The sequence below is a fragment of the Bufo gargarizans genome, chromosome 6, assembly GCF_014858855.1.
Source record: "Bufo gargarizans isolate SCDJY-AF-19 chromosome 6, ASM1485885v1, whole genome shotgun sequence".
Taxonomy (NCBI): Eukaryota; Metazoa; Chordata; class Amphibia; order Anura; family Bufonidae; genus Bufo; species Bufo gargarizans.
The window spans coordinates 103347778-103491956 of record NC_058085.1 but is presented as its reverse complement, the minus strand read 5'-3'; the positions used below and the strand labels follow the sequence as shown (position 1 = coordinate 103491956).

At 44.7% G+C, this 144179-nt stretch overlaps 2 protein-coding genes across 3 annotated transcripts; both read right to left on the bottom strand.

Moving 5' to 3' along the window:
• Nucleotides 1–53219: 53219 nt before the first annotated feature.
• LOC122941193 (membrane primary amine oxidase-like) lies at nucleotides 53220–68746 on the bottom strand. 2 transcript variants are annotated; one of them, XM_044298249.1, is made up of 4 exons: nucleotides 67870–68746; nucleotides 63776–64061; nucleotides 63177–63306; nucleotides 53220–54089 (listed from the first exon to the last, which is right to left on the bottom strand). In XM_044298249.1, exons 1-4 carry the CDS (start codon nucleotides 68648–68650, stop codon nucleotides 53802–53804), a joined length of 1485 nt encoding a protein of 494 aa, XP_044154184.1. In that variant the 5' UTR covers nucleotides 68651–68746; the 3' UTR covers nucleotides 53220–53801. The 2 variants fall into 2 exon arrangements, with proteins under 2 accessions (XP_044154184.1, XP_044154183.1); XM_044298248.1 differs by having other exon boundaries at nucleotides 67069–68744.
• A 16627-nt stretch (nucleotides 68747–85373) lies between these two features.
• Nucleotides 85374–128669, bottom strand: TMEM106A (transmembrane protein 106A). The gene is made up of 8 exons (XM_044298204.1): nucleotides 128597–128669; nucleotides 94117–94345; nucleotides 93907–93970; nucleotides 92839–92998; nucleotides 89851–89991; nucleotides 88778–88821; nucleotides 87922–87975; nucleotides 85374–86472 (listed from the first exon to the last, which is right to left on the bottom strand). Exons 2-8 carry the CDS (start codon nucleotides 94319–94321, stop codon nucleotides 86373–86375), a joined length of 768 nt encoding a protein of 255 aa, XP_044154139.1. The 5' UTR covers nucleotides 94322–94345; nucleotides 128597–128669; the 3' UTR covers nucleotides 85374–86372.
• Nucleotides 128670–144179: the final 15510 nt, after the last annotated feature.

The following is a 144179-nucleotide window of genomic DNA, read 5'->3' as shown; positions in this document are numbered from 1 at the left end:
ATCGCAGAGTCTAAACTGTTCAGTGTGCCACTCGCCTATCTAAGGAGAAGGCAGAGGCACTGAAAAACCTCTTCTGCCTTCTCCTCAGCATCCCCTGCTGTTTCTGACAGCCGGGGACCGTCCTGCTACAGTGCAGGAGCAGGAGCTGAAATCCTGCATTTGTGTGGCCCTCCGGGCAGAAAAACAGCTTGTTGCCCAGCAGGACGGGGCCGCAAATCCTGGATCTGGGGGCCACATGCGGCCCGCAGGTTGTGCACCCCTGATGTAGAGAAAGTTAATACAAGGCACTTACTAATGTATAGTGATTGTCCATATTGCTTCCTTTCCTGGCTGGATTCATTTATCCATCACATTAAATACTGCTCGTATCCATGGTTACGACCACTACGCAATAGTGCTTGCATACTGTAGGAAAAAGCTTTGGCTTGTCTGGGGGCCGGGACCATGGAAGCACGCATAGGATAGTGCTTTTTCCTATAATGTGCAAGAACGACCAGCACTTGTGGATTGCTAGGTGGTCGTAACCATGAAAATCAGGAGTGCATAATGTAATGGAAAAATTTGCATAATAACAATAGGTGGCAATATGCATAATAACAATACATTAGTAAGTGTCCTGTATTAACTTCCTTTACATAATAAATGCTATTTGCTGAAGTGAGACAACTCCTGTAAACTGACTCCCTGATCATCTAGTTTAGGCTACTTTCATATCTGCATTTTTGGTGGATCCGGCAGGGATCAGCAAAAACGCTTTCATTATGAAAATACAAACGGCTGCATCCCTTCTGAATGTATCCAGTTGTATTATCTCTAAAATAAAAAAATAAAAAAAACGGATCTGGCACCATTAACTTACATTGTGTTTCATGTCGGATCCATCTTGATCAGTATCCCATGATGCACACAAAAACACTGCTTACAGTGCACTGGCATGGGAACGTAATGAAATGGAACGTAATGCATTCTGGTGTGCTCCATTTCATTCATTTAAGTTTTGTCCCCATTGACAATGAATGGGGACAAAACTGAAGCGGTTTCCTCCGGCTTTGAGATCCTATGACAGATCTCAATATCAGATAGAAAATCGCAGATATGAAAGTAGCCTTATAGCCTGGTATGTAGCGAGTGGATTGTTAATATGAACAATTATCAATCACATTCTGGACGATCAAAAATGTAAGTGTTTGGCCAGCTTTAGAGCATATATGGCTCCCTAACTGGCATTGTGTTTTAATGTCTCCTTCCTCCACCCCTGTGATAAAAAAAAAAAGTCTGACAGTGCTTTGTTTCAAGTTTTGTTTCAGAAACTAAAGTTTGAGGTCACATCTGCTTTGTGAATTTAGTTTTTTAATGTTCCATCCTACGGATAGATCTGCTGGCATTAGAGGCAGAACTTGCTAAGAGCTCATTTGCACACCCTCTTTCCATCCTTGGAACAGAAAAATAGACTTCAAGCAGTTACAGATACTTCCCAAAACAAGCAAGATTCACTAATGGGATATCCATCATTTTACATAAAAACACATTGCTGCATACTGCGTAATTTCTGTCAATGTTATAGTATTGCCGTCTTCCATGACGTATGTTATGCATACGGTAGAATTCTCACTGAGGATTTGTTTGAACACCAACACAAAAACCAAGCCCTGTTGGTGACATAACAAAGTTCTGTACAGAGTCTTCTGTCACCACACCGGCATTTCTTATCTTGATCTCATCATCAAAAACTGACTGGTTGACAATTTACTTTTAAAGGGGTTCTCTGTAGCTGGCCAGCTAAGACCTGTCCTAGTTTGCTAATATACCTTATATGTGTATACAGCTAAACCTGCTAATAACCTTAATACAGTTTCTAGGTTTATGTGTTAGAGACGAAAGCAGAGTTATTTACTGTGACATCATATTTTGGATGTCATATAACTGTTATATTTTGTTTTCGCAGAAGCAGAAAAAGATAATATGCCTTTAAGATTCATTTTATAGTGTAAGGTAAGCTCAGTGACACAGCAGAAACAACAGAAAGCATAGTGTTAATCTGTTGTTGCTGGGCAGAAGTCTAGACCAATCACAGCCAGCTTCTCACACAACAAGAGTTTTCACAAATTACAGCCAGCCTCACAGACAGCCTGACTGGCAATTCCCCCAGCTCCTCCTCCTTGAATCATTATTCACTAGAGACAGGAGCTGAAGAGACATTCAGTCCACTGAGAGCTGAGTTTTATGGGAACAAGAGGCCAATATAGGCATTTAAAACAGTTATATAATGTTCATATTGCTAGTATTGTGTTTAGAACTGTATACTGAACTAGATATATATGTGTTTACTTACAGTTCCACCAATTGCAAATAAAAAAGTTCACAATCCAAATTCAAATTGCCAGCATACAATTGCAAATTCAATTGCAATTCAAATTGCATACAACCATACCAGATCATACTCAACCAATCTGAAAATAGTCACTGCTAACTGCATACTGCAAGTAAACTATTAGTTAGACCTCAGATATACCTCTCAGAGAGATCATAAAGTGCTTAAATAACTTAAAGTGAGAGTACAGCTACTCAAGAGAGAAATACAGTTGCAAGAAAAAGTATGTGAACCCTTTGGAATGTTATGGATTTCTGCACGAATTGGTCATAGAATGTGATCTGATCTTCATCTAAGTCACAACAATAGACAATCACAGTCTGCTTAAACTAATAACACACAAAGAATTAAATGTTACCATGTTTTTATGGAACACACCATGTAAACATTCACAGTGCAGGTGGTAAAAGTATGTGAACCCCTAGACTAATGACATCTCCAAGAGCTAATTGGAGTGAGGTGTCAGCCAACTGGAGTTCAATCAATGAGATGAGATTGGAGGTGTTGGTTACAGCTGCTCTGCTCTATAAAAAACACACACCAGTTCTGGGTTTGCTTTTTCATAAGAAGCATTGCCTGATGTGATTAATGCCTCGCACATAAGAGCTCACAGAAGACCTACGATTGAGAATTGTTGACTTGCATAAAGCTGTAAAGGGTTATAAAAGTATCTCCAAAAGCATTGCTGTTCATCAGTCCACGGTAAGACAAGTTGTCTATAAATGGAGAAAGTTCAGCACTGCTGTTACTCTCCCTGGGAGTAGCCGTCCTGTAAAGATGACTGCAAGAGCACAGCACAGACTGCTCAATGAGGTGAAGAAGAATCCTAGAGTATAAGCTAAAGACTTACAAAAGTCTCTGGCATATGCTAACATCCCTGTTAGCGAATCTACGATACGTAAAACACTAAACACGAATGGATTTCATGGGAGGATACCTCAAAGGAAGACACTGCTGTCCAAAAAAACATTGCTGCACATTTACAGTTTGCACAAGAGCACCTGGATGTTCCACAGCAGTACTGAGAAAATATTCTGTGGACAGATGAAACCAAAGTTGAGTTGTTTGGAAGAAACACACAACACTATGTGTGGAGAAAAAGAGGCACAGCACACCAACATCAAAACCTCATCCCAACCAGGGGCGTAGCGTGTGGGGGTCCAGGGGGGCCGTTGCCCTGGGTGCAAAATTGCAGGGGGCGCCAGGCAGCAAACACATCAATGAGGGTTATTGGAGCCTATGGCTCCCGTCCCCTCGTTCTTCCTCATAGGCTTCAGGCTAGTGGCCTGAAGCCTATTAGGCAGTAGAGCGAGCGTAGTGTCTAGAATGTAGTTGATCCTGGGAGGTGTGATGTCAGAGGAAGAGGCGGAGTCTCATCATCCAGGGGGCAGGTCCTAAAGATGTGCGTGAGATTCTACAGAGCAGGAGCAGAGTCTGCAGGTCAGTATGTGGAGGAGAATAGTGACTGTTATTTTTACTTGGGGGGCTTTTTGCAGGGGCTGAAGGGAGAAGGAATCATCTTTGTACTGGAAACTGTATGTTAGAGGGGTCTGAAGAGAGGGTAGTGGGGGTGATATTATTTACATGGGACTGTATGCTGGAGAGGCTGAAGGCAGGGGGTGATATTATTTTTCATGGGACTGTATGCTGGAGGGGCTAAGGCAGGGAAGTGGTGTGTTTTATATTGGACTGTATGCTAGAGGGGCTGAAGGCAGGGGGAGTGATGTATTTTACATTGGACTGTATGCTGGAGGGGCTGAAGGCAGGGGGAGTGATGTATTTTACATCGGACTGTATGCTGGAAGGGCTGAAGGCAGGACAAGTGATGCATTTTACATGGGACTGTGCAAGAAGGTCTGGAAGGCAGGGGTGTGATGTATCTTACATGGGACTGTATGCTGGAGGGGCTGAAGGCAGACGGCAAAGAGAGGGAGTGTGATATTATTTACATAGGACTGTATGTTGGAGGGGATGAAGGCAGGAGAGTGATCTACCTTACATGGGACTGTATGCTGGAGGGGCTGAAGGCAAACGGCAAAGAGAGGGAGTGTGATATTATTTACATAGGACTGTATGTTGGAGGGGATGAAGGCAGGAGAGTGATCTACCTTACATGGGACTGTATGCTGGAGGGGCTGAAGGCAGGGAAGTGATGTCTTACATGGGACTGTATGCTGGAGGGGCTGACGGTAGGGGGAAGGTTGTATCTTACATTGGACTGTATGCTGGAGGGGCTGAAGGGGGGGCATCATTATTACTCTAATACTACAGAGGGGGCCATTATAATATTATTAATAATAATACAGAGGAGGAAATAAAAATAATATAGAGGGGCCAGTATATATTATAATTATACAGAGGGCATTATAGTTATGGGCACTACGGGGGAGGGGAGGTCTGTTATCTGAGGATGATAGTAAAGTCAGATATCCGAATAAATTTCTGTGAAACTCTACAGAGATGAGACGCGGCTGAAAGAAGTTATCATGACGGTCCTATCTCCGAATGAAGATGCTGAGGAAAGTCTACATCACAGGAGAGGTCACAGGATGTAACAGGTATGGTGCGGTATTCTCCTGTATATTTCATAGCAATGTATGTTATGTCCATCCAAATATCTGTTTGGGGGGGGTGGATATAGAAATTGGGCCACACTACCAAAGCCTGGCCCCAGACTTCAGGTCACACTATGTGTGTTCGGAATTCTGGGGCCTCACACCCATCTACTACATTATTTGTACTCAGAGAGTTATCCCTGTGTTATCTGTGGTGTTACATAGGACTGCAGGTGAAATCTACTGCATTATTTGTAAAAAGGAGTGTGGTCACAGGTGGGGGGGGGGCGCAATACTTGGCTTGCCCCGGGTGCTGGCAACCCACGCTACGCCACTGATCCCAACTGTGAAGTATGGTGGTGGGGGCATCATGGTTTGGGGCTGCTTTGCTGCGTCAGGGCCTGGACGGATAGCTATCATCCAAGGAAAAATTAATTCCCAAGTTTATCAAGACATTTTGCAGGACAACTTAAGGCCATCTGTCCACCAGCTGAAGCTCAGCAGAAGATGGGTGTTGCAACAGGACAACGACCCAAAGCATAGAAGTAAATCAACAACAGAATAGCTTAAACTGAAGAAAATATGCCTTCTGGAGTGGCCCAGTCAGAGTCCTGACCTCAACCCGATTGAGATGCTGTGGCATGACCTCAATAAAACGATTCACACCAAGAATATTGCTGAACTGAAACAGTTCTGTAAAGAGGAATGGTCAAGAATTACTCCTGACCGTTGTGCACGTCTGATCTGCAACTACAGTAAATGTTTGGTTAAAGTTATTGCTGCCAAAGGAGGTTCAAACGGTTATTAAATCCAAGGGTTCACATACTTTTCCTACCTGCACTGTGAATGCTTACATGGTGTGTTCAATAAAAACATGGCAACATTAAATTCTTTGTGTGTTATTAGTTTAAGCAGACTGTGATTGTCTATTGTTGTGACTTAGATGAAGATTAGATCACATTTTATGACCAATTTGTGCAGAAATCCATATCATTCCAAAGGGTTCACATACCTTTTCTTGCAACTGTATATCCACCATTAGAACCACCATCTTAATCATACCGCCATTTTGTGATATCTTTTCAACACGTGTTATGTACATGGACTATCCGCTGCGGAGGCGGCAGTGTTATATGAATAAAAGTTTAAAGGGGTCCTGCACTTTTATTTAACTGATGATCTATCCTCTGGATAGATCATCAGCTTCTGATCAGCGGGGGTCCGACACCCGGGACCCCGCCAATCAGCTGTTTGAGAAGGCAGCGGCGCTCCAGCAGCGCCGCGGCCTTCTCACTGTTTACCGCCGGGCTGCCCGCCCACTGACGTCACGACTTGTATCAACTAGAGTGGGCGCGGCTAAGCTCCATTCAAGTGAACAGAGCTTAGCCGCGCCCACTCTAGTTGATACAAATCGTGACGTCAGTGGGCGGGCGGCCCGGCGGTAAATAGTGAGAAGGCAGCGGCGCTGCTGGAGCGCCGCTGCCTTCTCAAACAGCTGATCGGCGGGGGTCCCGAGTGTCGGACCCCTGCCGATCAGAAGCTGATGATCTATCCAGAGGATAGATCATCAGTTAAATGAAGGTGCAGAACCCCTTTAAGTTAATAGAGAAGTTATTCCAAGCATTTGGTGTGCTCTTTAAACCTACTGTTTTTATAGAACGGCACTGGAGGACTTACAGAGTAATAGACAGTCTGGTTAGACTAAAAGTCAGAGATACCAAAATTCTTCTAATGCGCTGTGCAAAAGGCACTTCATAGTGCTGCGCCTACCACATTCTCCGGGAATTAAGAAATAAAAAATACTTAAATATTACTTTATTATAAATATATTCTCAAATACCTTTCATTATTTATAATGACTTGTTTTGTCTGGAGAGCAATCATTAGGGGAACCAAATGGCCGCTGTCCCATTAGTTCAAACAAAACCTGTCCTGATCACACATGAGGACACGTTACTTTACAACACTGAGGTAAAGAGCTGCCTCATCCTCCTCTCTACTTCTCAGGGATTATGATCCTGAATACAGATGATAAGAACATTAGCTGAATCTCTGGGGAATTTAGTTCATGAGGAGACATGAAGTACAGAGAGGACAGACAGGACAGACTGGTAATGTGTTGCTGTGGTAATGGAGACTGCATACTAGTGCTGCTGCTGCTCATTAGCCACACCTCACCCTCCTCTCATGCCTCCTTGTCATCTCCATTTCCAAAGAGATTCACCTGTATTCTGTATCATGATTCCTGACAAGCAGAGCAGAGAGGCATTCCGGCAACTGATCCGGAACTTTGGACGGAGATAATACCGCAGCATGCTGCGGTATTTCCTCCGTCCAAAAAGCCGTTCAGTGCCGGAAAAAGCCGTTCAGTGCCGGAAAAGAAAAACACTAGTGTGAAAGTACCCTTAGAAAAAAAGTTGTAGACTTGGAGGACAGGTCAAGGAGATGTAACGTGAGAATCCTGGGGTTACCTGAGCGTGCCTAGGAGAATCCTGGAGGGTGATCCTGGAGAAGTTTAGAAAAGAACATTATTCTCCCTTTTTTTTAGTGGAAAGGGCACACCGGGTCCCCGGAGGTAAACCAATTCCTGGAAGACAGCCACGGACACTCCTGGTGAAGATATTAGTCTCGCAAGACAGATATTTTAGTGAGAAGTGCAAGGGAGTGTTCTCCTATTCTATACAACGGGAATAAACTGGCTTTTTTTCCTGGCTTTTCCAAGGAGATTCAAGAAAAGAGACATACTTTTACTGTGATTAAATTTTTTTTTACAGGAAAAGGATATTAAGTATTAATTTGTTTATCCAGCTAAACTTCGGATAATTTTTTATGAGGGAACTTATTTCTTTGATACTTTGGATCTCGCCATGAATTGGCTTGACCGGAATAATATCTGATTATTTTTATTTTGCTTTTCTTGATTGGTAGCAGTGGTAGTGAGAGCGGAAGGGATGATCTTAGTTGAGAGATCTGTTACAGAATGTGGCGGATCAAGTGGATTGGGGGGTAAATTTGTTTTTTGTGGAGGGTTGCAATTTGGATATGATAATTTAAAATCTTCACAGTTAGGGAGTTTCATTAACCGACCTAATGTCAGTTAAAATTTGAACCTGGGGGGGAATAGGATCATTGAAAATCTCCACAGTTAGGGAGTTTTGTTAACCGACCTAATGTCAAATTTTTAACCTGGAATGTTCGGGGTCTGGGGGATAAATTAAAGAGACAAACAGCTTTTGATCTTGTGCAGAGACACTTATCCACCGATTGTTTGCTTGGTCAAAACTAATTTTACTGAGGAGATCTCCCTGCGATTCGGCAGGGGATGGGCTGCACAGACGTATCATTCTACCTTTACTAGTTACTCTAGAGGGGTGACAGTTTTTATTCATACGGCTATTGACTTTATCTGCGTGGCATCCTCTGTTGATAAGCATGGGAGATTTGTTTTTTTGTATTGTAAACTTGCTGGGAAACTATGTATTCTAGCTTTTCCTTATATCCCACCTCCTTTTTCCTTAAATGTGCTTAACTCTTTGTTAACTTTTATGGAACATGCCCCTCATTAGTTATTGGGGACTTTAATTGTGTCATCAATCCTACTACAGACAGTATCTCCATGGGGGGGGGGGGGGCTTTCATACATCAACCCAAGGGTCTCCCTTGGCATGTTTTTATCAGGAATCTGTTTTTTGGGGAAGTTTGGGGATGGTTAGGACATGGGAGAAGAGCGTACTCCTGTATAAGTGAATCTGTAAAATCTATCTATGATAGATCTGGCCTTAATAAATAAAAAATATATGAGTTATGTAAAACAAATAAAATATGAGGCAAGATCAGTTTTGGACCATGTGCCTTTGTCTCTTGAGTTTTGGATACCGATGAAGATATGGAGAGACCCCCATTTAGACTAAATCCCCACTGGATGTCGGTAATGGAGAATCATGAATTAATACAGGAGATTGTGTGTTTTTGGGATACCAATTACAATTCAGCTAAAACCCAGGTAGTCTGGGATGCGTTTTAGGCATTCATGAGGGGGATTTTTGCGAGTAATATTGCTAATCTAAGGAAAGGATATGGTAATAATAAAAAGACTTTAAAAGAAGCAGGAATATCAGCTACACATTCTTTTTCTATGAATAAGACAAAAAATATGCAGAAGGCAAGCCAAGTCTATTCTGAGTTTTTGTTCGAGAAGGCTCAACAGAGACTATTCTTTAGGGGTCAAAAATATTTTACTGAATCAGGGCACCCGGGAAAATTGCTGCCGAGAGTGATTTCTAATCAGGATAATAAAAAACAGATAGGTAACATCCGTTTAACAGATGGTAAAATAGTTAATGATCAGGATATAAATGGAACTCTTCTGAACCATTTCTCAGACCTATACAAAGCGTGCACTACTTTTTTGCAGTGTGGAGGCACGGCCAGAAACACGATGGAAGCACTCTGTAGTGCTTCCGTGGGGTTCCAATCCGTACCTCCGTTCCGCATCTCCGTGATTGTGGACCCAGTAAATGGGTCCGCGATCTGTGGTGCGGGGTGACACGGCCGATGCCCCTGTATTGCAGACCCCATGCTGGGGCAACGGCAGTGTGCATGAGCCCTTATACTCATGACCTGCAGGGGGCAATATTTCTACTACACACATTTCTACCATGAACATCCTGCATGGCAGTGTTATACTCCAAGTTACTAATGACAACTGACACTTGTAAGGATTTTTTCCAAAATATCTCTGGCTCTTTACCAGACAGTTCACCAATCAATGAGACCACATCCACCAGCACACAGATGTCATTGATTTACTCATCCAGGCACTTAAGTGTGCCACCTTGAGTTAAGGTGAATTTAGATGTGATGATTCTGCAGCCGATTGTCAGGAAGGAAGTGTTCCTTACCATCAGTCGTATGACTGCAATCCCTCGTCCTCATACAGATTTATGATTTGTGAGCATCTGATTGCTGTTTAGATCACACGATCTGCTGCCCAGAAATTATGATCACTGGTGCCTGCATGAATGACAGAATCGACATGATTGGTCGTTCCCGATAATCTGGATGATTATCTGCTCGTGTAAATGCAGCTTTACATTCATACCAGTATGATCTTCCATATCCCCCAACTCACCTGGCTCTGAGGTGTCAGTACTTAGGACAATGGCAGGCTCATAGGGAGAGATTTATCATTCCCAGTGCGCCAGAAAATAGGACTTTTTAACTGCGACTTTTAAAAATATTGTCGCATCTCAACTTTTTTGTCGTCCTCGTCACTTTTCTAAAAAGGGACAAGGGCGGGGTAGGGGGCATAGGCAGTCACAACAAATTTATTTTAATTCACGCCAGTTTTCTGGTGTAAATGAAGCCAGAAATCTATGGCAGCTTTGGTTAGGTGTACAGACTGCAGGAGGATGCACCTACTTTATGATGAGGTGTGCAACTCGTCATAAATTTGGTGCATCCTCCAGCAGCGCAGGGGATATCAAGACTGGTGCAGAAAACACTTGTCTTCATAAAGCTCCCCAATAGGGTTCAGCATGACACACCTCATCATCATCCATTTATCAGTGGCTTCCAAAGAGCTCCCCCCGGTCCATCACTGGTTCTGCACATTCTTCCAGCATACAGTCACTAGCAGATATTTATGCTTCACACATCAAGCTCACAGACTTCACACTCTTCTCCTCGGATACAATGTTCTTACCTGTAGGTGCAGTTAACTCCTGGTTGCCACTAGCTACCACTTTAGTTTTACAGGAAACTGGCTAGTGACACCATTGTCTGAGCTGCTATCAGTCACAGCACATACATCACATGTACCACTTTTGTCACTATCAGTCCTGACCTCTAGGGGCACACATGAGCTCATCCCCTCATCCTGATTAGGGATGAGAAAACCCAGACCAGAATGTTTGGGTTCGTACCAAACATTACGGTATCCAGTCACCCGACACGGACGTTGGCGCGAAAGTCAGTGTTCGGAATTTAAATAAAGCTTGTTGAAAGGCTGCAGCGCAGCAAATCAACAAGCTTTTAAGCTGTGGGCACTTGGAAGTCATCACAGACATGCCATTCCGCTCTGACTATTGTAGGGACAGGACGCTGCTGCACTGAGGGACAGTGTTAAGGGTTAAATGTGGCTGTTCAGTCTGTGGGTGACCTGTAGGTATTTTTTAATTGGTGCAATACACGTCCTTTGCACCAGTGAAACAGAAATACAATACTTAATCGGGCTGTTAATTCTGTGGGTGACTTATAACTATTTTTTGGAGTTCCAAACTCCACATTTGCATCCGTCTTACTGTAATATGAGAGTTAATCAGTCTGTTAATTTTCTTGGTGACATAAAGTCCTTTCTATAGTGCCCACAGTAGTGATAAGAACACCTATAATGTCCACCTGGATTTATAATATCCCTACAGTGCCCCCTGTATTTATAATGCCCCCTACTGTTATAATGCTCACCCTGAAGTGCCCCCAGTATTTATAATGCCCACTGTAGTTATATTCCTCCCTCCACCATACAGCCACAAGTAAATAACATCACACCATTTCTTCTGCCCCCTCCAAAATACAGTCCCATTTAAATAACATCACTCCCATCTCTTCAGCCGCCTCCAACATGCAGTCTCACAACTCCCGGCATTTCTCTGCCTCTCCCTTCACTTGCCTATCCTCATGTAGCTGACATCACCACAGCTTCTTCCCCAAAACTTCTCCTTTTCACTGCCGTCCTCTCCTGCATTGGTCACATGATGTTGACATCATCGCAGGTCCTTCTCAAACCCTGCCTGTTTTACTGGTCACATGACCTGTGATGTCATCACAGGTCCTTCAGCTCTTCCAGTGCATTAGATTCAATTACATTGCCATCCTGAGGACGGCAATACAGTTGTATCTAGCTGACAGGACATTCGGGGCCTGGGACAAAACATCAGGGGCCCAGGCACCTAATGTTTTAACCTAGCAACGCCCCTGATTGTATCGGTTACATAAACACATTTTTGGGGGTTACAAACTCCCCCTTTGCATCCGTCTTACTGTAAGAGTAGAGTTAACCAGTCTGTTAATTGTGTCGGTGACATTAATCAGTTTTTTGGAATTCATAACACTGCTTTTGCATCCATCTTACTGTAATAAGAGAGTTAATCAGGCTGCTAATTTTGTCGGTGACATAGGAGAGTTTATCAGTCTCCTAATTGTGTCGGTGACATAAAGCCATTTTTTGTAAGGCTGTAAGGCTACTTTCACACTTGCGTTTTGGCTTTCCATTTGTGAGATCTGTTCAGGGCACTCACAAGCGGTCAAAAAAATTGATCAGTTTAGCCCTAATGCAATCTGAATGGAAAAGGATCCGCTCAAAATGCATCAGTTTGCCTCCGATCAGTCTCTATTCCGCTCTGGAGGCGGACACCAAAACGCTGCCTGCAGCGTTTTGCTCTCCGCTTGACGAAACTGAGCCAATCTGGCACAATAGAAAACTGATCCGTCTTGGCTATGTTACAGATTAGTGATGGACAAACATCGGCCGGGACGGTTTGCAAATGCGATCAAATGTTCGCGAACCGCAAGTTCGAGGCGGGCACCATTCACTTTAAAGGCAGGCGAACCTGGAATACCTTTAGGTCATATTTGCAGCCACCAAATACTTACTAGAAGTTCACAAATAGTCCCACAACATGAACAGTGACATACCAGATGTATTATTAGAATTTGCGATCTCCAGTCATTATTTTTTTCAATGCCAAATATCGGCAATGTAATTTTCGTCTATGCGCATGCGCAAAATAGGTGCGGCCTACTACAACAACTGGGTTTCCACCAGACCGAAGTTGGATGCGATCAAAAAAGATAGTTGGCAACAATTTTCTCGACGTTGACGAAGAATTTCTGATCACTGTCAGTAATTTGACATTAAAGCAGTGTATTTGATTACATTTCACATGCATGTTATAACAATCGCTGCATATGCAGATCGAGTGTTTAAAAAAAAGTGCCATTTTGAAAATCCCTAATGATGCGATTTATTTTTTCGCCGTACACACAACTTCACATTTTATAAGGTCTCATGAGATATTAGTGATTGGTGCACTAAGTATATTGTAGTGAGAACTTGCCTCTCCAGTACAGGCCCCAAAAATTAGCCAATAGCCATGACGGAGGTACTGGTTAATACCGCTCGACTCTCCACAGTCATACCCCAACCCTACCTCAATCAAGATGCCTCCCCCAACCCCCCTTTCACCAATAATGACACGGGCACCGCTTTTGGATTAATTTGGCCACAGCAGCCTATTTATTACAAACATACATATAATATCATAATAATAATAATAACCTCATAAATGCCAACCAAAACACATTAACATGTATGTCCCTTCTTTCCCGAGGGGGAGGTCCTTGAAGCCCTAAAACCCAAAACAACCGTGCCGAGGTGAGCCGACTTACCTCCAGCCGTTGACCGCTAGCTCGGAGGCACCCCTGATGGCTCACCCTGACAGTTCTGCCACAGCCGCCCAACAATCCTGGGAGTCCAGCCCCATCTGTAGGGCCCTCCCATCCTCCTTACCATAGAATCACACCGGCTCCAAGGACCTCCCACCACCACGAACGCACAGGCTTGATCCCCCACAAGCCTGTGCGTCCCTCCACAGCTGCACCGCAATCTCCATGCCCTTCTGTATCGCCAAGCTCCACATATCCAAACCCAGGGCGTTGAGGTGCACCCCGCCACTACGCCAGAACCCCCCGATACCCTTCTCCAGATCCCGATGCCGCACCGCTAGCCCCCCATTCCTCACCATGAACCTCCCAATAACCCTATTGACTTTCACTCGGTCCTTGTTTAAACCCTCCACTGAGCGGGCCCCCCGCCAAACCGTTCTCGGCACGATGTCCGACCATACCGTTATCATCTCCGGGTACAATGCCCATAACCGCAACAAATCAAATTTTACGTCTCTCACCAACTCCCTAAAGGGCCTAGCCCCCAAGTCATTCCCCCCTACATGTAGGACCAAAACATCAGGGGTCCTGTCCTGCCTAACAAATCTGTTAAACTCCAGAAAAACCCCACTCCACATTATCCCCCACTTGCCAATCCACCTTACCACTGCCACTTCACAGGCAAACCCGAGTTGCAAACCGTCCGGCCTAACCGCAGCCCTGAAAGCTCCCCACCACACGAATGACCCAACAACCAAATCAACGCTGGGTCCAAACCTGCAACAATAAAAGAAGCAAGAGAAACAAGAAGCAACCATGCCACAACTGCTGAATCCATTCCCCTAACTTCCCACCTCTCACCAAACCACCACCCCTTCTGGCCTTGTGTATGACCTAAATCTTACCAATTCCCACCTACCTATCCTTTTTATGACGTCTTCACCTAACCCCCATCTAGCTGCCTCCGTCGCCGCCCCAATTCTAAATGAGTGGCTGGAAAAACCTAACCCCCCCACGCCCAACTACCGCCTAAAAACTGTTGAAAACTGAAATCGTGAAAGGAAGGAACCATCCTCATGAACGAATAACAGGGTCAACCCATCTTCCCCCCTGTCCCTGGTGAAATCCTGCATGCAACGCAGTGAGCACATTAGACAATCTGGGATTTCAAACAAAACAACCCGCCGCCCTTTCCCTTTGACCGCCTGATCACGAATTCCACCCTATCTGGCAAAACATCCACGTCATTACTAAACAACCCCCCTCTTCTATCCACTGTCGGGCTAACCAATTCGCCCAGCCGCAATGCCCCAAAAAATTCCAGCGAAAAAGCCAATCTGAACAACTTCGCTTCCCCGTCTGACCTGCACACCGTACCCAACTGCTCCCCCAGCTTAACCAACAATGTAAATTACACCGGGCGGTGGGAGTCCGCCCCTGCCTTTTCCCGACGCCAACCCTTCATAGGCCGCTCTACCAAAAACAATTTAGTTACATCCCTTAAATTCCTGAGCCGAAAACCGAAAACCAGCCCTGCCAAGCAACTATTCATCCTATAAACAGACCAACCCTCATCCCTGCAATGCCCAATAAACAACAACATAGGTATTTCTAAATCCTCGTCACCCACACCCAATCTCACTTTCCCCTGTTCCCAACACTCCCAAGCCCTCGAGTACCTTTCCCACGTACTAGGCACCAAAGATGACCGGATAAGGCCCACTACTGCTACTCCAGAATGTTCCACAGCGAGACCGGACATTCTACCCCCACCTTTGCCGCGCCCAGAGCTAGCTGACGAAACCAGTCCCACTGTGAATAAGAGAGAGCATCAGCGATACAGTTGTCAACCCCAGGCACATGCACAGCCACCACCCAAGCGTTAAGTATCAAACACTCCAGCACTAACTTCTGCAACAACCGAACCACCATTGGCGATGAGGCTGACAACCAGTGATCACCCACGTTATCACAATGAAAGCGGACTTTCTTGTCCCGGAAAAACTTCCCCCACAACAGAACCGCCACTACGATCGGGAAAATTCCAACAGGGCCAAATTTCTTACCCAACCCCTCTGGACCCAGCTATCAGGCCACACTCCCGCGCACCATTGCCCACCACAGTACACGCCATACCCGCAACCCCCTGCCACGTCTGAAAACAAATCAAAATCCACCTCCCCCATAAACAACGGCCGGCCGTTATACTTATCTAAAAATAAACTTCAAACCGCCAGATCGGCCTTCAACTCCCGGCCTAACCTGATAAAATGATGCAGGGCCCGGACCCCCGATGTCGCCCCAGCCAACCGCCTATAAAAGATCCTGCCCATCCTGCCCATTAAGCTTTATTTTCTCCAACCGCCCCGCCCTGGCCACCTCCCTTTTCAGATCCTCCAATTTATCCGATGGCAGCCTACACTCCATTCGCTCTGAATCAATCATGATCCCCAAGAAACTCAATTCAGTTGTAAGCCCCACCGTCTTTTCCCCCGCCAATGGAACCCCGAACTGCCCAAACAACCCGCATAACGTGTTTAACAAAACTGAACAAACCCGCGAATTTGCCGGGCCCACGCAAAGGAAGTCATCCAAGTAATGGATGACGGAGTTACTACCCGACAAATCCCTAACCGCCCATTCCAAAAATGAACTAAAGGTCTCAAAATATGCGCACGACAGGAAGCAACACATTGGTAAAAAACGGTCTACAAAAATCCCCCCCTTCCAAAAACACCCCAGCAAATGCAAGCTATCTGGATGCACCGGCAATAGACGGAACGCTGCTTCAATATCCGTCTTTGCCATAAGCACCCCCTTTCCGAACCTGCTTCACCCATGCCACTGCCGCGTCAAATGACGCATAAACCACAGAACACAGAACCGGGTCTATGCTATCATTGACCGACGTTCCCCTAGGGAAGGACAGGTGGTGAATTAGCCGGAATTTATTGGGCTCCTTCTTCGGGACCACGCCATCCTACTTAGCTTGACCTCCTTTTCCAACTTATCCGTAACGACCCCCGAGTGCTCCAACGCCGAACGCAAATTCTTTTTAACTAAACGAGAGCTGGACTGAACAAACGGTATTCGAAAACCCGACGCAAACCCTTTCCCCAACATAACCGCCTCTGGGTACCTATCGAGGTAAGGCCGCATCCTTCCCAGCCGCACTGGCATCTCCCCCTTTTTCAAAACCATTTGACCCTCCGCAAGTTGAGTATTCGTGCCTAAACTTGCACTTTGTCCCAAACTTGCAACTCCCTTCGTTAAAAAGGAAGCACAGCCCTTTTGCGGATGCCACTGCAAATCCAGACTGCCCCCCACTACTAGATTCCCCCCCGAAAGGACTGCCCTGCCCTAACCGGTGCCGTCACCTTCAACCACAAGACGATATCCTTATGGTCTCATTTTATCCCCGGACGCACAGCCTTCCGCTGCCTGAACTGCTTGTCATACCGCAGCCACGCCATACCCCCATACACCCTATAAGCCTCCCCTATCGCATTGAGATAACAAAAAGAGCGGAGCAGCACTCCGGCTCCTTTTAACCAATGACACTTGCCAAAATCGCCTGCAACCAGTTTGCAAACGTCCGCGGAATTAACCGGTGTCTCCGTCTCTCTTCCTCCTCCTTCTTCCCCTCATCTCGCTTCTCCCTATCCAGATTAAAGCAGGGAAAAAATATCAACATACTCCCCTTTCCATATTTTCTCCCTTAACTCGTGTTTCAAATGGGCGCCCAACGGTCCCTCGAAACAGACCTATACTTCACCTTTAGCCCTGTCATCTAACCTTGCCACTTCTTCCTCCCCAGCCCCCCCGCTTGTGTTTGCACCGATACTGTACTCGCCCGCGCATCCGGAACCCCCGTCCCAATGCCCCCAACCCCTCCAAGGCCCCCAACACAACACGCTGGTAACGGAGACAGTCCCCCCCTTCCCCGCAACCAAACCCGCCAATCCTCCCAAGAAGTGACCCAAACTCCTACCTAGATCTGACTGGGACCCCCCATCCCCGCCAGCTAAGTTAACCCCCAACTGTACTATAGTACCCCAAGGCGCCTCACCTGGCTGCGTGGGTGCTGTGACCCCACCAGCCGCAGATCTTGAATACGGACATCCCGCCCTCCTTGGATCCTCTTCTGCTAGATGTCCCGTGACTGAGCTGGAGTCAGGGACGTAGTTCCCAGAGCGCACGTGTCCATCTTCAGAGGAAGTGGAGCCTCCCTTCTCTCCTGGACATTCCCGCCGAGGGCCTGCTGGAGCTGGTCTCATCCCCCGCAGAGGCCCCGTCCCATCCTCCATCCACCGCTCCATGGGCTGGCGCTGCCGTTCCTGGTCCGGACTCCAGACGCCGGGTCGACCTAGCACGGCCTGCGGGTGGGCTCCACCGACTTGGATTCCTCCCACGCCCGGGGATGCAGGGAGGCACTGGATCAGCTGACCCCTGGCGTGGAGGGTCCCTGGTGGGGCTCAGTTTTCGGCGTTGAGCCAGAGGAGACGCCAATTCCAGGCTGGTGGCGCGCCGGCGGCCAGGACGCCAAAGGCTGAGGCGTAGCTGGAACCTCCGCCTCCCCTTGCAGCAGCTCCCTCGCAGCAGCTCCTGCACTCGGTCCTGCAGCCATCCTTCTCCTCGTTCCGCTGCCACCCTCCGCAACTCCTGGATGATAGCCTCCATGGTAGCCACAGGTAAGTCAGGTCTTGGCACTTTCCTAACAAAATGACCCCTAACCGACTGCTGCCCCTTAATTTTAACCCCTCGGACACCCCCACTTAATTAAAACCACCAATCCCTGTTCTGGGGGTCTCACTAACCACCCTCTCGTCATGGTCGCCTCCCCTAAAGGCTCCCGCCCCCCAGTCCGGCTCTACTTTCACCTGACAGCACACAACTTTGTAGGCTTCTGTGGCTGGCTGGAGGGACATTAGGCGGTCACAGGATAAATATGTAACTGTCGGCCAGTACAGGGCCCAAAAATTATTTCTTCAAATAGTGTTTGTCACTCTGTGTAGATGCGGTAACGCAGCAAAACCGCAGACAAATGCTGTGCTACCTAAATGCTCTATATAGAAAGTATATTATTGGTAAATACAGTAACACCACTGCCTCAATCAGGTGTTTTGGGGGGGCAACTGGTATATCACACCAGTAGAAATTATTTGTTCCAATAGCGTTTGGCACTCTGTGTAGCTGCGGTATCGCAGCAGAACCGCACACAACTGCTGCACAATACAATTGCACTATAATATACTTTCTATGTTAGAAAGTATATTATAAGTAGATTACACCCCTCAGTAAGTCACACCTATCGATAGCACACCTATACCAGTCCTTAAAAGGACTTTTGTGGCCCTATTAGCTAGCGATTTGTGTCCCTAACAGTCTGTCCCTGCTCCACACAGCAACCTCTCCCTACACTGGCAAAAGACTGAATGTAAAATGGCGCCCAGATCAGGTTTATTTATAAAGTAGGGGGTATGTCCATGTGCTGAGACGTCTCAATTGGCTGTCCTGTACCACCTGATGGATGTGTCATCGGTCAAAGTTCTTCACAATGTAAAAGAAAATTGGGGGGCGCAAATATCGCCATATGTTCGCATGTTTGGCGAACGTGGAAATTTTTATGTGAACCGACCACCGGGCAAACCGCAAGGCCATCTCTGTTACAGATAATACTAACGGATCCGTTCATGATGGATGCATGCGGTTGTACTATTGCAACGGATCAGTTTTTGTAGATCCATGACGGATCCGCCCAAAACGCGAGTGTGAAAGTAGCCTAATACAATAGTTAATTTGTCTGTTAATTGTGTCAGTGATATAAATCCATTTTATGGGGTTTATAACACCACCTTTGCATCCGTTTTATTGTAATAGTAGAGTTAATCAGTCTGTCAATTTTGTCGGTGACAAAAAGCTATTTTCTTGGTGTTCATAATAATGCTTTTGCATCAAACTTACTTTAATACAATAGTTAATCAGTCTGTTAATTGTGTCGGTGACATAAAGCCATTGTTTGGGGTTCAAAACTCTGCATTTGCATCCGGTTTACTGTAATACAACATTTAATGAGTCTGTTAATTGTGTTGGTGACATAAAGCCATTTTCTGGGGTTCATAACACTGCCTTTGCAACCTTCTTACTTTAATAGGAGAGTTAATGAGTCTGTTAATTGTGTCGGTGACATAAAGCCATTTTTTGTGGTTCCAAACTCAGCATTTCCATCCGGCTTACTGTAATACAATAGCTAATCAGTCTGTTAATTGTGTTGGTGATATAAAGCCATTTTGTGGTTCATAACCCCACCATTGCATCTGTTTAACTGTAATAGGAGAGTTAACCCCTTAGGGACCCATGACGTACCAGGTACGGCATGGATCCCGAGTCCTTAAGGACCCATGACGTACCGGTACGTCATGAGTTTAAAGTGAGATTGTGGCGCCCCAGGGGTTCATCCGCACAGGATGCCGGCTTCCTGTCACAACGCTGGGGGGGGGTCATATGACCCCCCGTATCGGCGATCGCAGCAAACCGCAGGTCAATTCAGCCCTGCGGTTTGTTGCGATTTCTGCAGTTTCTGATCAGAAACTTTAGTGTGGTGAAAATATATATTTATCACCCCCCCCCCCCCCCCCCCGCACCTCTGAATGATTTTAGCCCGGTGGGAGGTGCAGGGGGGGTGTTGCGGGCGGTGCCTCCCGCCGAATAATCGTTGGTGTACAGTGGTTATACCAGGGTGTCAGCACATTGCTGACACCCTGGTATAAACGGCTGACATCTGTGAATGGACCGCTGTATGGAAAGAGTTAACAGTAAGATGCGGCTACCTCCCTCTCCCATCGGGGGGCTGCTGTGCCTTTGCAGCCCCCTGACAGGATGGGGTGACAGAGGGAGGGAGCCCCAGTCCTTACCCTTTCCCGTCCGCAAAGTGACTTCAGAGCTGTAGTGGTCCCTAAAAATTGGGTTTTTGTAAATTTCTGAAAATTTTCAATATTTGCTTCTAAAGTTCTAAACCTTGTAACATCCCCAAAAATAAAATATCATTCCCAAAATAATTCAAACATGAAGTAGACATATGGGGAATGTAAAGTCATCACAATTTTTGGGGGTATTACTATTGTAGGAGAGTACCTGGGGTGGTAGTAGACGGGAGGTACGTGCCACCGGGGGTCCTGGCCCCGGTGGAGTAAGAGCCAGAAAAGTGCATTTTGCAGTGGTTATGCTGTTAACACAGCGGATCCGGGCCGGCTCTTATTGGGAGCAGGCAGATATGCGGGCGGGTGCCTGTCTCCCCACGGTCCAGGCCAGGTTTTGCAGGGAAGGGTTAAAACCTGACCAGCAACAAGGGTGTGGTGTGCAATGTGAAGCTTCTGTGTTCTCTGGCTGTGAGGGTGAGAAGTGGAGGTGAGCTGGGCTGTGTGCTGAGGCCTGTGGAGGACTGTGCAGGATCCTGCAGCTGAAACCAGGAGGGATCCGTGTCCTGTGGCTAGAAGCAAGACCCATGGACTTACTTCACCAAGGAGAAAAAGGTGACATTACTCCTGGCTTTAAATAGACTTTGCTTTATGTGACTGAAACAGGCCTCAAGTAGCCTGCAGCAGGGACTTGCTGTGTTTGAACTATTATTTTGCTGTTGTGTGTGACCACCCTCCCTATGAACTGCACCGTCTTTCACAAATATGCACCGTGTGAATAAACAAAGCATCGTGTTTTACACCAAGATCATTCTGTGTTGCCTCTATACTGCACTCGCTACCACTGCCTTCCAGAGCGGATCCCCACAATTGGTGGCTTCAGCGGGCAAACGGCAGTGAGGCCGGAAATTGTGTTGTTTGGACTGTATGTCATATATTAAGCCGGCAAGTTTTGTGGCTCCAGATAAGATGGAGGAGGCCATTAGACACTTGGTGCAAAGTAATGAGGAGGCTACTCGGAGACATGAGGAAGCCCTGAGAGACCAGCGGCAGTTGAATAGTCTAGTGGCCCAGCAACTGGCGACTATGCAGGAGTCCATGCGTGTGTTACAACAACAAGCCGTCCCGGGGGGGACCGCAGTCCTACCTGCTGCCCGGGATAAGGTGCGCTCAGCATTAAGAAAGATGGGCCCCGAAGAGGATATCGAGGCGTTCCTGATGGTCTTCGAACGCACTGCGGAACAGGAAAGGTTACCGGCAGAACAGTGGGCCGAAGTAGTGGCGCCATTTTTTGTGGGAGACGCACAAAAGGCCTACTTCGACCTCAGTCAGGAGGAAGCCAAAAGCTATAAGAGGCTGAAGGGGGAGGTGTTGGCTCATCTTGGGGTTAATACCTATGTGCGTGCACATCGAGTCTACCGGTGGGCCTTCTCCGAGTCCCGGCCTGCTCGGTCCCAGGCCTATGACCTGTTACACCTGGTAAGAAAATGGCTGCAGCCTGAGACATTGAGCCCCTCGCAGATGGTGGAACGGGTGGTGGTCGATCGTTTGGTGCGCACCCTGCCAAGGGCCATACAGCGCTGGGTTGGTCAGGGAGACCCTGGCAACCTGGATCAGTTAGTAAGCCTTGTCGAGAGGTATGTGGCAACCCAGGACTTGGTGCGGGACTCAACGCAGGCGCAGGAATCCCGTCGGGCTCCCTCTCAGGCTAGGGATCCGGAAAAAGGGACCCAACCACAAAGGGGGGGGAAGGCTAGTCCTACTCCAGGGAAGAGAGACCGGAGAGGGACCGCGGGGATTCAATGTTGGCACTGCCACGGCCTGGGACATAGGGCATCGAACTGTCCTCAAACACCTGAACCCATGGACTGCGGGTTCGCTCGCCGGTCCTCTTTCTTTGCCCGGCCTGTATGTACCGCGGATGCCAGGCCGACCACCGATATGCCACCTCTGTACCAAGTCTTGGTCGATGGGCATTCGATTAATGCTTTGCTGGACTCTGGGAGCCTGGTGACCCTAGTGCATGAGTCCTTAGTGTCTGAGACACTCCCAGAGAAGCAAACCCTGTCCATTGTCTGTATCCATGGGGACCGCCGGGAGTACCCCACTGCCAGGGTTACCATGTCCGTGTTGGGCAAAGAGGTGCAGCATGTCGTCGGAGTGGGACGCCAAATCCCTTATGCCGCCATACTGGGAAGGGATTTTCCTTTGTTCTGGACTCTATGGAAGAGCAATATGCCTTCCCTTAGGGACAGACGACAATCGGGCCCAGTGCCCGAGGATCCCGATGCAGGGATACCAGCTGTAGGGGTCACCACATCACCTGTAGAGTGTCATCCCGATAGGTTTCCCCTAGAAGTGTTGGCAGGCGAATCCGTGGAAACCCCGTCCATCCCGGACCTGGAGGTATCCCGTGACACGTTCGGGACTGCCCAGCTCCAGGATCCGACATTATTACGGGCGAGGGAAGGGGTGACAGTGGTAAATGGGGTGGCTCAGCACCCAGGGGCCGACTCGGTGTTTCCCCATCTGGCTTTTAACCAGGACCTGCTGTATAGGGTTGACAAAGTGCAGCACGAGGTAGTGGAGCAGCTGGTGGTACGCCAGCCATACCGCCGTGTGGTACTGGACTTGGCCCACTCCCACGTGCTGGGAGGACATTTGGGCGTAAAAAAAAAACAAGAGCGGATTCTGCAAAGGTTCTATTGGCCCGGGGTTTATGAGGAGGTCAAAAGGTTTTGCCAATCCTGTCCAGTGTGTCAGATGACGAGCCCCCAGCCCCACTATCGCAGTCCCCTAGTACCCATGCCCATCATCGAGGTCCCCTTCGAAAGAATAGGGATGGATCTGGTAGGCCCCATAAACAAGTCGGCCAGAGGGCACCAGCATATCTTGGTGGTCTTAGACTATGCCACCAGATATCCTGAAGCGATCCCACTACGTCATACTTCTGCTAAGCTCATAGCTAAAGAACTCATGGGTATGTTCGCAAGGGTGGGGATTCCAAAAGAGATCCTGACCGACCAGGGGACGCCCTTCATGTCTAAGGTGACGAGGGAGCTCTGCAAGCTTTTAGGGGTTAAACGGTTGCACACGTCCGTATACCATCCTCAGACCGACGGACTAGTGGAACGCTTTAACAAAACCCTAAAAACTATGCTTAAAAGAACCGTAGCCAAAGACGGAAAGGATTGGGACCTGTTGGTGCCGTACGTATTGTTCGCAGTGCGAGAAGTGCCCCAGGCATCTACGGGATTCTCGCCCTTCGAGCTATTATACGGTCGACGGCCAAGAGGGTTGCTGGACATTGCTAAAGAGGCGTGGGAGCAACAGCCCACCCCCCACAAGAGTATTATAGAGCATATAGAAAAGATGCAGGACCGTATAGAGACAGTCCTACCAATCGTCCGGGAACACATGGAAGCCGCCCAACTGGCACAGAGCCGGGTATACAACCGGAGTGCCCAGGTCCGGACATTTAACCCGGGTGACCGGGTACTGGTGCTAGTCCCCACCATTGACAGTAAGTTTTTGGCACGGTGGCAAGGTCCCTACGAGGTGAAAGAGAAGGTAGGGTCAGTGAATTACAAGATATCCCAGCCAGGCCGGCAGAAGCCAGAACAGGTATATCATGTAAATTTACTGAAATCGTGGAGAGATAGGGAGTGTCTCATTGGGGACAGCCCAAGCACTGTCTTGTCTGCGGGGAAGATCCCAGCTCCACCCGAGGTCCCGGAGGGCACCTCCGCGGTAAAGATAGCGGGTGGTCTTTCGACTAAACAAGCTCAGGAAGCCAAAGAGTTGGTGAGTCGAAATAGGGACGTATTCTCTGAGCTTCCTGGTCGAACTTCGGTAGTCCGACATGACATCGTCACTGAGCCCCACGTCAGGGTACGGTTAAAGCCGTATCGTGTACCGGAGGCCCGGCGACAGGCCATTTCAGAAGAAGTAAGGTCCATGTTGAGGTTAGGGGTGATTGAGGAGTTAAGGAGCGAGTGGGCCAGCCCCATAGTCCTCATCCAAAAACCTGACGGTACTCTGCGCTTCTGCAATGACTTTAGAAAGCTCAACGAAGTGTCGAAATTCGATGCCTACCCCATGCCCCGGGTAGACGAGTTCATAGAACGGCTAGGGAAAGCTCGCTATTTCTCGGTCCTCGACCTCACAAAAGGATATTGGCAGGTGCCTCTCACGGAGGCGGCAAAGGAGAAGACTGCCTTTGTCACCCCCGAGGGGTTATTTCAGTACCAAGTTTTGCCCTTTGGCCTACATGGCGCTCCAGCCACCTTCCAGCGATTGATGGACGTCATCCTACGGCCCCATCGTCCATATGCTTCGGCATATCTGGACGACATCATCGTGTTTAGCCAGGACTGGGAGAGTCATCTGCCCAAGGTACAGGCCCTAGTCGATTCACTTAGAAAAGCTGGACTGACGGCCAACCCAAAAAAGTGTTCGCTCGGGTTCGAGGAGGTCCGGTTCCTGGGATACGTGATTGGGCGGGGAGTTGTCAAACCCCAGGTAGACAAGGTTGAGGCGATCAAGAGCTGGCCCAGACCTCTTACCACCAAGCAAGTACGTTCCTTCCTAGGGATGATAGGATATTACATGCGCTTTATCCCCAACTTTGCCACAGTAGCGGCCCCATTGACAAGACTTTTAAAGGGGAGGAAGACGGTGATGGTCCGCTGGGATGAGCAGGCGGAGGAGGCATTCTCCCGTTTGAAGTCGGCTCTGTGTGGGTCCCCGGTTTTGGTGACACCCGACTTCACACAGGAATTTGTCGTTCAGACGGACGCCTCTGGAGTGGGCCTAGGGGCAGTACTCTCTCAGGAAATCAGTGGGGAGGAACACCCTATTGTCTTCCTGAGTCGCAAACTCACCCCAGCGGAAACCAGGTACAGTGTGGTAGAGACAGAATGCCTGGCCATTAAGTGGGCCCTCGAGTCCCTTAGGTACTATCTGTTAGGGAGAAGGTTCCGTCTGGTGACCGACCATTCCCCTCTCCAGTGGATGAGCCGGGCCAAGGAGGGGAGTGCCCGGGTCACCAGATGGTTCTTGTCCCTCCAGAATTTTAAGTTCAGTGTCGAACACAGGGCAGGCCGCTTACAGGGGAATGCCGATGCCCTGTCCCGGGTACACTGTTGTACATGTGTCCAACCCCTCAGGATTGAACAGGGTGTGCAACCCTTCAGGGTTGAACAAAGGGGGGGGATATGTAGGAGAGTACCTGGGGTGGTAGTAGACGGGAGGTACGTGCCACCGGGGGTCCTGGCCCCGGTGGAGTAAGAGCCAGAAAAGTGCATTTTGCAGCGGTTATGCTGTTAATACAGCGGATCCGGGCCGGCTCTTATTGGGAGCAGGCAGATATGCGGGCGGGTGCCTGTCTCCCCACGGTCCAGGCCAGGCCAGGTTTTCCCCACGGTCCAGACCAGCAACAAGGGTGTGGTGTGTAATGTGAAGCTTCTGTGTTCTCTGGCTGTGAGGGTGAGAAGTGGAGGTGAGCTGGGCTGTGTGCTGAGGCCTGTGGAGGACTGTGCAGGATCCTGCAGCTGAAACCAGGAGGGATCCGTGTCCTGTGGCTAGAAGCAAGACCCATGGACTTACTTCACCAAGGAGAAAAAGGTGACATTACTCCTGGCTTTAAATAGACTTTGCTTTATGTGACTGAAACAGGCCTCAAGTAGCCTGCAGCAGGGACTTGCTGTGTTTGAACTATTATTTTGCTGTTGTGTGTGACCACCCTCCCTATGAACTGCACCGTCTTTCACAAATATGCACCGTGTGAATAAACAAAGCATTGTGTTTTACACCAAGATCATTCTGTGTTGCCTCTATACTGCACTCGCTACCACTGCCTACCAGAGCGGATCCCCACACTATGTATTACAGAAGTAGAGAAACTGAAACTTTGAAATTTGCTAATTTTTCCAAATTTTTGGTAAATTTGGTATTTTGTTATGCAAAAAAAATATTTTTTTGGACTCCATTTTACCAGTGTCATGAAGCACAATATGTGACGAAAAAACAATCTCAGAATGGCCTGGATAAGTCAAAGCGTTTTAAAGTTATCACCACTTAAAGTGACACTGGTCAGTATTGCAAAAAATGGCCAAGTCCTTCTAGGTGAAATAGGGCTGAGTCCTTAAGGGGTTAATCAGTCTGTTTATTTTGTCAGTGACATAAAGCAATTTTCTGGGGTTCATAACACCATCTTTGCAAACTTCTTACTTTAATTGTGTCGGTGATATAAAGCCATTTTGTGGTTCATAACCCCACCATTGCATCTGTCTTACTGTAATAGGAGAGTTAATAAGTCTGTTAATTTTGTCGGTGAAATAAAGCTATTTTTTGGGGTTCATAACACTGCCTTTGCATCTGTTTAACTGTAATAAGAGAGTTAATCAGTCTGTTAATTGTGTTGGTGATATAAACACATTTTTTGGGGGGAGATACACCTAATTTGCACCAGTGACACAGAAATACAATTGTTTGTCTGTCAGCCAATTTTTTGGTTAAACGTAAAAAAAAAATTAGGAGAGCATCAAATAGGGGAAGTGGCCAGGGTCGTGGTGCTGCTGGTGTTGGTGGTGTAGGCAGGATGTTCTATGTCATTTTGTAGGCCCGAATACCACACTACGAATGGTAAGGCTAGAACAAGTAGAGGCGGTAGCAGATTGAATGGCTGACAGTGCCTCCAGTTCCTTCACATTGTCTCCCACCCAGTCCCCTGCTGAAAGTGCAGAGTTGACACCAGCAGCCCACAGGCATGCAACAGTCTGAGCCCCAATTCATGCAACAGTCACTTATGCTTTTTGATAACTTTGCTGAAGGGGTTTCTGTGGGCCATCCACCTAGCCCTGCCCCAGAATGGAAGAGATTAAGCGCCCTGATCCCCAACCACTTATGTTTGAGGATGAGGATGTGGGAGGACCGCGACTGCACGTCCCTGATGATGATGACGAAACACAGCTGTCAACTGCTGTGGCTTTCTGCAGTGTGCAGACCGGCAAGGAGGGCAGGGTGAGGAGTGGCTGGAAGATGTGGAGGATGATTAGGTTCTAAACCTCATATGACATCCAGGTCATCCGAGTGACATGTGCAGTTCGGATGAGGAGGTTGTAGTCACGCAGCTCCAACCGCACAGCAAAAGCGGGAGAAGGGTACAAAACCACAGCGGTCGGCCCCTAGCCAGTACGCCTGCTACTGCTAAATGCTCCGAAGGACAGAGCACACCAAACACTTCAGGCGATGATGGATGAGAATGTGGCACAGGAGAAAGAGGAACAGGGATTATTCCCATGGTTATTAGGCCAGTCATCCACACATGGCTCTGAGGGTGGTTTCCTGCACCAACAGCGGTCAGGTACACAACTATCCAGCCAGGGCACAGTTTTGGAGGATGATGATGAGAAGGAACTGCATTCTCAGCAGGATGGTAGCCAGATCATCTCACTGGCATCAATGGAGAGTGGCTGGGGGGGATTCAGAGGACACAGATAATACACCTCCCACCGAGGACAGCTTATTGTTGCCTCTGGGCAGCCTGGCACATATGAGCGACTACATGCTGCAGTGCCTGCCCAACAAGCGTCGAGTTGCCCTCATTGTTACCAGTGCTGATTACTGGGTGGCCGCCCTGCTGGGTCCTCGTTCCACCAGACAGAAGGAGAAAGCAACATAAAGGGGAAGTGCACACACAAGCATAAAAAGCAACATGTTGCCAGAGGCAACAGCATGCAACGCAACCATGTCACGGCACACACAACAAAGGCCGTGATACTGCCCCTGCATGTTATAACAGCAACGCGTTGTCACAGGCAACTGCAAGCGTGGCAACAGTGTCACGGCACACCCAAAGGCCGTGACAATCACTGGTCATACCACACATGGAATATTCTGTACAGTTCTGGGCTCCTGTGAACAAGGCAGGCATAGCAGAGCTGGAGATGGTTCAGAGGAGGGCAACTAAAGTAATTACAGGAATGAGGGAATTACAGTACCCTGAAAGATGATCAAAATTAGGGTTATTCACTTTAGAAAAAAAGACGACTGAGGGGAGATTTAATTACTATGTAAAATACATCAGGGGTCAGTACAGAGATCTATCCCATCATCTATTTATCCCCAGGACTGTAACGAGGGGACACCCTCAGCGCCTCGAGGAAAGAAGGTTTGTACACAAACATAGAAGAGGATTCTTTACGGTAAGAGCAGTGAGACTATGGAACTCTCTGTCTGAGGAGGTGATGGTGAATTCACTAAAAGACTCCAAGAGAGGCCTGGATGTATTTCTGGAGCGTAATAATATTGCAAGTTATAGCTACTAGAGAGGGGTCGTTGATCCAGGGAGTTATCTGATTGCCTGAATGGAGTCAGGAAGGAATTTTTTTCTTCTACCTTACATTTTTATTTTTTGCCTTCCTTTGGATCAACTTGCAGTATAACAGGCCGAACTGAATGGACAAATGTATTTTTTCGGTCTTATATACTATGTTACTATGTAATACACGTCAAAAAGGGCTGTCATTTTTTCACTTCACCACACAATGGCAAACACATTTTTTGTGCCACTAATACATGGGTTTTAGAACATATAACTGCACCAATGAACGCCAAATAACATATATATTTTTCTGCCACTAATACACGCCAAAAAGTGCTGTAATTTTCTCACTTCACCACACAACGGCTAATAAGGTCTTTTTTCCCACTAATACAAGCCAAAAAAGCTTTAGAACATATAACTGCACCGCACAAGGGCAAATAAGACATAGAAATATTTCCTTGTAATAAACCCTGTTAATGGCTGTATCAAACAGCACTTGCACCCCAATAACAAGAACGGTTTGCTGGAATTACAGAGCTGTATAATGGCAATTTGGATCCTCAGTCAGTGCAGCAAGGTGTAATAGGATTGCTCCTATTACCCAGGCTGTAAACCCCCCTACTGAACCCTGTTCTGCTGCGATACCGTGGAATGATTCCTCCCTATCCTTTCCCTACACTTCTAATGATCTTTCCCATAACTTCTATTGAGCAAAATATAAGGTTAGACGTATAAGTACACTGGAAAATGGCTGAATCCAAGATGGCTGAAGCATGAGGAAATTCAGATTCGGTTCAAATCGAATTTTTTCTGAAATTCGGATCAAATTCCACTTCGTCAACTTTGATTTGCTCATTTCTAATGAGGACTAACTCTAAACCTCTCCTGCAGACACCGTTGAGGGAGACGTCTCAGCTGCTTTACCTGCCAGTTCACACATTGCTTTTTCCTGATCAGGTTTTGTGTCTTTTTCCTGAAATAAAGACAATTTAGGCATAGTACCCAACATTACATTACCGCCATCATATAACTGTTGTGTTTCTTTTTTATCACACAAAATTGCATTTAACCCCTTGTTCTTTAGTCCATTACATTTTTTTATTCCACACTGCACAGTCTCAACAAAATTTAGCATGGCCTCACCACTCTCAGGTCTCTAGCAGCTACTCCGAGTGCAAATCTTCTGGCTCTTCCGTCTTTCAATGACTGGTTTCAATTGGAGTTTGACTTATTTCATTTGTTTCGTAATATTAAATTGTTTTGCTGAACAATCAAGGATTGATATGCACCATAATGCTGAACTCACTCTTAAGAAAGTCAATCTTAGTAACTTCACACCGTACATGACTCTGCTTGCTATTAATACTTTTATGAATACTGTTAAACTAGAGATTGAGATATTGATATTCCTCTGAAATACCTCTGAAATATTCCAATATGGCATCTGTTGAGACAGAGGCACTCTCTGAGCTTTGCGACAATATACAAATCACGATTAAACCCACAGACAAAGGCGGAGCAGTTGTTGTCATGGATACCAATTGATATTGTCACCGTAGACTGTAATTTTTCTATGATTTTGTACAAACTGGATTCCAAAAAAGTTGGGACACTAAACAAATTGTGAATAAAAACTGAATGCAATGATGTGGAGATGGCAAATGTCAATATTTTATTTGTAATAGAACGTAGATGACAGATCAAACGTTTAATCCGAGTAAATGTATAATTTTAAAGGAAAAATACGTTGATTAAAATTTTCACGGTGTCAACAAATCCCCAAAAAGTTGGGACAAGTAGCAATAAGAGGCTGGAAAAAGTAAATTTGAGCATAACGAAGAGCTGGAAGACCAATTAACACTAATTAGGTCAATTGGCAACATGATTGGGTATAAAAAGAGCTTCTCAGAGAGGCAGTGTCTCTCAGAAGCCAAGATGGGTAGAGGATCACCAATTCCCACAATGTTGCGCAGAAAGATAGTGGAGCAATATCAGAAAGGTGTTACCCAGCGAAAAATTGCAAAGACTTTGCATCTATCATCATCAACTGTGCATAACATCATCCGAAGATTCAGAGAATCTGGAACAATCTCTGTGCGTAAGGGGTCAAGGCCGTAAAACCATACTGGATGCCGGATGATCTCCGGGCCCTTAAACGACACTGCACCACAAACAGGAATGCTACTGTAAAGGAAATCACAGAATGGGCTCAGGAATACTTCCAGAAACCATTGTCAGTGAACACAATCCACCGTGCCATCCGCCGTTGCCAGCTGAAACTCTACAGTGCAAAGAAGAAGCCATTTCTAAGCAAGATCCACAAGCTCAGGCGTTTTCACTGGGCCAGGGATCATTTAAAATGGAGTGTGGCAAAATGGAAGACTGTTCTGTGGTCAGACGAGTCACGATTTGAAGTTCTTTTTGGAAATCTGGGACGCCATGTCATCCGGACCAAAGAGGACAAGGACAACCCAAGTGGTTATCAATGCTCAGTTCAGAAGCCTGCATCTCTGATGGTATGGGGCTGCATGAGTGCGTGTGGCATGGGCAGCTTGCATGTCTGGAAAGGCACCATCAATGCAGAAAAATATATTCAGGTTCTAGAACAACATATGCTCCCATCCAGACGTCATCTCTTTCAGGGAAGACCCTGCATTTTTCAACAAGATAATGCCAGACCACATTCTGCATCAATCACAACATCATGGCTGCGTAGGAGAAGGATCCGGGTACTGAAATGGCCAGTCTGCAGTCCAGATCTTTCACCTATAGAGAACATTTGGCGCATCATAAAGAGGAAGGTGCAACAAAGAAGGCCCAAGACGATTAAACAGTTAGAGGCCTGTATTAGAGAAGAATGGGAGAGCATTCCTATTTCTAAACTTGAGAAACTGGTCTCCTCGGTCCCCAGACGTCTGTTGAGTGTTGTAAGAAGAAGGGGAGATGCCACACAGTGGTAAAAATGGCCTTGTCCCAACTTTTTGGGGATTTGTTGACACCATGAAATTCTGATTCAACATATTTTTCCCTTATAATGGTACATTTTCTCAGTTTAAACTTTTGTTCCGTGATTTATGTTCTAATCTGAATAAAATATTAGAAGTAGGCACCTCCACATCATTGCATTCAGTTTTTATTCACGATTTGTATAGTGTCCCAACTTTTTTGGAATCCGGTTTGTATTTATTTTGTCAATGTGCTTATTTTATTAGTCAGTGTGTGCTGTATTACATAGTGGGGGTTGTAGTGATGGTCTTCACATCTCCCTGTTACCAGAGATAAGGTATGCTGATGACCTCTGTAACCCACTGAAAATGTTATGTTTGGAATCTCAACACTGTTACAGGGGTCGCAGTGGTCTGGCTGGGCTTCAAAGCATTCTTCTCCACTGGGGGTAGTGAAACCCGAAACCTGGCCCCTGTTAGTGATAGTACAGAGAGGGGAGGGGTGGATGTGTTTTCTTTATATCTCTGAGGCTGGGAGTAGTAGTAAGTTGTTGGGAGGTGTGAGAAAAAGCTGAGATGTTCTCTCCTCCTGGATTTGATTCAATATGGGAATTTGGAATATCTGTAGCTTTGCCTGCAACTTCAGGTGTGAATTCCAATAAACTGCTCACTGGTGAAAACTCCTATTGCTCAGTGCCTATCTTCATAGGTCACAAGTCGATTTCGTGACAGGTATAAGGTATATGTCTGAGATTTTGAATCAACTCAATGATGTCAACGTGTACAAACGACTTTCATATGATCCTAAATTTAGGATCTTGCGACTGATTGGAAACATTTTAGATAGTGCTAAACGTATGGGTATTATTGATAAAGATCTATAGTCATACTTATTAATTGAACATCCCAAGACACCACTCGGCATATATGCCATGAATGCTAGGTCATATGTACGTGACAATGGAGATTGTTTTTATACAAACTATCAGGAGTTACGATTCCTTTGGCTTCTTTTGAAGTGACCAGCCTCTACACCTTTTCTGATCATGATAGAGGTGTGTGTAGGCAGTAAGTAGGTGTCTTCATACCAGTGACTACACAGATGAAGTTAGGGAGTTCATTCTCTGTTGAATATACTGCTGAGGTACAACTACTTTACACTTAGATATAAAAAAATGTATACAATTATACAGTACCATGATGGGGGTCCAACGTTGTGTCCACCTATGCAAACATCTTCATGACATTTTCGGAAGACACCTACATCTATGTATCCCACCACTTTAGTCAAGTAGTGTGGTGATACATACTGTAGATTATATTTTTTGATCTGGATGGGAACTACTGAATCCTTGACTGACTTTTATTCATTCTTGAATCGGATAGACACTGACTTTGTTTTCCCTAACATTCTCTCCCTATTCAGTCCAATTCTTAAAAAAGGACAATTAAAAAGACATGATAAGTTGATCACTAACATCTAAACAAAGCCGACTGATTGCAATAAATTGTTGAAATTTGACAGCTGTCATCCCCGGTCCACGATCAGGTCTCTGCCCTTCAGCCAACTCCTCAGGGTCAAACCCATTGTTAATGCTCGCCTAGGAGGGGGTACCCCCCAGGTGGGCTTAATGCGGAGATTTGAGGAGATTTTGCTGCAATGACTCACTGAATTGTCTTCCAAATTTTCCCGTAGCGGATATCCGAGGCATCTCATTTAGTCACACTTACAAAAACTCTCTAAATATGTGAAACCTAACCCCTCACAACAGGTCTCTAAACAGGCGAAAAAAATTCCATTTGTGTCAACTTACTATAAACACAGTAAAATGGTGACATCATTAAAACACATTGGCCTATTGTCAACATTAATTTGAAACGTGTCATTAAATTTAATGCCCCCCCCCCCTCCCCAATGTCTTACTGCCGACCTCCAAATCTGAAAGATAGACTTAGGGTCCATTCACACGTCCGCAAATGGGTCCGCATCCGTTCCGCAATATCGGGAACAGCTGCGGACCTATTCATTCTCAATGGGGCAGGAATGGATGCGGCGAGCACACTATGTGCTTTCCGCATCTGCATTTCCGGAGCGCGGCCCCGAACTTCCGGGCTTCGGCCCCGAACTTGCGGCTCGCGCAAAAAAAAATAGAACATGTCCTATTCTTGTCCGCAACTGCGGACAAGAATAGGTAGTTCTATGGGGGGTGCTGGCCGGGTGTATTGCGGATCCGCAATACACTACGGACGTGTGAATGGAGTATGAAAGTAGATGTTCAAGCTACTACTACAGTACAAACGTATTTTGGTTATAAGAAGGTAGGCTGCTTCACTAGCTTGAAGTGTGTGAATTGCGCCTAAATGATAAAAGGCAGCTCATTCACATACCCAATTTTTGGTGAACAATTCTATATTAAACACTTCCTCTACATTTATTATTTACTTACTACAGTGTCCATGTCAATTACTCTATGTAGGAGAAACAACACTTAATCTGAAGACCAGATTTAAGCAACACCGATATATTATTAGACAAAAGAGAAAATACCTTCTGGTTTCCAAACACTTCTTTGAGTTCAGTCACAGGGAATGGGACCTTAGGTTTCGCATCATTGACCAAATCCCACCTTTTAAAAAACGGGGCGATAGATAGGCTCTCTTGAAACAAAGAAACACTTAAACCATACAGACTCAATGTTGATTTCAAATTCCGTGTTTATGATTGATGAGTGTGCCTCTCTCCATATTCCAATGCATTCTCCCCTCTCATTTGTATTGCTGTATGATTGTTTTTATTGCGTTTAAAACAATAACAGTAGCACAACAAGTTCTAATACACGCGACCACCAGCATGGTAGGTATAGCCAAGAAGGCCTTAATAAATGTAAGCCCAGAGAAGATATACAAAAAAGGCCATCGGTTGCATCATATTTTGCATTATTTTAGGTCCCATAATATTTTCACTTCTACACCTACAGTACTCTATGCTTTTGAGACTTTAGCATCCAGAGGCTGGAACTTGGAACCAAAAAAAAAAAAGGTCTCAGTATTATATAATACATTGACGCAGATTTTAGACCAAAGCAAATCTGCTTTTATTTCCTTGGGAAAAGGATTAGGCTAGGGCTACACGACGACATTTTGTCGCACCAATGTCGCGTGACAATTTTTATAATGATAGTCTATGGCAGAGGTAGGCAACCTCTGGCTCCCAGCTGTTGTGAAACTACAATTCCCAGCATGCTCCATTCATTTCTATGAGAGTTCTTAGAAGAGCAGAGCAAGTATGCATAAATAAAGTTCAGCTGCTCTAGTTGGTCTTTCCTGACATTTTCTTAGTCGTTTCCCACAGCAAAAGCCATGGTCCACAGACAGCTTCCAAAACATCAGAGGAATCTCATTGTTAAAAGGTATCAGTCAGGAGAAGGGTACAAAAGAATTTCTAAGGCATTAGATATACCATGGAACACAGTGAAGACAGTCATCATCAAGTGGAGAAAATATGGCACAACAGTGACATTACCAAGAACTGGTCGTCCCTCCAAAATTCATGAAAAGACGAGAAGAAAACTGGTCTGGGAGGCTACCAAGAGGCCTACAGCAACATTAAAGTAGCTACAGGAATATTTGGCAAGTACTGGCTGTGTGGCACATGTGACAACAATCTCCCGTATTCTTCATATGTCTGGGCTATGGGGTAGAGTGGCAAGACGAAAGCCTTTTCTTACGAAGAAAAACATTCAAGCCAGGCTACATTTTGCAAAAACACATCTGAAGTCTCCCAAAAGCATGTGGGAAAAGGTGTTATGGTCTGATGAAACCAAGGTTGAACTTTTTGGCCATAATTCCAAAAGATATGTTTGGCGCAAAAACAACACTGCAAAAAATACATCAAAGACAGATATACATCAAAGAACACCATACCCACAGTGAAGCATGGTGGTGGAAGCATCATGATTTGGGGCTGTTTTTCTTCAGCTGGCACTGGGGCCTTAGTTAGAGGGAATTATGAACAGTTCTAAATACGAGTCAATATTGGCACAAAACCTTCAGGCTTCTGCTAGAAAGCTGAACATAAGAGAAACTTCGTCTTTCAGCATGACAACGACCCAAAGCATACATCCAAATCAACAAAGGAATGGCTTCACCAAAAGAAGATTAACGTTTTGGAATGGCCCAGCCAGAGCCCAGACCTGAATTTGATTGAAAATCTGTGGGGTGATCTGAAGAGGGCTGTGCACAGGAGATGCCCTCGCAATCTGACAGATTTGGAGTGTTTTTGCAAAGAAGAGTGGGTAAATCTTGCCAAGTCAAAATGTGCCATGCTGATAGACTCATACCCAAAAAGACTGAGTGCTGTAATAAAATCAAAAGGTTCTTCAACAAAGTATTAGTTTAAGGGTATGCACACTTATGAAACCATATTATTTTATTTTTATATTTTTTCTTCACTCTACCTAAAAGATTTCAGTTTGTTTTTCAATTTAGTTGTACAGTTTATAGGTCACATTAAAGGTGGTAAAAGTTCTGAAATGATTTATCTTTGTCTCATTTTTTTTTACATCACAGAAACCTGACATTTTAACAGGTGTGTAGACTTTTTATATCCACTGTATGTCCCAGTGGCTACACTGAGAATTTCCAGGTGTCAGTCCTTTATGCTTGCGATGTAGTAATGCAGTGGGCACCTATCTCAATATATGGCGACCGTGCCTTCGTATCGCCTCATTTTGGAAAGAAGTATGCAGTCTACTGGCTAAAATCCGCAAAGTATCTGTCCCTGTGACCCCAAGAATGTGTCTTTTGGGAATTTTAGGGGACTTCACTACCCCCCTCCTCCCACCTTATGCCAGCTGTTGCTTGCCACAGCTCAGTTGTTGATTGCTACATGCTGGAAGTGCAGCGGGCCGCCCCTTGGTGCCGTATTATAGGTTGGACTTGAGGTACCTAGGTGTTGGATTGGCCGAGTGGTATAGGGTGGCCTAAAATGTCCCTTAATGTTTTGTGAGTGTTTCGGTGCTCCTACCTGGATACGGCTGGACTCCAGGCGTTGGCTCCGAAGCAGACAAATAGGGGAGAATAGTTGAGAAATTTGAAGAAATAATTGAGTCCAGACCTTTTAATGAAGTTGAATAGCAGCTTTACATTGATAAACGTTTCTCCAAAATGGTTTACAGGCTTTATCTTGGTTCCAGCAGGCTTTAGCATTAAACTCTGGCAGGCAAACTCAACTCTGCTACAACTGTTGCTCTCTGGCTCTGCTGTGCTGACAGGGTAGCTGTATAACTTAGCTTCTGCTTTATGTTGCAACTTCTTTCTTTGTAGTCTGTCTCTTAATTATGCCATGGAACTCTCCTCCTGGCTCCTGAGGCTCGGCCTCCACATCCAGCACAGCTGAAGGTGCTCTAGCTGGCATGGCTTGGCCTGGGCACGTCCAGCAGGAGGAGCCCAAGGGGCTCTACTAACCTTCTTGGAGTCCAGCCATGCCCCCCTGTGAAGGAGCCCATCACCGCCTGTGTCCAGCACACCCTCCTTCCTCTAGCAGGGGGTAAGCTAGGCTGCTCTAAAACAGATCCCCACCCTTCCTGCAGGAAGTGGGACTCACCCACTTCTCTCTAGGGGGGGGGGGTATAATGGAATGGAAAGTTCCATTCTAATTAACTGTAGCTCAGGCGTGTTTGCTGCCACCTGCTGGTGAACCAGGCACATTACATTTGAACATAACAGTCTAATTAGAAATAAGAATGCATAGTGTAAATACACAAGATGACATTATATTAACCCATTAGGGATAGTAATGGGGTGAAGAAGTGGTAATGCCACTCTGGGGCATTACAGAAGCAGTACTGTATGATTTTTTTTTTTGTTATGTCATGTTTTTCTCTTTTATTCCTAAACCGTTCTTTCTCTTTTTCTTACAGATTAAGAATAATCCTTTGTCATCCATCAGAGACGTTGTCGAACCATGGGTTCCGATTTTGAATATATTTCTATACTTTACTTACCTTACGTGTGTCTGCTGTCTTTCTATCTCTTCCCCCAGGGTTGGATTTTCTGTCCATCTTTCCCATCCATCATTTTATCATTCATTAGAAGGTGGGTCACCTTTTTGATACAATTTTGGATTTCTTGATGCACATACTATTAAGGTGGTAGTGCTGGTTTGCATCCTATGGTGGAACAAATAAATGTGCCCCTCCCAGGGGAAAGCTTCATGGATGGGGTGTTCCACTTTGGGTCTTCCTTGATGACTCCCCTGTCTTGCACGTCACCTACACTTGGATCTACTTTTTATATTGCCGATACATGTGTCACATAGAACCTTGGTCCGTGGAACTTCTTCCTCCCTCCTCGGCTCATAATGGGAGAGTTGTGTTCCCCGGGTTCTCTCCCATATGGTAGTTCACATTCATCGGCTAGGGTCACATTCCCTCAACCTGAGAGAAGTAGAGAATCAGCTTAAGGGCTCTTTCACACCTGCGTTCTTTTCTTCCGGCATAGAGTTCCGTCGTCGGGGCTCTATGCCGGAAGAATCCTGATCAGTTTTATCCTAATGCATTCTGAATGAAGAGAAATCTGTTGAGGATGCATCAGGATGTCTTCAGTTCCGGACCGGAACGTTTTTTGGCCGGAGAAAATACCGCAGCATGCTGCGCTTTTTGCTCCGGCCAAAATACCTGAAGACTTGCCGCAAGGCCGGATCCGGAATGAATGCCCATTGAAAGGCATTGATCCGGATCCGGCCTTAAGCTAAACGTCGTTTCGGCGCATTGCCGGATCCGACGTTTAGCTTTTTCTGAATGGTTACCATGGCTGCCAGGACGCTAAAGTCCTGGCAGCCATGGTAAAGTGTAGTGGGGAGCGGGGGAGCCGCACAAACGGTAAGTATACCGCTCCCCCGCTTCCACTATGGCAACCAGGACTTTAATAGTGTCCTGGCTGCCATAGTAACACTGAACGCATTTTGAAGACGGATCCGTCTTCAAATGCTTTCAGTTCACTTGCGTTTTTCCGGATCCGGCGTGTAATTCCGGCAAGTGGAGTACACGCCGGATCCGGACAACGCAAGTGTGAAAGAAGCCTAAAAAAATTCATGTTTGCAGTATCTGCTAATGGCTAATGTTAATGTTTACCTTGGTTACCGCATCTCTTCTGCATTCTGTGATGCGTTTGATGTGCTTGGCCATGCAAAGTGAGCCCCTGACGCGCCCTCTAATCACGGGGACACGTCATTAACACTGATGTCACCCTTGAGAGTGGCGCATGGAGTTCTCCCAAATGCCGGATAGTCACCTGGAACCTAGGGCAGTGAGCCTCTATTGTTATACTAATTAGTTAATATTTATGATCTTTGGACAACATGCAGCTGCTGCTGCACAAGTTTTTCACTATTTACACTATGATCACTTGGAAGACAATTGTCTTGGTTATATATCAACATGTTATCAATATGTCATATCTGTATATTTATGTTCACTGCATATATGACACATTTTTGTTTTTTACACTTAATGGGATAATTAAGGCTTTGATTACTACATATATACATTTATATTCTCACATGGCAGTAAACCTTTGCTTGAAAAAGGCCATATTGCATATTGTGCTGGGCTGACACGTGGCTGGGTAATAAATCGTGTTCAACACCTGTAGCCACGGAGGAATTGTACCCACTAGACCTGCGTGACCGTGTCTGGTAGCTGCTTTCTCCCCTCTCTGTACTCAGAACACATGTAGTCAGGAGATATAGCTCTTTCTGCCTACAGCTATCTAATGTGTGTGGCCAGTTTTAGGCTACGTTCACACCTACAGATTCCCGGATTCGGCAGAGAACAGCCTGACCCAAGCACTTTGGATCAGGCCTAGCAGGATAGTGCTGCTCACCACTAGATCCCATAGACCAGTGGTGGCGAACCTATGGTACCCACTCCCTGGAAAAAGTCTAAGGTGTACCAATATGCCTTAGACTTTTCCTGTCAGTCATCAGCGTAGGGCGCACTATGAACGGCACAAGCAGCGCACTGAATGTAGGCAGGCTATTATTAAGTACATGGAAGATATACTATATTGGACTGTAGTATTCAGGTTAAATTGCCGTGTTATAGTCTATGGGGTCCAGCAGTGCACAGCACTATCGGCTATGCCAGGTCCAAAGAACTCCTGCTTGTTTGTGACTCTGTATTGAGCTGCTTTTAGTTCATATTGCATAAGCATATCAGAGACTAATATTTTGGGGAGACTCAGAGAGTCATCTTCACAATGTGGCCTTTTCATCTTAACTACTTTCAATTCTCCCTTCTTATATTCCCCATTAGAGATGACCTTTTCGTTTCGCCCTGCGGTCGTTTCACAGCGAACTTTGCTCGTTCGCGGTTTGCCGAACATATGGCGATATTCGCGCCCACGATATTCTTTTACATTTTGAAGAACTTTGACCCGTGACACATCGATCAGGTAGTACAGGACAACCAATTGAGACGTTTCAGCACATGGACATACCCCCTACCTTATAAATAAACCTGATCTGGGCGCCATTTTACATTCAGTGTTTTGCCAGTGTAGGGAGAGGTTGCTGTGTGGAGCAGGGACAGGCTGTTAGGGACACCAAACGCTAATCGGGCCAAAAAAGTCCTTTTAAGGACTGGTATAGGTGTGCTATTGATAGGTGTGACATACTGAGGGGTGTGATATACTTATAATATACTTTCTAACATAGAAAGTATATTATAGTGCATTTGTATTGTGCAGCACTGTGATACTGCAGCCACACAGAGTGCCAAACACTATTGGAACAAATAATTTCTACTAGTATGATTTACCAGGTGCCCCCCCCCCAAAACCTGATTGAAGCAGGGATTTTCTATACCAATAATATATGTTCTATATAGTGCATTTAGGTAGTGCAGCATTTGTCTGCAGTTTTGCTGCGTTACCACATCTACACAGAGTGAAAAACACTATTTGAAGAAATAATTTCTACTGGTGTGATTTACCAGTTGCCCCCCCCTCCCCCCCCCCCCCCCAAAAAAAATGATTGAAGCAGGGATTTTTTATACCAATAATATACGTTCTATATAGTGCATTTAGGTGGTGCAGCATTTGTCTGTGGTTTTGCTGTGTTTTACCACATCTACACAGTAAAAAACACTATTGGAACCAATAATTTCTACTGCTGTGATTTACCAGTTGCCCCTCCAAAAAAATGATTGAGGCAGGGGTGTGATATACCTTCTTCCACAAATACTGCTGTTCTATAGGGACCTTTGTCACAGGGTCATTTTAAAAATGACAGGCAGAGGAAGAGGCAGGCCATTCCGCAGGGGTAGTAGGGGTCGGGCAGGTGCACCAGGCCGGAGCCTCAGTGGGAAGTCGCAGAAGGTGGGTGCGATAACGTCAAAGGACGCACCAGACTTGGTTGAGTGGCTCACTCAGCCTTCAGCTTCTGCACCCTCCTCATCCTTTCTATCTGCACCCTCTTCACTCTCTGCTGTGTCCACCCCCAAAGACACCACCACCATATCCCCTCCGCTCGAGTCAGAGGAATTATTTTCCCATACATTCCAAGACCTTACCGATGCGCAGCCATTCTTGGCATCGGATCAGGAAGAGGAGGTATCAACGGTCGCCACCGACAGTACCCAGATCAGCCCAAGGAGGGTGGTCCCCGCTGTTGCTGCCTACTCCGAGATCTCTAATGTCAGTGGTGGTGAAGGTGACGAATCCGATGATGACGTGTTGATGGACATCACGTGGGTGCCCACAAGAGAGGATGAGGAGGGGAGTTCAGAGGGAGAGACCGAGCAGCAGATAGGGAAGAGAAGCAGGCAGAACTTACAGTGGACAGGAGGCAAAAAGCAGACTGCTAATGTATCTGGAACGAAATATCCACCATGCACAGTCACATCTGTCACTCCCAGGACGCCGGCACATGGCTCCGTAGTGTGGGCTTTTTTTAATGTGTCCGCTGCTGACAATAGTGTTGCCATCTGTAGCCTGCTGTCAACGCATAAGTCGCGGTAAGCCCAACACTCATCTAGGGATGACCGCCTTAAGAAGGCACCTGGCCTACCATCACTGAGCCCAGTGGGAGCAACACCGACAGAACCCACAAAGCCACACTCCCAGCGCTCACAGTCCTGCCTCTTCTCCTTCTTCTCTCTCCTCCCAGTTATCCTCCACTCCACTTTCCACCATGCCATTGTTGCGTTCATCTGGCAAAAGGCAGGCTTCCTTGCCCCAAATGTTCGAGCGAAAAAAGATGACACCGGATAACCCTCTTGCCCAACGGCTGACCGCTGGCTTGTTAGAACTGCTAGCCCGCCAACTACTGCCATAAAAACTGGTGGACTCGGAGGCCTTTAGAAAATTTGTGGCCATTGGAACACCGCAATGGAAGGTCCCCGGAAGGAAACATTTCTCCCAGAAGGGCATCCCAGAGCTATATGGCCACGTTTAGCGGCAAGTGAATGTATCTCTGGCACACAGTGTCAATGCCAAGATACATCTGACCACAAACACGTGGTCTAGCAAACACGGGCAGGGAAGGTACATAACTTTTACTGGCCACTGGGTGAACCTTCTGACGGCCGTCAAGCATGCAACCCGTGGCACCCGTGTAGATTTGGTGTTACCGCCACGGATTGTATGCAGGCCTGCCTCTTCTTCTCCTCCTACTCCATCCTCCCTCTCCTCCTCAACTGACTCCTCCTTTTCTGCTGCTACCATCTCTTCCGCTGCGCCCCCCAAGATCCCCAGAACCTATTCCACGTGCCAGATGAGACGTTGCCATGCTGTGCTGCGTCTGTTGTGCCTGTAAGCCAAGAGCCACACTGGTCCTGCACTCCTTTCAGCTCTGCGGTTACAGGCAGATCAGTGGCTAACCCCGCTCAATTTGACAGTTGGTAAAGTGGTGTGTGACAACTGTGCCAATCTGCTGAGCGTGCTGAAACAGGGCAAAATGACACATGTGCTGTGCATGGCACACGTCCTGAACTTAGTCGTGCAGCGATTCATTGCCAAATACCCCTGGTTCCAGGACGTCTTGCGGCAGGCCAGGAAAATCTCTGGCCATTTTAGAAGATCGCCTTGTTGACATTCAGCGGCAACACCACCTGCCCATCAGACGTCTGATTTGTGACTTCCCGACGCGATGGAACTCCACCTTGTATATGCTTGATAGACTGCTCCAGCAGAAATGTGCAGTTAATGACTACCTGTACGAACTCTGCGGCAGGACAGGTTCTGGGGAGCTTGTTTTTTTTTTTCACCGCGCCAGTGGCTGCTCATGCGCGACGCATGCAGACTTCTCCGGCCATTTGATGAGATAACCAAACTTGAAAGTCGCAGCCAGGGCACCATCAGTGACATCATACCTTACGCCTTCTTTCTGGAGCGTGCATTGCGTTGTGTCATTGATCAAGCCGTCGAGGAGCAGGAAGATGAGGAAGTTGCAATGCTGGATGAATTCCCAGGGGGGGCTACTCCATTTGAGACAAGTCAACAACAAGAGTCTGAAGAGGATTTAGAGGAGGATGGTGCAGGGGCGGAAGAGAAGCAAGAAGAGCATGCTTTAAAAGTTTCTGGGATCCCTGGTGTTGTCCGTGGATGGGGGGAGGAGAACGACGATGACATTATCCTGGATGATGAGCAGGAGCCAGGCCACTCCACCGCTTCCAGTTAAGTGCAAATGGGGGCCTTTATGCTCCAGTGTTTGAAGAGGGACCCCCGTATAAAAAACATAAAGGGCAAGGACCAGTACTGGGTGGCAAGGTACTTAGACCCCTGGTACAAACATAAAATGGCAGAAATGTTACCACCATCACAGAGGGCTGTCAGAATGCAGCACTTCCAGGCCTTGCTTCGAGAAATGCCGCATTCTGCTTTTGCGGGCGCTGGCAGAGGAATTTCCACTCACAGAGAAACAGTTGAGGGTACCAATCCAACAGCGCATGGAAGAAGAGGGCGGTTTGAAGATGTGTTGGTCACTTCAGATATGAGATCATTCTTGCAGCCAACCTATCAACAGCTGTCCTCTGGATCCAGCCTCAGGGAACGCCTAGACCAACAGGTGTCCGACTACATAGGGTGGACGCTCTGACAAGCGAGGAACCCCTGGACTATTGGGTGTGCAGTCTTGACCTGTGGCCAGAGCTGGCACAATTTGCCATGGAACTGTTGGCTTGCCCCTCGTCCAGTGTCCTGTCCGAAAGGACGTTCAGCACAGCAGGGGGGGGGTCGTGACCGATAAGCGCCCTCGCCTAGCTCACGACAGTGTTGACTACCTCATTCTTCTAAAAATGAATGAGGCATGGATCTCAGAGGAATTCAACACATGTGACGAGTCGACCATGTTTGATTGAAATTCCTTATGACAGCCCAAAAATATCCGCCACCACCCAGAACAAATCATGGTCCCTGTCTTAGGTAAATACAGCGTCATAAAAGGCCTTTTATGTCCGTTGAATGCCTAATTTCTGGGGCTTGTACTGGCCAACAGTTACATATTTATCTTGTGACCGCCTAATGTACCTCCAGCCACAGAATCCAAAGTTCTTTGCCGTCAGGTGAACACCTATCGGCCTATTTTGGGGCCTGTACTGGCCTACAGTTACATTTTTATACTGTGAACACCTAATGTACCTCCAGCCACAGAATCCAAAGTTATTTACTGTCAGGTGAATGCCTATTGGCTAATTTTAGTGGCCTTTACTGGCCGACAGTTACATATTTATCCTGTGACCGCCTAATCTACCAGCCACAGAATCCAAAGTTCTTTGCTGTCAGGTGAATGCCTATTGGCTAATTTTTGGGGCCTGTACTGGAGTGGAAAGTTCTCACAACAATACTTAGTGCACCAATCACTAATATCTCATGAGACCTTATAAAATGTGAAGTTGTGTGTACAGCGAAAACATTAATTGCATCATTAGGGATTTTCGCAATGGCGCTTTTTTTAAACACTCGATCTGCATATACAGTGATTTTTATAACATGCATGTGAAATGTAATCACTGCTTTAATGTCAAATTACTTACAGTGATCTGAAATTCTTCCTCAAAGACGCGAAAATTGTTGCCAACCATCTTTTCTGATCGCATCCAACTTCGGTCTGGTGGAAACCCAGTTGCTGTAGTAGGCCGCGCATATTTTGCGCATGCGCATAGGTGAAAATTACATTGCCGATATTTCGCATTGAAAAAAATTATGAATAAATGAATACATCTGGTATGTCACTGTCCATTTTGTGGGACTATTTGTGCACCTCTAGAAGGTATTTGGTGGCTGCAAATATGACCTGAAGGTATTCCAGGTTCGTCTGGAATCCCTAAAGTGAATGGGGCCAGCCATGAACAGTCCCGGCCGATGTTCGGTTATCACTATTCCCCATATTCCCCTTCTTTACAAGTACTCTTCCACACAACATTATAGTCCAGGTTCTTATGGATTAACAGAGGTTCTAACCCAGTTGGAAAAATCCACTACACGCAGTGTTAGGCCTCATGCACACGACCGTTGTGTGCATCCGTGGCCGTTGTGCCGTTTTCCGTTTTTTTTTCGCGGACCCATTGACTTTCAATGGGTCCGTGGAAAAATCGGAAAATGCACCGTTTTGCAGCCGAGGCCGTGATCCGCGTATCCTGTCCGTCAAAAAAATATGACCCGTCCTATTTTTTTGACGGACAACGGTTCACGGACCCATTCAAGTCAATGGGTCCGTGAAAGAACACGGATGCACACAAGATTGGCATCCGTGTCCGTGATCCGTGGCCGTAGGTTGCTTTCATACAGACTGATCCGAAGATCCGTCTGCATAAAAGCTTTTTCTGATCTAAGTTTTCACTTCGTGAAAACTCATTTCCGACAGTATATTCTAACACAGAAGCGTTCCCATGGTGATGGGGACGCTTCTAGTTAGAATACACTGCAAACTTGGTACAAGACTGCCCCCTGCTGCCTGGCACCACCCGATCTCTTACAGGGGGATGTGATAGCACAATTAACCCCTTCAGGTGCGGCACCTAAAGGGGTTAATTGTACTATCATATTCTCCTGTAAGAGATCAGGGCTGCCAGGCAGCAGGGGGCAGACCCCCCCCCTCCCCAGTTTGAATATCGTTGGTGGCACAGTGTGCGCCCACCATCGCCCCCCCTTCCTCCCTCTATAGTTAAAAATCGTTGGTGGCACAGTGTGCGCCCACCATCGCCCCCCCTTCCTCCCTCTATAGTTAAAAATCGTTGGTGGCACAGTGTGTGCCCACCATCGCCCCCCCTTCCTCCCTCTATAGTTAAAAATCGTTGGTGGCACAGTGTGCGCCCACCATCGGCCCCCCCCCCTCTCTCTATAGTAGTAACAACCATTGGTGGCAGTGTGCGGCCTCCCATCTCCCCCCCCTCCCATCATTGGTGGCAGCGGAGTTCCGATCGGAGTCCCAGTTTAATCGCTGGGGCTCCGATCGGTAACCATGGCAACCAGGAAGCTACTGCAGCCCTGGTTGCCATGGTTACTTAGCAATAGTACAATAGTAGAAGATTCATACTTACCTGCTAGCTGCTGTGATGTCTGTGACCGGCCGGGAGCTCCTCCTACTGGTAAGTGACAGTTCTTTAGCAATGCACCGCACAGACCTTTCACTTACCAGTAGGTGGAGCTCCCGGCCGGTCACAGACATCGCAGCAGCAAGCAGGTAAGTATGAATCTTCTACAATTGTACTATTGCTAAGTAACCATGGCAACCAGGGATGCAGTAGCTTCCTGGTTGCCATGGTTACCGATCGGAGCCCCAGCGATTAAACTGGGACTCCGATCGGAACTCCGCTGCCACCAATGATGGGGGGGGGGAATGGGAGGCCGCACACTGCCACCAATGGTTGTTACTACTATAGAGAGAGGGGGGGCCGATGGTGGGTGCACACTGTGCCACCAACGATTTTTAACTATAGAGGGAAGAAGGGGGGGCGATGGTGGGCACACACTGTGCCACCAACGATTTTTAACTATAGAGGGAGGAAGGGGGGGCGATGGTGGGCGCACACTGTGCCACCAACGATTTTTAACTATAGAGGGAGGAAGGGGGGGCGATGGTGGGCGCACACTGTGCCACCAACGATATTCAAACTGGGGAGGGGGGGGTCTGCCCCCTGCTGCCTGGCAGCCCTGATCTCTTACAGGAGAATATGATAGTACAATTAACCCCTTTAGGTGCCGCACCTGAAGGGGTTAATTGTGCTATCATATCCCCCTGTAAGAGATCGGGTGGTGCCAGGCAGCAGGGGGCAGTCTTGTACCAAGTTTGCAGTGTATTCTAACCTGAAGCGTCCCCATCACCATGGGAACGCCTCTGTGTTAGAATATACTGTCGGAAATGAGTTTCACGATGTAGCTCATATCCGACAGTATATTCTAACGTAGAGGCGTTCCCATGGTGATGGGGACGCTTCAAGTTATGTTCGGGTGTCCGCCTGGCCGTGCGGAGGCAAGCGGATCCGTCCAGACTTATAATGTAAGTCAATGGGGACGGATCCGTTTGGAGATGACACACTGTGGCTCAATCTTCAAACGGATCCGTCCCCATTGACTTGCATTGTAATTCAGGACGGATCCGTTTGGCTCCGCACGGCCAGGCGGACGCCAAAACGACTTTTTTTTCATGTCCGTGGATCCTCCAAAAATCAAGGAAGACCCAAGGATGAAAAAACGGTCACGGATCACGGACCCACGGACCCCGTTTTTGCGGACCGTGAAGAAAAACTGTCGTGTGCAGGAGGCCTTAATGGAAGACACAAAACCAGACTTGCCTTTCTCCAGATGCAAAGCCTCTTGCAGCACTGGTCAAAGCAACAAAATATTCACTGTCTGACTCATTATAGCCCAATACTTCCTTAAGGAAACTTTTTGCCTCGGGATACTCTTTAGGAAGAAAGTGCTGTTGTATCTGTTTGTACTCACTGCCAATTACCGGTCATATGGCAGTTTACCTTTATATCTTTGAAGGGTAACGCATCATTCTTGTACATAGGAATTGGTAGAGATCCCACCACATACTTTAAAATTTCAGGTTCAGAATGACTTCCAAAATATACAACAGCCAATGCTTCTCTCCTGGGCTTAGGTCCTCCTTTATCCAGGCATGCTTTTTTGCTGGCAGTAGTTCCACAGTACATATACAGTTGGAATAATGGTCCGCACCATATTCTCATTCATGGTATTCTTAAGGTATGCAACCACCTGAGCAAGTTCTTCATGTGTTAGATCTGCAAACACCAAGCTCTGGTCATTTTCTGATTTCCATAAATATAGGATCCGAACAAAAGCTAAAATGGTGGCAACTGTCAGGACTAGGAGAGCAGTAGGTATTGTAACATTCATACTTCAATTGCAATAAACCATTGCAATGTTTGAACTCCATGGCAGAGAATGAATATCTTTCATTGTTTCCTACCTATTTAACTAGCTGGATCCTACAAATAAGGCCTCATGACCGTTTTTCGGGTCCGCATCCGAGCCGCAGTTTTTGTGGCTCTGGTGCGGACCTTTTCACTTCAGTGTGCTGTCCGCATCCGTTGTTCCGTTCCGAGGCCCCGCAAAAAAATTATTGCATGTCCTATTTTTGTCCGTTTTGCGGACAAGAATAGGCATTTCTACAATGGGTCGTCCGTTCTGTTCCGCAAATTGTAGAAGGCACACGGGCGGCTTCCGTTTTTTTGCGGACCGCAAAAAACGGAACAGTCGTGTGCATGTAGCTTAAACAAGGAAGGAAGGATCTGGATGATGAAGAAAAGATTATGTGATTTTGGAATATTTTTTAACCCTGACGGCTGTGACACATCCAGCCCTGAGGCCAAGCATTGGCTGCTGCGGTGCAAGTGACTCAGTCTGGATGTTTTCAGGACAGGATTTGAAAACTAGTGAATGGAACAAGGAACTGGAATAAAACGATGAAGAGCAGGTGAGTATGTTTTTTTTAACAGATCTAGCAGGCTGGGCTTGAAATAAAAAAAATCATACAGCTTTAAAGGGAACCTGTCATGTGGATATTTGATTATAATCTAACTAATTATATACAATCATTAACTACTAAAAGGTACCTTAGATGTATTCACTTACTGGTGTGACAGATGGTTACCTCATTATATACACACAAAGATGCTGCATGCCGCATGCTAATGAGCTGATTCGAGTCCAGCGTGATGTCATCGAGTCCAGCGTATATATTTAATTCAGACCTATAGCCACTCTCCTGCCCACCTGCTGCTGATTCATATGGAAAATAACTGTCATTCAGCAGCAGGTGGGCGGGGAGAGTAAAGAGCTCATGAATATTCAGGACTCATCCTTATCAGCTGGAGCTTTTCAATACAAGATGTTGGCAGATTGACTGGGTCAATTAAAGAAAGTGACCCATCATTTTGAAGAGAATCGGTCACTTATTTAAGTTGCCCTTAGTTAGGACACCATAAAATTGGTGACAGGTTCCCTTTAAGTGTTTTTGTTATTTACTTTATTAAGGAATTATGTTATTATTTATTAGAAAACTGCATGTAAAGTGTTTCCTTAGCAAAACTAGGGCCTTATTCACACACCTTTGTCTATTATATGTCAGTGAAAAAAGGTCAGTGTTTAATCCACAAAGATGTCCACGAAGGGTTAATTTTTGGTCAGTGTTTCTGTGCATCGTCCATTTTCCATATGAACTGCTAGGCTGAACATGGGATTTCCCAAGCATTTCCTAGTAACAGTTAGTGAAATATGGACCCACCATGGATAGGATTGGTGCTCTGTCAGTGGTTTTCACAGACCTATAAACTCCTATGGTAGTGTTTGTTCAGGAAAATGGGCCAAAGCAGTTCATGTCTCCAGATAAGAGGAGCATTGCCTAGCCCAGGGATCAGCAACCTTCGGCACTCCAGCTGTGGTGAAACTACAACTCCCAGCATGCACAGCTCCTTGGCTGTTCTCAGGACTCCCAGAGAAGTGAACGGAGCATGCTGGGAGTCGTAGTTTGACAACAGCTGGAGTGCCGGAGGTTGCTGATCCCTGCCCTAGCCTATAAGACTACTCACGCCCTTTAAGGTACTCTCCATAAGGAGATACTGTATACCTCAAATTATGACCTAGGCCTCTCAACCAGTTAAGCCAATAGTCTCTGCACTGATGCGGGCAATCACCCTGGAACAGCTGTCTGCAGAAGAGGTGCTGCTTAATTGGTCTTTTAAAAGGTCGAACATTGACTTATAAGCTACCTAACATCTAGTGACATTAGAGTCAAAGCTTGTTAAAAGCTTATTTGCATGCCTTCAGTACATTTAGTGTAACATTTGTATTTGCACCAGATTAGGGTCAGAGACCAAGCAGAATAAGTGAATAAGTTAAATGCTGCCATGAATGCTAGAGGGTTCAGCAGAAATACATGATGGAGACATAATATCATCGCTAGATGTGGAGTTCTCATGATAGTTGAGTCTTTTTTTTTACCCTTGCACCCTGTCAAGTCCCTGACCTTGGGTTCCTGGCCTGAGAACCTTTTTAAAGGAGTTGTTTCAGTGCAGATATGGTGACATTAATCTAGGTTATGCCAACAATAACCAGCAGAGGTCCGACTGATGTGAGAAAAAGGAGTTGTAGCAACACAAAGAAACGTCATCTACCATCAGTTTAAATTTTTCCAGACATGCACATGGTTTTATTGACTAGAGTACACAGAATTCTTATATTCTTCCAACTGCAAATTTTCACCCAAACTAAAAAATACTGAATTAAAACTATTGTTGGTACATTCTTTTTATTTGGCAAGGAGAAATATGCAAATAGATAGTGCTCAGTATGCCTTATATCTTCACTTCTCAGTTCATAATTAAAAAAATATATACATTACTTATTATCCTACTGATTTATGATTGCATCAATTTAATTGTGTCCCACTGGAGCCTCGACCAGAGATATGAATGGTGCCTTATCTAAGATGAGGATAAAAAGTATGGTATAAAAAGAGGTGCTCAATCATCACTTTATATTAAAAGAGAGAAGCATTAGTAAATGTGCTAACAACCTGACAATAAAACAGCCCATTAAAAACTGAAAGCCTAGACATTATTAAAAATTTAAGCCAATGCCAATGAGAATTGAGGAAAAATACTATTGGTTTCCAGTATTTGGAAGAGCTATGACACCAAGGTTTTCTGATATTCTGTAAATCTCAATGAGCCGATCCTTATTTTCATTAAAAGATAGGATCAAAATTCTGCTGCTTCAGCTAGGCGGGTCATACACTTCATATACACTGAATAAAAATATAAACGCAACACTTTCGGTTTTGCTCCCATTTTGCATGAGCTGAACTCAAAGATCTGAAACATTTTCTACAAACACAAAAGACCCATTACTCTCAAATATTGTTCACAAATCTGTCTAAATCTGTGTTAGTGAGCACTTCTCCTTTGTGGCATATCAAGGTGCTGATTAGACAGCATGAATATTGCACAGGTGAGCCTTAGACTGCCCACAATAAAAGGCCACTCTGAAATGTGCACAGTTTTGCCTTACTGGGGAAGTGTGGCCACCATTTGCCTCACGCAGTGCAACACATCTCCGTCGCATAGAGTTGATCAGGTTGTTGATTGTGGCCTGTGGAATGTTGGTCCACTCCTCTTCAATAGCTGTGTGAAGTTGCGGAATATTGGCAGAAACTGGAACACGCTGTCGTATACGCCGATCCAGAGCATCCCAAACATGCTCAATGGGTGACATGTCCATTGAGTATGCTGGCCATGCAAGAACTGGAATCTTTTCAGCTTCCAGGAATTGTGTACAGATCCTTGCAATATAGGCCGTGCATTATCATGCTGCAACATGAGGTGATGGTCGTGGATGAATGGCACAACAATGGGCCTCAGGATCTCGTCACGGTATCCCTGTGCATTGAAAATGCGATCAATAAAATGTACCTGTGTTCGTTGTCCATAACATACGCCTGCCCATACCATAATCCCACCATGGGCCACTTGATCCACAACGTTGACTTCAGCAAACTGCTCACCCACACAACGCCACACACGCTGTCTGCCATCTGCCCTGAACAGTGAAAAGTGGGACTCTTCCGTGAACAGAACGCCTCTCCAATGTGCCAGACGCCATCGAATGTATGCATTTGCCCACTCAAGTCAGTTACGACGACGAACTGTAGTCAGGTCCAGACTAGAGATGTCCCGAACTATTCGCCGGCGAATAGTTCCCAGCAAACATAGCTTGTTCGCGTTCGCCGCTGCAGGCGAACATATGCGATGTTCGGTCCGCCTCCTATACATCATCATTGAGCAAACTTTGACCCTGTACCTCACAGTCAGCAGACACATTCCAGCCAATCAGCATACCTCCCTCCCAGACCCTCCCACCGCCTATCAAAAAGCAAGGACAGCATCCATCTTAGATTAATATTGAAGCTGCAGTGTCACAAAGTTGTAATCGCAATGCGATTAATACAGGTTATATTAATCGCATTGTGAATGCAAGCTAAGTTCCTAATGGTTGTATTGCTAGAATTGACGAATATAACGAATATAGCACTATATTCTCAATCTTCGTTATATTCTAGCAATACAACCATTAGGAACCCAGCAGCTCTAAATTGAATTCGCAATGCGATTAATATAACCTGCATTAATCGCATTGCGATTACAACTTTCTCAAATCCGACAGTACATTCTAGCATGGAGCTCCATGAGCACGGAAGTCGGCAGAAGCTCTAAGTTGAAATCGCAATGCGATCAATTCAAGTTCTATAAATCGCATTGCGATTTCAACAGAACTGCTGACTTCCGTGCTCATGGAGCGTCCCTATCACCATGGGAACGACTCCATGCTAGAATGTACTGTCGGATTTGAGAAAGTTGAAATCGCAATGCGATCAATTCAAGTTCTATAAATCGCATTGCGATTTCAACTTACCACACTCTGCGTCAACTACGTAATTTTCCATGGGAGTTTTGTCATGGATCCCCCTCCGACATGCCACAGTCCAGGTGGCCACAAAGAGTACCTGTGGGTTTTCAACTTCGCCTTCCTATTGATGTCTATTGCGGTTCGCCCGTTCGCGAACGGAAAATTTTATGTTCGCGACATCACTAGTCCAGACTCCGATGAGGATGACGAGGATGCAGATGAGCTTCCCTGAGACGGTTTCTGACTGTGCGGAAATTCTTTGGTTATGCAAACCGATTGTGGCTGCAGCTGTCCGGGTGGCTGGTCTCAGACGATCATGGAGGTGAACATGCTGAATGTGGAGGTCCTGGGCTGGTGTGGTTACACGTGGACTGCGGTTGTGAGGCCGGTTGGATGTACTGCCAAATTCTCTGAAACGCCTTTGGAGACGGCTTATGGTAGAGAAATGAACATTCATTGCACGGGCAACAGCTCTGGTAGACATTCCTGCAGTCAGCATGCCAATTGCACGCTCCCTCAAACATTGCAACATCTGTGGCATTGTGCTGTGTGATCAAACTGCACATTTCAGAGTGGCCTTTTATTGTGGGCAGTCTAAGGCACACCTGTGCAATATTCATGCTGTCTTATCAGCACCTTGATATGCCACACCTGTGAGGTGGGATGGATTATCTCGGCAAAGGAGAAGTGCTCACTAACACAGATTTAGACAGATTTGTGAACAATATTTGAGAGTAATGGGTATTTTGTGTATGTAGAAAATGTTTCAGATCTTTGAGTTCAGCTCATGCAAAATGGGAGCAAAACCGAAAGTGTTGCATTTATATTTCTGTCTCTCCCTACCTCCCCATTCACATGCAAGATCAGCTAGGCTGAGCCTGTGTGTGTTGTGAAAAGGGAGAGGGATGTAAGAGACTTCCAGACACCATTGGCAGCAGTTAGTTTTGTCGGATTAAAAAAAGAACTGTGTCTGTTAAAATACAACTGCCCTTCACTTTCCAAACATATGGTGGTGAATCGAATGTGTATGGCCAGCTTTACACATAGTAGTCCAAGGAGATGCAGATACCTACCTAAGATGTCATGTTGATAAGACAGTCAACAATATGCGGCTGCCTTCTACTCTACTGAAAACTGGTCAAGAATGTCCACAGTAGTCGGGAATTCTCATCTAACCCGGAATTAAATCAGCACATATCTTAATATTGTCAATTTATTGATATTATAGACATGTTTATCAATTATTATTGTTTACTCTTAAAAACCTAAATGTGTATTTTACAGTCCCCAGCCATATCAATTTTCCTAGAGTATAATATACTCGTTATCAAACCCATTGTAAGTAAACTGAGGCACTTTAGGAGCACATGAGGCTGTTTGAGATAAACACGCTAGAGGGTTGACACTACATGAACTGAGGTCTTCATGTGGCTGGAAATACACAGCGTCTTCTGAAAAGACTGAAGGATCCTCATTGAAATAGTTGTAAGGTCTGAGGTAGAAGCCCACTCCATTTCCGGCTGTCACTGTGTTGGGGATGTCCTCTGCATGAGGAATGTGCAGGAAGCCAGTTGTTATCCAAGCCACCAAATCCTAGAAACAAAGCAATAGTTATTCAATTTGCAACCAATAGCCAAGGAGTTTTCCAACTGTTTTATCTGAATGGTGGGGGTCTGACACCTTGGTCCATCACCAATCAGCTGTTTGAGCAGGCTGCGGCACTCCAGTGAGAGCCGTGGACTCCTCGCAGCTTACCAAGCACAGCGCCGTACATTATATAGCGGCTCTGCTTGGTATCGCAGCTCAGTCCCATTTACTCGAATTGACGTCACTGGCCTAGGGTAAGCTGGGAGAAGGCCATGACCTACCTCATTAACACCCGGGACCACCACCAATCAAATACTGGTGACCTATCCTGAAGACAGGTCCTCAGCAGTGATGTAACTGGAACAGACTTGGCCCCCCCAGCAAATTTTTTAAATGAACCCTCAACCCCCAGCAATCCTTTGCTCCCATGCAACCCTCATTCCTGCAGCTGCCCTGTCTGTTTCTTACATGTACAGTGGATATAAAAAGTCTACACACCCCTGTTAAAATGTCAGGTTTCTGTGCTGTAAAAAAATGAGACAAAGATAAATCATTTCAGAACTTTTTCTACCTTTAATGTGGCCTATAAACTGTACCACTCAATTGAAAAACAAACTGAAATCTTTTAGGTGGAGGCAAGAAAACAAAAAAACTTAAATAATGTGGTTGCATAACTGGGGATGTAGCTGTGTTCAGAATTAAGCAATCACATTCAAAATCATGTTAAATAGGAGTCAGCATACACCTGCCATCATTTAAAGTGCCTCTGATTAACCCCAAATAAAGTTCAGCTGCTCTAGTTGGTCTTTCCTGAAATTTTCTTAGTCCCCTCCTACAGCAAAAGCCATGGTCCACAGAGAGCTTTCAAAGCATGAGAGGGATCTCATTGTTAAAATGTATCAGTCAGGAGAAGGGTACAAAAGAATTTCCAAGGCATTAGATATATCATGGAACACAGTGAAGACAGTCATCATCAAGTGGAGAAAATATGGCACAACAGTGACATTACCAAGAACTGGACGTCCCTCTAAAATTGATTAAAAGACGAGAAGAAAACTGGTCTGGGAGGCTACCAAGAGGCCAACATCAAAGGAGCTGCAGGAATATCTGGCAAGTACTGGCTGTGTGGTACATGTGACAACAATCTTCCGTATTCTTCATATGTCTGGGCTATGGGGTAGAGTGGCAAGATGAAAGCCTTTTCTTACGAAGAAAAACCTCAAAGCCAGGCTACATTTTGCAAAAACACATCTGAAGTCTCCCAAAAGCATGTGGGAAAAGGTGTTAGGGTCTGATGAAACCAAGGTTGAACTTTTTGGCCATAATTCCAAAAGATATGTTTGGCGCAAAAACAACACTGCACATCACCAAAAGAACACCATACCCACAGTGAAGCATGGTGGTGGCATCATGCTTTGGGGCTGTTTTTCTACAGCTGAAACTGGGCCTTAGTTAAGCTAGAGGGAATTATAAACAGTTCCAAATACCAGTCAAAGTTGGCACAAAACCTTCAGGCTTCTGCTAGAAAGCTGAACATGAAGAGGAACTTCATCTTTCAGCATGACAACGACCCAAAGCATACATCCAAATCAACAAAGGAATGGCTTCACCAGAAGACCTGAATCCGATTGAAAATCTGTGGGGTGGTCTGAAGAGGGCTGTGCACAGGAGATGCCCTCGCAATCTGACAGATTTGGAGTGTTTTTGCAAAGAAGAGTGGGCAGATCTTGACAAGTCAAAATGTGCCATGCTGATAAACTCATACCCAAAAAGACTGAGTGCTGTAATAAAATCAAAAGGTACTTCAACAAAGTATTAGTTTAAGGGTGTGCACACTTATGCAACCATATTATTTTATTTTTATATTTTTTCTTCCCTCTACCTAAAAGATTTCAGTTTGTTTTTCAATTGAGTTGTACAGTTTATAGGTCACATTAAAGGGGGAAAAAGTTCTGAAATGATTTATCTTTGTCTAATTTTTTTACATCACAGAAACCTGACATTTTAACAGGGGTGTGTAGACTTTTTATATCCACTGTATATATTGTATGTCATGTCACTGTATATACTGTCACCATATATATTGTCATTGTATAATATTGTTAAGGGGGCCCTAACCATACAATCCTTCAGTCCTCCTCCCAGGTGGCTGAGGCTGGGCCACGTAGCTTCTACTATAGCTACGCCCCTGGTCATTAGTATAAAACGTAAAACCATTTTAAATGTCTTACTGACATATAAAAATAACTGTAAAACTATATTGTGTTCTAAATTTTTCGACTATCAAGTTTAGATCCTGTATTACTCAACCAAAAACCAGTACAAGTGCATACAATTATAAGAACTATAAGAAGTCCTTCTGGAATCTCTTTATAGAAAGACAGTTGTAGACAGTTGATATTGATATACTGTATACTGTTCTATTTATGCAGTAAGGGAAAGTACGGATAAAATTGCCAGTATTTCTTGTAGCACTAGGCCTCATGTACACAAACTGATTTTGTTTCGAGTCCATTCATTTCAATGGGTCAGCAAAAAAAGTGGACAGCACACCATGTGCTTTCAGCATCCGTATGACCGATCTGTAGCACCGCAAAAAACATGCGGATAAGGACATTTTTACAACTGATCCGCAAAAAAATGGATGCAATACAGATGTCAAAAGAACGTTATCCATATTTTTGGGGGACCGCAAAACACATATGATCGTGTGAATGTAGCCTTAATCAAACTCCCTGATTTGGCAGGACTGCTTACCCATCTAATGGGGGCCTCTCAATTCTACCCTGACAACAGATGTCTGAGTAGATAAGGCTTGGGCAGTTCAGCTACCTGATCCTTTTGTTCACATAAACTGCAACCAGAGGAGCCCCGTTCACCCAGTCAGAACAAATGCAGTCAGGAGAGATAGCTTGTTCAGCTAACAGCTACCTTATGTGTATTTAGCATGTATTTTAAGCCTAAAGTTACACATACACATTAGGGTATGACCACATAGTCAGGTTTCTGCATGCCGGTTTAAAAGACGAAATAAGTAGTAAATCTTAAAAGGAGAGACAATATAAAAGGCCAGATGTGGTGTCTTCTCCAAACCTGGAGTGAATTCAAAAATACATTATATCTGTCCTTTATATTTTCTCTCCTTTTAAGATCTACTCCTTTTAAAGGGGTTGTCCGGGTTCAGAGCTGAACCCGGACATCCCTCCTTTCTCTCCCCTGCAGCCCCCCTGACATAAGCATCGGAGCAGTTCATGCGGAGAGGCATCGGACACCTTCTCTGCTCTTTACTCTGGAGGCGGAGAAGGCGTCCAACAGGATACACTGGGGGTTCGCTTTTAGGACTTTAGAGTCCTTCGGGTTTGCAGGTCCGATTTTCTCGGCTATTAAATCCCTTTATACACTTCCCTCGACCCGAATATTAATCAATGGGACCCTGTCTAGATAATTTGCAATAACTGATGGTACTCGTCACGGATGCCCAGAATCACCCTTGTCATGGGGCCCTTTGCAGAATTAGTCAGGACTCTTTCTGTTAGAGGTATATCAGTAGGCTATCGTCCAAACAAAATTTGCCTATTTGCTGATGACGTGATTTTGTCTGAACCGTTAAGCTCCTTAAGAGCATTAAGAGACATAATAGACTCTTTTGGGAAGGTCTCCTATTACAAGGTAAATGAATGTAGATAAATCACAGATTCTGCCCCTCTATAGTTAATCCAAATAAATAATGGACATCCAAACGTAGTTTCAATATCAGTGAAAGTAAAAAAAAATAAGAAATTCATTCTTCTTTTCCACTGACATCGGAGAAAGTTAGGACTGTTTGTCTAATGTGTATGGCCACTTTAACATTTACTCACTTAAAGGGGTTCTACGGGCTTTTAATATTAATGACCTATCCTATCCTTTTTCCTTACTACCTTCAAAAAACAACAACTTTTGAAATTTTTTATTCACATAGCTATATGAGGGCTTATTTTTTGCAGCACAAGTTGTATTATTAATGGCACTATTAAATTTACCATATCTTGTATTGGAAAATGGGGAAAAAAAAACCACACAAATCCACCAAGGTTTTTTAGGTTTTGTTATTTCAGTATTCTCTATAAGCTATAAATGCCACAATGTCCATATTCTGCAGGTCAGTATGATTATGGTGATACCAAATGTGTGTAGTTTTTGTTATGTTTTACCAATTAAAAAAACAAAACATTTAAAAATATTTTTAAAATGTTTGCGTCACAATTTTTTGAAACACATAACTTTTTTTTATATTTCTGTCAGTCATGTTACGTCTTGTTTTTTTGCGTGGTGACCTGTAGTTTTTATTGGTACTCTTTTTATGCAATTTTTTGGGATGACAAGGTGACCAAAAAATTGTGCATTTATTTTCATTACGGCATGAGTGCCCAGTAAAAATATTTTGATATTTTAATATCGTGGACATTTTCAGATGTGGTAACACCTGCTAGTACTTTTTAAAACGTTATCATTTTTTACTGTAATATTTAGTCCCCTTAGGGGACTTGTACATGCGATCTTCTGATACTATTGTAGTCTATGGGATTCTGACAGGTTAGTCTCAGTGCCTGAAGAACGGTTAAAGTAAAACAAAAAATAAACTTTATTAATAAATAGCAATTAAAATGGGCAAATCTCTCTTTTCTCATACTGAGACAGGCAAATTGTGGGAATATACAGTACAGACCAAAAGTTTGGACACACCTTCTCATTCAAAGAGTATGAAAATTGTAGATTCACACTGAAGGCATCAAAACTATGAATTAACACATGTGGAATTATATACATAACAAAAAAGTGTGAAACAACTGACCATATGTCATATTCTAGGTTCTTCAAAGTAGCCACCTTTTGCTTTGATTACTGCTTTGTACACTCTTGGCATTCTCTTGATGAGCTTCAAGAGGTAGTCACCTGAAATGGTTTTCACTTCACAGGTGTGCCCTGTCAGGTTTAATAAGTGGGATTTCTTGCCTTATAAATGGGGTTGGGACCATCAGTTGCGTTGTGGAGAAGTCAGGTGGATACACAGCTGATAGTCCTACTGAATAGACTGTTAGAATTTGTATTATGGCAAGAAAAAAGCAGCTAAGTAAAGAAAAACGAGTGGCCATCATTACTTTAAGAAAGGAAGGTCAGTCAGTCCGAAAAATTGGGAAAACTTTGAAAGTGTCCCCAAGTGCAGTCACAAAAACCATCAAGCGCTACAAAGAAACTGGCTCACATGCGGACCGCCCCAGGAAAGAAAGACCAAGAGTCACCTCTGCTGCGGAGGATAAGTTCATCCGAGTCACCAGCCTCAGAAATCGCAGGTTAACAGCAGCTCAGATTAAAGACCAGGTCAATGCCACACAGAGTTCTAGCAGCAGACACATCTCTAGAACAACTGTTAGGAGGAGACTGTGTGAATCAGGCCTTCATGGTAGAATATCTGCTAGGAAACCACTGCTAAGGATAGGCAACAAGCAGAAGAGACTTGTTTGGGCTAAAGAACACAAGGAATGGACATTAGACCAGTGGAAATCTGTGCTTTGGTCTGATGAGTCCAAATTTGAGATCTTTGGTTCCAACCACTGTGTCTTTGTGCGACGCAGAAAAGGTGAACGGATGGACTCTACATGCCTGGTTCCCATCGTGAAGCATGGAGGAGGAGTTGTGATGGTGTGGGGTGCTTTGCTGGTGACACTGTTGGGGATTTATTCAAAATTAAAGGCATACTGAACCAGCATGGCTACAACAGCATCTTGCAGCGGCATGCTATTCCATCCGGTTTGCGTTTAGTTGGACCATCATTTATTTTTCAACGGGACAATGACCCCAAACACACCTCCAGGCTGTGTAAGGGCTATTTGACCATGAAGGAGAGTGATGGGGTGCTGCGCCAGATGACCTGGCCTCCACAGTCACCGGACCTGAACCCAATCGAGATGGTTTGGGGTGAGCTGGACCGCAGAGTGAAGGCAAAAGGGCCAACAAGTGCTAAGCATCTCTGGGAACTCCTTCAAGACTGTTGGAAGACCATTTCAAGTGACTTCCTCTTGAAGCTCATCAAGAGAATGCCAAGAGTGTGCAAAGCAGTAATCAAAGCAAAAGGTGGCTACTTTGAAGAACCTAGAATATGACATATTTTCAGTTCTTTCATACTTTTTTGATAGGTATATAATTCCACATGTGTTAATTCTGAGCTTCAGAGCAGGTGAGCTTAGACAACTGTTCACATGGTGCGATGCTGCACGGGGGCCACTGTGCTGTTTTTCTGGCTGGTTGGTGGGGCCCAGAGCTAGGTCTGGCATGGTCAGACAGCAGGGGTGCTGTTTGGCCACTGGGTCCCGCCGCCGGACGGGATGGCGCCACAGCGCTGGTGGTCGCCGTGCAGCGCCGTGCCAATTTTAGGTTAGGACCCACTCATTGAGGCGACCTTGACGCGGTGAGTGGGCTTACGCCTTTTGATCAAAATGTACACTAATGCCTCATTTAGCGTGCAGCATGGAGGTGGTACACATGCGCTATTTAGTGCTGTCTCCTGCAGAAATGCAGGGATGAGATCATAGCATTTGCAGTGGATGTGCGATCCATTTCCTTTTTTTCTCAAATTGTTCATTGTGTTAATTCATAGTTTTGATGCCTTCAGCGTGAATCTACAATTTTCATAGTCATGAAAATAAAGAAAACTCTTTGAATGAGAAGGTGTGTCCAAACTTTTGGTCTGTACTATATATAGTGTGATATAACAAATCTTGTCTGCTAAATAACACTCTTATTCCCACACAACTTAGGGGTAAGGTACAAAGGTATATATGTGCCTATACCCCCATCTATTTCATCACTTTTTGGTACAGTGTGGGGAATGAGTGTTATACCCACTAATTCACAGAGAGAGTATCAACAAGAATTTACAGTATGTAGATTTTTCAATTATTGTCATACTCTACTGCAGATGCATATACAGTCAGCCATGCAGTTGTAGTGCATGACTTGGCCCACTTTAGATTGGGGTCATTCTCCTGGCTGATCATATATGTTTGGACCACCAGGTCCGTAATGACACTCCACACACCAGTGTCCCACTAAACGCCCAATTAGGGATCGCTATATGGGGATACCAGCGTTTTATAGAAGACCTTTATTCAGCAGGACTCACTATTAGTAGCAAAATTGAGCGCAGTATACCAATTGACCACCACCATATGGCTACCTATTTTCAACTCTCTCAGCCCGCTCGATGCGTTTCTGTGCCCTTTTGTTTGGACACTTCATCAGGATCTAGGCTTTGGGGTCTGAGAGGCGGTAATCTATCTAATATTTGCGCCAGCGGAAGACGCTGCACGTGTCTCATGCAGTGCATCGGCACTATGATGGCCGTACACGCCTGACGGGTCCTGCTCTTTAAATAGGGATGCACCCTGTTAAGGGGAGAAACGAAGGTCGCTGTCGATCCGGACCTATAGGAGGGCGTGGGTGTGGTCAGACATCCTAATCACACCCATGTCTCATTCTGCGAGTCCTGGTATATCATGAAAGGCGTTCCCCTCCCGTTGACATGCAGCACAAGAGAAGCGGGGGACCATAAGGCGGCTAATAACAATACATAGACAATAAAGGGTACTATATTTTCTTCATATGGAAAGCAAAGCTACAGAGGAAAAACACAAAGAGGAAAACGCATTGTATTTATATTAGTATAAGAGGAGGATACTGGGTATCATTATAATGTTATATCATCATATCATGCTGGTAAAGTATAACATACTGAATATCTGTTACCAACTGGTTGTTTTGTTACGAAGACTGTGAATATTATAAGTAATTAATAAGGAGGGAAGATAGCACCAATAATGAAAAATTGAAGGGTCACTACTCTATATTGGACTACTCAATGAAGCACTAACTTTATTTAGACCCTTCGGTCTCTCAGTATTAAGACCACTCCAGTTCTTTTTAGAGTATTCTCTTGTCCAGATTCCCTCCTCTTGGAGATTGGCGCACATGTTCAATACCTAGGAAGTGCATAACTTTAGTATTACCAGCATGCACATCACACACGTGTCGTGCAATTGGGTTGTCACGGTTATTTCGGACATCATTTAGATGTTCCCCTATCCTGCGTTTCAGTTCGCGTATCGTTTTGCTGACATATTGCAGTCCGCAGTCACATGTCATCAAGTAAATGACTGCCGTGGTTCTGCGTGTAATTAATGATCGAATGTCGTACGTTTCCGAGGTGACTGTGCTGGTAAAGGTTTTGCCTGTCTTGATGGAGTTGCATGTGACACAGCCGCTGCATCTTATATGTGCCTTTAAGGTTGGATGTCAGCCAGGTTTGTGTTTGTGTGGGTGTGAGGTAGCTGTGAAAGAGTCTATCTTTGAGGTTTCTACATCTACGATAAGTTATTAATGGACAGTTCCCCACTAAGTCACCTATATCTGGGTCTGTACGTAGAATACCACAATGGCGGATAAGTATACTTTTAACCGCTTCATGCCCTGCATCAAAAGTCCCAATGATCCTCATTACCTCCTCCTCTTTTGTTGTCTCTTTTGGACTAAGGAGGGTCCCTAATCGCCCATTTTTAATTGATATTTATTAATAAAGTTTATTTTTTGTTTTACTTTAACCGTTCTTCAGGCAGTGAGACTTCTTAAAAAAACAGTACGGTAAACACTGAATATACCTTTCCGTGATTTGATTCTGACAGGTTACCTGCCAAGCTGTGCCTCAGATCAGGGTTTGCTATGACAGTGCTATAAGCCTTTGCAAGTACCCAGGCTGTCATAGCAACCAACTGTAGCCCCGTGACTCCTCTGGGTGCTAATTGGACTGAGGGGTGCCTGCAGTATTATACAGCCAACACCCGTGATCGGTTAGGCCATTTCCACAATAAGTGGTGTGCAAGGTAGAGAGTACCAGTGGGACTGGTATGACGTGCATAAAATATTTATGATATTTGATATAGACTGTGGTTTTGCCAATCAGGTTTGAATTTTCACAGCACATCCTAAAAATTGGTCTGTTAAAAACATATTATAGAAAGTCCACCATGGATCATTGACTGCAGGTTCCCAGATACTTACCTCGTCTATAATATTTTCATTGTTAATAAAGTTAGAGAACTGAACTGTTGGTGACCATGGGTCATTTTGGTTATAAATGCTGCTGCTCGTATGTTCTTCCTCTTTGTGTTTGGTTACAGCCAGCTTATACCTAGAAAGTACAAGAAAATACATTGGAATAGCATAAACCCAAGAGGATCACTTGACAGTAAACTCTTTTTTTGGAGATCATGTGACGTACCGGGGGGAGGCTTCCGCCTAAAAGTAAGCCCGTTGACGTCACTGGCACTAAAGGGCAGGCTTTAGAGTTTCCCTAGCCTGTAAAACGGCTAAGGCAGTGCTAAAGCCCATCCATTAGTGCCGGTAACGTTACCAGCAACACTGCTAGGTGAAAGCTTCCGTCTAGCAGTGTAAAAAATATAAACGGACCTTGCCCTGCGGGATGCAGCACAGGGCAAGGGAGAGCATCTGAGTATGAAATGCTCCAACGCTTAGATCAGAGGGGCTTCCTGTGTGAAAATTGGGATATGTCTGGTTTAGCTCTGAACCCGCACAACCCCTTTAAGGTACTGTCCATGAAATCATTCGTGATGCTAGATATTCTATGATATTACACTTACTTAGCCCAATTCATTGAGTTGTGGACAGAACTCTTCTCTGGAAGATAGTCTCCTGCAAAGCTGACCATCTGGATCCTAAAAGAACGTTCATGATCCCACTTATTCTTCTGTTTGCTGGCAAACTGCATATAACGAGGCATGGGGCCATGCTGCTGAAATGCTGCCTGGTTTTCAGACGCCAGAACTTTCTTGGTGAGCACTGTTTGCTGCAATTTCCATTCTGGATTCCAGGGAACAACCTGATCTTGAAACTCCATATCATGAGCAACCAAAGAATTATTTATTCCTGCAACCAAAAATTATATAGTGTTAACACAATATAACAAACTGTCATAAATAATCTAAGAAATGTAACTTACCCTCTGCACCAGCGCTTTTCTTGCAAATACAGTTGCAAGAAAAAGTATGTGAACCCCGTGGAATGATATAGATTTCTGCACAAATTGGTCATAAAATGTGATCTGATCTTCACCTAAGTCACAACAATAGACAATCACAGTCTGCTTAAACTATTAACATACAAAGAATTAAATGTTACCATGTTTTTATTGAACACACCATGTAAACATTCACACTGCAGGTGGAAAAAGTATGTGAACCCCTAGACTAATGACATCTCCAAGAGCTAATTGGATTGAGGTGTCAGCCAACTGGAGTCCAATCAATGAGATGAGATTGGAGGTGTTGGTTACAGCTGCCCTGCTCTATAAAAAACACACACCAGTTCTGGGTTTGCTTTTCACAAGAAGCATTGCCTAATGTGAATGATGCCTCGCACAAAAGAGCTCTCAGAAGACCTACGATTAAGAATTGTTGACTTGCATAAAGCTGGAAAGGGTTATAAAAGTATCTCCAAAAGTCTTGCTGTTCATCAATACATGGTAAGACAAATTGTCTATAAATGGAGAAAGTTCAGCACTGCTGCTACTCTCCCTAGGAGTGGCCGTCCTGTAAAGATGACTGCAAGAGCACAGCACAGACTGCTCAATGAGGTGAAGAAGAATCCTAGAGTGTCAGCTAAAGACTTACAAAAGTCTCTGGCATATGCTAACATCCCTGTTAGCGAATCTAAGATACGTAAAACACTAAACAAGAATGGATTTCATGGGAGGATACCACAGAGGAAGCCACTGCTGTCCAAAAGAAACCCATTGCTGCACGTTTACAGTTTGCACAAGATCACCTGGATGTTCCACAGCAGTTCTGGCAAATTATTCTGTGGACAGATGAAACCAAAGTTGTTTGGAAGAAACACACAACACTATGTGTGGAGAAAAAGAGGCACAAAATACCAACATTAAAACCTCATCCCAACTGTGAAGTATGGTGGTGGGGGCATCATGGTTTGGGGCTGCTTTGCTGCGTCAGGGCCTGGACAGATTGCTATCATCGAAGGAAAAATTAATTCCCAAGTTTATCAAGACATTTTGCAGGAGAACTTAAGGCCATCTGTCCACCAGCTGAAGCTCAACAGAAGATGGGTGTTGCAACAGGACAACAACCCAAAGCATAGAAGTAAATCAACAACAGAATGGCTTAAAAAGAAGAAAATACACCTTCTGAAGTGGCAGAGTCCTGACCTCAACCCGATTGAGATGCTGTGGCAGGACTTCAAGAAAGTGATTCACACCAGACATCCCAAGAATATTGCTGAACTGAAACAGTTCTGTAAAGAGGAATAGTCAAGAATTACTCCTGACCATTGTGCACTTCTGATCTGAAACTACAGGAAACGTTTGGTTGAAGTTATTGCTGCCAAAAGGAGGTTCAACCAGTTATTAAATCCAAGGGTTCATATACTTTTTCCACCTGCACTGTGAATGTTTACATGGTGCGTTCAATAAAAATATGGTAACATTTTAATTCTTTGTGTGTTATTAGTTTAAGCAGACTGTGATTGTCTATTGTTGTGACTTAGATGAAGATTAGATCACATTTTATGTCCAATTTGTGCAGAAATCCATATCATTCCAAAGGGTTCACATACTTTTTCTTGCAACTGATCCTCTCAATACTTTTATGAACATCCCATATTCTAAATTCACAGTAGTATTTTATGCACAGCCTATCTATCAGTCCTAACCTCAGTTATCTGAGGAAAGGGATTTAGGGGTCATTATTTCAGAACACTTAAAGGTAGGCAGACAATGTCATAGAGCAGCAGGAAATGCTAGCAGAATGCTTGGGTGTATAGGGAGAGGAATTACCAGTAGAAAGAGGGAGGTGCTCATGTCGCTCTACAGAGCACTAGTGAGACCTCATTTGGAGTATTGTGCTCAGTACTGGAGACCATATCTCCAGAAGGATATTGATACTTTGGAGAGAGTTCAGAGAAGAGCTACTAAACTAGTACATGGATTGCAGGATAAAACTTACCAGGAAAGATTAACATGTATAGCTTGGAAGAAAGACGAGAGAGGGGATATGATAGAAACTTTTAAATACATAAAGGGAATCAACAAGGTAAAAGAGGAGAGAATATTTAAAAGAAGAAAAACTGCTACAAGAGGACATAGTTTTAAATTAGAGGGGCAAAGGTTTAATAGTAATATCAGGAAGTATTACTTTACTGAGAGAGTAGTGGATGCATGGAATAGCCTTCCTGCAGAAGTGGTAGCTGCAAATACAGTGGAGGAGTTTAAGCATGCATGGGATAGGCATAAGGCCATCCTTTATATAAGATAGGGCCAGGGGCTATCCATAGTATTCAGTATATTGGGAAGACTAGATGGGCCAAATGGTTCTTATCTGCCGACACATTCTATGTTTCTATCTTATGCATGATACAGTAATAGAATGCATATCTTCATGAACTTGCTTTGTTTTGCAAATATCAAGTATCAGTACTCTCAATATTGATTATGAGTTTACCACATTCTATGCTGGTACTCTAAATTATGACTTATGGCTTGAAGAATACCAGTTTTTCACATCACACAATGACAATATCTAATTAGTTACAGCAGTTTAACATTGAGGTTGCTACTAATGCAGTTAATGAGCCTTACTTTATGTTTTTACAGGTGACCACTATAAATTGTTGTGAAACATCTACTTACTCTATAAAGATGAAGGTTTAAGAGATTTAGGGGGTCATTTATCAAACTAGTGTAAAGTAGAACTGGCTTAGTTGCCCATAGCAACCAATCAGATTTTCACCCTTCATTTTTGACAGCTCCTTTGGAAAATGAAGGGTGTAATCTGATTGGTTGCTATGGGCAACTAAGCCAGTTCTACTTTACACAAGTTTGATAATTGCCCCCATTAGTTCATACATATTGAGATTTACTTACCTCCAACATCCAGGTCCACCTTATAGTTTATAAAATGTGTATGGATGGTCCCCAAAGTATAAGGCCCTACTTTGTTTCCATGCTGTTTACCTCCATCCATGAAGAAAGATGTACTTATATACCCTGTTGCGTGAACTTTTGACTCAATAGCCCCATTTTGATAGAACATGAAGTCAAACACATAATCATAGTTTCCAAGGGTGGCAATAGTTCTTATGATCAAAACAGTGTTGGCCAAACCACCATAGTAAGAAGAACCAAGACTTGAGAAGTGTCGTCTCAAAGGAATGCCAGTGTTGAGTTCAAATATGCAGATGGATCCTTTGTTAAGAACTGGGCTGTCTGAGTCTAGCAAGTAATGGGTATCTATAAATGTTGCAAGGTAAGGGCAGTCAATGCCACGAACCAACTGGAAGATCGAACGACCAATGCCAAAGTGTCCATCCATATACCTAGTTGACATTCCAGTAGGAGCATTGGACCCATACACAGATATAGCTTCTTGAATGCTAAGCTCATAAACAATCCTTTCCCCCTTAAACTTGATGTCATATAACCTGAGTCCTCTGTTCACATTAACCCCGAATGCAAAACTCCAGTGGTGGAACAAGACCTGGTTGTTCTTGATGCTGAATCGGGCACCTTGTGGTTCATATTGCAGAGGGATATCAGAGACTGAACTTTTTGGGGGATTCAGAGAAGCAATGTCATCCTTATGGTGTGGCTTTTTTATCTGAACTACCTTCAACTGTCGCTTCTTAAATTTCTCCTCCAATTCAGACAAACTTTGCAAGTACTCACCATTATAAAACACTTTTTCCACACTCCACTTATTATAGTCCAGGTTCTTATGGTTAAATAGAAGTTCTAACCCAGTTGGATGCAGGAAAAATCCACTACCCTGAGTGTTAAGGAAGATACCAAACCAGGTTTGCCTTTCTCCAGATGCAAAGCCTCTTGGAGCACTGGTCAAAGCAGCAAAATATTCACTGTCTGACTCATTATAGCCCAATACTTCCTTAAGGAAACTTTTTGCTTTGGGGTACTCTTTGAGAAGAAAGTGCTGTCGTATCTGTTTGTATTCACTGCCAATGACCGGTCTACGGTGATATGGCAGTTTTCCTTTATATCTTTGAAGAGTAACATCATTCTTGTATGTAGGATTTGGTAAAGGTCCCACCACATACTCCATTATTTCAGGTTCGGAATGACTTCCAAAATATACAACAGCCATTGCTTCTCTCCTGGGCTTAGGTCCTCCTTTATCCAGATACAATAAGGCATCTTTTTTGCTGGGAGGCAGTAGTTCCACGGAATATATACAGTTGGAAGAAGGGTCAGCTTTGGAGATGTCCACCAGATTCTCATTAATGTTCTTCTTAAGGTATGCCACCACCTGATCAAGTTCTGCATGTGTTAGGTCTGAAAATATCAAGCTCTGGTCATTATGCTTCAAAGCAGATGTTTTCTGATTCCCAGAATTACAGGATTTTGTTTTGGATACAAACAAAAGGACAGAAACCAAAGCTAAAATGGTGGCAACTGCCAAGATGAGAAGTGCAGTCACGATTTTAACATTCATGTTTGGATTGAATTAAACCATCAGCTCCTCCAGTGTAAAGGTTTGAACTCCACGCCTTAGCTTAGAATGAATGCCTTTCACTCATTCCTGCCTATTTAACTTGCTGGATCCTAAAAGGAAACTGGAAATCTGGGAGGAGGCAAGGAACTGGATGCTGGAGAAGAGATTGTGTGATTTTAGAACCTTTTGTAACTCTGAAGCTTCTAACATAACTGTCTCTCTCTGACTTTACACATACAGTGATTCCCATGTAGTGTATTAGAGAACACAGCTGCAACATGAAGCAGTAGGAGAAGTTTGAGAATAAAGAATGAATGAAGAATTAATATTTAGTAATATTATGTCTGAAAAACAAATAAATAGAAAATGCAAGTAATGCACTCGAGGGCATTACCAATTCACACATTGAATGATTTTTAGGAACTCATAAAACATGCATTCAATGACACATGAGCACTTACTTGCTTGTCCATTTACTATTGGATATGTTTACACAGGGCAATGATTGAGAACAAAATTTCATTGAAACGCATCTTCTGTCTTTACTGTCTTGTGTACATGGGTCTATTAAAAGGGATACTAAGAGGATAAGGGCTTTCCCTTTCATGTGTGAGTAACAGATGTGCCAACCACTGGTCAGCACATCTCTACATGTATGGGATGGTTGGACAACTCCAGCCAATCATTTGCAACTTTGCATAAGATCACTGTGTGTATTTATTTGTTCCTTTCTTAAACTGACTCCATGATCATCTAGTTTAGCCTGGTATGTAGCGAGTGGAATTGTTCATATGAACAATTATCAATCACATTCTTGATGACCAGAAATGTAAATGGCCAGCTTTAGAGTATATATCTCTCCCTTTCTGTTACTGTGTTTTAGTGTCTCCCACCTCCACCCCTGTGATTAAAAAAAAAAAAAAAAAAAGTCTGACAGTGCTTTGTTTCAAGTACTGTTTTCAGAAACTAAAGGTTGAGGTCACATCTGCTTGTGAATTCTGTTTTTGAATGTTCTATTCTACTGATAGATCTGGTGGCATTAGAGGCAGAACTTGCCAGGAGCTCATTTACATATCCTCTTCCCATCCTTGGAACAGAAAAATGGACAAGCCGTCACAGATTTTTCCCAAGACAAGCAAGATTAATTTATAATGGGGTATCGATCATTTTACATGAAAACACAGTGCTTCATACTGCATCATTTTGTTCTGTCAAATGTGACATAATCAGTATTGGAACCACCAATGCTGATGTGACTCATAGGTTCTGAGAAAAGAAATTGGGGAAAGACAGGATTTTCAGAGACCTAAGTCCTACACCCCTTCACATCTCTACCTGACTGTACCTAAGGCAAGTTCCACAGCATGCCCTTGGTTTATTCTTGATTTCCTGTCATTATGTGTGTATTACTAGAGTTGGTACTAGAGATGAGCATATTTCTTGAAACTCTTTTCGGGTCTGATTCTAATGAATGGATCTATCATGCTTCGGTGTAGGAGGGAAACACCACACCGAGTATAAGAGGGAAGGGGGGAACAGGGAATCAGGCCTGAGAACTAGGGAAGGAAGATCGACACCTACTAAAATCCTAACCAAAATCCTGTCTCACTACCAGTATGAACAGACCCCAGAGGTAGGTGTGTTCATACACAGGAATATCTAGAGTCCTATCAAGCCCTATAGGACCCTGGTACTAATGGCAGGGATGAAACTACCTGTTCCTCCAAAATGAAGGACGAACAGGAGTCTCCTTCAGGCCTAATACAAACAATAGGGAAATGAAACACACAGAACCCAAACAAAATACAAAAAGAGAAAGGAAATACTTAACTTCAAAGAGGCTATGGAAGCACCAGGAACTCCACCGAGATCCACACGCCAGCAATCCACAATTGGAACTGAAGCACAGCATTGTGGGAAAAGCAACAATAAATAACGAAGGTTAAATGATCACATTAGCAACACCTGAGGCAAGGGGTGTGGCCATTACCAGAAAAAACACAGATTCCTATTGATCCACAGGAAAAACCTGTCAGATCAAACCACGTGTTGCCAGTCTCACCGATCTCCTGCCACTTGTCGCGGGAACGTCTGTGATAGGATCAGAGAATCTGATTCGGGTACAAATAAATTCAAACTTGAAAGTGCTCCAATTGGGCTAAAAAAATGATGACACTCTGAGGTCTGTCAATGTAAATTAGAAAGGAGACAGCAAACTTGATACATGTGTTGTGCAATGGGTGCCTCCCCCCAGGGCCCCTTTAAGAGGAAAAAGTACTTGTTTTCGTGACGCCAGTTGCAGTGAAGCAACAAGGACACAGGGCCCCTTTTAGTGATACTGTGGTTGGTACCCAGGTGTAGGAATCCTAGAGTGGTGTAGGATGGCCTAAATGTCCCTTAATGTTGGTGCACGTGTCACGGTGCTCCTAACTGGATAAGCTGGACCCCAGGCGTTGGCTCCGAAGCAGTGAAAAGGGGGTTGTTGATGAGGGGGATAGAGAAATAAATCCAGACCTTGTGATGAAGTTGATAATGGCTTTACTTGCATAAACGTTTCTCCAACAGTGTACAGACTTTATATTGGTTCCCAGCAGGCTTTAGCATATAACTCTGTGGCAGGCAAACTCCTCTTTGCTACATCTGTTGCTCTTTGGCTCTGCTGTACTGACAGGCTTAAATAGAATCTCTGCTTCTGCAGGATGCTGCAGCTTCTCTCTGTAGTCTGACTAGCTTAATCCAGGGAAAACTATACTTCCTGGCTGCAAGCTGTGGCCTCCACATCCAGCAGAGCTGAAGGTGCTCTAGCTGGCTTGGGCATAGCACGTCCAGCAGGGACGTGCACCTGCTCCCTTCCCCTAGCAGGGGTAAGCTAGACCGACTAAAACCTGGTCCCCAGCCTTCCTCCACAGAGGGGGGTTAGAATGGAATGCTCCTCTATACCTAACTGTAGCTCTGCTGTGTTTGCTGACACCTTCTGTTAAACCAGGCACATTACACTTTAACGACCATTTGGAGAACAACGAAAAAGGCGGCACTCACCAGTGTAGATAAAACAACCTTTTTGCGCTAACTTGCGCTTCGTCGGGCCCGCAAAACGGCCGTTGCCGCCTAATCCTTCCGTGTTAAACTTGCACTGTATGCTCCAGCCCGAAGATTTTATCGATGCATTAGTAAAGGATAATTTTATCTACACTGGTGAGTGCCACCTTTTTCGTTGTTCTCCAAATGGTCATTATACATATTTTTTAGGCTGTGCACCACCCTATGTGTTTTCAAAGGGACAGGTAGTTGAGGACGTGGTGCATGGTTTTTTGACGTCCAGCAGTGCCACCTTACTTTTCACCATTTCTACCATTGACATTACACTTTAACATAACAGTTACAAGAAATAGATATTCACAGTGTGACGGTCCTGCAATAAATACACAGAGTGACATTAGGTTAACCATAGAAGACAGTAGCGGGGTGCAGAAGTGGTAATGGCACTCTGGGTTATTACAGTTGTGTCACAGTGCGGTTCACTGACCCCCTTTTTTTGCAGTTGCTCTTAGAATCACTGCACACTTCACTTATTTGAGCAGTCACGGGGCCAAAACTGACTAAATAACCAAGTGTGAACTCAGACTTACAGGTCGATGTTAGCGCCAAGAAGAAGCGCACTCCTTTTACACTGTCGGCAGCTGATTCCACATAGATGTCTACAGAACCTGTTCTATTAAATGCTTATAGAAGTAGAGCCCCCTGACAGAGTGGAGAGGGTGTCAGCAGTAAGGTTGTGTTGACGTCACTGATTATTTTGCCTTTTCTCTGATCCATCAGAACAATAACGCCCAAAACATGGACCCTGTCTGTGGAGCATAAGCCTTCACTCGGTCAGAATTTGGTCAGCAATCCATCAGTACTGCTAATGCCAAAAAAAACAGGAGTGGATCCAAAACAGAGATGACCGAGTCAACCATTCAAGAACCGCTGGGTTGCTGGTCAAGACACGCCTGCTAGATGACACCGGGAGCTCAGGCCTCTTGCTGCAACTCCTGCTGCCACTCCCCCTTACTCTGCTGCGACCTGTGCCGGCGCCAGAAACATTTAGTCCTCTGCCACTCCCCTGTGCAGGGCCTGGCACTTCTCTGTCTGACATACTGTTAGATCAGATAAATAAATAAAAAGGAAATTAAAACACCCCAAAAGAGTCTGTAATTTTCTCACTTCACCACACAACAGCTAATAAGCCCTTTTTTCCCACTAATACATGCCAAAAAGGGCTGCAATTTTCTCACTTCACCACACAACGACTAATACTTTTTTTGTTCCACTAATACACGCAAAAAAGGTCTTTAGAACATATAACTGCACTGCTTAACGTTAAATATATTTTTATTTTGCCACGATTACACGCCAAAAAGGGCTTTAGGACATATAACTGCACCGCTGAACGGCAAATAGGCCCTTATTTTTTTACACTTATACACGCTACAGAAGGCTTTAGAACTTATAACTGCACCGCTGAACGGCAAATATATTTTTTGTAATAAACCCTATAAATGGCTGTATCAAACAGCACTTGCACCCTAATAAGAACAGTTTTCTGGAATTACAGAGCTGTATAATGCCAATTTGCATCCCAAGTCAGCGCAGCAAGGTGTAATTACCCATGCTGTAACCTCCCCTACTGAACCCTGTTCAACATAAATGTGGTGGAATATTCCTCCCTATCCTTTCCCTACACCTTGAATAATCTTTCCCTGAACTTGTAAATCGTTTTTTTAGCACAATTAAGTTTTTTCTAGCACTGTCCCTAGCGCATGCTGACGTCTCTCCCTGCACTAAGTACACTGGAAAATGGCAGAATCTAAGATGGCTGAGGCTATTTATAGGGCTGTGACATCATAGGGCTGGCTGGCTGCAGACTGGCTGCATGCAGGGCATTATGGGTGATCCCGCCTTCCCAGAGTTCCTTTCTCCATGTCCTCACATGTAAAGTAGCCATTTTAGGAAAAAATGCAATTCGTTACCACGAAGCATTAGGAAATTCAGATTCGGTGCGAATCAAATTTTTCCAGAAATTCAAATCGAATTCCACTTCGTCAACTTCGATTTGCTCATCTCAAATATTGATGACAATTTAGCCTCACTATAAGAATGACGACAAGGAGGAGGAGGACAGTCTTGTTCACACTGCAGGCAGTTGCATTTTCCTGCCTGTGATGAGCCTGTGATTATTGACTTTTAACAAATGACTCTGATACATGTTTTTTTAAAGACAATTTTTATAACTTTTTTTTTTTTTTTTATGGCACAATAGTCCAATACAATGTGCGCTAAGTCAAGCACACAACTCTGATACATAAAATTCTTAGAAGATAATTTTAATTATTTTTTTCGGGGAAAAAATTGGCACTTGAAAGGAGTTTAATACAATATATGTTTGGTCAGCCACATGACTTTGATAAATGGATGTTTGGAAGACAATTTAATTTTTTTTAGAAAAACGTTTTCACTTGGACAGGGACTAATACAATAACAGTCAAAACTGTGGGGAAAAATGTGCCTAGTCCATGTGACCGATGAACGTGACACTTCAATGGGGCTGAGCATGATACCAAGCACTGCCGCTATACAATGTACGGCACTGTGGTTGCTAAGCATGGAGAAGGGAGTGGTGCTCACAGGAGCGCCAGTGCCTTCTCAAACAGCTGATTAGCGGGGGTCCCGGGGGTTGGGCCCCCACTGATAAGATACTTGTGACCTATTTTGAGGATAGGTCATCAGTATCAATGTCTTGGAAAACACCTTTAAAAAAGGGGTGAGGAAAGTTCTTAAAGGGAGAATCCAAAGTTCAAGTTCTCATTGACAAATCCTCCATAATGTAGCACAGCTAGGTGGATTTAAAGGGAACCTGTCATGTTGAACATTGAATCTGAACTTCAATCAGCATGGTATAGAGCAGGAGTTGAGCAGCCTGATATACACTAATCACAAAAAGTTGGGGATATTTGGCTTGTGGGTGAAATTTCAGGATGAACCTAAAAAATGCACTCTAACCTTTACAGGTGAACTTAATATGACCTTCTCTAAACTTTTGAATGCACATGTCCAACTGTTCAATGTTTCAGTACTTTTTGCACAACTTGCTGTTCTCTAACAAGGAGCTTAACCTCTTAATGACACATGACTTACCGGTACGTCATGATGTCCTGGTACTTAAGGACACATGACGTACCGGTACGTCATGTATGGTTCCGATCACCGCCGCGCGGCGGGCAGTGATCGGAACTCGGTGCCTGCTCAAATCATTGAGCAGGCACCTAGACTAAATGCGCCGGGGGGTCCTGTAACCCCCCCATATCGGCGATCGCAGAAAACCGCAGGTCAATTCAGACCTGCGGTTTTCTGCGTTTCTGGGTTATTCGGGTCTCTGGAGACCCGATAACCCGGAACAGGATGGTGATGGTGGTGTGATTTCACCCCACCAATCACCATCCAGCGATCCTGAGTGGTGATGGTGAAATCACCACTCAGGATTGCTTCTGATTGGTCTGTGGGCGGGCCGGCGGAAGATTCAAAAGAGGCAGGTGCTCCTCTCCTCCTCCTTTTGTGTTCCGGAGCCGGAGGAGAGAGGAGCTGCCTGCACGTGTCGTCCGTCAGTGCCAGCATCACCCCTGTGCCCCCCAGGACCCGATCTGTGCCCCAGCACCCCTAATCTGAACTTCAGGTACATAGGGAAAGTAATAGGGAAAGTTTGGGTTAGGCAGGGAAAAAAAAAGGGAAAGTTAGCTTTGATTGCATCACCCTAAGTTAGGGTGTCTGGGGTCCACAGCACAGGAAATGTCTGCATTATTCCGATAATGCAGCATGTCCCCCCCGAGGTGATCCTGCCCATGACCGTCTGTATGAGATACGGCTGGTCATCGATCACTTTGGGGCCAAATTCATGGTGGCCCGCTGGACGTTCTCGGCCGAGGAGGCATACACCCAGCTTGCCTCCGACTCAGAGAGTCCCAGTGAGGACGAGGATGACCCCACATTGCTGTTGTCATCCGCGTCCTCCTCATAATCTAGTGATGATGATCCCCCAAGGGGGTGGAGACGCCGCCAGGCGGAGCAAGGGGACCGCCATGTTAGGGACCCTGTGGCCCAGCCTAGTACGAGCAGCTCTGGGGCTCGTACTGGTTTCCCGGCCCACCAGTTAAATCCACTGGAGCACCCTGCCGGTGAACTAGTCTGGTGTAGCCCAGAGCGATACGAGCCCGTGATTCCTGATTTTGTAGGCCAATCAGGAATCCAGATTTCCACAGTGGGCTACACTGAATATGACTTTTTTTGTCAGTGACCCACTCGTAAATCTGATGGTGGAGCAGACGAACCTGTAAGCCCAACAGTTCGTTGCTCAACACCCGGGCTCCTTTTTGGCCAGGCCCGGTGGCTGAACGCCGGTCAGTGCAGCCGAAATGAGGATATTTTGGGGCCTCGTGCTGCATATGGGCCTGGTCAAGAAACCCAGTGTCAGGCTGTACTGGAGTGGGGACGTCCTATACCAGACCCCACTTTACAGTACGGGAAAGTTAGCTTTGATTGCATCACCCTAAGTTAGGGTGTCTGGGGTCCACAGCACAGGAAATGTCTGCATTATTCCGATAATGCAGCATGCCCCCCCCCCCCGAGGTGATCCTGCCCATGACCGTCTGTATGAGATACGGCCGGTCATCGACCACTTTGGGGCCAAATTCATGGTGGCCTATGTACCTGGAAGGGAGGTCGCGGTTGATGAGTCTCTCATTGCGTTCAAGGGGAGACTCATTTTCCGCCAGTATGTGCCCTCCAAGCGGGCGAGGTATGGCGTGAAGCTATACAAAATTTGTGAGAGTACCTCAGGGTACACTTACAAATTTCGTATATACCAGGGGTAAGATTCCCGGATTCAACCCCCAGAATGTCCCCCCACTCTGGGTGTTACCGGGAAACTTGTGTGGGATCTTATGCACCCACTGCTGGATAAGGGTTACCACCTGTACGTGGATAACTTTTATACCAGTATCCCCTAGCAACACAGAGACATTCCTCCAGTTCAATGAGGCAGTCCTCAAGGCCCTGATCTTTTCGGACTGGGAAAGAGCAGGCCGGAGTACCTAGGGAACTGTAGGCGCCCGGATCGTCCCTGGCCAACACTTTCCAGGTGTGGTCCCCCATACTGGAAAGAAGGGACGAACCCAAAAAAGGTGCAGAGTGTGTCACGGGAGGGGAATATGGAAGGACACCACAACTCAATGTGACACGTGCCCCGATCATCCGGGCCTCTGCATTATTGGTTGCCTCAGGGAGTATCACACTTCCATGGAGTACTAAATTTATATCCCAATTTAGCACCGACATCGGATAAAAAAACTGGTTCTCAGATTTGAGACACCCATAAAAACTAAAATAATTTATTAAAAGTAGACATATTAGGTATCGCCGCGTCGGTAATAATATCCTCTATAAAAATACCCCATGACCCAACCCCCCAGATTAACACGGTCAAAAAAAAAAAAAAAAGTGCAAAAAAAGAATTTTTTGTCACCTTACATAACAAAAAGTTTAATAGCAAGCATTCAAAAAGTCATATAGCCCCCAAAATAGTGCCAATAAAACCGTCCGCTCAACCCGCAAAAAAATGAGCCCCCACATAAGATAATCTGATAAAAATAAATAAAAAAAAGGACACTTAGACTTTAGAGATGCAAAAAAAAATGTTTTGTATCAAAAAGGATAAAAAAGTCAAAAAAAAATAATAATTGTAAAAAAAAAGTTGACTTATTAGGTATCGCCGCGTCCGTAAGAATCTCCTCTATAAAAATGGTCCAAAAAAAAAAAGAAAAAAGGTGCCAAAACCGCTATTTTTGGCACTTTTCCATTTCAAATGGTTTTTTTCCGGTAACAAAACAAGGGCTAACAACCAAACAAAAGTTTATATTTATTACCCTGATACTGCAGTTTACAGAAATGCCACATTTGTGCTGTATCAGTAAAAGGGAGGCCGCAAAAGGAAAGGACCGACATGGTTCCTGGAAGGCCGATTTTGATGGCCTTTTTTATTGACACCATGTCCCTTTTGAAGCCCCCCTGATGCCCCCCTAGAGTAGAAACTCCATAAAAGTGACCCCATCTAAGAAACTACACCCTTCAATGTATTCAAAACTGATTATACAAACTTTATTAATCCTTTAGGTGTTCCTCAACAGTTAATGGCAAATGGAGATTAAATTTCTGAATTTCAATTTTTGGTAACCTTGCCTCACAAAAATGTAATGTAGAGCAACCAAAAATCATATGTACCCTAAAAATAGTCCCCCAAAAAAGGCCACCTTATCCCGTAGTTTCCAAAATGGGGTCACTTTTAAGGAGTTTCTACTCCAGAGGTGCATCAGGGGGGTTGAAACAGGACACGGTGTAAATAAACCGGTCCATAAAAATGAGCCCTCCAAAAACCAATCGGCGCACCTTTCACTCTACTCCCCGCTGTGTGGCCGTACAGTAGTTTACGGCCACATATTGGGCGTTTCTGTAAACGGCAAAGTCAGGGCAATAAAGATACAGTCTTGTTTGGCTGTTAACCCTTGCTTTGTTAGTGGAAAAAATAGGTTAAAATGGAAGATTAGGCAAAAAAATTAAATTTTCAAATTTCATCCCCATTTGCCAATAACTCTTGTGCAACACCTAAAGGGTTAACAACGTATATAAAATCTGTTTTGAATACCTTGAGGGGTGTAGTTTCTTAGATGGGGTCATTTTTGGGTGGTTTCTATTATGTAAGCCTCGCAAAGTGACTTCAGACCTGAACTGGTCCCTAAAAATTAGTTTTTTGTAAATTTCTGAAAAATTTCAAGATTTGCTTCTAAACTTCTAAGCCTTGTAACATCCCCAAAAAATAAAATATAATTCCCAAAATAATTCAAACATGAAGTAGACATATAGGGAATGTAAAGTCATCACAATTTCTGGGGGTATTACTATGTATTACAGAAGTAGAGAAACTGAAACTTTGAAATTTGCAAATTTTTTAATTTTTGGGGTAAATTAGGTATTTTTTGGTGCACAAAAATATTTTTTTTTTTACTTCATTTTACCAGTGTCATGAAGTACAATATGTGACAAAAAAAAAAAAATCTCAGAATGGCCTGGATAAGTCAAAGCGTTTTAACGTTATCAGCACTTAAAGTGACACTGGTCAGATTTGAAAAAAATGGCCTGGTCCTTAAGGTGAAATAAGGCTGTGTCCCTATGGGGTTAAAGGGGTTATCCAATATCAATAACTGCCCACCCATGTGCCCAGCCCCTCACTGGGAATATACTTACCTGGGTCCCCACACCGCGTCTGCTGCATCGCGGGCGACGCTAGGGAGGCTCGTCCCCGCCTGCCATTGGCTGCTCCCCCGGACAGAGGTGTAGTGACCAGGACCAGGACCATTGCATGTTGAAACCATTGTAAGTTGAGTAATCGGTTCCAAAGCCCTAAAATATCATCCAAGATAAGAAAATAATTAAGATTTAAGAGAAATAAGCAGATAACTAAGACAGATAAAAGAAGTCCTTGCATATAACAGTCAGGAATAGATGCTAGCAACTAGCAACTAATACCTCTATTTTACCAGAGAAGTGGCCTTGATTGGTTGGATCTGAGTCTTAGACATTGTATGTTCAGTCTAGTTTCAACTTACAATGGTATTTTCTAAACCCTTCCTATGTGGAAAATATTGTATCCTGAGGCCATTGTATCTTGAGGGATCACTGTATATTCAACGTGGGGGGCACAGCATATTGGGGGGAATTTATTGATAATGGATAACAACTTTAACGTCAAAATTCACAACAGGTGTTTAATCCATGAATCGCCCAATAAATTTCCTGGTTCACTTAGAAGTTGAAATAAGGAAAACGATCCAGCACTTTGTAAAATCTTCATGCGCGTTATTGGTACCATAGCAAATAATTCACAAGCAAAAAACCTTGTAGTTGGTGCGTTTCGAACAGTAATGTTCTTGGTCGTAACTAAGTGTGATCCGATCCGGGAAGCCATTCAGTTGTATTGAGTCCCTCCTACTACACAGGTGGGAACAAGGATTGCAAGGCTTCAAAACATAATAAAACCGGTGTTGGCCACACTGACTTACTACATAAAATGTGCAAATAAAAATACATCAATAATAGAGAACGTATATTCATACAATTACTAAAGTCATTAACATTATTTCTTGTATACTAAATTCGACCTAATAGTTGTAAGAAAACGCTGTGTGAATAATTATAAAACACATAATATTATAACAAATACCTATGTAACTTAATACAATGTCTTTTTCATATGCCCAAGTAGTATAGTAAAGCAATGTCTGTCTATTCACTGAAATTGGTATTTAAACAGTTCTCCTAAACATGTGTTCACATTTTGACATCATGAGACCAAGATGACACCTAACAAATTGATTGTACCTCGCCATTGCGAGGTTTCAACCAGGATGTTCTCAGATGGAAGTGACCACTGAGCTTAGAGTGTCACAGAAAGTCATCAGCAGGTTGATACAGAGAGACTGAAAGAGTCACAAAAGGCAAAGAATTGGACGTCCTTTGGCCACATCCTACACTGATGACCGTGTCATTGTGAACAATGCCTTGCAGAACCGGATGCCACACTCCAGGCACATTTAAGGGAGGTGAGAGGCACCCAAATGTCACATCAGACCATTCAAAACCAATAACATCAGCGTGGTCTGCGTGCTAGACAACCTGCAAGGGTATCTGACCAAAGGCGTCATCTTCTTGCATGGGCCAGGGAGCATCTAGCTGGATGAGGGACCATTGGGCCTCAGTGCTGTTCACTGATGAAAGTCGACTCACGCTGAGCAGAAATGATGGCCTCCAACGATGTTGGAGACGTCAAGGAGAGCGCTATGCAACAGCCAATGTTGTCACCAGACAAGACTTTAGTGGTGGTGGTGTTACAGTGTGGGCAGGTGTGTCTAGTCAATACAGAACTGCCCTACACTTTGTGAATGGTACAGTGACAAGCCCATACTACTTGAATAACATCATTAATCGAGTCATTGTGCCTCTGCATGAACAACACAGGCCTAATTTCATCTTCATGGACGACAATGCGCCAGCTTATCAAGGTCGCATCGTTACGTAACAGCTGCTGAACACTGGGGTACCTCAAATGGAGTGGCCTGCACTTTCTCCAGACCTGAATCCCATTGAAAACCTATGGGATCAGCTGAGTTGCCGTGTAGAGGCTTGTAACTCTGTACCCCAGGACCTCAATGACCTGAGGGCCGCCCTTCAAGAAGAGTGGGATGCCATGCTTTAGCAGAGAATATGTCGACTTGTGAACAGCATGAGACATCATTGTCAGGCTGTAATTGATGCTCAAGATCACATAACAAGTTATTAAGACACTGACATTTGTTGTGGGGGTATACCCACCACTGTTGCGGTTGGCTTTTGATTCAATAAATTGTTTAAGATGAGAAAATCAACATTGTATACTTCTACTTTAATGCCCTACTTTCATGGTATAATATCATTGTGGTGCAAACTTTTTTTTTACGTTTTCCATAAATTTCACCCGAAAGCCAAATATCCCTAATTTTTTTTGTGAGTAATATATGTCAGTACAACTTTGTATTTCATTAATTTAAATTCTTGTTTATTCTGGGCTTTGAAGCGCAATAGACGGTCCTATCAATCTTTGCCCTTTAAGGATTGGAGCTGTAGTAGAGACTGCAGAAAATCTACCTAAAATAATCCCCCTGTGTGCTCTCAACTAGTGTCATGGTAAGGCCTATTAGCAAGTAACCATGAGGCTCACCACAACCACCTTCATCTCTAGCTGAGTGTTCTGAACGGGGAGAGGGGATAAAGCAGCTGACATACAGCACTTACAGAAGAACAAAGGTATCGGCACATACCATTTATCTAATGTGTATGGCCAGCTTAAATCTTCATGTATAAATCCCCCACCTCAGTTCCCATGGCTAGGCAGATTTTCTTTTCAAGACTTGGGAAGGCTGCGCAACTTGCACAATATTAGCTTAAAGAGGTTCTGTAGATCAGCATCTGATCAGCAGGGGTCCGATACCCGGGGCCCCTGCCGATCAGCTGTTTGAGAAGGCAGTGGTGCTGGCAGTAGCGCAGCGGCCTTCTTGCTGTTTCCCGCAGGCCCAGTGACGTCACGTCTAGTAGCACTGGCTTAGGCGTGGCTAAGCACTATTGAAGTGAATGGGGCTTAGCGGTGCCCAGGCCAGTGATACTAGTTGTGACGTCACTGGGCCTGCGGAAAACAACAAGAAGACTGTGGCACTACTGCCAGCACCACTGCCTTCTCAAACAGTTGATCGGCTGGGGTCCTGGGTGTCCAGAGAATATATATCGTCAGAAAGAAAAAGCTGAAGAACTCCTTTAACATTAGGCTTTATACACACAACTGTGTCCATTTAGCAGTCCGCCTATTACAGATCTGCAAAACATAGATACCAGCCATATGCACCCCCGCACTTATTCTGCAGGTCCCGCACTATTGTAGCAATGTCTGTTCTTGTCTGCAATACAGTTTTTTTTTTTTGTTTTTTGTTTTGCAGGGCCACGGAACCGACACCATATGGTGTGTTGTCCACTTCTTTTGCAGCTTCATAGAAATTAATGGGTCCACCACATATTTTTCAGATTGGATGCGGACCAAAAATACAAATCGTGTGTATGGGGCCTTATATATAAAGAATGTGTACTTTCCCCACTTATGTGTTTTCTAAAGGGCTGCCAAGTTTTCCAGTGTACACCTCTTTCACAGGGCACTGTCTACACGGGTCGTAAGGTGAATGGGCATTAAGTCCTGCCCGTCTCCCTACCTTGATTGTGAGGTCAAGCACCTGCACACAGAGAGATAGCATCTGGTTCCCAGCTCATGGGTTTTACCTGAAAATGCCACTAGCTTACTGCATTCATATTTCACATTTTACAGCTTTCAATGAGTTTATATAACTACAAATTAATATTAGTTTTTACCCATTTATCCAAAAAATTATTCAGCAGGTTATTAGACAACTAGCATGGGGCTACTTGCTGTGTGTGACTTAGTTTGCATTAGTATATACCAAAGCTGCATTACTATATACCAAAGTATATATTGCATATAACCAGCTAAAAGCATTTAAAGGAAGGTCTATAATACATACCTCACAATACGTTTATGTACAGTATTACATGTTTGACACCCCCCCCCCCCCCTTCAGGGGTGGACTGGCCATAGATCCTACAGGGAAATTTCCCAGTGGGCTGATGCCCAGAGGGCCACCTAAACCCACCTCTTGGCCAAAAGCCATGTACAAAAAGATCTGACGCTCTCAGAATTTGTGGTATCTGGGGCCACAAAGTTTTTTTTTCCAGGGCCACTTGTTCCCAGAACACCCCCACCCCCCATAATACATTCCACGTGCAATGCCTCAGGCAGCAGGCCCAATGGATAATCCTAACTTTAAACCCAGTGCTAACCTCATATTTAGTTGTAAGGAGACCTTCGAACTACGTCTACATGTGAACATCCTGTGAAATTAGAACTAAGTTTCATATTTTTATATGATGATGTGCTGCCCCCTGGTGGAAACAATAATGAATCACACAATGTGTAAACAGTTCAAAGCATAATAAATCTAAAGCGGCAGCTTATTTTCGGTCTTAAAAAGGACCTGTAATTACTTTTTTGAATTATTTTTTCCTTCAAAGTCATGTCTGATTGGCTAGTTCTGTCCCATTTCCTTTTGGTATGCTGTACGTAAATGCAGAGCCAAGGTCCAAAGGGGTGTAGACCCGCTCTTTGCTCAGTGGGCAATGACCTCTCCATTGTTCTGATGCTGTCATAATTACCGACAAAATTTATAAAGAGTTGAAGGTTGGTGAATCTTTAAAGGGCATCTGTCAGCAAATTAGTACCTCAGTTCTCAGCAATGCGGGCACATATGAACATTGGACGAACACAGATGCCTTCAGCTTCCAAGCGCACAAGCAACAGATCAGCCAGTTTCATAGGTACAAATCTGCTGCCCTTTAAAATTTGTACTCTTCTCTAGAGAGGTTACTCCAGTTTTTAGGTTACTCCATACTGGAGTGAAATTGCATTTTTTTTGCAAATTTTTTATGTTGCATTTGATAAATCTGGCTTATGTATTTTGTGCCACATATAAAACTTGTGTTACCTTGTATAGCAGAGAACCTCAGGCATCAGGAATACTTTTTTTGCAGACTTTTTGCCATGTCACTGGTAGTATATTATTACCCTGTAAGTGGGTTGGCTGATGCCAACCTTATGAGCTCTGGGAATGATGAGTCTGGTAAATCAGGCTTCTTATAAACATAGGCTTGAAGGATGCAATGGTCAATTTGAGGGGGTAAATATTGGATGGGGAAAGACTGCAGAGCATAGTCAGCCATAGAAGTAATGCGTGCCCACTGGCTTTTTAACTAAAGACTAGTGAGAGAAAAAATTAAAATACTAATACAACAAAAATCACTTACGGTAAATAAAATGCATCTTTATTGAAAATTAATACAAAATTATATCAATATTTTTTTTCTTACAAACAAGATAAAATATAACATTCGTAGACATGGAAGAATGTTACGAAAGTGGATATATGCTGAACTGGCTCCAGCTACAACCAGCAATATAAGCAGTCAATATCTAAAGGAAATGCAGGGGACAAGAGCAGTACTGGGGACATGTTTGGTGACCAGGTCCATTACTGTAAAGGAATGTACAACTCTCATGTAGGTATGTCAGACTTTAGTGTGGGGATAATGAGATTTCCCTCATAATACTAGAACAACCATTTATCATGCAAATGCTGCAATTCAATATAAGGTATACATCTTCAGCTAGCATTCCTATGACTGTCAGCTCATGGATCGTTAATGGTAACTAGTGAGTCAGATAGTACATTGCAATGCAATGTAATGTATCTCTATGGGAAACACTTTTCATATCAGTGTTGCCTTTCAGGCATGGTGGACACCATACACAAGTGGTACTTTAAAAAAATAAAATAAAAAATAGTTGTAGCCCTTCATTCAGAGAGTAAGTGGGTGCCTTAGCTCAATAGTGCAATATTCTTTGAATTTACCTCTCCCCATAGACACACAGGTAATCTCATCAATGGGACTGAAATTAGGATCATGGAGTCGAAGTCATTCTGACAGCCATGTTGACTTGTCTATATTCTGTATGTAACACCTGTACCTCTGTGGTTCTCCTGAAATTTGGAGAGACTACTACATACAGGACACAGAAAGGTTCCAACATCACTGATCAGAAAAGTCACAATCTCTTCTAAAAATATGAAATCAATTTTAAAGTCCCTGAGAATCCCATTTCATAATTTTATAATGTATTTATCACTTTTTTCTTGAAGGAACAGTTCAGTGAAAAAAAAAAAATACAGTGCTTCAGGGTTTAAGTAGGAGGTGTATGACAGATGCTAGGAGCACCCTTTAGTCCCTGTATTAGACATAGTATACTGTGCTACTTTTTTCCTGACAATATTACGTGTATGGGCAGTGTCGGACTGGGGTACCTAGGGCCCACCAGTAAAATTAATTTTGGGGCCCACCCTACAGATACATTCAAATATAATAAATAATCTAACAAGTTTGTTATATGACCATAAGCTGGTTGAGGTGCTGTACATTAAATATATGTATGTAGTGCAGTAAGTTTAATGTGTTATGTGCCACTTGTGCAGGGGGAGGGAGACTAGGGGCCCACCTTGCTCAGGGGCCCACCGGGGGTTTCCCCTGTACCCCTGTGGGCCAGTCCGAGCCTGTGTATGGGTACCTCCAGGACCTTCCCGATTTCCTGATTTCTTTGTTGTACCAGAAGAGAAGCCTCTGAGGCCAGGAGAAGTATGGCACATAGGCTAGACGTGATTTCTCCTTATCAAACAATACATACATGCTCATCTGAGCAAAGTATTCTAGTTTATGGGAAAGGCGCTTGGCCAGCTTTAGTGCAAGTGCTGAAGTAAATCTGTATGGTCCACTATAAGGTTATGCCGAGGATTCCATACAATAAAATAACAATGTCAAAATTACATCACAAGCCATAGAAGATAACCAGTCAGCCCATGATACAAAATTACTTTGGTCTCTTTCTGGCTACAAGCTTCCTCACACGTGCACATACAATACATTTATAAATGTGCTGAATTAATAACATATAAAGTGTATCTCTCCATTTTATATTATAGTGAGTACGTCAAAACCTTTCCAACAAGCTAACATTTCAGGACTGTCACACTGGACACAGCAGTCTGGACGTGGCATCGACGGGGAGCATTTATGGCTTCAGATTTGGCTTTGTGGTAGCATCCCAGATCTTTAAATTAATATTAATACTCCCAATATCCCATACCTAGCAATGGAGCCTTACATGTAATGAGCGGGGCATGTCTCTTACATTGGTATTAGTAGTAATTGGTGCTCTTTGTGACACTGATCACATTTATGAGAACACATAGATGATCTGCGCCTCTTCACAGTACAAGCATCAGAAGTTTTACGTCAATGACATACAGTAACAGTCGTGTGCTTTCCAAGCTTCTACATTTCCATAGGATTCTTCTTCAGTTTGTCAGAACACGTGCATATCACTAAACTTACATCCATTCTACTTAAGACTATATCATGGTGCATTATTAAGAATTCAGTGCGGGACTGAAAAGTTGCTGTGACAATCCAGGTATTCATACCCATCAAATGGTATCTGCTCCACATGTCCAAGGTACGAAAAATTCAAGGAACCCCTGTGGAAAAAGTCAGTATTAATATTTGGTAATTACTACTTTAATTCCGTTGCTGGTCTATTTACTTATTGCTCATATTGGTCAATATGTGATATAACAAATTCCTTCCGAATTATTAGGTCAAATGCAAGTCGAAGAGCACAACCAGACAGAGTCAAATTGCAGTTACTCAATGCCGGGTGGCAAGGATGACCCAAAGCTGATAGTTATGGAACCCCACAACTGTAAATCCCCCTCCCAATTTAGTCAGTTCCCATATAGAATCTCTGAGTTCACAGTGATCAGGCAGGGGGCAATAACCGGCAAGATCAGCTCTGTAACTTGAAGACACCCACTTCACAGCCCTAGCTCACCCAGGATACAGATATTAAACATTTTGCCACGCAGGAACACAATTAATGTAGTTAAATGAACCCTTCACTGTCCTAGACCGAAAGGAATACTAAAACTGGCCCTTTCTTTGACCTCGATCTCCAATCAGCTTTTTGAGATCCACAGATGGGGGAAGAAGAAAACGTTGTGGTTCAAAAATACAGAATGGAAAATGAGAAGGCTTAAAGGGGTTGTCCTACTGCCTAAATAGAGAAGCAGCAAATGTTGAAAAAAATAAATAAATAAAACAATAACAAATACAATGCTGGTTTACAAGCTACCAGGGATAAATTGGTGTAGTAGCCTCAGCCGTCCAGTAGTGTCATCAATACTTAGGGGACAGCTGGGCATCTTTACTGCATCGCTCAGCAACTGAATAGGCGAATACTGGTTTTCTCCATTTTATAGCATTTGCTGCTCCTTTTTCAATGAGTTTGACAGCCTCTTTAACAAGACATAGGGGAACACTGAAGCCACATGATCCACTAACAATAATACTGTGTGGCAACATGTCCAATTAAACTGAGACCTGACTCCTATCTATAAAGTGCAGACATCTGTGACCATAACTAATGTGTGTATGTGTGGAGAGTTCCCATACAAAACCTTTACCTATTATCCTGTGGAAAGCACTTCATCTTGAGGACTCAACCTGTCCATAAATTAAGTAGGCAGCTCTTTAATTTCAATGGGAACCGTGTAATGGTAAATTTCACCTGTGGTGGTGCTGCAAGAACACCAATCACTTGCTATTGGGTTCCTCTACAGCTTATGGCTCGTCGTCGAGGCCCCAAGCAGTGGGACAACCTGGATGATATTTACGAGGACCCAACTCTCCCCGTCACCGAATGACATATTTTTACCTAAAGCAAGCAGCAAGGTGGGTGGGGGAAATAGGGTGTTGGGTTGTTTTCAATTTTTGGCAAAACAGCCTCTGCTGGAACAGACTTCTGGATTACAGTAACTCATGTGTAAACCTAGCCTCGGACAGTTGGAAGGTGGAACTATTCACAACAATACACACTAGAAAATTTAGTAAATACCACTTAGTTCTTATGATTTCAGCTGTTTACTTACTGCACATGAAGCAGAACGTTATGGACGTGTATTCGATCCCAAGTGCAGACCTCACTGAAATGAAATAGTACAAAGACACAAATGAGATAAAATTAATAACTAGTTCAAAAGAGCAGTAAATGAGTGTTAAAAAGGTGATGTCTGGTTTGGAACCCCTCTCTGCAACTAAGCTAAGAACATTCTGGAGAACGCTAGAGAACAGAGAACCTACAGTAGAAAGAGCCTCTCCCTTTTTGGAGGACCTGGCATGTCCCTGCACTGCATAGAAAACCCATCGATTTCAAAAGGCAGTGTGTAATGCTTCAATTCTGTCTGTAGTGGTGCTGCAGGGACACAAAACACTTGCTGTCGGGTTACACAAAAATGGCCTGTTAAATATACATGTCCTTTGAGTCCCTTAAGTACCTTCACTGGTTGCTTTTAGGAAATAACACTTTTCTGTTGGTAGAGCTTTCAGAAACATCCACAAAGGACTTTAACAATTAACAGATTTGTTGTGCAAAGAACCAGAAACTCTGATTTAAAAGTTTGCATCTGCTTAAGCTTCATACCTACAGAAAATGTTTGTGGTAAATAGGTGCCATATACAGGAGTTGCTTACAGTGAAAGGTAGGGTGAGAGAAAGCTATAGGCTCCTAGTCCTATAGATTTATAATAGGAATCATTACGGTTTGTGAAAGGAACAAATTAAATAATACAAAAGTTCAAAATGCACACCCAAAATATAAAAGATAAAAGTTGTTATCTGAATATTCTCCAGCACATGCAGGAAACCATAATAATCAGTTGACCCATACAAAACATAGGCTTGGAAATTCTTATAATATCTTATTTATTGTCCTATCCCTAGACTTACTATGTGCTTACGTCTTGGACGTGACTCTCCACAGTATAAAAGATCTGTCAGACAAGATAAATATTGGCATTAATAATCAAACATGTTCCAAAAAGCCTTTGGGTGCCCATCAAACAGGGGCGGACTAGGAGCTTAAAATGGCCTTGGAAAAAAAAACAAAAAACATAAAAGAAGCCCCATGTTGTAGACAAGACCAAATCGACAACAGAAAGGGCAACACAAGTAGGCAGGGACAACAGAAGTAGTTGGGGCAGTAATACTATAGTACAGCACAACATGAGACCCCAGCAGAACCAAATAACACAGTGCAGCACAAAATACTGCCAGCTCTGCTGCAGTACTCAACTGTATCACCGTCCTGATGATGGACATACATTTGAATCCAGGAGGGCACCTTTGGCCACCAGCCAAGTACATAAGTACCTGATGCTCTTAGCATTAATTATTAATGAAAGTATCACATCTCTAGCTGGTGGCCATGAGGGGAGCTCGGGCAGCCCCCTGGGCATACGCCCACTGGGAAATTTCCTTTTAGAGTCTATGGCCAGTCCGCCCCTGCCATCAAATCATCAACTACAGGATTGGAGCAAACAAAAACTGACCTCATTATACATGTTCCTCTAGCTACTCAACTGGAATTGGATCTCTTAAAGAGAACCTTTCACCAGGTTTAGGACCGATATTGTGCAGATTGGTTTTAGGATCCCAAACGTGCCTGTATCAAATCCAGCCATCCTTCCCTGAAAACTAGAGTAAGTGAAGATCTATCTTAAGGGGAGAAGAGTCTAGGACTCACATCCAGCAGCATCAGGTGCAGTTAAAGTGAAGCGAAGTATGGGGGACCTTAAATCTCAGCTGCACAAACTGGGCAACAGGTTACCTTTACACTTATGATGACCATATGCCATATTTTCCTAAATATGATATCCAAAACTCCATCTACATCATAATCATAATTCACTCACTGTGGGTCAAGATCTGCATCTGTGTCGGTCAATCACCAGTTATGATTGCATGGTAATGACACTGTACCAAGAACTACCTATCCATATTAGCAGTACATATACAATTACCTGGTCAGTGAGTAATGGACCAATCTTTTTAACCTCCTTCAAGTTAAGTGTTCCGACTACAACAGACAGGTGGAGAACTTGCACATTCAGGCTTAAAATGTCAATCCCATACAGGTTGTAATTACTTATGTTCAATCTATTCTGTAAAAATGAAAGTGATTAATTAGTCAATAAGACATATCTGGATGGGACCACTATTTCCAAAGAACGAGTAGGACCATCACTGATCAGGACATGCATACGTGCGGCTTGTCTGAGAAATAAGCTCACAGTTTTCCCTTTTGGACAATTGCTAGTTTTAGCTATGTTTAAGTATTCCCGTCATATATTATGATGAATTACAGGGATCTCTGGGACCTCACAAAATCCAGAGAACAAGGCAACTGTGATCACGGTCACCTGCCTGCCTCCCCTTAGTTCTCACGGTAGGTCGGTAACCACAGCACTGAACTAGCAATGTAGACTTTTATTCTGAGGAATTATGGGGTCCCAACAGTCAGCCTATCGTATTAATACACAAACACATGTAGTAATAATAATATTATTATTATTATTATTATTATTAATAATAATAATAATAATAATAATAAGGAAAAACCTGTTAAAGCAGTTGTCCGATTATAAAGAGGTATTCCCTATCCACAGGGTAGGGAGTGTATGTCTGATGGGCTGGGGTCCAATGACTGGGGCCCCCCCACCAATCATGAGAATGAGAACCCAGTGTTCCCACTTTGAATAGCACAGAGGTCTCTCATGAACGCTGCTGCCCCATTCAACTTTAAGGTACTGCCAGAAATAGTACAAGTGGTCAGCTATCTCTGGCAGACCCATGGAGATGACAGCACACATGCATGACTTCCACTGCATTCAAATAGGGAACACTAGGTCCCCATTCTCATGATCGGCGATGGCCCCAGCAATCAGACCCCACTGATCAGACACTTACTTCTTATCCTGTGGAAACAAATTGCATTTCCATAAAATAAAACTGCACATGTCCCAAAATGTACACTTTCTATAGAATAAAGGGCTCCTGATAAAAGAAGTACCCATACTGTCCTGATGGCTCTGTTTCATCCTATTAGATGTGATATTCATTGGCAATAACAAGGGGCCATCATCTACGTCTAGATAACAGAAAGTTTCTACATTAACATAGAAGGGGGATCTTTACAGTAAGAGCAGCGAGACTTATTCAGATTGGCAACTTTAACAAAAATTGGCTTCTTACTCAGTTTTTTTTTTGCCTTTGTCTTGATGAGTTTTGCAAGAAAATAGGCTGAACTGGCTGGACAGATGTTTTTTTCAGCCTTAGGGCTCGTTCACACGACCGTGCCGTTTTTTGCGGTCTGCAAATAGCGGATCCGCAAAACACGGATGGCGCCCGCATGCCTTCCGCAATTTGCGGAACGGAACAGAATGCCTATTATAGAAATGCCTATTCTTGTCCGCAAAACGGAGAAGAATAGGACAGGATTTTTGCGGGGCCACAGAACGGAGCAACGGATGCGGACAGCACACAGAGTGCTGTCCACATCTTTTGTGGACCCATTGAAATGAATAGTTCCATATACGGACTGTATGCCGAACGCAGAAAACGGCCCATATACGGAACGCAAATTACATTCGTGTGAACGAGCCCTTACTAAGCCCTGAAGACCAGGTCATGCATTTTAGGTGAATACCTGTTGAAGGGCATCTGTCAGCAGATTTGTACCTATGAAACTGACTGACCTGTTACATGTGCACTTGGCAGCTGAAGGCATCTGTGTTGGTCCCATGTTCATTTTTTTATTTTTTTTTAATTGACAGTTTAATATATGCAAATGAGCCTCTAGGAGCAACGGAGGTGTTGCCATTACACCTAGAAGCTCAGCTCTCTACAACTGCTGCTTCCTCTCCACTTTGATCATTAAGATGTTAACACTGCCTGGTCCTGTCAATCAAGTGGGCAGTTGCAGAGAGAGCAGAGCCTCTAGGTTAAATGGAAATGCCCCCGTTACTCCTAGAGCAGTGATGGCGAACCTATGGCACGGGTGCCAGAGGTGGCACTCAGAGCCCTCTCTGTGGGCACTTGCACCCTGTAAAAGTCTATAGTGTACCAATATGCCTTATGCCTCCTGCACACGAACGTGTGCACCCCGTGGCCGTGCCGCAATGCATGAACACCGACCATGGGGCAGCTGCAGTAGATCGCGGACCCATTCACTTTAATGGGTCCACGATCTGCAAAAAGATAGGACATGTTCTATCTTTTTTCGGAACGGAAGTACGGGATGAAACCCCATGGAAGCACTCCGTAGGGTTCCGTTCCGTGCTTCCGTTCCGCATCTCTGGATTTGCAGACGCATTAAAGTGAATGGGTCCGCATCCGTGATGCAGAATGCACACGGAACGGTGCCCATGTATTGCGGATCTGCAAATGTGGTCCGCAATATGGCAACGGGACACCTACAGTCATGTGCAGGAGGCCTTAGACTTTTCCTGCCATTCATCAGCGCAGGCGCACTATGAACAGCACAGGCAGCGCACTGAGTGTAATCAGGCTTTTATAGCGAAAAGCACATGGAAGATATACTATACTAGACTGTAGTCTTCAGGGGAAATCCCCATGTTGGCACTTTGTGATAAATATGTGGGTTTTGGGATGCAGTTTGGGCCCTCGGTCTCAAAAAGGTTCGCCATCACTGTCCTAGAGGCTCATTTGCATATATTACAACTTCATTTTTCTCAGCAATACAGGCAACTATGAACATGGAACCAACACTAGTACCTTCAGCTGCCAAGCGCACATGTAACAGGTCAGCCACTTTCATAGGTACAGATCTGCTGACAGATGCCCATTAATGCTACTATAACAGCATTTATACAACCACTGACCCAGAATCAGAAAGTAAAACCAATGATAACACATACAAAACACTGTTCTGGGGTTGGAGGGTTCCTGTAATCACGAGTGGGCATAGTGAACCTGACAATTACACTTACTGTAGTAAGAAGATTCACAGTTGATTTAGGGGCATCATATGTAACCAGGGAAGAATTCACGCCAGCATGGTCCAATGTTACAGAACGAGGATACAGAAAGAACACAACAAGGAAGAAGACCAAGAAGCAACAGGAAACAGCAATAGCCACATATAACTTCCTGGAAGTAAAATCAAAAGCAACACAATGTCTATCACTAATTTCACATTCACTCATTATACAGCAAAACTCAATATTAAAGGAGCACTTATCCCATACCCGCAGGCAAGTGGATAAGAATCTGATCTCTGAAGGTCTGAAAGTTTAGACGCCTATAGATCACAAGAAATAAGACACAAATGTGCATGCATGACAGTCACTCCATTCACTTCAATGGGACTGCCAAGTACAGAACTCAAGTTGTCACCGGTAGTCCCACAGAAGAGGTCATGCATGCACTGCGTAATTCTGCTCCATTCTCATGGGGCACTAGTCAGATGACCAGAGTTCATATAATTCTCCCCTATCCTGTGGAGAGGAGATAAGTATTGTTAGTGGGAAACAACCTTTAACCCCTTCTCGACTTGCGCTGTACATGCACTGTGCAGGTCGGGTCTTTAAAGATGGCGCCTGCTCTGCGGTGGAGTGGGCCCCATAGCCACCAGGTTTCTGCTGTTTCACACAGCAGACACCTGGGTCTAATGTCCGTGAGTGGTGATAATGCCAATCAGACATTTAACCACTCCGATGCTGTAGTCAATTGTGACTGAGGCATCTGAGGAAGTTTTCCCAGGGGGCCAAAGGGCTTTCCCGCACTGACAATGGAGAAGCCATTCACTGGTTGTAACAGGATGGAGCCAATATATTCCAACGTAGGCACTGTTGGTGTCAGCACAGCAGTGGAATACACTGAATTACACATATACTACTGTCCTAGGGACAGGTCATCAACTTTATAAAGCCTGGGGAACCCCTTTAAATCACAGTAGTGTATGTAAGAAGCAATGTAATGATTTTTGGATTTAAAGTAATATCCTCCTTTAAAAAGGAACGTGATACTGGATGAACAAACATATGTAAGTTATTTACGTTCTTCGTGGCTTTAGGCGCTGGTCACTGTACGGAATCAGAGCCACCAACTCCCTTTCTTGTCCTAAAGCAAGTGAGGAGGTAGAAATTAGCATAACGTATAAATGAAATGATCTATTAATATAATTTACAGTAAAACATATCAATAACAGACTTATATTGGATGCCATCATATTCCATGATATATGTGAATTCTCTCCCATGTTTTACCTCTGGGAATCCGGCCAGTCCCCCTGCAGGTGGGGCAGGTGGCTGTTGCTGTCTCTTCGGTGGAAATGCAAGACACGGAGGCATCACTGCTGTTAATAGTGATGTAGGGTGGAGTATTCTCATGCCCATGTCGATCCAATATGGGTTCTGTCTCTCTGTTTTCAGAATGCACTCGTTGCCTGAAAGCAGAAAGAGCTTTCCGCATGATGTCCTTGAATGTGTACACCACCTATGGAGGCAGAATGGACAGAACATAGACATTACACTAGTATGCAAGAAGCTAGCAGTACATGACTATAGTATTCAGCCCCCCCACCGCCCCAGTAATATACTGATTGTCTGCATTAGAATAGGTTCTTCCAACCAACTCAGAGCCATTGCTAGGCCTTTCTTCACCTAGGGCAAAAAAATTAGCTGCCCTTGTGTAGCTAAATACTCATGCCCCCAGTTACACCAATCACTTTGGAGAATTAGGTCTTATGCACATGGCTGTTGCACGGCCGTGCCTGTATTGCGGCCGGCAAACAGCGGGTCCGCAATACACGGGAACCTCACGTGCGCACCCCGCATCACGGATTTGGACCCATTCACTTGAATGGGTCCGAAATCCAGAAGGTCGGTGCGGAACAGAGGCACGGAACCTCACGGATTGCTTCCGTGGGGTTTCTGTCTCTGCCACCGTCCCTTCTGAACCTGCAGATCTGGTGGAGGCCACCAGGAGCAAGCCCTTGATGCCCTCTGTTTAATCAGAGAAAAGAGATGTGTTGTACATAACACATGATGAAATAAGAAAGGTTCTCAGGACAAAATATTAGGTAACTGAGAAGTTTTTATGCAACTTATTTTGCTAGGTGAAGAAAGCCGCTGAAGTGGTCATACAAGATCTAGATTTATATCTTAGAACACATTTATAGATGTTGATGACCTATACTCAGGGGGGCTGAGCTGCAGTACGCTGACACGGCCTCTACACATTGGACAGGGCCTTTCTAGCTCCATACACTGTTTTATCTCTAGTGATGGCAGCAGCTGAAAACAACTCATCAATAGAGCTGCTGGGTGTCAGGCCCTCACTGAATTGATATTGATGATCTATCTGAAAGATAGGTTATCAGTATCTAATGGGGGGAAAATTCTTTTAAGGTGGTCACACAAATTAAATGAATACTGCCAAAGCCTGTTCTCAGAGGTGATAAGCCGACAATAAAGGTGTTTGGCAGTGGCTTAATCTTGCCATATGCAGATGTATGTTGGACGAGCCATTCAATTTTGGCGGCACTGGCCAACCATCTAAGGCTACTTTCACATTAGCGTTCGGGGCTCCGCTTGCGAGTTCCGTTTAAAGGCTCTCACCAGCGTCCCCGAACGCATCCGTCCAGCCCTAATGCATTCTGAGTGGATGCGGATCCGCTCAGAATGCACCAGTCTGGCAGCGTTTGGCCTCCGCCCTGCTCAGCAGGCGGACACCTGAACGCTGCTTGCAGCGTTCGGGTGTCCGCCTGGCCGTGCGGAGGCAAACGGATCCGTCCAGACTTACAATGTAAGTCAATGGGAACGGATCCGTTTGAATTTGACACAATATGGCTCAATTTTCAAACGGATCCGTCCCCCTTTGACTTTCAATGTAAAGTCTGGACGGATCCGTCTGAAGCTACTTTCACACTTAGAATTTTTTCTACAATATAATGCAGACGGATCTGTTCTGAACTGATCCATCGTCTGCATTATATGAGCGGATCCGTCTGGGCACAGACGGACCCGCTCTGAACGCAAGTGTGAAAGTAGCCTTACTTGTATAGGAACCTCAAGTTAGTTGGATTTTAACTGCTGATCCTTCTGAAAACACATGCTTCCTTTTCCTGTTGATGATACATACTTGCTCCACCAAGACAAGCAGGCATGGTTATGAGAGGATTGGATCTGATAGCTTTTTGGCTGAACAAGCATTCAGCCAACAGCTATGTTGAATGTATGGCCAGCTATTGGGAACACATAAGTGCTTGACTGAGAAGAGCGTGCATGTGTATGGGGGATGAGGGGAAGAATAACTGTCAACAAACATCTAAAATACACTACTTACAAAAAGTTTGGGATATTTGGCTTTTGGGTGAAATTTATGGAAAGCGTAAAAAGTTCACACCACATCCCACTCTTCTTGAAGTCCGGCCCTCAGGTCATTGAGGTTCTGGGGTACAGAATTACGAGCCTCTACACGGCGACTCAGCTGATCCCATAGGTTTTCAATGATATCCAGGTCTGGAGAAAGTGCAGGCCACTCCATTTGATGTACCCCAGTCTCCAGCAGCTGTTCCCTAATGATGCAACCTCGATGAGCTGGCGCATTGTTGTCCATTAAGATTAAATTAGGCCTGTGTTGTTCATGAAGTGGCACAATGACTGGAATCATGATGTTATTCAGGTAGTATGGGCACAAAGTGTAGGCAGTTGAAATCCATAATTTCTGATCAACGTGAATAGACTTTTATCAGTGAACAGCACTGAGTCCCACTGGTCATTCATCCAGTGTAGATGCTCCCTTGCCCATGCAAGACTATGACGCCTGTGATCAGGTACCCTTGCAGGTCGTCTAGCACACAGACCACGCTGATGTAAATGGTTTCAAATGGTCTGACGTGACACTTGGGTGCCTCCCAAATCCCTTAAATGTGCATGGAGTTGTGTGGCATTCATCATCCAGTTCTACAGGGCATTGTTCACAATGACACGGTCAGTGTGGGATGTGGCCAAAGGACGTCCACTTCTATGCCTTTCTGTGACTCTTCCAGTCTCTCTGTTGCAATGCTAATGACAGTGGTGGAAGATCAGTGGTGACTTTGATTGGAGAACATTCTGCTTGAAGTCTTGCAATGGTGAGGTACTGTTGATCAATTGTTAGGCGTCGTCCTGGTCTCATTATGTCAAAATGTGAACAGCATGATAAGGAGGACTGTTTAAATACCAGTTCTAATTGAACCAGGAAATGTATTGTGCGATTCATGGATCAAACACCTGTTGTGAATTTTGCCATTAAAGAGGTTATCCAACCCCAAAAATGCCTGGGCCGCTTCGGATGGCTGCCGCTGCATCTCCCCGTTACATGGATCAAAACATCTGGCGATGGGGGGACAGCCAATAGCAGGCCGCAATGGGAATGAGCCTCCCTAGTGTCACCCGTGATGCTAGGAAGCCTTGTTCCCGTCACAGCTTGCTATTGCCTGTCCCCAAACACCCCCGCCTCCCTTGTATGTTTTGATCCACGCGATGGGGAGATGCAGCAGTTGCGGTGCGGGCATGAGAAACAACGGGATAACCCCTTTAAGCTCCTTGTTAGAGAAAAGAAAGTTGTGCAAAAAGTACTGAAACACTAAAAGTTGGACATGTGCAATTTAAAAGTTTAGAGAAGGTCACATTAAGTTCACCTATAAAGGATAGAGTGCATTTTAGGTTCATCCTGAAATTTCACCCACATGCCAAATATCCCTTTTTGCGAGTAGTATATAAAGCCAGTAATACACAGGAGAGAGAGGGAAAAACTCCCTACAACTGGCGAGATGGAGTCCTGTAGTTGAAGCTACATCCTAGAGCTGCATTCACAATTCAGCTGGATGTCACTTGAATCAGTCAACAATCTGGTTAATTGGCACATTTCTTAGGCTATACATAGAAGAGTGAGTTAAATGCAAGGAACTCGCTGTCAGTATAATTCAGTAGATACCAGGTCTCACATTGACATACAGTCTAATAAATTATTAAAATGCTCTGCAATCCTGTCCAGGAACCCACTCTGCCACCAACAGCGAGTTTCTCGCATTGAACCTGCTCAACTGTGTCTGGCCTAACATTTTAGATCACTTCGTGTAACACATTGGGGCTAGCTCTGTGCACAGACCGAGCCTTCAAAGAATACTGGGAGATTTCAGAACTGGAGCCCGCAGAACTATCAACACAGCAGCTCAGGGTCAGTGCAAAATAAGCAGCATAGAGATTCTGCTGTGTGAAATAAAAATGAATGCAAACTAAATAAGTAGTGTATTTGCAACAGCTTTAGTTAAATTCGTTAATCTACAGGGGTCAAACAGTAATGAACTTTTCATCTAGGATTTCCTGGACAGGGCAAAAAACATGTTGTCAATCGTAATCGTAACCTTACCCCACATGTGGCCCTTAGGCTGTGATGCTCAACTCAAACTGTAAATAATGCTACACTAATATTAAATGGCATCTGTCATACAATCAGATGTGGCCGACATCAGGGGGGACATTCTCAACTTGTGTCAGAGCATGCCCATTATATTCTTACACATGTACGGGGAAAGGGAAAAGTTGAACTAGTCCCATGAAGTAATGACATGAAAGGTGTTAACTCTCATTGTGATCTTGCCCCTTGATAAGGCCGAATGCACACGGCCGTGTTCCGCGGCCGAGAGCGGTCCGTGGTATGCCAGGCTGGATTCCTGTTCAGAGCAGGAGCGCACGGCGTCATTGGTGGCTATGACGCCGTGCGCTTCATGCCGCCGCTGCTGTACAGTAATACACTCGTATAGTGTATTACTGTACAGCAGCGACGGCATGAAGCGCACAGCGTTATAGCAACCAATGACGCCGTGCGCTCTTGCTCTGAACAGGAATCCAGCCCGGCATACCACGGTCCGCTCTCGGCCGTGTGCATTCGGCCTAATAAAGAGTAACTTGTGACCCATCCCCCCCCACCCCCAGCATAGACTTCTATTATGACGGAATGCCACTTATAGGCTTCGGTGGTGCGTGCCGTCATAGAATTCCATTATGGTCCGTGGTAGAGGAATCCAGAACGGGATTCTTCAATAACCCAAACTAGGGCTGCACGATATGGGAATTTTGTGCGATTGCGATTAGGGCCCTAAAAATTGCGATAACGATATGCGATGCAATATTTTAAAGGAATTGTGCTAAAGGTCTATTTGCTTGGATGTTCCCATATGAGCTGTTATGGGGGACCTGTGGAGGACACTTATGGGGGACCTGTGGATGGCACTGTTATAGGGGATGTGTGGAGGACACATAGGGCCATGAGGGGGGCTAGCTTAAGACATATAGCATCTTATGCTGGTCCCCCTCATGTGTCCTAAACTGGGCACATAATTGCCTTTTGCGTGTAAAGTGTTTTACTAGTGTGTGTGGGTGAAACAATCTCTCTCCTAACAGGTCCGGCCTCTGTACTCACTATGAATGCAATGCACTGCAGCGAGCTGGCCGGCCGGCGCGTGACTGACGTCACTTAGTAACGCTCCTGCTTCCTGAAGTGGGAGGAGCGTTACTAAGGGACGTCAGTCACGCGCTGGCCGGCCAGCTCGCTACCGCTCGCTGCAGTGCATTGCATTCATAGTGAGTACAGAGGCCGGACCTGTTAGGAGAGAGATTGTTTCACCCACACACACACTAGTAAAACACTTTACACGCAAAGGCAGTTATGTGCGCAGGGCCCCTTTATATATAATCACTGCATTTTCGGGTCGGCCAAATCGCCATATCGCATTTGCCGATTATCGCGATATGATTATTTTTTCAATTTATCATGCAGCCCTAACCCGAACCTTGTATGCCGAACTCAACACTAGTTATAACCATGTCCAGCTAACGTACGATACATCCATTACAAGAAGCAGTTAAAAGAAGAGAACTGATAACATAGTTCCCGTTTCTGCATTTTTAGCTGATGCAGAAAAAAAAGCAGGTCATAGGTACATTTACAGAAGAATAACAAAACACGAACAGTACAGCTATACAACATGGAAAATACTGACTTAGGCCTCATGGACACGACCGTTGTTCTGGTCCGCATCAGAGCCGCAGTTTTTGCGGCTCGGGTGCGGACCCATTCACTTCAATGGGGCCTCAAAAGATGCGGACAGCACTCCATGTGCTGTCCGCATCCGTTGCTCCATTCCGTAGCCCCGCAAAAAATATATAACCTGTCCTATTCTTGTCCGTTTTGCGGACAAGAATAGGCATTTCTACAATGGGCCGCCTGTTCCGTTCCGCAAATTGCGGAAGGCACACGGGCAGCTTCCATGTTCTGAGGATCCGCAATTTGCGGACCGCAAAAGACTGAACAGTCGTGTGCATGAAGCCTTACAGTCAGTCTGTCAAGACTTCATTATGTCTGGTGCAGAGCATGGCCACTGTACACAATGGCCCAGGGCTAATGCTGGGCAATTAATTTACCATTTTTGAGCCCGTAGGTTCTGTTTTCAGCAAAATTACAAAATAGAATTAATACATGGTGAGCTGTGCTACAAGAAGTCCCTGTGCCTCAACATTACTGATCCTGCCCTGGCAGTGTTAGTATGCTGCTGCTGGAGCGGAGTGCCCGTTTCTGCCTGGAGTACTGGTCTGGATCAATCACAGTGGGAGCCTGGCACTGACTGGCCGAGACCATGCCGTGCCCGGTTACTGCTACTAAGCTTCCATTCAAGTGAATGGGAGCTGCGTTCCAGTAACCCAGCACGGCTACTACACTTGAAAGGGAACTGTACTGTCTGCTCAGTTTAAAGTGCGAAGTCCGGCGCTGCGGGGAGCAGCTGATCATAAAGGTGCTACGTATTGGATCCCCACCGACTGGATTTATCCTATAGATAAGACATTAATATCAGGACAGTGCTCCAGACAAAAAAATATATAATATATACCTAGTAGCCATTGGCTCCTGAACAGAAAAATTTAGGAGCCAAAAAAAAAAAATTGTCGCCAAATAGAAACCGAATCAAAATTGGATCAGATTGGCGTAGGGTTGTTTCGATACCAAAATTCTGATTCACTTTCATCACCATAAAAAAGTGTTTTGCGATACTCAATACCGCTCAAAAAAATTAATAAATTACACCCAAAAAAGCAGCGTGCATTTCGCATTTTATGAAACGTTCGGCCCATAATAGAACAGTCCTATCCTAATTTTTGGGGTGACAAGGTAACAAAAAAATGGCGAATGCTCACCGCATAGGAGATATTTTTTAATAATTTTATAGTTTGGACTTTTTGGACGCAGTGCTATGTAATGTTTATATATTTTATATGTAAAATTGGGAAAGGGGGGGATTTAAACTTAATATTTTAGGGTACTTTCACACTGGCGTTTTTCATTTCCGGCATAGAGTTCCGTCCTAGGGGCTCAATACCAGAAAAGAACTGATCAGGCATATCCCCATGCATTCTGAATGGAGAACAATGCGTTCAGGATGCATCAGGATGTCTTCAGTTCAGTCGTTTTGACTGATCAGGCAAAAGATAAAACCGCAGCATGCTACAGTTTTATCTCCGGCCAAAAAAAGACTTGCCTGAATGCCAGATCTGGCATTTTACCCCATAGGAATGTATTAGTGCCAGATCCGGCATTCGAAATACCGGAATGCAGGATCCATAAAAATGTGTAAAAAGATACAAGACGGATCCGTCTGTCCGCATGACAAGCGGAGAGATGGTTTCGTTCTTGCAATGCATTTGTGAGATGGATCCACATCCGGATGCATCTCACAAATGCTTTCAGTCACATCCAGATCGGCGGATCCGGTAGGCAGTTCCAACGACAGAACTGCTTGCCGGATCACACTGCCGCAAGTGTGAAAGTAGGCCTAGTGGTTTTTTTTTACTGACTAGTAGCCCCCTTAGGGGCTGGAACCCTTGTCCTATTCACCCTTAGGCCCCTTTCACACGGGCGAGATTTCTGCGCGGGTGCAATGCGTGAGGTGAACGCATTGCACCCACACTGAATCCGGACCCATTCACTTCTATGGGGCTGTGCACATAAGCGGTGATTTTCACGCATCACTTGTGCGTTGCGTGAAAATCCCAGCATGCTCTATGTTGTGCGTTTTTCACGCAACGCAGGCCCCATAGAAGTTAATGGGGCTGCGTGAAAATCGCAAGCAAGTGCGGATGCGGTGCAATTTTCACACATGGTTGCTAGGATGAAAGTCTATTCACTGTATTATTTTCCCTTATAACATGGTTATAAAGGAAAATAACAGCATTCTTTAATACAGAATGCTTAGTAGAAAGTCAATATAATAAACATTATATACACCCCAGTATAATAAAACATTGGTGGCGTAGTGCGCCCCCCCCCCCCCCCCCAACACCAACAAAAAATTAACTCACCACCTCCTCCAATTGATCGCGTAGCAGCCAGTCTCCTGTTCTTTCTTCAGGACCCGTCAAAGGACCTGTGGTGACATCACTGGTACATCACATGATCCATCACCATGGTAAAGGACCATGTGATGGGCTCAGTGACGTCACCACAGGTCCTGAAGAAACAGGAGACCGGCAGCTACGCGATCAATTTGAGGAGGAGAGTTAATTTTTTATTTATTTTTTAACCCTCATTGGCACTACCCACTGCGCCACCAATGTTTATCATGCTGGGGTGTTGGGGGGGGGGGCGCACTGCACCACCAATGTTTATTATACTGGGGTGTTGGGGGGCGCACTGCGCCACCAATGAAGATAACTGACCAGTTAATACAAAATACAGGAGGTGGGTGCTGGAATCAAATAGCCAGCGCCCGACCTCTATGACAGAGAGCTGTGATCAGCAGCAGTTAACCCCTCAGGTACCGCACCTGAAGGGTTAACTGCAGCGGATCGCAGCTCCCTGTCATAGAGGTCGGGTGTCGGCTATTTGATTCCAGCACCCGCCTCCTGTATTTGAATTCAGGTCAGTTATCTTCATTGGTGGCGCAGTGGCCACAGCCCCTCCCCTCCTCCTCTTGTCTCTCTTCTTAATGGCTGAGGCGGCAGCAGCACAGGGGGGAGGGAGAGACTCCTCCACTGCGCTGCTGAGAAGAATATCGGCGGTGGGGCAGAGAACTATCAGCTCCTGTGCCCCGCCGCTGTACTAAACTGCAGAGCTGCGGCAGCGGGTCTAGTTGCAAATGGCGACAAGACTAAAAAGTCTTGTCGCCATTTGTAAATTCTAAGTCGCATTGGCGACCATTTTGGTCGCCATCTGGAGCCCTGCAGGAGCCCAGAAAACCACTTTAAATATTAATAAAGTAAAAAAAAAAACTAAATAAAATAAACCATTTCTTATATATAAAGTGGCTTTATTTTGTGGTGTATGGTATAAGTGGTAAAACCCATCCTCACCACACATATACGGTATCACTGTGCTCATCTAAGGGTGCATTCACACGACCGTATAAATGGATCCGCATCCGTTCCGCATCTGTTGTTCCGTTCAGCGGCCCCGCAAAAAATATGGAGCATGTCCTATTATTGTCCGCATTGTAATCCATTTACATCTGCATCTTATTCTGTGCAGGCGCCAGAACGGGACCAGTGCCTGCACAGAAGATGTGACGAGCAGCTGAGATGAGTTGAAAGGTACATGTCTGATTACTGTGGCATAGCATTCTAAGGCTAGTTTCACACTTGCGGCAGGACGGTTTCGACAGGCTATTCACCATGTCGGATCCATCCTGTGGCTATTTCACCGTGCCCGCGGACCGCCGCTCCGTCCCCATTGACTATAATGGGGACGGGGGCGGAGCTCCGGCGCAGCACGGCGGTGCACGGAGAAAGCCGCCGGACTAAAAAGCCTGACATGCAGTAATTTTTGTCCGGCTGCCTTTCTCCGTGCACCGCCGTGCTGCGCCGTTGCTCCGCCCCCGTCCCCATTATAGTCAATGGGGACGGAGCGGCAGTCCGGCGGCACGGCGAAATAGCCGCAGGACGGATCCGACATGGTGAACAGCCTGTCGTATCCGTCCTGCCGCAAGTGTGAAAGTACCCTTACATGCCTCCTTAGCCTGGATCCTTTTATTCTTAAAGGGAGTCTGTCACCTCCATATGGCCATATACAGTGCTTACACGGCTCTGTAGCACACCTATACAGGATTGTACAGATTGTACCTTTGTTCTTTTCTTTAGACTTGCACCAGCAGGAAAAAAAGGAAAAAAGTCCAGACCTATTGATAAAGCAAGAGACTTGGAGGGCGGGCAAAAGCAGAGACCGGGGAGAAGTAAAGTGAAAAGAGGGCAGAGCAGCCTGGGCGCCTACACACTGAACGCCGCCCCTGGGCACTTGCGAGTGCTCATTTGCATATGAATTAAACTTTGTTTTTTCCTGCTTGTGCAAGTCTAAAGAAAAGAACAAAGGTACCGTTACAATCCTGTATAGGTGTGCTACAGAGCCATGTAAGCACTGTATATGGCCATATGTTGGTGACAGACTCCCTTTAATGACTGGGACATTTTTGTTTTATACTCCCAGCCTTCCCAAAGTAATAACTTTTTCATTTTTCCATTCACATCTGAGGGCTTGTTTTTTTGCGAGACAAGTTATACATTCTAATGGCTCCCTTTACAGTTGCATACAATGTAGTGGAAAGCAGTAAAAAAAATCCAAACTGTATGTAATTATAAAAAATAAAAATAAACAGTTCTGCCAGTTTTATAGGCCTTGTTTGTATAGTGTTTTCTATGCAGTAAAACTGACCTATTACTTATGTGCTTTCAGGTTTTTGCGTCTCCAGATGCTGTGGTCACATTTCACCATGGCCTCTGAAGGGATAAAAGAGCAGGCACCCGGTGCCTACCATATTTAAAGTCCCGGCCGCCGACGTGTATACATATGTAAGTCGATCAGGAATGGGTTAAAGTAGCCAAATAATAATAAAATGTATTTATATAGTGCCACCATATTCCGCAGCACTTTACAAATTCATAATCAATATGTCCCAAGTACCCCTAAGGGCTCTTTCACACTTGCGCTGTCCGGATACGGTGTGTACTCCATTTGCCGGAATTACACGCCGGATCCGGAAAACCGCAAGTGAACTGAAAGCATTTGAAGACGGATCCGTCTTCAAAATGCGTTCAGTGTTACTATGGCAGCTAGGACGCTATTAAAGTCCTGGTTGCCATAGTAGTAGTGGGGGGCGGGGGAGCCAGTATACTTACAGTCCGTGCGGCTCCCGGGGGGCTTCAGAATGAGGTCAGAGCGCCCCATGCGTGGGGCGCCCCGACGTCACTCTGAAGCGCCCCGGGAGCCGCACGGACGGTAAGTATACTGCTCCTCCACTCCCCACTACACTTTACCATGGCTACCAGGACTTTAGCGTCCTGGCAGCCATGGTAACCATTCAGAAAAAGCTAAACGTCGGATCCGGTAATGCGCCGAAACAACGTTTAGCTTAAGGCCGGATCTGGATTAATGCCTTTCAATGGGCAGTAATTTCGGATCCGGCGTTGCGGCAAGTGTTCAGGATTTTTGGCCGGAGCAAAAAGCGCAGCATGCTGCGGTATTTTCTCCGGCCAAAAAACGTTCCGGTCCTGAACTGAAGACATCCTGATGCATCCTGAACGGATTTCTCTCCATTCAGAATGCATTAGGATAAAACTGATCAGGATTCTTCCGGCATAGAGCCCCGACGACGGAACTCTATGCCGGAAGAAAAGAACGCAAGTGTGAAAGAGCCCTAAATGGTACCAGTGAAGACCCCTTCTCATCATGTAAAAAAAAAAAAAAAAAAAACAAGCCCACATACAGCTGTGCTGACAGAAGAATAAAGTTCTAGTCATTATAAAAAAAAAAAAAAGAAGATCAAGATTAAATCAATATTCATGCTTAACCCCTTTTGCAAATGGGACCAGTATCACTTTATCTGTGAATAACTTTAAAATGCTTTTACTTATCCAGGCCATTCTGAGACTGTTTTTTCGTCACATATTGTACTTCAACTTATAAAAAAAAAAAATACCAAATTTACCAGAAATTGGGAAAAATTAGCAAATTTAAATTTCTCTACTTTTATAACAGATAGTAATACCACCAAAAATAGTTATTATTTTACATTCCCCATAGGTCTACTTCATGTTTGGATCATTTTGGGAATGCGATTTTATTTTTTGGGGACGTTACAACGCTTAGAAGCAAATCTTGAAATTTTTCAGAAAATTTCTAAAACCCACTTTTTCAGGACCAGTTCAGGTCTGAAGTCACTTTTTGAGGCTTACATAATAGAAACTAGGGATCGACCGATATTGATTTTTTAAGGCCGATACCGATAATTTGTGAGCTTTCAGGCCGATAGCCGATAATTTATACTGATATTTTGGGAATTTTCATTTTTGAAAAAAAATTAAAAATTCCCACAAATCTGCTGAAAATTAATGTTTATTGTTAATGTGTATTTTTTATTTTTTTTTTGTAAATCTTTCTTTTTCATTTATATTTAATATTTTGGTGTTTTTATTTTTGTAACTTTTTTTTTTTAAACTAATTTTTAGCCCCCTTAGGGACTAGAACCCTTGTCCTATTCACCCTGATAGAGATCTATCAGGGTGAATAGGAGCTCACACTGTCCCTGCTGCTGTGTGCTTTGTGCACACAGCAGCATGGAGCTTATCATGGCAGCCAGGGCTTCAATAGCGTCCTGGCTGCCATGGTAACCGATCGGAGCCCCAGCATTACACTGCTGGGGCTCCGATCGGAGGAGCAGGGGAGGAGGGGATCCTGTGGGGGGGCGCACTGCGACTGGGGTGGGGGGCCCTATGCGCTACCACTGCTTAATACTGGGGGGGAGGGGGGGCGCACTGCACCACCAATGCTTAATACTGGGGGGAGGGGGGGCGCACTGTGCCACCAATGTCTAATACTGGGGGGCTTGGGGGGGCGCACTGCGCCACCAATGAAGCTTAATCTCTAATTCATTCATATACAGGAGGCGGGAGCTGCAGGATCACATAGCCGGCTCCCGACCTCTATGACAAGTAGCTGCGATCCGCGGCACCTGAGGAGTTAACTACCGCAGCTACAGCTCATAGAGGCCGGGAGCCGGCTATGTGATCCTGCGCAGCCAGCTCCCGCCTCCTGTATATGAATAAATGAGAGATTAAGCTTCATTGGTGGCGCAGTGGCCATAGCTCCTCCCCTCCTCTTGTCCCCTGTCCTCTCATTGGCGGCAGCAGCAGCAGCAGCACAGGGGGAGGAGACACTGCTCCTTCTCCCCTGTGCTGCTGCTGAGGGAACACGGAGAGCGCTGTCAGCAGCGCGATCTGTGTTCCCCATACGCTATCGGAATATCGGCAAAATAAATGCCGATACCGATAGCGTTCAAAATCCTGAATATCGGCCGATAATATCGGTAAATCCGATGATCGGTCGATCCCTAATATAAACCACCCAAAAATGACCCCATTTTATAAACTACACCCCTCAAGGTATTTAAAACTGATTTTACAAACTTTGTTAACCCTTTAGGTGTTCCACAAGAATTAATGGAAAATAGAGATGAAATTTCAGAATTTCACTTTTTTGGCAGATTTTCCATTTTAATAATTATTTTTTTCCAGTTACAAAGCAAGGGTTAACAGCCAAACAAAACTCAATATTTCGGGCCCCGATTCTGTAGTTTACAGAAACACCCCATATGTGGTCGTAAACTGCTGTACGGGCACACGGCATTGCGCAGAAGGAAAGGAACGCCACATTGTTTTTTGGAAAGCAGATTTCACTGGGATAATTTTAAGCTGCGATGTCCCATTTGAAGCTCCCCTGATGCACCCCTAGAGTATAAACTCCAAAAAAGTGACCCCATTTTGGAAACTTCGGGATAGGGTGGCAGTTTTGTTGGTACTATTTTAGGGCACATATGATTTTTGGTTGCTCTATATTACACTTTTTGTGAGGCAAGGTAACAAGAAATAGCTGTTTTGGCACCGTTTTTATTTTTTGTTATTTACAACATTCATCTGACAGGTTAGATCATGTGGTATTTTTATAGAGCAGGTTGTCACGGATGCGACAATACCAAACATGACAACTTTTTTGGGGTTATTTGTTTCAGTTTTACATAAAGCATTTAAAAAAAAATACGATTCTTTAGAGTCTCCACATTCTGAAAGCCATAGTTTTATTTATTATTTGGGCGACTGTCTTGTGCAGGGGCTCATTTTTTTCGGGATGAGATGACGGTTTGATTGGCACTATTTTGGGGTGCGTATGACTTTTTGATCGCTTGCTATTACACTTTTTGTGATGTAAGGATTAGGGATTAGGTCATGTCATATTTTTTAGAGCAGGTTATTATGGACGCGGCGATACCTAATATGTCTGCTTTTTTTTAATGTAATTTTTACACAATGATTTCATTTTTGAAACAAAAAAAAATACAAAATAAATCATGTTTTAGTGTCTCCATAGTCTGGGAGCCATAGTTTTTTTCAGTTTTTGGGTGATTATCTTAGGTAGGGTATGATTTTTGCTGGATGAGATGACGGATTAAGTGGTACTATCTTGGGGGGCATATGCCTTTTTGATCGTTTTGTGTTGCACTTTAAGTTATGTAAGGAGACAAAAAAATAGATTTTTTAGCACAGTTTTTATTTTCATTTTTTGACATTGTTCACCTGAGGGGTTAGTTCATGTGGTATTTTTATAGAGCCGGTCGTTACGGACGTGGCAATACCTAATATTTATACTTTTTTTGTATATAAGTTTTACACAATAATATAATTTTTGAAACAATATAAAAAAAAATATATAAAAAATCATGTTTTAGTGTCTCCATATTCTGAGAACCATAGTTTTTTCAGTTTTTAAACGATTATCTTAGGTAGGGTCTCATTTTTTGCGGGATGGTTAGATTGGTACTATTTTGGGGGGCATACGCCTTTTTGATCACTTGGTGTTGCACTTTTTATGAGGCTTTTTTTTTATGGTATTTATCGGACAGGGTGGATCATGTGATAGATGTATAGAGCCGGTCATTACAGATGCGGAGATATCTTATATGTGTGTTTTTGTTTTTTCTGTTTTTTATTGTAAAATATGGGGAAAGGGGCGTTTTTCTTTTTTTACTTTATTAAAGGGGTTGTCCAAGTTATATTTATTGATGACCTATCCTTAGGATAGGTCATCAATATCAGATCGGCTGGGGTCCGACACCCGGCATTTGATTGATTTTAGCAGACACCCAGTTCCAAACACCGCCCACTGCGCGGCGGTGATCGGAAATACACAGGACGTACAGGCCCTGTGTCTCCAACAGGTTAAAGGGGTTGTCCCATAACAAACTATACCCTATCCACAGGATGAGTGTCTGATCAGTGGGGGTCCCAGAGATTGGTTGTAGGAAAACCCCTTTAAGTTGGAATACAAATTAGGAGCTGTATATAGTGGCAAAGCATAGGACGGGAAACATACACTGAATCATTCAAAGATTACAAAGCACATCACATGACAGCATGCAACAGCTCTAAGACCAGAAGAAAAGACACAACTTACATGACACTTGATAAGATCTCTTAAAGGGAAGGTGCCACCTTTTTTTTTTCTGCCAGTTAAAACCAGATAGTGACACATATCCTTTTATTTGTTTTAGCCTTTGAAGATCCTTTACTGTATCTCCTGAGGGCTGCCATCTTGCTGGAGCTGTTCTTAACAGCATTTAGAGATATGTCAGCACAGCCCATAGACACAGTAGTCTGGAGGGGAGAACTTTCTAGGCATGCTCTAACTTTTGGAGAGGTCACTTTATAGGGAGGTGGAGTGGTGAAGTTGTGGTCATGACATATTGTGAATGGTGGATCCTGTGTAATCTATACAGAGGTGTTGACAGGCCTTGTCCACATTTGCTTTTTTACTGATGCACGCTATCCGCATTTTCTACGGACCGCACATGTACCCATAGATTTGAATGTGTCTGTTCACACATCAGTATTTTTCTTACTGACGTGGGTCAGCAAAATAAAAAATAAAAATCACAGAGACATGTGCTACTTCAAACACGCCCACTGAAGTCTATGGGTCAGTGAAAATCATGGACACAAGGATGATGTCTATTTTTCACTGAAGACTAATAGAAGATGCTCTGGAAAGTAATTATTAGTTGAGCAATGTCCGTGGATTACAGATGACACACGGAGGGTAAAAATGGACACACGAACCAAACACTGATGCTTCACGAATAATGGGTTGCATCAAAAAGGGGCATAGATACCAGTGACGAGAACATAGTCCTGCCACTTTACAAATCACTGGTCAGACCACACATGGAGTACTGTGTACAGTTCTGGGCTCCTGTGAACAAGGCAGACATAGCAGAGCTGGAGAGGGTTCAGAGGAGGGCAACTAAAGTAATAACTGGAACTACAGTACCCTGAAAGATTATCAACACTAGGGTTATTCACTTTAGAAAAAAAAGACAACTGAGGGGAGATCTAATAAGGCCTCTTTCACACAACCTTGTGTCCCCCGTGGCCGTATTGCGGCCCACATACAGCGGGTCCGCAATACACGGGGCACCGACCGTGTGCATTCCACATCACGGATGCAGAACCATTCACTTGAACCATGTATAAATATATCAGGGGTCAGTACAGAGATCTCTCCCATCATCTATTTATCCCCAGGACTGTGACTGACGAGGGGACGTCCTCTGTGTCTGGAGGCAGTGGCGTCACCGGGGGGGGCCAGAGGGGGCCACGGCCCCCCCTACATCAAGCTGTGCCCCCCCAACTAAAATGTCCCCCATTCATTTTGGTGGTGGATTGCCTATGCTGCGCTGCTGTGCACTGTGTAGGCACAGGCACTAGGCAGCCCTACCGGACATCTTCACATCTGATGATCTGACTTGGTGCCGTTGCCGTCTCATTCTCTAGTCTCCACCCACCGCTGCCGCGTCCCCGGCTCCGTCCCCGCCCCCAGCTCCGCCCCCGGCCCTGACAAGTTGAGTCAGACTCAGTCAAACTCGGTGGCAGTGCTGTGCATAAATCAGCGTGCCGCTAGTTGAGACTAGCTGATTCTGATTCATTCAACTACTGGCAGCAGCTGCAGGGCTTCTGTCACCCCACTAAAGTCATATTTTTTTTTTGGGCAACTTAAATTCCTCATAATGCGATTTATCAATATATAGTGCTCTTACTCATTTTGGTTGGGCAGTTTCTTAAAGAAACTGACTTTTATAATATGTAAATGAGCTCTCTACCAGCAAGTAGGGCGGTTACTTGCTCATAGCAGCCGCATCCTCCTTTCATAAAGACGCCCCCTCCTCATGTTGATTGACAGGGCCAGCGAACGCGCTCGTCCTCTGGCTGGCCCTGTCTGCGTTCAAAATCTGGCGCCTGCGCCGTACCGGTCTTCAGTCGGCGCAGGCGCACTGAGAGGAGGACACTCGCTCGGCCGCTCCTTCCTCAATGCGCCTGTGCCGATGACATCACATCTACACCCGGCGCAGGTGCACTGAGGAAGGAGCGGCCAAACGAGCGTCCTCCTCTCAGTGCGCCTGCGTCGACTGAAGACCAGTACGGCGCAGGCGCCAGATTTTGTGCCACTGTTGGGCTCCATTCAGACGTCCGTAACAGCGGCAATGTGCGGGTCCGCATTTTTTTTCGGGAACGGAACTGCGGACCCGGAAGTGCGGGTCCGCGTTTCCGTATCCGGCAGCACGCCGTGCTGCCCTATAGAAATGAATGGGTCCACAATTCCATTACGCAAATTTCGGATGTGTGAATGGGGCCTTATAGGGAGAGGGATCCCGATATGACACTGACATGGGGTGGATCTGTGGATGACACATAGCATAAGATGCTATAAACGGTATGTGTCATCCACAGATCCCGCTCCATAAGGCCTCTTTCACACTTGCGTTGTCCGGATCCGGCGTGTACTCCACTTGCCGGAATTACACGCCGGATCCGGAAAAATGCAAGTGTACTGAAAGCATTTGAAGACGGATCCGTATTTAAAATGCGTTCAGTGTTACTATGGCAGCCAGGACGCTATTAAAGTCCTGGTTGCCATAGTAGGAGGGGGGAGCGGTATACTTACAGTCCGCGCAGCTCCCGGGGCGCTCCAGAATGACGTCAGAGCGCCCCATGCGCATGGATGACGTGCCATGCGATCACGTCATCCATGTGCGTGGGGCGCCCTGACGTCACTCTGGAGCGCCCCGGGAGCCGCACGGACGGTAAGTATGCTGCTCCCCCGCTCCCCCGCTCCCCGCTACACTTTACCATGGCTGCCAGGACTTTAGCGTCCCAGCAGCCATGGTAACCACTCTAAAAAAGCTAAACGTCGGATCCGGCAATGCGCCGAAACGACATTTAGCTTAAGGCCGGATCAATGCCTTTCAATGGGCATTCATTCCGGATCCGGCCTTGCGTCAAGTCTTCAGGATTTTTGGCCGGAGCAAAAAGCGCAGCATGCTGCGGTATTTTCTCCGGCCAAAAAACGTTCTGTTCCGGAACTGAAGACATCCTGATGCATCCTGAACAGATTTCACTCTATTCAGAATGCATTAGGATAAAACTGATCAGGATTCTTCCGGCATAGAGCCCCTAGGAAAGAACTCTATGACGACGGAACTCTATGCCGGAAGACAAGAACGCAAGTGTGAAAGAGCCCTAAGTGTCATCCACAGATCCCCAGGCAGCTAGGACATGTTGAAATCTGAGTGATTGGGGTTTTTCTTCCCTATTGCGGTTTTAGGTATTGGGTAAAGTATCGCAGCATTTCTAAGCGTACTTGTGTAAATGTATCGTTGTTATAGCTGCCCCCCTACTTTTGTCCTGGCCCCCAGTGTGCCCCCACAAAATTTGAAAGCTAGAGACGCCACTGTCTGGAGGAAAGAAGGTTTGTACAGAAACATAGAAGAGGATTCTTTACGGTAAGAGCAGTGAGACTATGGAACTCTCTGCCTGAGGAGGTGGTGATGGTGAGTACAATAAAGGAATTCAAGAGGGGCCTGGACGTATTTCTGGAGTGTAATAATATTACAGGCTATAGCTACTAGAGAGGGGGTGTTGATCCAGGGAGTTAGGCTACTTTCCCACTAGCGTTCGGGGCTCCGCTTGTGAGTTCCGTTCAAAGGCTCTCACAAGCGGCCCCGCTCAGAATGCATCAGTCTGGCAGCGTTCAGCCTCCGCTCAGCAGGCGTGGCCGTGCGGAGGCAAACAGATCCGTCCAGACTTACAATGTAAGTCAATGGGGACGGATCCGTTTGAATATGACACACTATGGCTCAATTTTCAAACGGATCCATCCCCCATTGACTTTCAATGTAAAGTCTGGACGGATCCGTCTGAGGCTACTTTCACACTTAGAATTTTTTTTACAATATAATGCAGACGGATCCGTTCTGAACGGATCCACCGTCTGCATTATATGAGCGGATCCGTCTCAGACGGATCCGCTCTGAACTAGGGATGAGCGAACTCGAACTGTATAGTTCGGGTTCGTACCGAATTTTGGGGTGTCCGTGACACGGACCCGAACCCGGACATTTTCGTAAAAGTCCGGGTTCGGGTTCGGTGTTCGTCGCTTTCTTCGCGCTTTTGTGACGCTTTCTTGGCGCTTTTTGAAAGGCTGCAAAGCAGCCAATCAACAAGCGTCATACTACTTGCCCCAAGAGGCCATCACAGCCATGCCTACTATTGGCATGGCTGTGATTGGCCAGAGCACCATGTGACCCAGCCTCTATTTAAGCTGGAGTCACATAGCGCCGCCCGTCACTCTGCTCCGATTAGCGTAGCGAGAGGTTGCGGCTGCGACAGTAGGGCGAGATTAGGCAGATTAACTCCTCCAAAGGACTTGATTAACTGATCGATCTGCAGCTGTGGATCATTGAGCTGCTGATCCTCAATTGCTCACTGTTTTTAGGCTGCCCAGACCGTTTGTCAGTCACATTTTTCTGGGGTGATCGGCGGCCATTTTGTGTCTTGTGGTGCGCCAGCACAAGCTGCGACCAAGTGCATTTAACCCTCAATGGTGTGGTTGTTTTTTGGCTAAAGCCTACATCAGGGTGAAGCTGTCACACCAAGTGCATTTAACCAGCAATAGTCTGTTCATTTTTTGGCCATATACAAAATCAGGGGCAAGCTGCGCCTGTCACCAAGTGCATTTAACCCTCAATGGTGTGGTTGTTTTTTGGCTAAAGCCTACATCAGGGTGAAGCTGTCACACCAAGTGCATTTAACCAGCAATAGTCTGTTCATTTTTTGGCCATATACTAAATCAGGGGCAAGCTGCGCCTGTCACCAAGTGCATTTAACCCTCAATGGTGTGGTTGTTTTTTGGCTAAAGCCTACATCAGGGTGAAGCTGTCACACCAAGTGCATTTAACCAGCAATAGTCTGTTTATTTTTTGGCCATATCCCAGTCTAATTCTGTCACTAAATCCATACCGGTCACCCAGCGCCTAAATACTAGGCCTCAAATTTATATCCCGCTAAATCTGTCCTTAGTGCTGTAGCTGGGCGAGTTATTTAGTGTCCGTTCAAGCACATTTCTTGTTCTGGGTTGAAATACAATTCCCAATTTAGCAATTTCATAATTTAGTGGTTTCTGCTATATCAGAGCTATTTGAAATCTATCCCTAAAAGGGTATATAATATTCAAGGTGCACATTGGGTCATTCAGAATAACTTCACACACACCCGCTACTGTGTATTTCCAAGTCTAATTCTGGCACTAAACCCATACCTGTCACCCAGCGCCTAAATACTAGGCCTCAAATTTATATCCCGCTAAATCTGTCCTTAGTGCTGTAGCTGGGCGAGTTATTTAGTGTCCGTTCAAGCACATTTCTTGTTCTGGGTTGAAATACAATTCCCAATTTAGCAATTTCATAATTTAGTGGTTTCTGCTATATCAGAGCCATTTGAAATCTATCCCTAAAAGGGTATATAATATTCAAGGTGCACATTGGGTCATTCAGAATAACTTCACACACACCCGCTACTGTGTATTTCCAAGTCTAATTCTGGCACTAAACCCATACCTGTCACCCAGCGCCTAAATACTAGGCCTCAAATTTATATCCCGCTAAATCTGTCCTTAGTGCTGTAGCTGGGCGAGTTATTTAGTGTCCGTTCAAGCACATTTCTTGTTCTGGGTTGAAATACAATTCCCAATTTAGCAATTTCATAATTTAGTGGTTTCTGCTATATCAGAGCTATTTGAAATCTATCCCTAAAAGGGTATATAATATTCAAGGTGCACATAGGGTCATTCAGAATAACTTCACACACCCGCTACTGTGCATTTCCAAATCTAATTCTGTCACTAAACCCATACCTGTCACCCAGCGCCTAAATACTAGGCCTCAAATTTATATCCCGCTAAATCTCTCGTTACCGCTGTCCTGTTGTGGCTGGGAAAGTTATTTAGTGTCCGTCAAAGCACATTTCTTGTTCTGGGTTGAAATACAATTCCCAATTTAGCAATTTCATAATTTAGTGGTTTCTGCTATATCAGAGCTATTTGAAATCTATCCCTAAAAGGGTATATAATATTCAAGGTGCACATTGGGTCATTCAGAATAACTTCACACACACCCGCTACTGTGTATTTCCAAGTCTAATTCTGGCACTAAACCCATACCTGTCACCCAGCGCCTAAATACTAGGCCTCAAATTTATATCCCGCTAAATCTGTCCCTAGTGCTGTAGCTGGGCGAGTTATTTAGTGTCCGTTCAAGCACATTTCTTGTTCTGGGTTGAAATACAATTCCCAATTTAGCAATTTCATAATTTAGTGGTTTCTGCTATATCAGAGCTATTTGAAATCTATCCCTAAAAGGGTATATAATATTCAAGGTGCACATAGGGTCATTCAGAATAACTTCACACACCCGCTACTGTGCATTTCCAAATCTAATTCTGTCACTAAACCCATACCTGTCACCCAGCGCCTAAATACTAGGCCTCAAATTTATATCCCGCTAAATCTCTCGTTACCGCTGTCCTGTTGTGGCTGGGAAAGTTATTTAGTGTCCGTCAAAGCACATTTCTTGCTCTGGGTTGAAATACAATTCCCAATTTAGCAATTTCATAATTTAGTGGTTTCTGCTATATCAGAGCTATTTGAAATCTATCCCTAAAAGGGTATATAATATTCAAGGTGCACATTGGGTCATTCAGAATAACTTCACACACACCCGCTACTGTGTATTTCCAAGTCTAATTCTGGCACTAAACCCATACCTGTCACCCAGCGCCTAAATACTAGGCCTCAAATTTATATCCCGCTAAATCTGTCCCTAGTGCTGTAGCTGGGCGAGTTATTTAGTGTCCGTTCAAGCACATTTCTTGTTCTGGGTTGAAATACAATTCCCAATTTAGCAATTTCATAATTTAGTGGTTTCTGCTATATCAGAGCTATTTGAAATCTATCCCTAAAAGGGTATATAATATTCAAGGTGCACATAGGGTCATTCAGAATAACTTCACACACCCGCTACTGTGCATTTCCAAATCTAATTCTGTCACTAAACCCATACCTGTCACCCAGCGCCTAAATACTAGGCCTCAAATTTATATCCCGCTAAATCTCTCGTTACCGCTGTCCTGTTGTGGCTGGGAAAGTTATTTAGTGTCCGTCAAAGCACATTTTTTGTTCTGGGTTGAAATACAATTCCCAATTTAGCAATTTCATAATTTAGTCGTTTCTGCTATATCAGAGCTATTTGAAATCTATCCCTAAAAGGGTAGATCATATTGAAGGTGCACATAGGGTCATTCAGAATAACTTCACACACACGCTTCTGTGCATTTCCAAGTCTAATTCTGTCACTAAATCCATACCGGTCACCCAGCGCCTAAATACTAGGCCTCAAATTTATATCCCGCTGAATTTGAATACAATACATTGGGCCAAATAATATATTTGTTGTTGTGGTGAACCATAACAATGAGAAAAACATCTAGTAAGGGACGCGGACGTGGACATGGTCGTGGTGGTGTTAGTGGACCCTCTGGTGCTGGGAGAGGACGTGGCCGTTCTGCCACATCCACACGTCCTAGTGTACCAACTACCTCAGGTCCCAGTAGCCGCCAGAATTTACAGCGATATATGGTGGGGCCCAATGCCGTTCTAAGGATGGTAAGGCCTGAGCAGGTACAGGCATTAGTCAATTGGGTGGCCGACAGTGGATCCAGCACGTTCACATTATCTCCCACCCAGTCTTCTGCAGAAAGCGCACAGATGGCGCCTGAAAACCAACCCCATCAGTCTGTCACATCACCCCCATGCATACCAGGGAAACTGTCTCAGCCTCAAGTTATGCAGCAGTCTCTTATGCTGTTTGAAGACTCCGCTGGCAGGGTTTCCCAAGGGCATCCACCTAGCCCTTCCCCAGCGGTGAAAGACATAGAATGCACTGACGCACAACCACTTATGTTTCCTGATGATGAGGACATGGGAATACCACCTCAGCATGTCTCTGATGATGACGAAACACAGGTGCCAACTGCTGCGTCTTTCTGCAGTGGACAAGCTGACGTTCATAAAAATGAACCAGGCATGGATCCCACAGGACCTGTCCGTCCCTTGTCCAGATTAGACATTAACTACCTCCCCATAACCATATATTATTGGACTCCAGGGCACTTCCTCATTCAATCCTATTTTTATTTTCATTTTACCATTATATTGCGAGGCTACCCAAAGTTGAATGAACCTCTCCTCTGCCTGTGTGCTAGGCCTAAATATATGCCAATGGACTGTTGCAGTGGTGGCTGACGTGAAGCCTCATTCTCTGCTATGACATGCAGACTGATTCTCTGCTGACATGAAGACAGATTCTCTGTTACGGGACCTCTCTGCTCTGCCTGTGTGCTAGGCCTAAATATATGCCAATGGACTGTTGCAGTGGTGGCTGACGTGAAGCCTCATTCTCTGCTATGACATGCAGACTGATTCTCTGCTGACATGAAGCCAGATTGTCTGTTACGGGACCTCTCTGCTCTGCCTGTGTGCTAGGCCTAAATATATGCCAATGGACTGTTGCAGTGGTGGCTGACGTGAAGCCTGATTCTCTGCTATGACATGCAGACTGATTCTCTGCTGACATGAAGCCAGATTGTCTGTTACGGGACCTCTCTGCTCTGCCTGTGTGCTAGGCCTAAATATATGCCAATGGACTGTTGCAGTGGTGGCTGACGTGAAGCCTCATTCTCTGCTATGACATGCAGACTGATTCTCTGCTGACATGAAGCCAGATTGTCTGTTACGGGACCTCTCTGCTCTGCCTGTGTGCTAGGCCTAAATATATGCCAATGGACTGTTGCAGTGGTGGCTGACGTGAAGCCTGATTCTCTGCTATGACATGCAGACTGATTCTCTGCTGACATGAAGCCAGATTGTCTGTTACGGGACCTCTCTGCTCTGCCTGTGTGCTAGGCCTAAATATATGCCAATGGACTGTTGCAGTGGTGGGTGACGTGAAGCCTCATTCTCTGCTATGACATGCAGACTGATTCTCTGCTGACATGAAGCCAGATTCTCTGTTACGGGACCTCTCTCCTCTGCCTGTGTGTGTGCTGGGCCTAAATATATGCCAATGGACTGTTGCAGTGGTGGCTGACGTGAAGCCTGATTCTCTGCTATGACATGCAGACTGATTCTCTGCTGACATGAAGCCAGATTGTCTGTTACGGGACCTCTCTCCTCTGCCTGTGTGTGTGCTGGGCCTAAATATATGCCAATGGACTGTTGCAGTGGTGGCTGACGTGAAGCCTCATTCTCTGCTATGACATGCAGACTAATTCTCTGCTGACATGAAGACAGATTCTCTGTTACGGGACCTCTCTCCTCTGCCTGGGTGCCGGGGCCTAAATATCTGAGAATGGACTGTTCCAGTGGTGGGTGACGGGAAGCCAGATTCTCTGCTATGGAACCTCTCTCCAATTGATTTTGGTTAATTTTTATTTATTTAATTTTTATTTTAATTCATTTCCCTATCCACATTTGTTTGCAGGGGATTTACCTACATGTTGCTGCCTTTTGCAGCCCTCTAGCTCTTTCCTGGGCTGTTTTACAGCCTTTTTAGTGCCGAAAAGTTCGGGTCCCCATTGACTTCAATGGGGTTCGGGTTCGGGACGAAGTTCGGATCGGGTTCGGATCCCGAACCCGAACATTTCCGGGATGTTCGGCCGAACTTCTCGAACCCGAACATCCAGGTGTTCGCTCAACTCTACTCTGAACGCAAGTGTGAAAGTAGCCTTATTCTGATTGCCTGATTGGAGTCGAGAAGGAATTTTTCTTTCCCCTAAAATGAGTTGGCTGGTTGCCTTCCTCTGAATCAACGAACTGGATGGACAGATGTCTTTTTTCAGCCTTATAAACTATGTTACTATGAAACAAGGACTCTTTTCCACAGACTTGAAAATGACGCCTCATTGTAATCCTGCCGGTTATAATAAGAGATGTTTCTAGGCAGCAAATCCCTGTTTACACAGTACAGTTTGCAGCCCAGCAAGGATGATTTTAGTATCTGCAAAGATTTTCTATGGCGCTAAGCAATCACATTAGCAATCCCCTGTGTTCATACAGTGGAGGTGATTGCTGCATCTCCTCAGCAAAGCAGGAAATTATCAGGAACCAATGCTTTGTTCCTAATAATTGGCTATAGGTATTAACATGAAAATTGAACAAAAAAATTGCTAATGTTTAACATAAAAACGGACTTTAAACAATATAATTTCCTGACTACACATTTTCTTTAACCCTTTCGCTACCAGCGCCGTACAGATACGGTGCTGGAGCGATGTGGGAACATGGCCAGCAAGTCTCTGTTGTTTCAAACAGCAGAGACCTGCGTCTAATTACCGTGACCGGCAATAATGCTGATCACGGTAATTAAAGGCTTTAGATGCCATGATCAAGTGAGATCACAGCATCTAAAATGCGCAAAAACTTCCTACCGATAACCCCTGCGGCCAATGAGGGCATCGGTAGTTTGCTGAACACTATGAGCCTCGCTGACGAGGCTGATTGTGTTCATGCTGCAATTCTAATTTTGGCCACCAGATGGCAGGCCAGGATAAGAAATTAGCAATTTTCAGTCCAAACCCCATTTAAAAAATCCCTGATAGTACAAAATGAAAAAAAATATTAATGCATAGGCTCATATATGAGCTTCAAAATCATCACAGAAAATGAAAGAAATATATAATGTTAAAAAATATATAAAAAATAAAATAAAAAGTTTTAATCACCCCCCTTTCTGTACAATTAAAAAATAAAAACCTAATTAACAAGAAATATAAACATCATAGATATCACCGCGACCATAAAACACCCATACTATTAAAATATTTAAAAAATCAGCGTGACAGGAAAATGGTCAAAACTGCCGATTTTTTTACATTTTTTCATTGCTTCTCCTACCTAAATAAATGTAATAAAATGTGATCAAAAAGTCACGCACACTCCAAAATGGTATCAATAAAAACGACGGATTGTCCCGCAAAAAATAAGCCAGCTCAGTAGACATAAGTATACAAAAGTTATGAGGGTCAGAATATAGTGATTTATGGTGATTTTTTTTTTTATTAGGCCTCTTTCACACTTGCGTTGTCCGGATCCGGCGTGTACTCCACTTGCCGGAATTACACGCCGGATCCGGAAAAACGCAAGTGTACTGAAAGCATTTGAAGACGGATCAGTCTTCAAAATGCTTTCAGTGTTACTATGGCACCCAGGACGCTATTAAAGTCCTGGTTGCCATAGTAGGAGCGGGGAGCGGTATACTTACCATCCGTGCGGCTCCCGGGGCGCCCCAGAATGACGTCAGAGCGACCCATGCGCATGGATGACGTGCCATGCGATCACGTCATCCATGCGCCTGGGGCGCCCTGACGTCACTCTGGAGCGCCCCGGGAGCCGCACGGACGGTAAGTATGCTGCTCCCCCGCTCCCCGCTACAGTTTACCATGGCTGCCAGGACTTTAGCGTCCCGGCAGCCATGGTAACCACTCTAAAAAAGCTAAACGTCGGATCCGGCAATGCGCCGAAACGACGTTTAGCTTAAGGCCGGATCCGGATCAATGCCTTTCAATGGGTATTCTTTCCGGATCCGGCCTTGCGGCAAGTCTTCAGTTTTTTTGGCCGGAGCAAAAAGCGCAGCATGCTGCGGTATTTTCTCCGCCAAAAAACGTTCCGTTCCGGAACTGAAGACATCCTGAACGGATTTCACTCCATTCAGAATGCATTAGGATAATCCTGATCAGGATTCTTCTGGCATAGAGCCCCGACGACGGAACTCTATGCCGGAAGACAATAACGCAGGTGTGAAAGAGCCCTTAACGTTTTACATTTATTTTTTACACTATTTAGACATAAAAAACCTATACATATAGGATATTGTTGTAATTGTACTGACCCGGAGAAAAAAGGTCATGGGTCAGTTTTCCCGCAAACGGAACGCCGTGGGAACAAAACCCGTAAAACTGTGGAGGAATTGATTTTTTTTCCCAATTCCACCCCATTTGGAATTTTTTTGTTTACCGCTTCCCACTACATTTTATGCCATAATTAATGTTGGCATTAAAACTTACAAGTTGTCTCGCAAAAAATAAGCCCTAATACAGCTATGTGAATGGAAATATAAAAATGTTATGGCTCAAGGAAAATAGGGAAGAAAAATGAAAAAGCAAAAAAAACAAACAAGACAAAAAACACACAACAACACTAAGGCCTCTTTCACACGGGCGTCATTTTTTTGGCCCGGCTAAGAGCCGGGTGCGTTGCGGGAAAATGCGCGATTTTTTCTGCGCAAGTGCAAAACATTGTCATGCGTTGCACTCGCGTGAGAAAAATCGCGCATGTTTGGTACCCAAACCCGAACTTCTTCATAGAAGTTCGGGCTTGGGATTGATGTTCTGAAGATTGTATTATTTTCCCTTATAACATGGTTATAAGGGAAAATAATAGCATTCTGAATACAGAATGCATAGTAAACCAGCGCTAGAGGGGTTAAAATAAAATATAATTTAACTCACCTTAGTCCACTTGTTCGCGAAGCCGGCATCTCCTTGTGTCTCCGCTGCTGATGAACAGGACCTGGGATGAGCTGCTCCATTAAATACCGGTTAAGGACCTTCGATGACGTCACTCCGGTCATCACATGGTACGTCACATGATCTTTTACCATGGTGATTCACCATGGTAAAAGATCATGTGATGACCGGAGTGACGTCATCGAAGGTCCTTAAGCTCTATTTAATGGAGCAGCTCATCCCAGGTCCTGTTCATCAGCAGCGGAGACACAAGGAGATGCCGGCTTTGCGAACAAGTGGACTAAGGTGAGTTAAATTATTTTTTATTTTATTTTAACCCCTCTAGCGCTGGTTTACTATGCATTCTGTATTCAGAATGCTATTATTTTCCCTTATAACCATGTTATAAGGGAAAATAATAATGATCGGGTCTCCATCCCGATGGTCTCCTAGCAACCATGCGTGCAAATCGCATGGCATCCGTACTTGCTTGCGGATGCCATCCGATTTTCACACACCCCATTCACTTCTATGGGGCCTGCGTCACGTCAAAATCGGACATTATAGAGCATGCTGCGATTTGCACTGAACGTACAAGTGATGCGTTAAAAACAACGCTCATGTGCACAGCCCCATAGAAATGAATGGGTCAGGATTCAGTGCGGGTGCCATACGTTCGCCGCACGGATCGCACCCGCACGGAAAAGTCGCCCGTGTGAAAGGGGCCTAAGGCCCCTTTTACACGGGCAACTATTCAGCGCGGGTGCAATGCGTGAGTTGAACGCATTACACCCACACTGAATCCAGACCCATTCATTTCAATGGGGCTGTTCACATGAGCGGTGATTTTCACGCATCACTTGTGCGTTGCGTGAAAATCGCAGCAAGCTCTATATTCTGCGTTTTTCACGCAACGCAGGCCGCATAGAAGTGAATGGGGCCGTGTAAAAATCGCAAGCATCCGCAAGCAAATGCGGATGCGGTGCGATTTTCACGCATGGTTTCTAGGTGACGATCGGGCTGGGGACCCGATCTGTATTATTTTCCCTTATAACATGGTTATAAGGGAAAATAATAGCATTCTGAATACAGAATACAAAGTAAGATAGCGATGGAGGGGTTAAAAATTAATAAAAAATTAACTCACCGAGTCCACTTGATCGCGTAGTTGCGGATCTCTGTCTTCTTCTGTAATGTTGAGCTGCTGGCTAAGGACCTGTGGTGACATCACATGATCCAATCACATGGTCCCTCACCATGGTGATGAACCATGTGATTGGACCATGTAATGAGCACAGTGACGTCATCAAACTCCTATTCCTGTGCACAGCAAAGAAGACAGAAGAGATGCGGCTGCGCGATCAAGTGGATTAAGGAGAGTTAAATTTTTTATTTATTTATTTTAACCCCTACAGCCCTATTTTACTATGCATTCTGTATTAAGAATGCTATTATTTTCCCTTATAACATAGTTATAAGGGAAAACAATACAATCTACAGAACAGCTAACCCAAACTTCTGTGAAGAAGTTCTGGTTTGGGTACCAAACATGCCGATTTTTCTCACGCGCGTGCAATGTTTTGCACTTGCGCGGAAAAAAAATTGCGCATTTTCCCGCAACGCACCCACATCTTATCTGGGCAAAAAACATGACGCCCATGTGAAAGAGGCCTAAAAGTGTTCTAAAAAGGAAGAACAAAAGGATTGGATTTTGAAGTTCAAGATAATGTCGGGGGAAGTCAGGACATCCCCATACATGTTGATAGTTGTTCAATCCAAAGAAAAATTAGCAGGTCCTGTCAACTTTACTTTTAAGTGTAACTTTACTTGGATCAGCATTACACAGTCCTCTCTACACAGAATGATGCCATGCAGTAGCATAGCTATAGGGGTGGCAGTGGTTGCAATTGCGACCGGGCCACTAAGCCAGAAGGGCCCACAAGCCCCCATTACCAGTAGCGTACTACCAATGACTATCTTTTGCTTTATAAGACATTGTGCGTCTTATAAAGCAAATACTAATGAGCAAGCACTCACTTATTTGCAGGAGGAGTGGGGAGCGGTGAGTTAAGTATTGTACTCACATCTTCTCCCTGGTCTTCTCCAGGTCCATGTTGCACTATCACAACTGCGCGGGCTATGACCTGACATTGTATGGGTAAAGTCAGGAAACCCCTATACACAATCCTAAAAAAAATTGCAGGTCCTGTTAACTTTACTTTTAAGTGTACCTTTACTTGGATCAGCATTAAACAGTTCTCTTTACACAGAATGATGCCATGCAGTAGTGTAGCTATAGGGGGTCGCAGCAGTTGCAATTGCGTCCGGACCTCTAAGCCAGAAGGGCCTTCCTTGCCAGTGGCGCGCTGCCAATTACTGTATCTTTTGCTTTATAAGACGCTATGTGTCTTATAAAGTGAATATTAGTGAGTGATTCCATTATGTAAGTGCTCACTAGAATGCGGGAGGTGGGGGGACGATGAGTGAAGCGTTGTACTCACCTCTCCTCCCTGGTCTTCTCCGGGTCTGTGCTGCACTGTTCTGAATGCGTACTGCATCAGGACGTAGTGTACACACTATGACCTGACGTTATATGCAGTCAGGTGGCAGTGCAGCATGAGCCCAGAGAAGAACAGGGAGAGCGACTGCAGGAGAGAATGCCGGACTGGCAAAGGTCTAATATGTGGGGTTCTGAGATGGAGATCCAATGCGGGTCTGATCTGAGGTCTAATATGGGGGGAGGAGGGGGTTTTGACATAGAGACCTGATCTAAGATCCTGATACAGTGGTCTAACGTGAAGGTCCGATGTGGGGGGGGGGGGGGTCTCATATGGGGGTGTGACCTGAGGATCTGATATGGGGATCTGAGATGAGGGTCTGATGTGAGGTGTGATATGGAGGTCCATGGAAATCTGATTTGAAAATCTGATATGGGGGTCTAATTTGAGACTTGATATGGGGCTTGATCTGAGGATCTAATATAGGGGTCTGATTAAAAGTCTGATATGGGGTCCATGGAGGTCTGATCTGAAGATCTGATATGGGGGTCTAATCTTTGGTCTGATACGGTAATCTAATTTGAGATCTGATATGGGTGTCTGATCTGAAAAGGTAAGGGAGTATTTTTTTTGTACTGGTGCACAATAAAGGGGTACTTTTTTACTGGTGCACAATATAAGGTGGTATTTCTGTACTGGCACACGTTATAAGGGGTTATTTTATTAATGGCACATATTAGGGGACATTTTTCTATAGGCATACATTATAAGAAGTATTACTACTGCGATACTATGGGAAACATGATTAATAGTATAGGCACAATAGGAGCATCATTACTATTGGGGCACTGTTAACACTATGCACACCGCTAGATAATTATTTCTATCGGTGGGAGTTTGGTAAGCATTATTACTGTAGGGGCACCCTAGCACAGTATCAGCTTAGCCCAAATTTGGGGGGACATTATGTTTACACTATTAGGCCTCATGCACACAAACGTTGTTTGTTTCCGTGTCCATTACGTTTTTTATTTGCGGATAGGATGCAAACCCATTAATTTCAACGGGTCCGCAAAAAATGCAGACAGCACACCATGTGCTGTCCCGCATCAGCAAGTCTGTTTCATAGCCCCGTAAAAAAAAAATAGAACAAGTCATATTCTTGTCCGTTTTAGGCATTGTTACAATGGATCATCCGTTGTGTCCATGTAGCCTTAGTGTCAGGAACACTATTTGCTGGGTGCAGTTATTTAAGGCACTGTGGGCCAATTATTATTGAAGGGGGCGCTATCTGTGTGGTATTAGTATTTTCAGGGGGACTGTTTCTGCAGTAAAATATTGGGGAGCACAGTGAGCACAGTAAATTTGCTAGTGAGATCCGCAGCATAAACTGACAGGCTGCAGGTTTAAGTTCCGGGCCACAGGTCATTTTACACTGCATCTTTTGTGTGCTGAATGTGGATGAGATTTGTTAAAATCTCATTCACTTTGCTGGTACTGTACAATGCTGCGGATTTGCAGCATAAAAAACTACAAAGGCAAGTCTGCAGCTAATCAGTCACATGTGGACATACCCTTATAGTACTGGCGTCCTCTAATACAGCAGTACTGGTGTTGGACCTACATGGAGCAACCATACAGATGTTGGTGGGATTTCTGGAATTGCTAGGTAGTCATCAATGTCATTAGAGGGTTTTCCAGGACCCAGTGTGTCCTGCAAACCCACCTTACTTACACACAACTCACCTGTAGAAGAAAATTTGTATTATACAGTCTCATAGTTGTGTGGATTCACCCCTCGGGAACCTGGTCATGTCATGCTCCTCTTCTGGAAATCCTGCTTCCGCCATCAAGTCCCTTACCAGATTTTTGGCTTGGGCTATGGACGGTGACATCACTACCGCAGGCAAGGGCAGAACTTTTCATCTCCCTGGCGCATTTACAGATAAGGTGCATTCAGGAGTTCTGGCGCATGCGCCACGGAGAGAAGTAGTTCTGGTCCTGTCCACAGCAGAAGTGATGTCCTGTCCAAAGCCCAGGCCGGAAATCTGGTAAAGGATGGGACGTAAGGCTCGTTCACACGAACGTTTTTTGCGTTCCTTATACAGGCCGTTTTTTTTGTTCCGTATATGGAACCATTCATTTCAATGGTTCCACAAAAAAAAAACGGAATGTACTCCATATGCATTCCGTTTCTGTATTTCCGTTTTTCCGTTCAAAGATAGAACATATCCTATTATTGCCCGCAAATCACGTTCCGTGACTCCATTCAAGTCAACGGGTCCACAAACAAAACGGAACACATACGGAATGTACTCCGTATCTGTTCCGTTTTTGCGGAACCATCTATTGAAAATGTTATGCCCAGCCCAATTTTTTCTATGTAATTACTGTATATGCCATACGGAAAAACGGAATGGAACCAGAAACACTACTGAAACAAAAAACGGAAAAACAGATCAGTTAAAAATGGGCCGCAAAACACTGAAAAAGCCATACGGTCGTGTGAACAAGCAAGCTGGATTTTCAGAAGAAGATCATCACATCACCAGGTTCCCAAATGACTAAGGGTACTTTCACACTAGCGTTTTTGTTTTCCGGTATTGAGTTCCGTCACAGGCCAAAAATACTGAACACTTGCCGGAATGCTGGATCTGGCATTAATTTACATTGAAGTGTATTAGTGCCGGATCCGGCCCCAAGTGTTCCAGCAAAACGGATCCGTTCTTTCCGTCCGTGCAGACCTTTAAAAATGCTAAAAAAAAAAATCATACCGGATCCGTTTCTCCGGATGACACCGGAGAGATGGATCTGGTATTTCAATGCATTTGTCAAACGGATCCGCATCTGGATCCGTCTGACAAATGCCATCAGTTTGCGTCCGGATTGCCAGATCCGGCGACGGAACTGCCTGCCGGAATCCTCTGCCGCAAGTGTGAAAGTACCCTGATCCATGCAACAAGAGGTTCTGCAGTTTGTTTAAACAGATGATCTATCCTCTGGTTAGATCATCAGCTTCTGATCGGCGGGGGTCCGACACCCGGGACCCCCGCCGATCAGCTGTTTGAGAAGGCAGCAGCGCTCCAGCAGCGCCGCGGCTTTCTCGCTGTTTACCGCTGGCCCAGTGACATCACGACTAGTATCAACTGGCCTGGGTGGGGCTAAGCTCCATTCCCTTGAATGGAGCTTAGCCCCGCCCAGGCCAGTGATACTAGTCGTGACGTCACTGGGCCTGCGGTAAACAGTGAGAAGGCCGCGGCGGTGCTAGAGCGCCAAAGCCTTCTCAAACAGCTGATCGGCGGGGGTCCCGGGTGTCGGACCCCCGCCAATCAGAAGCTGATGATCTATCCGGAGGACAGTAAGTATATTACAAACTTTCTCCTACAGGTAAGTGTAATTAAAGTGTGTTTGCAGGACCGGCTGTGTCCCTGAAATCCCTTTAAACCCTGCAGAATTGTAACATTTAGTGACGGGCAGTGTACATTAGGGGCCGTGGAGCAGTCATTATCAGGATGTATTACCCACTGTAGCATTTTTCTTCACCTCAAGATTTGCAGCTTTCTGAAACTGCGCTTCTTCCTCTTTTTGCATCTGCTCGGCGGACAGTCTGTGAAGGCTATAACCTCCGACACTCCAGCTGTGGTAAAACTACAACTCCCAAGATGCACACTTGATTGGCTGGTCTCAGAACGCCACAGAAATGAATGGGGCATGCTGGGAGTGGTAGTTTCACCATCCCACTATGCCCCCACTATCACCATATTAATAGGTGCCCTACATACAACAGATCATTACATGGCACATACCCATTACATGCCAAGGTGATCACGTGCAAAAAGGGTCATTTCAAGGGACAATAGAGTGAAACACCGAATATCCTGATTACACATCACAAAATTCATTATAATGGATGTTTTCTTCCAGAAAGTTTTAACTTGCAGCAGATAAGCAAAAAACGTCACTTGAGTCAGCGCTATGCAGTTATCTGATGCTGGTATCTTCTCAATTTCACCCCCTCCCCCAATATCTCACTCTTATCTGTGTGCAGCTGACACTGCCCCCCGACCCCAAGGGCTATCTGCGCAGGAAACCGAGGCACCTCCACCGGCAGCAGCTGACACACTGAGGTAGGTAGGTTGTATTCCCCTCCCCCTCTACAGAACAGCCACCTGCAGCCCTCATATACTATGACGTGGATACGACCAGGGGTCCGTGCACTGTACCTGAGCCTGTACGTCCGCACACCCGCTGCCCAGTGCCCACGCAGTCACTAAAGCTGTGTGACTTCTAAAAGGACACGCCCCCAAGGGGAGGAGTCCGTCCATGAGGAAGTGTAGTGTACCGCTGAGAGAGGGAGGGAGAGCAGCCCTGCCACTAGTGGGGAGAGAGAGCTGGTATATACTTCTTTATTTATAGAGAATGGGTCCTGGCTGTACATCACCATAACCATCATATAATTGCTGTGATCATGATATATTAATATTATTATTATTATTATAATAATATCCTTCATATGGGATAGATATGTGAGACTTAAACACAACAGCAGGACAGCTCTCCCATAGTTTGCTGTGAGGTATCAGTGCAGGTAATGTATCAGTCCAGGCTGCCATGCTTAGGGTATCACCACTAATTTTGCAAATTCTACATGACAGCATCTGTGACCAGTCCATGGTGGAAAATCCTAATGGTATGGAGGCACAGGATAGCAGGGGGTGGACTGGGAACTTAAAGTGGCCCTGGACACCTAAAAGTGGCCCCATGTTGTAGGCGGGTCCAAACTGAAAGAAGGCAGGACCAACACATGTAATGCAGCGACAACACAAGTAGGCAGGGCCAGCAATACTGCAGTGTTGCATAAAGTACCGCCCCTGCAGAACCAAATACCACAGTGCAGCACAACATGCCACCACCCTCGCTGCAATATTCAAGTGTATCACTGTCCTGAGGATGGTGATACAGTTGAATTCAGGGCACCTGCAGCCATTGGCCAGGTGCATAAGAAACTGATGCTCGCACATTATAGGGGTTGTCCGTGTTCAGAGCCATGTTACGATGCCTTCCCTTGCCCTGCACTCTATCGCGCCGGGTAAGGGCTGTTTGTTTATACTTTTACACTGCTAGGTGGAGGCTTCTGCCTAGCAATGTTGCTGGTGACGTCACCGGTACTAATAGGTGGGCTTTAGCTCTGTAAAACAGGCTAGGGCAGCACTAAAGCCCGCTCATTATTGCTTGTGATGTCACCCGCAACACTGCTAGGCAGGAGCCTCCGTCTAGCAGTGTAAAAAATATAGACAAACAGTCCTTGCCCTGTGCGATAGAGCACAGGGCAAGGGAGAGCATCAGAGGTGCTGCCTGGGTGAACCCAGACAACCCCTTTAATGTAGGAGCATCAGTTTCTTATGCACCTGGCCAATGGCTGCAGGTGCCCTACTGAATTCAACTGTATCACCGTCCTCAGGACAGTGATACACTTGAATATTGCAGCGAGGGTGGCGGTATTTTGTGCTGTACTGAAGTATTTGGTTCTGCAGGGGCGGTATTTTGTGCAACACTACCGTATTGCTGGCCCTGCCTATTTGTGCTGTCGCTGCTTACTTGTGTTGGTCCTGCCTTCTTTCAGTATGGACCCGCCTACAACATGAGGCCACTTAGGTTTCCAGGGCCACTTTAAGTTCCCAGTCCGCCCCAGCTATTCTGTGCCGCCATACCACTAGGATTTTCCACCATGGACTTGTCACAGATTTTGCCGTAAAGTTGCTGCACATTTCAACCTGTACATTGCGAAAGATGAAATCCATGGTGGAAATCTGCAGCATAAATGGTCATGCTCTGAATTTAAAATCCACACTGCAGGTCCATTCACACTGCAGATTATTTTTCTGCAGCGTGTGGATGAGATTTCTTCAACTCTTATCCACTTAGGGTGCCCTCACGTGTTGCAGAATTTTCTGCAATAAAATCCACAGCATAAAGACATCCCCTAAGTTAGCCTATGGGGATGAAAAGTGTTAATACTTGTGTTCTGTTCCACTGTGGAGAATTAATTCTGCAGCGGAACGGAACGCAAATAATATTTTTGTTGTGGGTTTCCTGGAGCTGAATGTCTCCTTTCATTTCAATGGAGATATTATCCGCACAGAAATTCGCAACATCATTCACAAAGAAAATACTCATCCTATCCTGTAGTGGATATCTGCAAAATCGGCAGCATAAACTGCAACAAAAAACGCAACTTTGTAAAATCCACCCCTGCAGATTTTGTTGCGGAAAATTCTGCAAGGTGTGAGGGTCCCCTTAGCTAGTACTGAATTTGCTGCAGGCAAATGCACAGCGCACCGTATCTGTTCCATGTGGACATATAGTTAAGCGGGAGACGCAGTCAGCTGCATAACACAAATCACACCAGTAGAAATTATTTGTTCCAATGGTGTTTGTCACTATCTAGCTGAGGTAATGCAGCAAAACTGCAAACAAATGCTGCACTACCTAAATGCACTATATAGAAAGTATATTATTAGTATATAACATCCCCTGCTTCAATCAGTTTTTTGGGGGGCAACTGGTATATCACACCAGTAGAAATTATTTGTTCCAATAGCGGATGGTCACTCTGTGTAGCTGCGGTAAACAACTGCTGCACAATACAAATGCACTATAATATACGTTCTATGTTAGAAAGTATATTATAAGTATATCACACCCCTCAGTAAGTCACACCTATCGATAGCACACCTATACCAGTCCTTAAAAGGACTTTTGTGGCCCTATTAGCTAGCAATTTGTGTCCCTAACAGTCTGTCCCTGCTCCACACAGAAACCTCTCCCTACACTGGTAAAAGACTGAATGTAAAATGGCGGCCAGATCAGGTTTATTTATAAGGTAGGGGGTATGTCCATGTGCTGAGACGTCTCAATTGGCTGTCCTGTACCACCTGATGGATAGCGCCGGCGGACATCTCCATATGTTCGCATGTTTGGCGAATCGCGAACGAGCAAAGTTTGCCGCAAAACGACCGCCGGGCGAACCGCAAAGCCATCTCTACTGCCGGGTTGCATAGCATTATATTGATTTATGAAGCTATGTAACCCATAGGCCCGTTTTACACGGGCGAGAATTCCACGCGGGTGCAATGCGTGAGGTGAACGCATTGCACCCACACTGAATCCGGACCCATTCACTTTAATGGGGCTGTGTACATGAGCGGTGATTTTCACGCATCACTTGTGCGTTGCGTGAAAATTGCAGAAAGCTCTATATTTTCACGCAACGCAGGCCCCATAGAAGTGAATGGGGCTTTGTGAAAATCGTAAGCGCAGATGCAGTGCGATTTTCACGCATGGTTGCTAGATGACGATCGGGATGGGGACCCGATCTTTATTATTTTCCCTTATAACATGGTAATAAGGGAAAATATTAGCATTCTTAATACAGAATGCTAAGTAAATTAGGGATGGAGGGGTTAAAAATCTAATAAAAATTAAACTCACCTCATCCACTTGTTCTCGCTGCCCGGCTCGTCTTCTTTGAGGACCTGGGAGGAAAAGCACCTTTGGTGACGTAACTGCGCTCATCACATGGTCCATGCTATTGTAATCCCTTTCTCTGCAGCGGTTACCCTAAAAAACGAACTTTTATTGCTATGCAAATGAGCCTCTAGGTGCTATAGGGCTGCGTGAAAAATGCACACTATAGAACATGCTGCGATTTTCACGTAACACTGAGATCATGTGTGAAACACAAGGCTCATGTGCACAGACCCATAGAAATGAATGGATCAGGATTCAGTGCGGGCGCTATGCGCTCACGTCACACATTGCACCTGTACAGAAAACTCGCTCATGTAAAAGGGGCCTTAGGGGGGATGATTTATTAAAACAGCTCTTTTTTAAAGGGGTTGTCTCGGCTACAGATATCGATGGAATATCCTCAGGATAGCTCATCAATATCAGACATTTGGGGGTCCGACACCCTTCACCTCCTACTTCCAGCTCTGTACACTATAGTTTTCAGCATTGGCCGCTGCTACACTGTATGGATTCTGACACTCAGCACCCACACCGATCTGATACTGCTGACCTATGCTGAGGATAGGTCATCAATATCTGTAGCCCGGACAAACCCTTTAAATCTTCATTTCTGGGCAGCAGATTGTGCTGTCCAAACAGGTATCTGCTGCCCAAAAACAATGAATCTGTATGGAGACAAGCGATGGTTTCTGACACTGAAGGATTATCTGGAATCTCACTAAACCAGAAGAGGAGTGCTCTGTCTGTGGCACAGATCGGAAAGGAAACCCTGCAGAATTCTATGGTAACTAAATAGTGCAAATTTTTAGCCCACCGGTTTCTACTGTGTTTTCTAAATAATCGGTTTCATGTTTATTTGCATTTATTTAGTTTTGCATGTTTCGCTTTTTGTCTTGTATTTATGTGCTGCCCTCTACTGGTCATAGTGCATGATACAATTCCAAAACTGCAATAGCAGACCTGTGACAGTGCTGAGCATGCATTTCTACAGACACACTTTATGCCATCTCTTTGCTGATAGTTAGCTGCTGAAGGAGCTATACACCTGGTTTTATTAGTCATTTTTCCCATCTAGGGTGACCAGACACGAAGCCAAAAAAAGCTGTTTTTCATAAATTGCTTTTCTTTTGAGATGTTTTTTTAGCAGCACTGTAAATTCCCAGATGCTGTGGATACAGACACACTAAGGAACTGCAAATTAATTAGGAAATTGATTAATATTGCTTTTTGATGATTGCCTATTGTGAACAGGACTTGAGCCAGAATTCATTAAAGCATTAGAAAAGCATGGTTGCTTTCTTCCAAAAACAGTGCCACACCTGTCGCAAGGTTGTGTGTGGAATTGCAGCACAGTCTCATTCACCTCGCTGAGCTGCAATTCTAGACACAAGCCATGTGGTATGGTACTGTTTTTGGAAGGACCCAGCAATGTATTCCAACCCATTTATGCCGACTCTTGAATGGGCCCGTGATCCAAAAGATATGGCAAAAGATAGGACATGTCCTATCAGAAGCCCATGGAAACACTTGGAAGCGCTTCCGTGGGCTTTCGGGTCCGTGCTTTTGCACCGCAAAAGACAGGACATGTCCTATCTTTTGCCGATCGCTGACCCATTCAAGTCAATGGGTCTGCACCTCAATACAGGATTAAAATGGCCGGTGCCGATACCAAATGGTCATGTGAATGAGCCCTTAAGCCTCATTCACACATCAGTGTTTTGGTCACCGATTTCCATCAGTGATTGTGAACCAAAACCAGGATTGGAGCCTCCACAGAGATAAGGTATAAGGGAAAGATCTGCACCTGCTCTGTGTTTAGAGCTGCACCTGGTTTTGGCTCACAATCACTGATGGAAAACACTGGCCGAACACTGACGTGTGAATGAGGCCTTAATTTGATATTTTAAGATGAGACAACTGGTGCTTTGTAAATGCAGTTAGAACTGCAAAGTAAGCCAGCAATGTTATCCAAAGATATCACTGACATGGCGTGTGTATGGAGTCTGTATGAAGGCATGTCGTTCTGTACTACAGAGTAGTAGGCAAGAAGTCAAGAATATCTCCAGAATTTGGCATCCAGTCGAGCATTCCACAATTTCTTTTTCTGACAGATTTCTATATTAATATAACAGAAAAATTTCTGTATGCCATAATGAAATTATAGCCATTTGGAGGTACAGTGCAGCTCCACAGACTTCTTTGGGTGACATAATACAGCTCTGTACAGGGGCTCATGCACATTCCGTAGTGCTTCCGATATGTGCCTCTGTTCCACCTCTCCCGGATTGCCCATTCAAGTGAAAGAGTCCGCATCCATGATGCGCTCCGCACACGGCCGGTGCCAGTATACTGCAGACCCGCTACTTGCGGGCTGCAATACGGGCACAGACGGGCTACGGCCATGTGCCTGAACCCCAACCATCATTCTCTCCTCTTATCACCTCTTCCCTCACTCCCCTCCAAGATTTCTCCCGTGCATCCCCTATGCTCTGGAACTCTCTACCCCAACACATCAGACTCTTACCTACAGTGGAATCCTTCAAAAGAAACCTGAAAACCCACCTCTTCAGACAAGCCTACAACCAGTGACCCTGCTGCCTCTATACCAGTGATGGCAAACCTTTTAGAGACCGAGTGCCCAAACTGCACCCCAAAACCCACATATTTATCACAAAGTGCCAACATGGGAATTTCCCCAGAATACTACAGTCCAGTATAGTATATCTTCCATGTACTTTTCGCTATAAAAGCCTGTTTACACTCAGTGCGATGCCTGTGGTGTTCATAGTACGCCTGCGCTGATGAATGGCAGGAAAAGTCTAAGGCCTCCTGCACATGACTGTAGGTGTCCCGTTGCTATATTGAGGACCGCATTTGCGGATCCGCAATACATGGGCACCGTTCCACGTGCAGACGCTTTCACTTTAATGGGTCCGCCAAATCCGGAGATGCGGAATGGTGCGGAACGGAAGCACAGAACGGAACCCTACGGAGAGGTTCCATGGGGTTTCATCCCGTACTTCCGTTCCGAAAAAAAGATAGAACATGTCCTATCTTTTTGCAGATCGTGGACCCATTAAAGTGAATGGGTCCGTGATCCACTGCGGCTGCCCCATGGTCAGTGTTCTTGCATTGCGGCCCGCAGCACGGCCACGGGGTTCGTGTGCAGGAGGCCTAAGGCATATTGGTACACCATAGACTTTTCCAGGGTGCAAGTGCCCACAGAGAGGGCTCTGAGTGCCGCCTCTGGCACCCGTGCCATAGGTTCGCCATCACTGCTCTATACCGTCATGACCAGCTTTACCCTCACCTACTGTGTCCTTACTCCATACCTTGTAAATTGTAAGCTCTTGCGGGCAGGGCCCTCTCTCCTTCTGCACCAGTTTGTAACTCGTCTTGTTCATGCTTAGTGCAGTTGTCTGTATTATGTATGTGTACCCCTTTTCATATATATAATGCCATAGAATGAATGACGCTTTAACAATAATAATAATAATTGAGTCATTTTGTCCAGCACAAAAAAACACACGTCTCTTCTGTGTAGTATATGGGGATAAGCGATTGCTAGTTCCCATACAGAGGAAATAATTGCTGTATGTAAGCGGAGTGGTAATTATTGGGAATGTTTGGTTCCTTCTGAATAATGGACTGTCACAATCAGTCCATGTAAAAGAACCATTACCCCAAATCCACTCATACTAGACTAGATCTGCCTGGTTATGCTCTCTTCATACTTGCACTGGAGGCTCAGTTAGCGCCAGTGTGTCTGTACATAAATATGAACAAAGCCTTAAGCTGGCCACACACATTAAACAGCATGCATGTGTTGGTTCACTAGATGGTTCACTGATCCTGAAATCGGTGGGGTTGGCTGACATACATCAAATGCATATATACTCTTGCATTGTATCAAGGCTATGGGGGAGAGTTATCAAAAAATTGTGTAAAACTGGCTTAGTTGCCCAAAGCAACCATCAGATTCCACCTTTCATTTTTTGGAGCTCCTCTGCAAAATGAAAGGTGAAACCTGATTTGTTGCTATGGGCAACTAAGCCAGATTTCCTTTACTCTAGTTTGATAAATCTCCCCCTAAGTCCAGCCATCCCACATAAATCAAGGTGGATTCTTATCACATTACTTAGGGTAAACCAGATTGTAGTTTATTTATTGCTTATAGAGAATATGAAAACATGATTATGAAGAACGCCTTCTTCAAACTTGGAAAATGGTCCGGATCCTGTCTCCATTCCTCACCACTGCTGGTTATACTGCACAGACTGTAAAGAAATCGAATTATGTTAGATTGTAGAAAAGACAATAATGGTCATTTATGCAATTTTTAAAAAAACAAAACAAAACCTTTTTACAACTTTTTAAATGCCCATGGGACAATATTTTGTTGCATGGGCGTTTTTACACCATCTGCGCCACTTGGGACATCGGCCTTCGCAAATTTACTAAGATTTTTGCTTGGAAATGGGTGTAAAAGAGGAGTAACAACTACACCAGTCTGTGGCTGAAGTAGTTTCTACTCTAGGGACACGGACTGCCGGAGGCACGCCCAATTTATGACGAGGTGAACGCCTCATCCTAAATTAGGTGTATCCTCCAGTAGTACAAGGGGGTAACAAAGACCAGCATAAAAAGCTGGTCTTTATAAATGACCCCCAATGTAACCTTAGACTCTGACTCAAAGTCTGATTTGGATTATAATAAAAGATTAGCAGTGGGGGGTACGCTATTTTGTACAGCAGTTACTCTGTATATAAGCAGAACCCTCTTTGCCATGGCTGTCCTCCAACTTTTGCTTAGACTTTTTTTTATTCTTTAGGTACAAGTTATTACGGCATGTGTGCTCCCGCTATAAGGCTCACCGAAAGGTCCAAGCACAGGCGACCACATCACCCTTCCCTAGGTGTTATGGGAAAAAAACTTTTTAGCTTCCCCACAACCAATGCACTGAGGGTCATACATATCCCCATATATAATAAAAATGTTCTCCTGTCCCAGGGTAGGTAGGAAGATGAGGTAGCCTGAATTGTCTTTAGAAAGAGGGCCTAAATTACATTTTTTATCATATCTGATATCTTTGCAGCTTCTAACTACTATAAGTAGGTGACAAGATACTTTAGACATATAAGCATTACAAATTGGGGGTAATTTACTTACAGAGCTATGTCAGGTTTTTGGCATAAAAAAGTTGAAAGACCCCATTTTGTGACTTCTTAAACGCCCGTGCAACAAAATTTTGTAGCTGCGGCAGTTTTATGCCATCCTCACCACTGGGAAGTGGCTGGGGCATGTCAGGGGTCTCCACTAATGCTGCTTCCGGCAATTGAAGTGCCTCTTTCACACTTGCGTTGTCCGGATCCGTCGTGTACTCCATTTGCCGGAATTACACGCCGGATCCGGAAAAACGCAAGTGAACTGAAAGCATTTGAAGACGGAGCCGTCTTCAAAATGCATTCAGTGTTACTATGGCAGCCAGGACGCTATTAAAGTCCTGGTTGCCATAGTAGTAGTGGGGAGCGGGCGAGCAGTATACTTACCGTCCGTGCGGCTCCCGGGGCGCTCCAGAATGACATCAGAGTGCCCCATGCGCATGGATGACGTGTCCATTCGAGTGCCCCGGGAGCCGTACGGACGGTAAGTATACTGCTCCCCCGCTCCCCACTACACTTTACCATGGCAAACAGGACTTTAGCGTCCTGGCAGCCATGGTAACCATTCAGAAAAAGCTAAACGTCGGATCCGGTAATGCGCCGAAACGACGTTTAGCTTAAGGCCGGATCCGGATCAATGCCTTTCAATGGGCATTAATTTCGGATCCGGCCTTGCGGCAAGTGTACAGGATTTTTTGCTCAGCGCAGCATGCTGCGGTATTTTCTCCGGCCAAAAAACGTTCCGGTCCTGAACTGAAGACATCCTGATGCATCCTGAACGGATTTCTCTCCATTCAGAATGCATGGGGATAATCCTGATCAGGATTCTTCCGGCATAGAGCCCCGACGACGGAACTCTATGCCGGAACAAAAGAACGCAAGTGTGAAAGAGCCCTAAGCTATCAGGTATGCCTGAATTACTGTATTTCCTATACAGACAGTTCCACAACATTTCTCTATCCAATGTGTAGGTTAAGCATACCACTTTCTCCTTAGAAAGCAAGATAGGACGATACAACAGATTACTGAACACTGCATTGTAAAGAGCCTCTTTAAGGCCTTTTTCACACATTTGCATTTGAAACTTTAAAAGGGTTTCCGAGATTTAAATACTGAAGACCTATCCTCTGGATAGGTCATCAGTATCTTTTTGGTGAGGGTCCGGCTCCAGGGACCCTCGCCAATCAGCTGTTTGAGAAAGTACCGTCACTCCTGTGAGCATCGCGGTCTTCCAAGCACAGCGCAGTATATTGTATAGTAGCTGTGTTTGGTAATGCACTCAGTCCCATTCAGTTCAATGGGGCTGAGTTACCCCTGGGCCAGACAGATGAACGTGTCATTACTGGCCTAAGAAAAATTTGTGAGAAGGCCACAGTGCTCACACAGAAGGCATGCGTGCTCAAACAGCTGATCGGCGGGGGTGCCAAGTGTTGGACCCCCACTGATCAGATACTGATGACCTTTCCAGAGGATAGGTCATCAGTATTAACATCTCGGAAAACCCCTTTAAAGGCATCTGAATTTGTCGATCTCTGCAGGACTTGTAATGTGTCTGGTGGTATCTCAAGAGTCAAAGGGGATCCTTGTGCTTTGAGATGTCTGGATGTTTTCCAGGCAGGATTGGATTTCTTAGCTTGTACACAACTTACAGTCAAAATATAGGAAAGCCTTCTCCTGAGACTTGGTATTGTGGCATGTCACAATGAAGGCGCCAGCCATTATACCTGGCACCACCACTGTCATAGTCCTCCAATGAAACACAATTCTTTATATTCTTGGAAAACAATGGTTCGCTTTAGCCTCCTTTATTACACATTCAAACCAACACCACCTTTTAGCAAACTATGACATGAGGACAATACTGGAACCTCTTGACCTGACACCCAGATGAGTACAATTTGAGGAGATGTTTTCCTATCCTTTTTATGCTTATAGCGCATTTGTGATTTGAACATAAGCAGCATATAATGCAGAAACTTTATGATATTGGAACTGCATAGCATAAACAAAAAGCAGGAAGAAGAGCTGGGGTTAACCACAGAAAAAACTGTACTTCATGGAGGAAATTTCCTAGGACAATCACTCATTATTAAAAGCTTTAATTCTCACCCAAAATATTGCCTATGATTTAATGTTTATGGAGGAAGCCTAGGATTCTTCAGCTTCTTGTATTTTATTTTATAAAAACATTTTATTGATTTCCAATTTAGGCAATACAGAATAAGTCAAATTCACTGTTGTGCAATTTCAAAGTTTGTGTCGACTTGAACACTCATTATGCATTGGTGACATACTGTATATGTTGACAAACAACTCAAATCTGCGTTGTACAAATTTATAGTAATAGTGCAACTTTTCTATTTTTGTAACAATCTTACTTAGGTACTAGCTTCAGTGCCTGTAACTAATCGGTTAAACAATAACTATCGTTACAGCTTAGTATCAAGCGTCTGAATTCCATTATAGTGTACTCAGGGGAGATTTCTATATGTCTTCAAGGGGCACAATATGCTTTCAAAATAGCGGTGGGCGTTGGATTCCCAGTGAACTAACTGTTCCAGTCGATATATCTGATTGCATTTAATTAACCACTGTAATATCTCTGGGGAAGAAGTTTTCTTCCAATTTGCAGCAATTAGCAATCCTGCTGCCGCTAAGAGGTGTTGGCAAAGACGCTCCTCTCGTTTGTTATAGGAAGTTAGTGGCATCATTCCCAAGAGGCAAAACTGTGACGCTTGTGTTGTTTTTTTCCTTATTTTGGTCAATATTTCACAAATTCTGGACCAAAAAGGGATTATTAATGGGCACGTCCACCAAATGTGCAAAAAGGTGACATTCTCTTGGAGACACCTCCAGCAGAGTGGTGAGGACAATGGGAATATCTTGTGGGTATAATGCCATCTGATAAGAATCTTGTAATAGTTTTCCTGTAGACGGGTACATCTGGAGACCTTGGGTGTACGCTCTAGTAAGGACTTTACTTTATCTTCTGTGAATGTTAAATTTAAGGCTTCTTGTAATATTGACATAATTGATTCTTTCTTGCACATAGGCAGAGGCTGGCAGAAACTTATTTCTCTCCAACTACTGAAAGCACAGGTCCACCAAGTGTGTATGTTAGGGATCATGTACACAATTTTTTTCCGCATCCAATCAACAATTTTTACAGATCGGACACGGACCCATTTACCTCAATGGGCGCAAAAAAATAGAATATGTCCTATTCTTGACCGTATTACGGACAAGGGTAGGACAATTCTATTATGGGCTGGACGTTCTACACACGTCCGGGGTCCGCCATTTGCGGACTGCAAAACTATTGTCACGGTGCGGTTCACTGTGACTGTTTTGGCCATGTAGGCTGGCTGCAGGCTCTCTTGCGTACTGGCTGCAGGCTGTCACCTGTGTATGCTGGTTGCTTGGGACTGCGTGCTGGCTGCAGTGGTGTGTGTGAACTGTGGCATGTGTTTGTTGCTTCCGTGTCTGCATATCTGTGGTTCCTGTCACCGGTGCTGTGCAGGCTGGCTGCATGCGCCTTGTGTACTGGCTGTGGGTGTTCCCATGCATGCTGGTTCTGCGATGCTTGCTGGCTGCGGCCTTGAGTGTGGTCATTCTATCTTATGTCTTGCTGGGTGTAGCACCTTGCTGCTCACCCAGGAGTCTCAGTCTATCGTGTGTCCTTACTGGGTGTAGCCCCTTGCTGCTGACCCAGGGGATTTGGCCATCTGCCCTTGTTTGTGGTGTTGCCTGGTGGTGTTGATAATTTTGCCTTGTCTGATCTTCTGTACCTGTTCTGTGATGATGTTCATGTTGTTATCCTTGTCCATGCCTTGCCTGTTCTTCTGTACCTGTTCTGTGTCTGGTTCCACTATGTTCCATGTCTAGCCTAGCAGTCCTCTAACTGCGTCTGATAGCCTGGCAGTGCTAAACTGCTTCTGTTTCTGTTCCTTGTATAGCCTGGCAGTGCTAAACTGCTTCTGGTCCTGTCATATGTCCAGCCTGGCAGTGCCTACTGCTTCTGATCTAGTCTGTTCCTTGTCTATTCTACAGTGCCTTTCTTCTTCTGTTCCTGTGTTTGTCTTACCTTCGTGAGAGGGTCCCTGGGTTCTCCGGAGGGAGGATCTCTCGTTTTAGCTTATAGAACTGCGGACATGCACGGCTACATCGCCGCTAGCATGTCCGCAATATACCTGTCCCATAAAGCTGTGTCCTTTTATTGTGTTTAAAAATTGATTTTATAGATATGTAAATGAGCCTGGTAAGGAGCCCAAGAGGCTGTACTAACCTTCTTGAAGCCCAGCCACGCCCCACGTGAAGGAGCCCAGCACCGCGTGCGTCCTCCGAATCTCCTCCTTGCTCACAGTTAGATTGCCGTAATCTCGCAATGCGCGAGCTTGCGCATGCACAGTTCCTTCCCTGAGGCCGATGCCAGCAGAGGGAAGGAACACTATACCGCATCGCGAGATTACGGCAATCTAACTGCAAGGAGGAGATTCGGAGGACGCAGGCGGTGCTGGTCTCCTTCACAGGGGGGCATGGCTGGGCTCCAGAACGGTTAGTGCAGCTCCTTACCAGGGTCATTTACATGTATATAAAATCCTTTTTTAAACACAGCTTTATGGGACAGGTATATTGCGGACATGCTAGCGGCGATATAGCCGTGCATGTCCGCAGCTCTATAAGCTAAAACGAGGTGACAGAATTCCTTTAAGTGCTACTTTGAATGTGGTAAAGATAGCCATCCCTTATTAATTTCACAATTGTTCAGATTTGTTCACTAATATCGATGCCCAAGTGAACCAGCCTCTTCAACATCTCTATTATGTATATGGATGCTGATGCCCCTGGATTTCTACAGGTCCCACTGCATCCCATGCATGTGATTAGAAGATAAACAATAGCGACTGTTAGCAGTTATGACTGCATTTACCATCCTTTTCACCAGGGAACATCACTTAGAGTCCATCAGATCCGGTACAGTAGCTTGCATATAAGACCTGTAAACTTGATCTTATATGGAAGAGAATTATAAATGAATTGGTAACATGGGCATCATACTCACATTATATCGGTTTTGCACCTTTGCTGAGTAATCATCATCACAAGTTGTCGGTGGGAAGTATGTCCCCTGGGAGCAGTGCTTACATTTCTTCTCTGCTGCAAAAACCAATACATCTTGTATTATTACCATTGATCTTGCTGGTGCCAGGCACCATCCTGTCATGTTATATGGGTTCCTGACCTAGAATTCTGTTGTTGACCTCTTCAGCAATTTTCACTTGTTTGGGGGAATTCACAGGAGCCTGGACTGTATTTTCAACCTGTTAAATATAATAATTGACGTGTGTTACATATATACTGTTAGGATATAAGAAATTATATGATAATAATACTAATAATTGTAATTAAAAATGTTCTCTGGTTTCTAAGCTTAAAGGGGTTGTTCACCCCTGTCTGTAGCCAGACCCACGCTGGTATTCATGCTTACCTACGAGTTTTTCTATGGGAAGCCTGGCTGTCAGTGACTGCAGGATTAGCAGGCAGATGCTAACTTTGCAAGGATGTTCATGAACATCCTTGCAGATTTAACGGGGTTATCCCATGAATAATGTAAAAAATGTACATGAAAAGCTCTAACAAAGCTGGAACCAGGGGGCATTTCCTTTCTGCTGCAGCTGAAGGATGGAACTGAGCCTGTGTGTCCACCTCAATGAGCTGGACAGAGAATTTAGAAAAATCGCAAACAGCGGGTGGCACTATACAGACAGATTTCATTGAATAACTCAGTAGCAATAATACATAGAAACATAGAATGTGTCGGTAGATAAGAACCATTTGGCCCATCTAGTCTTCCCAATATACTGAATACTATGGATAGCCCCTGGCCCTATCTTATATGAAGGATGGCCTTATGCCTATCCCATGCATGCTTAAACTCCTTCACTGTATTTGCAGCTACCACTTGTGCAGGAAGGCTATTCCATGCATCCACTACTCTCTCAGTAAAGTAATACTTACTGATATTACTTTTAAACCTTTGCCCCTCTAATTAAAACTATGTCCTCTTGTAGCAGTTTTTCTTCTTTTAAATATTCTCTCCTCTTTTACCTTGTTGATTCCCTTTATGTATTTAAAAGTTTCTATCATATCCCCTCTGTCTCGTCTTTTTTCCAAGCTATACATGTTAACGTCCTTTAAGGTCCAAGTCTTTCTTCCAAGCTATACATGTTAAGGTCCAACATGGACCTTTTGTACAACTACAAAAGTATTCAGATCCAGGTGGTGGTTTGAAAACTGTAGAAATTTTTTTCATGGGACATCCCTTTCAAGTTTGAACCACTTGGACATTGATAGTCAAAGGATGGTCCGCAACCGATCAAATACTGGGTACATTGTCATTTGTGTCTGAATGGAAAATCTGCCAATATTACTGTATAGCTAGTTTTTCGTAAAAAAAAATTGAAGCTGTAATGGAGACCATATTGGTTGTCTATAGAAAACCAACCAACAGGTGGCTGGACAGAATTTTCTTAATCTATACAAGGTACCATAGAGGCAGCCTATGCAATGCCTATGTTTCCCTGGAGAGGGGAGTAAACCCAGGCTTACTCCATCTCACATATTATTAGGTAGGGAAAATCAATGCAGGGATTCCTTCTCCACAGGTCCTACAATGCCAGTAAACAAGGTAGAGAGAATTTAACCCAAGAATCTTGGAAAGGTGATTGGGCAAAAAAAAATAAAAAAAAATCGCCATGTCCTCCTGTCCCAGGTAGTTAGGGATGTGTTAGTATCAACTGGCTCTAGAAGCAGCCCCTCTTTTAATCTTCGTTATGGGGCCCATCTCCTCTATTTACAACTTAATACTTTTTAAAATATGGAGGCCTTGCCCTTTCATAGCTTGGTCAATGCTGTTGGTATTCCTTCTGATGCTAAGAATGCCGCTGTATACAGTCAGGTCCATAAATATTGGGACAGCGACACGATTCTAACATTTTTGGCTCTATACACCACCACAATGGATTTGAAATGAAACCAACAAGATGTGCTTTAACTGCAGACTGCCAGCTTCAATTTGAGGGTATTTACATCCAAATCAGGTGAATGGGGCAGG

What these genes read in the sequence shown, in the direction of transcription:
- LOC122941193 (XM_044298248.1), bottom strand. Translation starts at nt 68,650, where the DNA reads ATGAATGTTAAAATCGTGACTGCACTTCTCATCTTGGCAGTTGCCACC. An exon ending in GGTGGACCTGGATGTTGGAG is followed by an intron (nt 64,062 to 67,068) that starts GTAAGTAAATCT and finishes TTTTGGTTGCAG; the next exon opens with GAATAAATAATTCTTTGGTT. An exon ending in AACTCAATGAATTGGGCTAA is followed by an intron (nt 63,307 to 63,775) that starts GTAAGTGTAATA and finishes TGTACTTTCTAG; the next exon opens with GTATAAGCTGGCTGTAACCA.
- TMEM106A (XM_044298204.1), bottom strand. Translation starts at nt 94,321, where the DNA reads ATGCGGAAAGCTCTTTCTGCTTTCAGGCAACGAGTGCATTCTGAAAAC. An exon ending in GACTGGCCGGATTCCCAGAG is followed by an intron (nt 93,971 to 94,116) that starts GTAAAACATGGG and finishes CACTTGCTTTAG; the next exon opens with GACAAGAAAGGGAGTTGGTG. An exon ending in GTCCATTACTCACTGACCAG is followed by an intron (nt 88,822 to 89,850) that starts GTAATTGTATAT and finishes CTTGTCTGACAG; the next exon opens with ATCTTTTATACTGTGGAGAG.